The 144,179-nt window shown below is 40.6% G+C and overlaps 1 protein-coding gene across 2 annotated transcripts; it reads right to left on the minus strand.

Moving 5' to 3' along the window:
- Positions 1-845: 845 nt before the first annotated feature.
- EGLN1 (egl-9 family hypoxia inducible factor 1) lies at positions 846-64,059 on the minus strand. 2 transcript variants are annotated; one of them, NM_001206046.2, is given in 5 exon segments: positions 846-3,395; positions 4,411-4,478; positions 7,044-7,180; positions 13,092-13,211; positions 62,787-63,785. In NM_001206046.2, coding segments are annotated over 5 exon segments (1,263 nt in total). In that variant the 5' UTR covers positions 63,660-63,785; the 3' UTR covers positions 846-3,330.
- Positions 64,060-144,179: the final 80,120 nt, after the last annotated feature.

The raw sequence follows: 144,179 nt of genomic DNA on the forward strand, positions 1-144,179 counted from the left end.
TTCAGTGGTTGCATCAGAACTAAACAGATCTGTCAATCCTGTCTGTGCTCTTTTTGCCACAACACCAAAAATAATCAGTTTTCATCCCTAACTCACACTGGCCCTCCCCTTTAATCCATTCAGCTATATTTTAGTAGAATTTTACAAATGCCCTAAGGGAAAGTCGCTCAGTTGTGTCTGACTCTTTGTGACCCCATGGACTTCTTCAGGCCAGAATACTGGAGTGGGGTTCCTTTCCCTTCTCCAGTGGATCTTCTCGACCCAGGAATCGAACCAGGGTCTCTTGCACTGCAGGCGGATTCTTTACCAACTGAGCTATTGAGGGAAGCCCTAAGATAGGTTGAAACATAACAAAAACACCACACCAAAAAATATTTTAAATAAGAGGTAAATGAATATGTATATTGACCTCATGTTGTAAACAGCTCTTTAGTTCATGACCACACCGATTATACTTTTCTGCATATATACACACAGGATACCTGTGACAGTTAAGAGATAAACCTCATGGCCCTTTGTTTCTGCAGCAGAGGAGCAACACAGATTGGCTCAATAGTGTATTAGAGTCATTAAAAAAAAATCCTATCAAAAGGGCAAGAACCTAAATGTTGAGAATACAAACACAGAGCTCATGGATCCCATGGACAGTCCAGCTACTCCCAGGATTGCTGAACTTGTCACACTCCATGTTTGCTGTTCTCTTTCCCTTGTTATCATTTATAAAAAGTAGTACCAAATGCTCTGGGCTAAGCCAGAGATGAGTGAGAGAAAAACACAGTATCTGATGGAGGAGCCCATTAAGAAAGTCAGTAGTATATGATAAAGAATCAAAAAACAACAAGAGACAGGTGGAAATAAGCATAATTTTTTTCAAGAACATTTATACATCTGTTTAATTAGATTAGCTTTACAAGCATTTTGAGAGCTTTTTCATAATGAAACACTGCTTTTCAAATTACATGACTTTATAGTCTATCTGTATGTAAATCCTGAAATTCTTTGCCTGCTGTTGATAAAGGTCTGTGTTTTACAGCTGGTTAATATGTTGAATAAAAACAGTATTAGAAGCTTTATCTTTTACCAGGATTAAACACATATAGGCCACAAATAGTTTTAAATTTTGTTTTATATAGAGTCCTGCTTGGTGACAAGTTAACAGTCCCACTAACATGAAAAGAACAGATTTTAAATGGATATTAAAAGAAATGGCTATCCTGATTTCTCCATCCTTTCACAACAATCTCCAAGAAATTATAAACTTTTCCAGAAACAAACAAAAAAAACCCACAACAAAATTTAAAACCTGTCAGGCAAGCACAACCCACAGACAGTAGAATCGGACACTTTGCACAACTGCAGAAATACATATCTGAATGACACAGGGGCTCCCAGATTAAAAGGCTGTTATTGTACACCTTGACAAACAAACCTCCCACCAACATCACATAATTTCTACTCAACCTAAAAATAATAGCGGTTTTGAGCTGTGGCCTAAGGCAGTGCACCGCACTGCAGACCAGGCTGGGGCGGGAGGGGAGAGCGGGGGCAGAGGCACTTACTGTTGAGATGCTGCATTGTACTAATGTTATCCGGGACTAGGAAGGAAGTAGAACAAAACTGCAGTGGGTGAGGAAAACCAGCAATCACTACAATTGTCTCCTGCAAGCTCTCCGAAGTGAGATCACAGTACTGAATATTTAATCCCACCCTAAATCCATGCTGCCAGTTCACTAAACAACTTTTTTTCATGTTTTACATGAACAGTAGCAATCTTTTAATAAAAATTACTGAGCTTTCCATAGAAAAGGTCTCTAACTGAATACAAACTATACAGATGCTAAAACTGTCATAGGTTGAAATATACAGAAATATTTCTGTACACTCACATTATTTTGGCAAAGAAGATCAAGGACAGAGATAGAAAACTGAAGTGGGCCAGGTCTTACACCCATAATTCATGCAAAATACAGATACCACCTTTTGGGCTTTGCTAAACAGCCTAGGAAACTCAAGTCTAAGACATCCATCCTAACTGAGGTGTTACGTAACTCAAGTCTGGGAGGACTTACGTGATTTTGTAGGATTCCCTCTTTTTTCTGAAAAATAAAAAAGAAGACTCATAGAAGTTATCTGGTTTTTTGCTTCGTGCTTTGATTTTTAAGCCGAACATCCATCTTTCAGTACTGACGGAGAGCACCGCCTCTAGGGAGTGCACCAGCAGTGGCCTGAGGAGTCACTGATGTTAAGTCTGTAACAACACCATTCGGTCTGGAGGCACAGTCTCCCCCTGACGCTACCCAACAGGAATGAGGTTCTGATCTGCTGGCCAGATGGGCACAGAAGTAGGAAGAAAACAGCAAAACTCAAAAGTACAATCAACCTGACGGGAAGCACAAGGAAAAGTCTAGGAAAGGGGACAGTACGTTCTACATCTATAGGCTGTACCTGAAAGCAGAAGAAAGCCCTTTATCTTGGGAACTTGATGCTGAGGAGAACCTCAAGTTCATTTAGTGCCAGTCACTGTAGTTTTTTGTGTTTTTTTTTTTTTTTTTTTAATGTAACTTAAAAGATAAAACCTTTTTACTGTGTATTTTTCTTATAAAACATGAACTAAAAGTTACTGGTAGTAAATGGTAAAGTAAACAGTGACGGTTTTACTGTTATGTTTCACTATTAACAATGTCAGAAAAACAGCAGCAGCAGTCTTTTAGGAGTTCAAATTAGTGTAAGGATTACAAAACAATCTGATTTTTCAGTTGGTGATTAAAGTGCTCCTTTTCTTATTTTAAGTAAAAACAAAATTAATCATTAGTCACTGGCAACAATCATTATAAGAGGCTTTTCAGGGCAAAATTTAATAGTACGAAGAGGTTTACAAAAATAGATTGATGCTATTTTGGGAAATAATACTGTAATTTTTTCTCAATTCAGTTTTGATAAATTGTACCTGATTATACAAAAATTATTTCAAATTCAAACTTGACTATATAAAAAAAGGGAGAGATGAAATGAACTCAGCTAGATGACAGATCTGGTAAAATATAAGAATGAAAAAAATTCTACCTAGGGCACTTATTTCATGTCCAGATGTAAACACCACTTTCAGTTGGTAACTCATATTCCTCCCATCACAGGTCTGGAGTCAATCATGCAGTACAAAGCCACACAGTCAAAATCTTTGTTTTGATGCAACACAAAAAAGTCGTTTCTGTTTCCTTAAACTGCCAACTGGTTGTCTATTTTTCTTTATCCCATTTATTTGTATTCACAAGTTAACAAAGAGCGTCAATAATTATTGTAGGTGAAGTGGGGTATTGCTGATGAAAGGCTCTATAAGACGTCTTTACTGATCGAATCAGAAGGTTTATTGAGTTCAACCCTCACACCTTTTTCACCTGCAAAGTAAAAAAAAAAAAAATTCATTCATTCATTAAGTACCAGAGAGCTTCTGTTCCTGCATCCCACTGAGCTCCTAACAGTGTGCACAGCATTTCAACTTGCAAACACACATCATTTGAGAGTCATCACACCCAGATTCCCAAAAGTTACCCTCAGGGTTGATTACGGTAAATGCAGGGACTCTGGACTAGTAAACCTTCAATGGGAAAAACCACTTTCTACACAGGGATAATGATTTTTGTCTTTTTTTTTTGAAAAACAAACTGAATTGCTATAAAATATTAATAGCAGTGTGTTCAGCCTCACTGAAAGCACACTACTAGGCTTCTGTCACAACAGTGACTTTGAAAATAAACAGAAACTCGTGAATATTCAATTTTTATAGTTTTATAGAAGGCTGATGTGGGATTATCCATGGCTGGTGACAGTACAGGTAGTCAAATCAGTAATGTGAACTGGAGCAGATTTGTGAGATACAAAGTGGGGTTAAAGAAGAGACAGGTCGGCAGTCCATCTGCTGGAAACCTCAGGCCCAAGTGCTCCAGGAGGGCATCCACAAGCGGGGGTGACTAGACGCCACTTGCAGATTGGACTCCGCATGCCTGTCAGATCCACTGACTACAGCATCTCAATTCATCTCCTTTGCGTTAATTTTCTTCATATCCACATTTAACGTGGGAGTTCTGGATTATTCTCCAGAGCATATACATCTAAAGAGGAAAGGATATTACCTTTCTTCCATGGGGAGAATGAGATGAAGACAGCCTATGACTGAGAAGGATAATCACAGAAAACTCAGTTTGCTCAAACCATTTCCCCAGATTGCTCTGTTTCAAACTTGCCTCACCTTTGGGCAATTTTGATGGTTAAAGGTGACTTAAGAGCAGCCTTCTTCTAAATAGAGGAATTAAGAATCTGACAAAAACAAAGAGCAAGGCTTCTGGCTCGTGGACAGCACCGCTTGGCTGCGGAGTCTCTTCCTTCTAGGGTACCCAGGCCCCAAATGTTTACCTGTTAGATATTTTACTTTAGCTCGCGCTCTCTCATCTGCATCAAAATACCAAACAGTTATTGCGTACCTAAAAGAAAATTTAGAACAGGGTAAGAATGAGCACACTGGGAGGAAAAAAGGGAATGCTCTTGCAAAGATCTAGTAAAACTCATCATGGCAAAACAACACCTAACTTGGAGTGAATGACATCAGGTGATACGTGGGCACAGTATCACTTGGATAACCCACTTATCCAAGAACCCCAACGGTCAAGAGCATAACACAGAGGCAGGACTAGCTCAAATTAACACTGCAGAGTTTGTGACTTTTTATGGTTTTCTTAGTACCTACATAACCGGTTTATTATCTGTTTTGCAAGCCTATAGCAGATTAGAAACAGACACCAAGAAGGAAAGAGTGGCTGTCAGAGAAAAAGCATGTTATCAATAGCGTTCCAGAAGAAAAGAACAGAAACAGGAGGACACCAGAGCAGAGGCCTGCAGAGCAGGGGAGAGTGGGCACTCTCAGCAACATCAGAGGATGTCACTACACTCGTAACAACAAAGAGTCATGACAGGCGTTTATAATTTTACAACCTGGAGTCATCAAGAAAGTTCGATCATGCGAAGAATTTTTTAGGATTTTAATCAAAACAATTGTACTATGTCTTGTTTCATTTTTCTGAAAATTTCAATCATTTGGAACATCTCATTTGACAAATGAATGAAGACTCTCGTTTAATAAAGACCACAAAGCGCTTAGTTACACTTTTTGGTACTAAAAATGCAGAAAATCTGCAAACACCACAGGGAGTGAAAGCATGTTGGAAAGGATCAGCTCCTTAGAAGAATGCAGCAATCAGTAAAGTGTCCTGCAGATTCTGGCCTGTATTCACTGGGAAAAAACAATACTGATCAAATGAACCAGCAAACTGTCTGCAGTCAAGAGTCAAAGGCAGAGCAGAGGCAGAGCCTGGGAGGCTGGAAAGGGACAGAGCCGAGGTCAAGCTCGGCTCCAGAGATCCAGCCCCTATCCTATCACACAGGTGGCCATGGCAATGGGGAAGGTACACAAATATTTTCCTCTGTCTTTTGCACCCGCCCCAAACTCTTAGTTCCTCAGTAACCAGAGTTCAGCTATCTGCATCAGGTCCCTGCACTGTCCAAGGCCTTCCCAGAAGACAGCTGTAAACCACCACACATCACTGTTTCTCCTGCCTCATCCCCTATCTCTTTAGATTCCTCCTCCACATATCTGCCTCTGCTCTGACTCCACAGCCTCGCCCTTTCCTCCCAGCCTTGCCAATACTGTCTACTCCTTGCTTCTCCTCACTCCAGGCCCAGCAGCTACACTAGACCAATCGATTCCAATGTAAGACCACTTTTTCCTCCTCCAAACTCCTGGAGCGACCCATAATTGCATGGCATCTATTCATTACCTAAAATGTTCACTCTATCTCCACTGAGAAAGGATACACCACATCACATTCAAGACTCAATACAAAGGAAGATCAATGAAGCAGTTTCAAGTTCAGAAATGATTTTTAAGAAGCAGTTGGGGCTGAGATGGGCACTGGGGTGATGGAAGGAGAGACAGGATCCAGGACAGAGTCTGCGATGTGATGGGATCCCCGGGTTCCACCCAAGAGCTCCTACGGCCTCAAGTCACACCACTCAGCCCGCTACTCACTAAGATGCATAAGGGCTGAGGCAACACGGCTCAGAAAGAAGGAAGGAGGGACAGGTGACAAAACCTTCACCGTCTGAACCTCATGAAATAATACAACATCACTGTCAAGAGGCAGCTCTTCCTGTGTTTCTAAGGGATCTCACCAGATCTAAGCCACTGTGTGCCAGTAATTCACTATAATGTCCCAAATCCCTTCTATAATGAAAAACAGGTATTGAAAAAGTACAGCTTTTTTTTTTTAAACAAATATATATTTTGCTAACAATGTAACATCTTCCATTTTAATAGTCTACATATTTTAATTAGGTCATGGTAAATGGTAAAAAAAAACTTTAAGAATACAGTAAAAAATTGGTTTAGAAAATGAAACCTTGTAGAAAGAGTATAAAGCAGAAAATGCAAAAAACAGTATAAGCCTAAAAGATGCTGTATATTAAAGCAGAAGGGTAATTTTTTTTAACACACCTTTTCTCTACTTCTCTTTGCTGTATTCTTTTTTCTCTACACTTCCACTCTCTGATTATGTATTTTTCTACCCTGTATCATTTTTCCATACCATCCCTCTGCCCCCCACTTCTGCTGGACCCCCTTTAACAAAGCTGCCCTTTCTCTTCTCTGCCTAGTCCTTATTCCCCACGTGAATACTCTCACCAGGTCTGAGAATGGATACTAGTTAAGAGATGCACAAACCAAGGAGACAGGCCTGGGAAGACAAGAACCCTGAGCCTCCCCGTCTCACCCTAGACAAGGAGGGGCTGCACAGAGACTCAAAGACATTTGGGACTAACTGTGAACACCCTTATAAAATCATTCAGATTAAAACAGTCATGACTGAAGCCTTATGATAAAGGTAACTGAAGGACAGGAAGATATTCATTAGAAAACGTTCACGTTTATGCTATTGAGCCCCTCCTATCTTACTATGCTCTTTACCAATTTTTTTTTTCCTTTAAAGGAATACTACCTTGTAGCATATGCTGGTTGTACTTCATGAGGGTTGCGACGGTCAGACCAGAAAAACAGCAGTCTATCAAATTTGGGTTCAATGTCAGCAAACTGGGCTTTGCCTTCTGGAAAAATTCGAAGTATACCTCCACTTACCTAGGAAAGGAGCCAAATATGTAAATATGAGCAACCAAGAATGCAACAAAATTAAATTTAGGGGGAAAAGACCACTTCAGTAAATCGAGTCTTAACTGTTCACATAACATCTCAATTAATAATGTCTGGAATTGAGATTTCAAGTACATGCAGAGATACAAGGAAAAATTCATTCCTTGTTTTAGGGAATTTTGTAAATATTTGATGAAACAGATGAATATTCTCTGAACTCAAAAGTCTTAAAGTGACACTTGAAAGTCTGAAAAACTAGTAAGCATTCCTTATTTATGTATGGTGATGACTTGCTTTACCTACTCTTTTTTCAAATCATTCTGAAGAAAATTACTACAAATGATTGTGTCAAAGAAATAGTTCACCATATTTTAAAAGTTCAACAGATAATATTAATAGAGCAGTCTTATTTAAGGAACTCAATCTATCAGGAGAAAGTGTCATTTATCATCAGCACTGGGCCTATATAATTGAACTCGTCCACAGAGGGCCACTACCATTTACCCCAGTAGGTATCTGTCTCTACGGGAGACCAGAGGGACTCCCCATGCATTCTGATACCGACTCTTCCAGGATCTGTTGCTGGCCCTTGCTGCAGTTCAGTTCAGTCGCTCAGTTGTGTCCGACTCTTTGCGACCCCATGAATCGCAGCACGCCAGGCCTCCCTGTCCATCACCAACTCCCAGAGTTCACCCAAACCCACGTCCATCGAGTCGGTGATGCCATCCAGCCATCTCATCCTCTGCCGTCCCCTTCTCCTCCTGCCCCCAATCCCTCCCAGCATCAGGGTCTTTTCCAATAGTTAACTCTTCACATGAGGTGGCCAAAGTACTGGAGTTTCAGCTTCAGCATCAGTCCTTTCAATGAACACCCAGGACTGATCTCCTTTAGGATGGACTGGTTGGATCTCCTTGCAGTCCAAGGGACTCTCAAGAGTCTTCTCCAACACCAGAGTTCAAAAGCATCAGTTCTTCGGTGCTCAGCTTTCTTCACAGTCCAACTTTCACATCCATACATGACCACTGGAAAAACCACAGCCTTGACTATATGGACCTTTGTTGGCAAAGTAATGTCTCTGCTTTTGAATATGCTATCTAGGTTGGTCATAACTTTCCTTCCAAAGAGTAAGTGTCTTTTAATTTCATGGCTGCAATCATCATCTGCAGTGATTTTGGAGCCCCCCAAAATAAAGTCTGACACTCTTTCCACTGTTTCCCCATCTATTTCCCAAGTAGGGAACAATTCAGACAGATGTCATTGTGGTGATTATAATCTTGGCAGGACTTAAGCAAGGTAACCCCCACCCAACTGAGTAACTCTTTACTCTTGAAAAACTAAACTCCTAACAAGCAGACTCCTGAATTGAACGGAATGTTGATACTTGATCAAGACACTGTGGAGGCTGAGCCTATTCCTCAGTTCCACAACAGTCAGAGAAGCTGTTCACCAGGCTCATAGTCAAGTGAGTTAGATTCAAGCTACTTGGTGCCCTTGCCCGCCTTCTGCAGGTTCAAGCATTGCCCTGAGAGGCTCCCAGGGCACTTGTGAACATCTAAAGGGGGTCTAGACTGTGACAGACAGCGTACCTTCTTTTCTCTTCCTGCTTCTCTCTGTCCTTCCCCTGGAGTCAATGGGAATAGAGATAGGTTTTAAAGCTTCCTATCTTCCTCTGCAAGGAGATCCAACCAGTCCATTTTGAAGGAGATCAGCCCTGGGGTTTCTTTGGAAGGAATGATGCTAAAGCTGAAACTCCAGTACTCTGGCCACCTCATGTGAAGAGTTGACTCACTGGAAAAGACTCTGATGCTGGGAGGGATTGAGGGCAGGAGGAGAAGGGGATGACAGAGGATGAGATGGATGGCATCACTGACTCGATGGACGTGAGTCTGAGTGAACTCTGGGCGTTGGTGATGGACAGGGAGGCCTGGTGTGCTGCGATTCATGGGGTCGCAAAGAGTCAGACACGACTGAGCGACTGAACTGATTTTCCTCTGGGAAGCGTTCCCTGACTCCCGCATCAGGTAGCCTTGCCATGTGTTCCCACAGCAATCTGTCCCGCACTTGGTATAACCAACTGTAATCACCAGTCCATCTGGTCTGCACCCTCCACTGGAGCCCAGCTCTGTGAGGGAGAGCTCCATTTCTGCTCGGTTTCCAGTGCCCACAGCACCCTCTGGTACAGTGTACTTATTCAGAGCAAAATCTTGCAAGGAAAGTTTTCAGTTTTACATATAAAAGCACTGAAGACTTTTCTCTGCTTATGTACTAATTTAAAAATTATATACTGATGACCTTAGATAGGTCATATAAAGGATCAGCCTAGAAAGAACCTAGACTCTAACAAAATGTGGAAGAGTTGATCAAACATATTTCTAATTTTCTAGAGATTTACAAAATGTGAAAAAAAAATGTTAAGTTTTAACTAAATTTACACCAGTTGTTTTGTATGTTGAGCTCAAGGTGAATTAACAATTTCTTGATTTCAAACTTTGAAAGTTTTAACAAAAAAACCTCAAAATATACTAGCAATAAAACTTACCTCCATTTTGAACTTAGAGTATAGGACAGAGGAAATTCTTTCTTTTCAAAAAACAACAATATTTTTTATTTTTAACTGCTTGTCACACTTCTATAATATTCTTGCATTTGTTACTTGCTCTTTAAAAAAAAAAATTCATTCGTTTTATCTTTGGCTGTGCTGGGTCTTGGCTGCTGTGCACAGGCTTCCTCCAGCTGTGGAGAGTGAGGGCCACTCCCTAGTTATGGAGCGTGGGCTTCTCATTACAGTGGCTTCTCTTGCAGAGTACAGGTTCTAGGGCGCATGAGCACAGTAGCTGTGGCTCCCCAGCTCCAGGGGACAGGCTCAGGAGTTGCACGGGCTTAGGTGCTCCACGGCACGTGAGACCTTCCTAGACCAGGGATTGAACCTGTGTCTCCTGCATTGGCAGGCGGATTTGTTACCGCTGAGCCCCCAGGAAAGCCTTGTTACTTGTTCTTTATTTATTCATTTTATCGAGGTATAGTTGATTGACAATATTGTAATAGTTTCAGAGGTACAGCAAAGTGACTTGGTTACACATATATATGTATTTTCCTATACTCTTTCCTGAAAATTCTTTTCCACTATAGTTTATTATAAGATATTGGATACAGCTTCCTCTACTAAAAGTAAATCCTTGTTTATCTTATATATGGTAGTGTATACCTCTTAATCTCATCCTCCCAATTTATCCCTCCCCACCTTCCCCTTTGTTAACCACAAGTTTGTTTTCTAAGTCTGAATCTATTTCTAAATATTTTGTAAATAAGTTCATTTGTAGTATTTTTAGATTGTACACATAAATCATACATAATAATATTTGTCATTCTCTTCTGACTTACTCTGCTTAGCATGATAATCTCTAGGACCATCCGTGTTGCTGCAGATGGCAGTTTCATTCTCATGGCTGAATAGCGTTCCCTTGTAAGGACTTCTCTGCCCATTATCTGCTGGTAGATGCTCAGGCTGCTTCCATGTCCCGGCTACTGCAAACAGTGTTGCTAGGAACACTGGGGGTGCATGTATCTTTTTGAATTAGAGTTTTCATCTTTTTTGGATATATGTCCAGCAGTGGGATTGCAGGATCATATGGTAACTCTTCTAGTTTTTAAAGGATCCTCCATATTGTTTTCCAGAGTGGCTCCACCAATTTACATTCCCACCAACAGTGTAGGAGCGTTCCCTTTTCTCCACACCCTCTCCAGCATTTATTATTTGTAGACTTTTTGATGATGGCCATTCTGACCATTTTGTGAGGTGTTACCTCATTGTACTTCTGATTTGCATTTCTCTAATAACTAGTAATGTTGAGCATTTTTTCACTTGTCTATTGGCCATATGAATGTCTTCTTTGGAGAAATGCCTATTTAGGTTTTCTGCCATTTTCTGACTGGGTTTTTGTTGTCATTATCGAATTGTATGAACTGTTTGTGTATCTGGAAATTAAGCCTTTGTCAGTCACACTGTTTGCAAATATTTTCTCCCAGTCCATAGGTTGTATTTTTGTTTTAAGTTTGACTAAGTCGTATTTATTTTTGCTTTTGTTTCTATTGCCTTGGGAGACTGACCTAAGAAAACACTGGTACAATTTATGTCAGAGAATATACTGCCTATGTTCTCTAAGTTTTATGGTGTCATGTTTTATATTTAAGTCTTTAAGCCATTTTGAGTTTATTTTTGTGTATGGTGTGAAGGAGTGTTCTATTATGTGTGTGTGTGTGTGTGTGTGTGTGTGTGTGTATAAAATATAGCAACTTCACTGATTTACATGCATCTGTCCAGCTTTCTTAACACCATCTGCTGAAGAGACTGTTTTTTTCTCCATTGCAAATTCTTGCCTCCTTTGTCAAAGATTAATTGACTGTAGACGTGTGGATTTATTTCTGAGCTCTCTATTCTATTCCATGGATCCACATGTCTGTGTCTGTGCTAATACCATGCTGCTTTGACTACTATAGATTTACAGCACTGCCTGAAGTCTGGAAGGGCTGTGCCTCCAACTTTGTTCTATTTCCTCAAGATTGCTTTGGCAATTCTATATAAATTTTAGGATTACGTGTTCTAGTTCTGTGAAAAATGTCATGGGTAATCTGATAGGGATTGCATTAAATCTGTAGATTGCTTTAGGTAGTATGGCCATTTTAACTATATTAATTCTTCCAATCCAAGAGCATGGGATATCTTCCCTTTTCTTTGCATCATCACTGATTTCCTTAATCAGAGTTTTATAAGCCTTAGCATATAGATTAGGTATATTTCTAGATACATATTTTCTGATGTGATCTTAAACAGGATTTTTTCTACCTTCTCTTTTCACTGTTGGCATAAAGAAATGCAACAGACTTCTATATATCAATCTTATACCCTGCCACCTTATTGAATTCATTTATTAGTTCTAATAGTTTTTGTATGGAGTCTTTAAGGTTTTCTACAAGAGTATCAAGGACAGAGGATATTCTTTAAATCAGTATGGTACAGAAAGATTACTGGATCACTAAGTTTTAGGATATGCTTTTAGAACAGGACTATGTTTTTGGACATTTAGGACCTGGTGATTTTCATTTATGCATATGTATGTGTGGCGAAGGAAGGTGTTTTAAAGGTTATTTGATTTTTAAAAATTACCATGGCTACACAAGTGTGTTCACTCTGTGAAAATCCACTGGGCTATATATTATGTTCACTTTTCTATTTTGCTTCAATATATGTAAATAAAAAAGATTTTAGAGAAATCAACCAAAATTAGTTTATACAATCTCCAATGCAATCATACATGACACATTTCTGAAGTTTAAATCTTTTAAACTTAAGTGAAACTAAGGCTGATATTCAGGGAATATATTTTTGAAACAACAGAGATTAGGTGTATTGTACATTCTGACTGTACCATAGAATCTGTCAGTATTGATAAACTTCATAATCAGAGAAAGAAGTCCTGTCTCCAACAGTCTAACAACTCAATGCCAAACAACATCTCTGCAACAATGCAAAAAATAAAATGTAGGCGTTAAATAGCAAATAATTCTTAATAATCATTTATACATAATCTCCCTCAAAAGTCGTAATAGAGCAAAAAATTCTCATAAGTGTTTTGGGTATTATTTTAACAAAAGATACTTCTGTAAAAGTTAAATTTTGGATGAATGCTTCAATATCCAAAATAAGGGAATCTACTTTTTGAGCTATATTAGTATCTGTTTCATTTTAATAAAGATCCACCCCTAATACCTTACAGTAAAGCATATCTAAGGAGAAATGTTTAACTGTTCCACATTTTAAAGTCAGTCTCACCTATGAGGAGTATTTGTGAGAAAAGAACACCTGTAAGATAAAAAATAAATGCTCAATTAGGTGGCATACCTTGGCATCCCAGTCTTTATTAAGATAATATATACATGTCACACATCTTCCATCTCCATTTGGATTATCGACATGACGTACGTAACCTGTTCCATTGCCAGGGTAACAAGCAACCATGGCCTGTAACAATAATAATAATAATAATAATAATAATAAATTTAATAGTCCAACTATGAGTAAAAAGGGAAAACAGCTTATAACAAAGATCTCTGATTTTTGGCTATTCTGACTTACATTTAAATTCTTTCTCTAGTAAAAAATCATGTTTGTAGATAAGAAGAAGTAAAGACCTTCTACATTTATGTGTATAAAAAGCACAGGGTAGGCTGGTGAACAATGCAAGGTCTGGAGAACTGTCTCACAGTGATGGGAAGAGCTGACATGGAAGGATCAGAGAGACTGCAGAAAGGCCTCTCTTTTGTGACCTTTATTCATGCTGATAATCAAGATCAAGTGGGCTTTGTCCTGCTCCATGGAAGATGGCCATTCTCCCTGAGCTCACCACAGAACATCTATGTTACCATTTGACAGTCACAAACCACCTCCAACACTGTCTCTGAGTGGAACCAATTTGGAAAGACACAATTTAGAAGATCAATGCTGAACATTAACTCATTTAATATTAATGAGACTAAATGACAAATTAGCATGTAACACGCCCCTCTGTTAAGGAAACTGAGGCCCAGGACGGTTAATGTTCTTAATGACACATGACAGGAGATCAAGTATGAATGTGGGCAATCTGGCTTCAGAACCCAAGTTACTGACACTACACTATGTTATTCATGTAACACACCGCTATACTCGTGTGTGTTGGGGGTCAGGGGGTGGAGAGTGAAAAAAGAAGACTGCTAGCTGGCTATTGCAGTTTGTTTCCAGGAGAAAAACAAAAACCAGGTTGACTAAGGTGGCAAGGTAGGATGTATTGTGAAGGCAGAAAACCAACAGGGTTTGCTCATGGACTGGAAGTGGAGAAAAAGGAGAGTGAAGGATGATTCTGCTGTTTCCAGCCTATGTAACTGAATGAATGGAGTATTTACTAAAAACAAAAAAAAAAACCCAGAAATACTAGGTGAAAGAGTTAACACCATGCACAGGGTGCAAGAGGAGCTTCCCAGCAGGGGTCCTGATAAGCCAGATATTCCAGAGTAGAACAAAACTGAAGACACTATGATTATGCTTCAGAATGAGAAGTTTGTGTTAGGCTCTTCTACATTGTTCTCCTTTAGGGTTCTATGGCGGTACCTAGGGGTGACTGATAGGCAGTCCAGAAAAATGTTGTTCAGTCGCTAAGTCATGTCCGACTCTTTGCAACCCCAGAGACCCATAAAATGACAAGAGACCAAACAAACAGGTCTTGCCCCAACCCTCAACTGGGATACCATTTATCTGGTTCCACTGAATTCCAAGCGAGACTTTTTGGAAAAAATAAAAGATGTAATAAAAGTTTTAAACAACTGTATTAACTAAATTTTATAATCCTGAAGTAGCTCAGTTACCTCCACCTAAATGTATTATCTGAGGGGCCATTATCACCGGAGCCTTGTCTGCTGTTCCCTAGAGCCCTTTAGCTCTGCTCTGGTGACAGGGACACCACGGAGTGAAGAGAAAGGAAGGCAGGGGAAGGGAGTCAGTGCTACACAGGGCCTGCCTGTTTGCTGACTCAACCTGTCTATAGCAGCCATAGCAAAGGCAGCAGGACATTATTACAGCTGTAAAAAGGATAAGATGAGAAACCCCACAACCCAGCAAACTAGAAGGCCTACTGATAATCAGAGCTAAATGCAGGTGGCTGTAAAACGAGTAATGTATAAAAGAGAAAGAAGCAAGAGGGTCCTACTCCCAGAAGACAGACAAGCCCTTCTGTGCCTACAACTAGAGACTCTAAGAGGAGAAGGGAAAACCAAGCACAGCCAGAAAAAGCAGATCACCTTGGAAAACCTGAAACCTGAAGGAGTCAAACTCCTAGAGCTTCTGGGGAAAGATAAATACTGCAGGAAACATGCAAAGATTTGGGAGGGTAATGAATTCACTCAAATATCCGCATGGCCTAAACACGACACAATGAAACGCACTGAGCAATTCACGCATGTCCTGAAACTCCTCCCCACTTGGAGTCTAAAAAACATAAAAAGACATTTCTATAAAATCTCATGAAATCTAGAAGCTGTTATGTTTAAAATAAGTATTCACATTTAAAGAAATGTGAATTTAAACAAAGTTATCCTTAGCTACAATTTGGACTATCAAAATTTTAAGTTTCTTAAATGTTACACAGTGCTTATAGGTTTTATATAACATTTATGCTTTATGTCTTAATTGATAATTTTGTTTTCTAGGTATATTATATATATATATATATTTGTGTAAAAAAGACTATTGCTATTCTTGATTTTTTTTAATATACAGGTTCTTGTTCACAATACTTTTAATAAATTCATCTTCTCTTAATCTCTTGGTAAAACAATAACAACTCATTCCACACCTGGTTTTACCTGCTTGAGACCATTATTAGTCTAGAAGTCATTAGCAGTATTAAAAAGTATTATGAAATACCTACAAAATCCCACTACAAAAAGGGTCAGTATGGTATGTCTGAAAGGGCTTAGCTGGAAAGAAAGAAAACACCAGGCACTTGCAAATCAACTGATAAACTGAATAGTACAGATAAGAAACAGAAAAGGAATTCGGAACAAAGGAATTATTCATGTGGGATAAAATAAAAGGACAAGGCTCTGAGCTACACATGACCTTGGCTCACCTTTAAAGGACAGGTGTGATTTGGAAAGGTAAAGGGATAAAAAAACCAACAGTACGGGCATGGCAAACACAGGAAACAGCTGAGTGACAGCAAGGTCGTTTATAATGGTCTGCTTTGTCACTTAATAACTAATTAAGCAGGTAAAGTTAATTTGGCACAAATAAGATGAAATCTTGAAAATTCAGCAGAGGAAGAGCAACAGCGAGCCACTGTGGTCCTTGTGCAGGGATGGCTACAATGAAAGCTTTGAAGAAGGCAGATTCCTTATTCTAGGATTTATATGAAAGATTATGTAAGTAAGATAAAGGACATTGCTATGATCTGAATGTTTCCATCCCTGCATAGATTCATAGGCTGAAACTCTGAAGCCCCGAATATTTAAGAGGTGGAACCTTTGAGAGCCACTGAGGTCACAAGCAGGGAGCCCTCATGAATGGATAAGTGCTCTTACAAAAGGGCTCTGAGAGTAACCCTGACCCTTCCTCCTTGCGAGGACACAGCCAGAAGTGGCTATGAACCAGGAAAGGGGCTTCACCAGACAGTGGCGAGCATGGTCACCTTGATCTTGAGCCTGCCAGCCTCTAGAACTGTAAGCAATACATTTCCGTGTTTATAAGCTACTCAGTCTGTGTTATTTTGCTATAGCAGCCCAAATGGATTAAGACATACCTATACCTATAAAGACAGCAGAAAATTCAGCAGAGGAAGAAGGCATACCTATAAAGGATAAAATTGTTTCAAGAGATTTACACTGTATATAGTGGTCCTAAGGATAAGGAAAGTCACTGAAGTCTATCAAGTAAAACAACTATCTCTAGAGATCTGAGGAGGACTGGAGTGCTACTCCCTGGGTATTCTTCTATCCTTTCTGAGGAGTAGCAGACATGACCTCACACTCCCATGAGGGCTAGGCTGGAAGACAGTGGAAAAGACTCGACATTGCCTGAAAAAGAAACAATGCAATTGCCTGCTCTACCATTCTGAGGCACATTCCTAATCTGACATGTCTTTGAGACACCAATTTTAAACATTTCAGTTTCTCGTTGGGAAAAACCTATTTAAACATAAGCAAAACAATTAAATGCTATTTTTTTCCCTTTTTGACATGAAAATATACATGATTGAAGATGTTCTTAGGATAAGAAAAACCATAAATTTGTTTTTTACTCTTAAGAATAAAAGGAAGGAAGAGGTTTGTGGTACCTCTCTGGAATCTGAAGACATTTATTTCTGGCATTGGAAGGCTTGTATTCAATATGAAGTTGAACCAGGAAACTCACTTTTTTTCCTTCTTGAACTGAATTATTTTAAAACACTGATTCAAAGCTAAGAAAAGTAAAATTTTATGGCTAACAAAGTATTATTTTTTACCTGGAATGTGGGGAAAAGCTTTACTATTTGAAAATTTATTCTATTAAAATATACTGTCCCAGGTCTACAGCCCTCTGCCCTTTGCAGACACAGACAGTTAACGTTTAGTAAGCACTCACCATAAGCCAGGCAAGGATCATCCCGTTCACTCCTCACAACAAACTTATGAGGTAGGTCCAATTAATCTCTTCATTTTGGAGATTAGAAAACATAGCTATAATGAGAATGAAAACCTTGCCAAACGTCACAGAGATGCTGAGGAGTCTGGAGGAGAAAACCGCCTGCTTTACGTCCTCCTCAGTTCCTGCTTCCAGAAAGGCTGTGTTCAGTCCGAGTGAAGAGTTCAGGTGAACCAGGAGCCGGCTCCTGAGGGACTCCCCACTGGCCACAACAACAGACGGACACATACACATGCACGCACACACGCGTGCATGCACGAGGTTCAGTTGTCCCACGCGCTTTGGGAGGTCTCCTCCAACTCTGCATTACTGCTCTGAAGTCTCTTCCTCCTCCATTCCCACAGCACAGGTACCCACCACGAGCACTATCATTCGGGTTTACGCAACTCTAGCTCAAATATGGGGGGACACATATCATTGCAAGAACTAGACTAAAAACGAGTTGGTATCTACTATAATCTTATTCCTTAAACTGCAGATTTCAATTATACTTGTTTAGGTAATCTTATTTCCTAAAAGATATAACTAAAAACTTTGTAAAATTATGAATTTTGTTCACTGTATTAATTAGCCTGTTAAACAGAGGTGATAAGGAAGGACAATCCATAGGCATTTAAAAATTTAAATCTCTTGACTTATTTGCTAAACTTTAATGTTATAAATAACATACAGTGTTAGTTGCTCAGTTGTGTCCAACTCTTTACAACTCTATGGATTGTAGCTGGCCAGGCTCCTCTATCCATGGAATTTTCCAGGGAAGAATACTGCAGTGGGTTGCCATTTCCTTCTCCAGGGGATGCTCCCCACCCAGGGATTGAACCTAGGTCTCCTGCATTGCAGGCAGATTCTCAAATTCTTTACCATCTGAGCTGGTGGGAAATCCCAATTTATGAGATTTTTCATATTTTTACTTGCTGTTTCATTCTTTTGTCAACTGCTTACTCACATCCTTTATTCACTTTCCTAATGGGTTATTCATCACTTCTCTCTTGATCTTTGAGAGATCTTTAAGTATAAATCTTCTATCATATGATAAAACGACAATTTCAACATTTTTATATTCCTATAGAATATTTAATACGAGCTAGTTATAATTTGTATACAAAGGCCGAGTATAATCATATTAATTATAAATTAAAGTTTTAAAAAGTCCAAGAGACTCCTCTGACCATACTCATCGGAATGAAATGCAGGGGGAAAAGGAAAGATAATATAATAGTATTGCTACAAATTACTCCTTAAATAGCCCAAGAATGATAGGCTGTTTAATTCAATACCAGACACACTATTTTCCTTCTTGGGCCCTAATTCTAGCCTGAGAGAAAACAACTCCAATATACATTTAAAAATCAACTTACTTAAGAGCAATGTTTCAACAGGTAGTGTATTCATCTTTAATGAGGCCTTACTGCACTCTTCCCTTTTAGCAAGGAATTGATAAAATTCTACTTTACATGTCAGGAACTGGTCTGTGGAGCAGTTTATATTTGGGCTGCCTGGCTCTGCTGTCAGAGGAGACCTGTGATTTGTTAGCCTCGGCTGCAAGCTCACCAGCTCTGCACAGCCCTTCCTCAGGTCCCCAGGCCAGGCTTTGCAGTTATGCCATTCACCCACAGCACCTGAGGAGGAGGACCGAGCAACCTCTCCCCACAAGGAGGCAGGGGTCCAGGCAGGCCTCAGCTTGATCTCCAGGAGAGACACTATTGCATTCCAGCCCCGGCAGGAAGGCGCTCTGCTAAGACACGGTCTCTGACAGCTGTGGCAAACTTGTTTTATTAATAAAATAATTCTCCGGCAAGCTTGCAATTTAGCATTCAAACAAAGAAAACAAACAAAACCCCCAGCTGCTGAACATTACCAACAATAATTTCAGCACCTCTTAAGGCCCACAGAACAGGCAGTGCACTAAGCCTGGGGATACAGAGATGAAAAGTTCAACACCTGCTTCCTGAAATTCCAGAGTCTGGAAGAGAGGTGTGATTTAAACTATGTAAGTTATTTCAGCATAGAGAGTGTTGATTTGCTTTGATGGAATGGAGGACTTGAATTAGAGGGTCCTATTATTCATCCTGGATCATTAGTGAACATCTGCAAAACCACTCCAGGACAGAGTTACTGATTAATGATGAAAGCTTCTAATCAAAAACCTCAGGTAAACCCTCGATCCTTATCTCTTTTCAAATCGACAGATGTTGGTAATTAGCATAACAGGTATTAGAAATGATGACAGTATAGAAGAGCGGTGAATAAGCTATGTGGTTTGGTTAGATACCACACAGGGACCACTGCTCTTACATGAGTACATGCATAGGAGTCTAATGAACCCAGGAGCCTATTCTCTTTGGGATGGTTCCCTAGGGCTTAAGATTCCTACAGGTTCTGTGATAAGTCCCCTACAAGGGAATTTTGTTGTCTGATCCTACCTATGTTAAAATGAATACTAAAACCAGATTAGCACTTCTGCCTAGAATAAACCTTTCCTAAGCTTTCTAAAATGGAGAGTCTCTAAGACTACTTTTGTGGGTGTAGCAGAGCTCTGAGTTTTGTTTTCATAGTAACATGCCATCTAGAAGCTGTTTAGCAGGACTAGGTCAACACTGCTCATTTATCTGAAGCTGCAAACTTGAGCATTATCTCTCAAAGAGAAGCTAATACCTAAACTGAACTGGCTCAGGTAGGTCGTAACAGGGAGACAGTCACGCAAAGGCATCCAGGACAGTGTAATAAACAAAGCAGGGTCTTACACAAGGTACCCAGACAGCAAGGATGATTAATGCTTTAATGGGAATGGGGCATCAGAAAACATTTTATAGGGAAAGTGACAAATGAGCATAATTTTGAAGGATAGTAATAGAACTTTTCCAGAGTAGAGGGAGTTTTCAAGTAAAGGAAACAGTATTTTCAAAAACCATGAACAAATATGGCACCCTGAGAGGACCACCACCAGGTAAGTACCATTGGAAGATGAAGTCCCCACCAGGGCTGTGGGAGACAGGGAAGGACAGCTGGGCAGGGGCCAGCAGAAAGGCTCTCGCCAGATGTTCAGTTTTTTTTTTACAAGTCAGTGAAGCCAAATGAATCACCTGGTCTTCTTCTTAAACTATGATTCCAAACGCCATACTTGAAATCCTGATTTAGTAAGTATGGGATGAGGCCTGCGATCTCAGAATTTTAAACAAGCACTCCATAGGATTCTGATTAACAAAGGCCCAAATTTCCACTCAATCCTAAAGGAAATCAACCCTGCATATTCATTGGAAGGACTGGTGCTGAATGAAGCTCCAATACTTTGGATACCTGACGCAAAGAAATGACTCATTGGAAAAGATCCTGATGCTGGGAAAGATGGAGGGCAAAGAGGAGAAGGGGGTGAGAGAGAACGAGATGGATGGCATCACCAACTCAATGGACATGAGTCTGAGCAAACTCAGGGAGATCGTGAAGAACAGGGAAGCCTGGTGTGCTGCAGTCCATGGGGCCACCTAGAGTTGGACATGACTGAGTGACTGAACAACAGTAACAAATTTCAAATAACAGTAGCAAAAAAATATTTCAACTCTCCAAACATCACTTAGGCTACTCATAGGGGATGGAGTGGATGACCTGGAATTAGAGATTACTGACACATAGACAAGAGATGCTAGCCCGGATGAGGGGCACAGGACTGAAGCACAAGGGAATTAAGGCAAAATGAAGACTGTGAAACAGTCAGGACTTGGTGCAGTGACAGAGAAGGAAGAGTGCATTAAAAAACAACAACCTCAAAAATATCCACTATTTGTTCATTCATTCAACAAATCTTTTCTGAGCATTTCTGAGCATATGTCAGGTACTGTTCTAGATCTTAGGGATACAATAATGAAGAGAGAAAAAAGTGACTGCTTTCAGGGAACATATTCTGGTAGGAGGAGAGAGGACAAACAAAAAAATTAAGTTAACACAGAGCATAATAAATAGTATGTGAGAAGATCAGTATTTTGAAAACACAAGGCAGGAATGGGGAATACAACGCTGGGGTGTTAATGGGGTGGGTCCAGCAGACCCATCTGAGCAGACCTGAAGGAGATGAGGAGTGAATGTTCCAGGTGGTGGGCCTGGCCTGTGTGAGGAAAAGGAGGGTCAGTGTGCCTGGAGATGAGAGAGCAAAGCCATGGACAGTGCAAGATGAGGTCAGAGAGGGGAAGAGCTGGGGCTTTAGACACCACTGAAAGGACTAAGAGAGAGGTCACTGGAGGGCTTTGAGCAGTCTGGCTGCCATGTGGAGAGTGGCTGGAAAACTACTACCCACTGCCCGGTTTTGTAAGTCAAGTTTCACTGGAACACTCGTTTGTTTATGTATTATTATCTATGGCTGTTTTCAGGCAATAAAAGAATTAAGTAGCTGTGATAGAGGGTATGGTCCACAAAGCCTCAAATTTTTTACCACCTGGCCTTTCGCAGAAGTCTGCAACCCCTGATGTGGAAAACAGACCAAGGCTGGCACAAGTGGAAGGCAGAAGATGAATGAGAAAGCTTTCCCCGCAATAAATCAGATGAAGTATGCTGACTGCTTGGATCACAGTCTTAAGAAGTGACTGGATCCTCAACCTGTTCTGAAGGAATCATAAGCAGGATTCCCACAAGGACTGGTACAGAGTAAGAGAGAGAGTATGACTCTAAGGTTTTTGGCTTGAGAAGCTGAAAAACTGAAATTACCTTAAATGGACAAAGACAACAGGTGGCACAGCCTCAGTGCAGGGGCCTTGTGAGGAGTCCAGTTTTGAACATGTTGAGACTTAAAGAGTTCACTTGCTCGGAGGCAGGAAGACAGTCTGTGAAGAATGTATAGTCCAGTGGAACAGAAAAGGAAAACTCACCATTTCAATCAACCAACCATTAGGGGAAGCTGGGATCGGGGAAAGCTTCTTGATAAATGGGTCTTGAAAGAAGAATATAAATTGACCAGGCAGAGAGGAGAGTGAGACTATTCCAGGAAAAGAAGTCACAAACAAAGACGAGGAAGAGCACGGTGAATGTGCTCAGGTGTGCGCTTTGTATAAACTGCGACTGGGGGGAGGGGGGCCCAAAGTGTGAGCAAGGGGTGTGACAGACAGGGCTGGACACATCCGAAGTTGCTTCCTAGAAGGTCAGCATTCTTTAAATTAACTCGGTTTTATCTCATGGGTAATGGAGCCACCGAGGAGTTTTGAGTGACGAAGTGACACGATCAGCTCAGCAGGTTCTCATTCACTTGAGTAGGTGACAGAGTAGCACCAAAGTACAACTGCAACATAATGAGTCTGCTTCTCTTACCAGAGTTGGTACACAGCTAGCCATTTCCTCTTTGTGTTACTCGATAAAGGAGAAAAAACAGTTTAAAAAAATTTTTTTAATTACAAATCCTGTAGTTTTGTTTTTTTTAAGTACAGTTAATTACCATGTTGTACCAATCTCTGCTGTATAGCAAAGTGACTCAGTTATATACATACATACATTCTTTTTTCATATTCTTTTTCATTATGGTTTATCAAAATGTTTGGTTTTAATTTTCTTGATGTAGAATCAATGCAACAGTAACAACAAAAATCTGATTTTTTAAAGAAAATTTCCAAAATGAATGAGCTCAAATGCAGTACTTAAATGTTTAAACTTAGCCTGAGCCTTAATGCTTAGAGAGATATTTAGTAGTCACTAAATGCTTTATTCATTTTAAAACTTAACAGAGTCAGCATTCTGTTCATAAGAACATGTAACGCATGGTTATAAAAATATATAACTCAAGACTTAAGAGATCAATAACTCTAATAACGAGCTGATTTTTTCAATAACAGCGCAACTCTCTTTGTAGGCAGACAATCAAGCACTTCTGAAAAGCGTTTGTGGTGTGACTGACAGAGACTCAGGCTGCAGGCTTTGTGAGAGGACAAGTGTTCCCGGGAGAGAACACCCGTCTACAGGACATCTCATGTCAGTCCTGCCACGGCTCCGTGAGTCAGGCAGTGACTATCCACATTTTACAAGGAAATCTATCTGGGCCTTGTTTTAAGTTCTGCCTCTCCAAACCACTGCCCAAGAGTGTAACCAGTGTAAGAGCCAGATCTGGTCTTAGAAAATAATAATGGCCCAATTCAAATAATCTTAGTCTCTATTCTACTTTCATCACCTTGAATGAGTTATGTTCTTTACTGTTCTTCGCTCATTCTAAAGATAGCTGCTTAATTGTTTATGAACTACCGTATCCAGACACCATTATAATACTTATTTTCTGGATTTTCCCAATCAGATTCTGGATTCCTACAGGGTATGAATCAGGCTTTATTAATCTGTGCCAAAGACAAGTGCTCAACTACCTGTTGAATAAATTAGTTAATGACTAAGGGGGTGGTGGGATTAATGTAAATAACTTATATTTAAAATAGAAGTTGAGTTTTACCATCTATGCTAAAGGTTGACAGAAATATTGTTAGGTTATAAGAAATAAATTTGAAGTTCAATAGCTTTCCACTTGCAAGGGATGACAAAAATTACATACACACACACACACTCTTCTGTATTTGATATGATGTCGAGACGTGAGCTATACAAACCTAAGAGACTGCTTCTCCCCCATCTCTAGATGTGAGATAAAATCCCACATCTAAGTCTCCGTCTGCCTGGAAGGAGATTCTGTTATGTCTCAGCCTCTAGTTAATCTATATTTTTATCAATGATTTTTTTGGGGGGGAGTGGTGTAAACATCACATTATTTTTTGGCCGCACCACACAGCAAGCAGGATCTTAGTTCCCTGATCAAGGATTGAACTTGTACCCCCTGCAGTGGAAATCCAACTTCTTAACCAATGGACCATGAGGGAAGTCCTAGACATTATATATTTCAAAAGGCTTTGCAGAGGATAGTACTGCAATAATACAAACTTTTCTTCTCCCACACATGTAACATGTAAAACCAAACGACAGTGACCAAAATTACCTAATATTATTTAAAATGAACAGCAGAAGCATGAGAATATGATTCTCAAATGTTACTTCCCATTTCTCTACAATCCTTCCTTAAACTTAACTTCACTTACATTTATTTCTACTCAAATATAGCTGCTCAGCAACTTGATCACAAATTTTTATCATTACCAATGATCTTGAATCACAAAAACAGAAGAATCTATCCATATAACTTCTGACTAGGAAAAATTTAGATAAATATATGTAACAGGAAAACCACCACCATTTACTGAGGTATCACCACCTGATGGTCACTGTGCCAAGAACTTTATACTCACTCTTTCATTTAATTCTAGTAACTGCCGGAAGGCAGAGTAAAACTATAAAATGGGGATAAGACAATTTCCAGAAGATAGCTTTAAAAAAAAAAAAACCTCCCCAAATCCAGGAGTTTAGGTTGACCATAAACTTAAACCAGTTACTACGTTGCTAAAAAGCCACTACAACAGTAAGCAACATTAAATGGTTCCTAGATTCTGTACTACTCAGGCCATATCTAAGCAGTATAATGGATCTACTGTATCCATTTCTGGGGATACATTAGAGGAAGACTACTGACAAGCTGCAGTATTATCAAGGGAAAAAAAAGGCGGAAATGCTAAGGGCAACGTCTAGCAGATGGGAGAAGTGAGGAGGTTTAGCGTGGAGAAGACATATCCCCAGTGGACTGTAATCTCCACATCAGATAAAACAGCACTGCATCGTACATAGAGCTTTCCAGTTTGCAACATGGCTCTTTACCATCCCAAAAGGCCACACAAAATAAAGGAACGACACAGAAACTGCCTGCACTCAAATCCCAACTCTACAGGCTCAGTCACTGGAAAGTTAACCAAACCTTTGTGTGCCTGATTTCTCTTGTCTGTACAGTAAAAATAACAACAGTACACCTGACTTACATGGCAAATCAGCTAGGACACAAAAATTACTTAAACACTGCCTGGGAAACACAAAGCGTCAACAGTGCTGGCTAAGACCAACAGCTGCAGGGCGCAGGAGAAGCCCCACACCTTCAGAGCCGCTGCCTCACTGGAGAACTCAGAATTATCCCTCTCACAGGATGTGAGCCAAGCAAGACAACAGATGAAAGAGTTCTGTAAATCTTAATCCCTTTCTACCTCCATCATAATCTCTACAATGGCCTCCTATATACCAGGCACCATGCTAAGTATAATCTTTAGTAGCTCATTTAATCCTTACAACTACTTACCTGAGGACGCAGAACTAAGCGGGCAGCTAGATTGTGGACCCAGATTTGCTGGGCTCCATATTCCCTCATTTATGCATCTTGGCAGCTAGCAACATTCCTAATAAAAATGCCTCATAGGTATAAAATAATCCAGGCAAGAATACTGCAGTGGGTTGCCATTTCCTTCTCCAGGATATCTTCCCAACCCAGGGAATGAACCCAGGTCTCCCGCATTGCAGGCAGACGCTTTACCATTTGAGCCACCAGGGAAGTTGTATAAGATAATCAGTGTTTCTTTAATCAAATAAACACCAGGTACAACTATTCTGAGCAAAGTGTGGAGCAGCAGAGATGGGAAAGCCCCATCCCCGCCACACCTCCCACTTAGCTGTGGGGCTCATGGACCACATCACCGTGCCGGGGTTCTCAGTCTCCGGAACTAGGAATCTGGACTGCCATAACCTTCCAATCTAGTTTGAAGACTGTGTGTTCCATCTGGCACTACTTCTGATACAGCAGAGACTTAAAATAAATAAACTCCAGAATTTAAAAATGAAGAGTCCGTAAAGATCCGGCCCAAATTCTTCAGTTAGATTCATCTAACTAGAGAGCCAAAGGATAAAATCTGGGTCTCCCAATTTCCAATCCTACATTGCATCTCTTATAAAGACATACAGCAAACATTTTAAATAGATGGGATTAAAAGAAATATAACTGGCATAACAAAGTATGGAACAATGGATGCCAAAATTAAACAGTACTTGATAACTTTTATTACTCTAAAAATGCAAACCTTGTTAGTACAGAACACTCATTGCTTAAAATACACAGCTCACACAAGGACACCTTAGGATACTGTCTCAGTTTTGTGAATACCCAATTGTAATAAAAAACAGGGTGACCTCAAATAAATTACTTTGATAACAAAAGCCCTGGAGAAGCACTATTAGTTTTATTTTGCTTTGGTTTTCTGAAAAGTATTTATAGAAATACTTGATAAGATGCTGAAACTACTGTTAGAAAGGTTTATCCAAGATTAACAGAAAAAGTTTCATTATCTCTAGAGATACACTAAAATGCAACAATTCAACTAGAATTTTACATAGTCAAGAATGGTATAAAAAGTCTTAAAAAAAAGAAAGTGTTCTGGGGCTGATTGTAAAAAGCCACGTGTGAGATTAAAATAGAAAGCACAGAGAATCCCGCAGCAGCCCAGTGGCTAGGGCTCTGTTCTTTCACTGCCAAGCAGCCTGGTTCAGTCCCTGGTTGGGGAACAAAGATTCCACAAGCCATGCAGCACAGCCAAAATAAACACACACACACACACACACACACACACACACACACATCACACCACAAAAACATTTTTAAAAATAAGAATTTAATTTTTTAAAAAACAAGCAAGCCCCACTATAACATTTAAGGTAAATGTTAAGTCACATTAACAAATGTTTATTAAGCATGTTATTAATGTATAGAATGGGGTAACCTAGGTCTTCACTATACTCTAAACTGCTGTAATGGAGAAGGCAATGGCACCCCACTCCAGTACTCTTGCCTGGAAAATCCCATGGACGGAGGACCCTAGTGGGCTGCAGTCCATAGGGTCACTAAGAGTCAGACACGACTGAGCAACTTCACTTTCACTTTTCACTTTCTTGCATTGGAGAAGGAAATGGCAACCCACTCCAGTGTTCTTGCCTGGAGAATCCCAGGGAGGGCGGAGCCCTGTGGGCTGCCGTCTATGGGGTTGTACAGAGTCGGACACGACTGAAGCGACTTAGCAGCAGCAGCAAACTGCTGTAATTCCCCAACGATAGTAGACAAAATGTAAAAAATACAATGAAAAATAAAACACAAATAAAATATTATGGTAGTATAGAGGAGATAAAAAACTTATACTATAATGACTAAGTATATTAAGATTGCAGCTGGCCAACCTGTATTCAAGTTTCAGCTCCACTACTTAGGAGCTACATGTGGAGACACCAACAGTGTAACTGTCCCTCAATATCAATGGTGATTTGTTTCTCGGATACAAAAATCATGGATGCTCAAGCCCGTTATATAAAATGGCAGAGTATCTACAAATAATCTATACATCCTCCATACATTTAATATCATCTCTAGATTACTTGTTTCCCTGGTGGCTCAGACGGTAAAGCATCTGCCTAAAATGCAAGAGACCGGGGTTTGATCCCTGGGCTGGGAAGATCCCCTGGAGAAGGAAATGGCAACCCACTCCAGAACTCTTGCCTGGAAAATCCCATGAACGGAGGAGCCTGGTAGTCCATGGGGTTGCAAAGAGTTGGACATGACTGAGTGACTTCACTCACTCACTAGGTTACTTATACTGTTTAATACAATGTAAACGCTATGTAAACATGGCTGACTCTTGAACAGAGATTAGGGGTACCAACCCTTCACACAGCCAAACACCAAGTATAACTTACAGTCAGCACTCCATATCCGAGGTTTCACATCCACAGATTCAACCAACTACTGACAATATGGTGGTGGTGGCGGCAGTTTAGCCTTTCAGTCGTGTCTGACTCTTTGCAACTCCATGGACTGTAGCCCGCCAGCTCCTCTGCGCATGGGATCTTCCAGCCAACAATACTGCAGTGGGTTGCCATTTCCTTCTCCAGGGGATCTTCCCAACCCAGGGACTGAACTCGCCTCTTCTGCCTGGCAGGTGGATTCTTTACCACTAGGCCACCTGAGAAGCCCGCCAATGGTACACTATTGCAATACTTATTAATGACAAAAAGGGCACTGAAGTGGACCTGTGTTGTGTAAACCTTTGTTGTTTGATGGTCAACTCTAAGTAAGCAGCACTGCAGCAAATTTGGGTTTTGCTTTTGGAACTTTCTGGATTTTTCTCCCAATATTTTTGATCCACAGTTGGTTGAATCCATGTATGGGGAACTTGCAGATAAGGAGGGGTGTCTGTATATAATCTCAAAAGGCTACTGTGTGAATTAAAAAGAAAATGTATATACAGATAAGCCTAAAGCAGAAGTAGAGACAGATGTAGAGAACAAACATATGAACACCAACGGGGGAAAGGGAGGGAGAGATAAACTGGGAAAATGGGACTGACACATAAAACAGATGGCTAGTAAGAGCCTACTGTACAGCCCAGAGTGAAAAAAAGTACAATCTGTTTGTATGACATATATTAAGTTAACCTTAAAATGCATTCCAGAGGGAACAAGATGGCGGCCGGCGGCGGTGGACGTGGAGCACATCTCTCTCCACAGATACATCAGGAATACACCTTCAGACACGGAAGTGCATTCAGAACACCAGCGGAGAGCAGACAGGAGTACCTGACCAGCGGAAAGAATGTGTAGGATCATGCAAAACTCGGTAGGAGGAAGGAACTAGGGAGAAAAACAGGAGTGTTTGTAGGACAGGACCTGCCCTTGGCGGGTGGCGGAACTGAAGCAGGGGTCCAATCCCCACATCAGGGCAATTGTCTGAGTCAGAGGAGAAACATTCAAGGCTGAGACTGAAACAGCTGATCTGTGGCAGCCTTAATAGAATGAGAATCAGACAGTCCTTGCTGCAGCCATACATACCCCGGACAGGATGCAGGTCCTCTATAAGGAGCAGCAGCTGGGAGCTGAAGTTTGGGGATTGTGGAGCAATCCCAGGGCGAGGGCTGCTACTGACTTCGGAGAGACGGATCAAGGGGATGTCAGGGAGGAGACTGTGGTGGGAAATACCTGTGGAAGAAAGCCGGGCAGCCATGGGGGCAAGGCGATACTGCTGAGTCACACATAGAGGGTGGAGCCATCACCATAGCCTCTCTCCCCACACGCCAACATTGGCAGGGGAACAATAGAGAGGCTGGCCCCATCAAACATCTGATGGCACTGAACTACAGAGCAGGACCACACCCAGAGTGCCCCTTTAAGTGCCTGATGCGCCGATAGGCAGAGTAGGACCTCAGTCAGGGGGGCCCCTCTATGTGCCTGACGCACCGAACAACAGAGAAGGACCCCAGGCAAGGGAGCCCTCTAAGTACCTGAACAGGCAGAGCTACGGAGAAAGACTGGCCAAAGAGGCCTTGTGATGGCCAGCTACAAGAGGCTTGAAAAGACTCTGATAGGGTCATAACTGCGGTGGAGGCAGTCCGTGTCCCTGCACACTTGGTGCCACCAAGTTGCCCGCAAGCCAAGCAGCTGTGCCACCTTCATGCTCAACTCTAACTGGGGTAGAGCTGCCACAGGCAGAAAAAGACTTGCAGTCTATGCATACAGTGTCGCTTTGGTCATGCCCACCTCTTTGTGACCCTGTAGACTGTGGCCTGCCAGGCCTCTCTGTCAGGGAGGGGGGTTCTCCAGGCAAGGATATTGGAGTGTATGGGCCAATACTGGTTGCCATACCCTTCTAGAGCACTGTATTTCCTCCTGCCCTAGCTGCCAACTCCCCTGAATGTCTGATGGTGCCAGAACCCCTGCAACCCAAGCAGCTGCACCATCTCCACACCTGGCCCCCACAGGGGCAAACCTGAGTCCTCCAGGGCAGCCTCAGAAGCAAACCCCAGTGGACAACCCACATGCAGAGGTGGAAATAAAACCACAATTGAAACCCAGGGGCAGTGTGGCTAAGGAAGAAGACCCAAAACCTTCCCGCCAGCTGCACAAGCTGCAGATTAAATCCACACAATCAACTAGGCAGATAAAAGGCCACTGAGAGCTTCCAGAAAAGAAACTGCACTAGCTCTGATAGCTGCAGACACTGGAGGCAAGAACACACAGAAGTAGGACCAGACTAGAATCTGAGCTGCCCCCACAGCAGGTCCAGAGACTAGCACAGTGCTGGAGAGCATCCTAGGGAGGTGAGGTGGACTGTGACTCCCAGCGAGGGGAAGGGACTCTGACAGCAGTGACTCAAGAAAAACATTTACTATTCTTATGTTTTGACTTGTTCTGTAGATTCTTTTGGATTTTTTTCCCCACCTCTGTTGTAGTCGTCAATTTTATTGGCACTATGAAATCTAATTAAGCTTTTGAGCTTTTTTTCTTTTTCCCCTCAGTCACATTTTTTATTGTTGTTATAAACCTCTGCCTCTACGTTTGGCTTTTGCAGTTCTGTGGAGTTTTCCTTTTTCCTCTTTTTTAATTGCTTAAATCTATTATTATTTTTCTATATCTATTCCTTTGTTTGTTTTTCCTCTTCTTTTCCCCTTGCAGTTAATCTTCAGTGTATATAATCTTCTTTATCTACCCCTATTTAACTCTACATATGTATTCTTTCTTTCCTTTCCTCTCAATATATTTGTTAGTTTAGTTTTCACTGCTTTATTCCCCAATTGGCACTTTGCTTTAGTTTTGTTTTCCAGTTTGTGCTTTTATTAGTTTTGTTCTGGTAGATGTCATTTTTGGCTTCCTCTGTTCGCTGGGTCAATCTATTGTACTTTATTTTTGTTCGACTGTTTTAATTTTGCATATGGGTGTATATGTATATGTGTATATTCAGTCACAGTTTTTATTGTTGTTATAAACCTCTGCCTCTACGTTGGGCTTTTGCAATTCTGTGGAGTTTTCCTTTTTTTTCCCCTTTTTTCTTTCTTCTTCCATTTTTTTCCTTTCTCTTTTTTATAATTTTAAGTTTTAATTTTTTAAACCTATTATATTTTTTCTAAATTTATTCCTTTGTTTGCCTTTCTTACTGTCCTTTTCTCCTGGCAGTTAATCTTTAATGTATATAAATCTTCATTTACCTCTATTTAACTTTGCATATCTTTCCTTTCTTTCTTTCCTTTCCTCTCAATATATTTGTTAGTTTTGTTTTCATTGCTTTATTCCCCACTTAGCACCTTGCTTTAGTTTTGTTTTCCAGTTTGTGCTTTAGTTTTGTTCGTAACTGATAAATATAATTTTTGATTTCTTTTGTTCACTGGGTCAATCTACTGTACTTCATTTTTGCTGGACTGTTTTCACTTTGATCAAAACAGTGTATATGTAAAAGGGTGTATATGTATATGTGTATATTTGATTGTTTAAATTATTATTTGCCTGATTTTAAGTGCCTTTTCTCGTTTTTGGATATTTGTTTTAATCTCACTAAATGCCATAACAAACCACTTGTGGAATCTTTGTTCCTGACCAGAGATCAAGCCATGAGTCTTTGTAGTGGGATTATTGACTCCAGACCCTAGACTACTAGAGAACGAACCCTAGTGCTATTGCTAAGTCACTTGAGTTGTGTCCGACTCTGTGCGACCCCATAGATGGCAGCCCACCAGGCTCCCCCGTCCCTGGGATTCTCCAGGCAAGAACACTGGAGTGGGTTGCCATTTCCTTCTCCAATGCATGAAAGTGAAAAGTGAAAGGGAAGTCGCTCAGTCGTGTCCAACCCTTAGCGACCCCATGGACTGCAGCCTACCAGGCTCCTCCATCCATGGGATTTTCCAGGCAAGAGTACTGGAGTGGGGTAGAGAACTAACCCTAGGGAGTATCAAATAGTGAGAACTTACACAAAGGAAACCACCTGAATACAAGACTCGGCATCACCCAACCTCCAGATGTGCTGGACGCCTCATCTAAACAACAAACAAAACAAAAATACAAACCCAGTCATCAGCAGACAGGATTACCACCTCACTCAGCCTTGCCCATCAGAGGAAAAACAAATCTCACCCTGCACAAAGCTTACACAAACCACTGGATCAATCTTTGGAGGGCAGAAACCAAAAGGAAGAAAGAATTCAACTCTGAAGCCTAGGAAAAGGACACCTCAGACACAGTAAGTTAAAAATAATGAAAAGGCAGAGAAATACTACACAAATGAAGGAACAAACTAGAAACACAGAAGTCCAAATAAATGAAGAGGCAACAGACAAACTACCTGAAAAAGAATTCAGAATAATAATAGTAAAGATGATCAAAAACCTTGAAAACAAAATGAAGAAAATGCAAGAATCAATTAACAAAGACCTAGAAGAATTAAAGAATAAACATAGACACAAACAACACAATTACTGAAATTAAAAATACTCTCAGTTCAGTTCAGTCACTCAGTCATGTCTGACTCTTTGCGATCCCATGAATCGCAGCACACCAGGCCTCCCTGTCCATCACCATCTCCCGGAGTTCACTCAAAATCATGTCCATTGAGTCAGTGATGCCATCCTGCCATCTCATACTCTGTCGTCCCCTTCTCCTCCTGCCCCCAATCCCTCCCAGCATCAGAGTCTTTTCCAATGAGTCAACTCTTCACATGAGGTGGCCACAGTACTGGAATTTCAGCTTTAGCATCATTCCTTCCAAAGAAATCCCAGGGCTGATCTCCTTCAGAATGGACTGGTTGGATCTCCTTGCTGTCCAAGGGACTCTCAAGAGTCTTCTCCAACACCACAGTTCAAAAGCATCAATTCTTCAGTGCTCAGCATTCTTCACAGTCCAATTCTCACATCCATACATGACCACAGGAAAAACCATAGCCTTGACTAGATGAACCTTTGTTGGCAAAGTAATGTCTCTGCTTTTGAATATGCTATCTAGGTTGGTCATAACTTTCTTTCCAAGGAGTAAGCGTTTTTTAATTTCATGGCTGCAGTCACCATCTGCAGTGATTTTGGAGCCCCCAAAAATAAAGTCTGACACTGTTTCCACTGTTTCCCCATCTATTTCCCATGAAGTGATGGAACTGGATGCCATGATATTCGTTTTCTGAATGTTGAGCTTTAAGCCAAATTTTTCACTCTCCTCTTTCACTTTCATCAAGAGGCTTTTGAGTTCCTCTTCACTTTCTGCCATAAGGGTGGTGTCATCTGCATATCTGAGGTTACTGAGATTTCTTCCGCAATCTTGATTTCAGCTTGTGTTTCTTCCAGCCCAGCGTTTTTCATGATGTTCTCTGCATATAAGTTAAATAAGCAGGGTGACAATATACAGCCTTGACATACTCCTTTTCCTATCTGGAACCAGTCTGTTGTTCCATGTCCAGTTCTAACTGTTGCTTCCTGACCTGCATACAGATTTCTCAAGAGGCAGGTCAGGTGGTCTGGTATTCCCATCTCTTTCAGAATTTTCCACAGTTTATTGTGATCCACACAGTCAAAGGCTTTGGCATAGTCAATAAAGCAGAAATAGATGTTTTTCTGGAACTCTCTTGCTTTTTCCATGATCCAGCAGATGTTGGCAATTTGATCTCTGGTTCCTCTGCCTTTCCTAAAACCAGCTTGAACATCAGGAAGTTCACGGTTCGTGTAATGCTGAAGCCTGGCTTGGAGAATTTTGAGCATTACTTTAGAAGGAATCAATAGCAGAATATCTGAAGCAGAAGAACAAATCAGTGAGCTGAAAGATAAAATGGTGGAAATAACTTCTGAAGAGCAGAATGAAGTAAAAAGAATGAAAAGAACTGAGGACAGTCTCAGAGACCTCTGGGACAATATCAAACACACCAACATTCGAATCATGGGGTCCCAGAAGAAGAGGAGAAAAAGAAATGGTATGAGAAAATTTTTGAAGAGATTACAGTTGAAAATGTCCCCAGCATGGAAAAGGAAATAGTCAATCAAGTCCAAGAGGCACAAACAGTCCCATACAGGATAAACCCAAGGAGAAACATGCCAAGACACATACTAATCAAACTAACAAAGACAAAACACAAAGAAAGAATATTAAAAGCAGCAAGGGAGAAGCAACAAGTAACATACAAGGGAAACCCCATACGTTTAACAACTGATCTTTCAGAAGAAGCTATGCAGGCCAATAGGGTATGGCTGGATATATTTAAAGTACTTAAAGGGAAAAATCTACAACCAAGATTACTGTACCTGGCAAGGATCTCATTCAAAATTGATAGAGAAATAAAAAGCTTTTCAAACAAGCAAACGTTAAGAGAATTCAGTACCACCAAACCAGCTTTACAACAAATGTTAAAGGGACTTATACAGTCAAGAAATACAAAAGAAGAAAAAAGATCTACAAAATCAACCCCAAACAATTAAGAAAATGGCAATAGGAACATATATATCAATAATTACCTTATATGTAAATAGATGAAACGCTCCAATCAAAAGACACAGACTGGCTGAATGGATACAAACAAGACCCATATATATGCTGTCTATAAGAAACCCACTTCAAACCTAAAAACACACATAGACTGAAAGTGAGAGGATGGAAAAATATATTCTATGCAAATGGGAAGTAAAAGAAAGCTGGAGAAGCAATCCTCATATCAGACAAAATAGACCTTAAAATAAAGAAGATTACAAGAGATGAGAAAGGACACCAAGTAACGGTCAAGGGATAAATCCAAGAGGAAGACATAACAATTGTAAATATCTATGCACCCCACATAGAAGCACCTCAATACGTAAGAGAAACACTAACAGACATAAAAGGAGAAATTGACAGTAACACAATAATAGTAGGAGACTTCAACACCCCACTCACACCAAAGGACAGATCATCAAAACTGAAAATTAATAAGGAAACACAAGTCTTAAATGATACATTAGATGAAAAGGATCTCATTGATATCTTCAGGACATTCCATCCAAATGCAGAAGAATACACCTCCTTCTCAAGTGCACATGGAACATTCTCCAGGATAGACCACATCTTGGGTCACAAATCAAGCCGCAGTAAATTTAATAAAACTGAAATCATATCAAGCGTCCTCTCTGACCACAACACCATGAGACTAGATATCAATTACAAGAAAAAAACCTGTAAGACACACAAACACATGGAGATTAAACATGACGTTTCTAAATAACCAAGAGGTTACTGAAGAAATCAAAAGGGAAATAAAAAAATCTCTAGAAACCAATGACAATGAAAGCACAACTCAAAACCGCTGGGACGCAGCAAAAGCAGTTCTAAGAGGGAAGTTTATAGCAATACAATCCTCCCTCAAGAAACAAGAAAAACATAAAATAGACAACCTAAGTTTACACCTAAAACAACTGGAAAAAGAACCCAAAAAAACCAAAATTAGTAGAAGGAAAGAAATCATAAAGATCCAAGCAGAAATAAATGAAAAAGAAATGAAAGAAACAATAGTAAAGATTAATAAAACTAAAAGCTGGTTCTTTGAGAAGATATACAAAATTGACAAACCTTTATCCAGACTCATCAAGAAAAAGAGAAGAATCAAATCAACAAAATTAGAAATGAAAAAGGAGAGGTTACAATGGACAATGTAGAAATACAAAGTATTGTAAAAAACTATTATGAACAACTATATGGCAATAAAATGGATAACCTGGAAGAAATGGATAGATTCTTAGAAAGTTCAATCTTCCAAGACTGAACCAGGAAGAAATAGAAATTATGAACAACCCCATTACAAGCACTGAAATTGAAGCTGTGATCAAAAGTCTCCCAAAAAACAAAAGCCCAGCGGCAGATGGCTTCACAGGAGAATTCTATCGAACACAGAAGAGCTAATGCCTATCCTTCTGAAACTTTCAAAAAATTGCAGAGGAAGGAACACTTCCAAACTCATTCTACGAGGCCACCATCACCCTGACAGCAAAACCAGACAATGACAACATAAAAAAAGAAAACTGCAGGCCAATATCACGGATGAGCATAGATGGAAAAATCCTCAACAAAATGTTAGCACACAGAATTCAGCAACACATCAAAAAGCTCGTACACCACGATCAAGTTGGGTTTACTCCAGGGATGCAAGGATTCTTCAGTATACACAAATCAATCAATGTGATACACCATATTAACAAACTGAAAGATAAAAGCCACATGATCATCTCAATATATGCAGAAAAAGCCTTGACAAAATTCAGCACCTATTTATGATTAAAACTCTTCAAAAAATGGGCATAGAAGGAACCTACCTCAACATAGTACTGGCCATATACGACAAGCCTGCAGCAAACATTATTCTCAATGGTGAAAAACAACGTATTACCGCTAAGATCAGGAACAAGACAAGGGTGTTCACTTCCACCACTGTTATTCAACATCGTTCTAGAAATCCTAGCTACAGCAATCAGAAAAGGAAAAGAAATAAAAGGAATCCAGATCAGAAAAGAAGCTCTCACTCCTTGCAGATGACATGATTCTGTACATAGAAAGCCCTAAAGATAGTGTCAGAAATTACTAGCGCTAATCAGTGAATTTAGCAAAGTTGCAGGATACAAAATCAATACACAGAAATCAGTTGCATTTGTATATGCTAACAATGAAAAATCAGAAAAAGAAATTAAGGAATCAATCCCATTCACCATTGCAGAAATACACTGACCTAAGGAGACAAATGAACTGTACACAGAAAATTGTAAGACACTGATGAAAGAAATCAAAGGCAACATAAACAGATGGAGAGATATTCCATGTTCCTGGGTAGGAAGAATGAATATTGTGAAAATGACTACACTACCAAATGCAATCTACAGATTCTATGTGATCCCTATCAAATTACCAATGGCATTTTTCACAGAACTAGAACAAAAAATCTCACAATTCATGTGGAAACACAAAAGACCCCGAATAGCCAAAGCAGTCTTGAGAAAGAAAAATGGAGCTGGAGGAATCAACCTTCCTGAATTCAGATTTTACTACAAAGCTACAGCCATCAAGACAGTATGGTAGTGACACAAGAACAGAAATACAGGCCAATGGAACGAGATAAAAAGCCCAGAAATAAACCCATGCACCTGTGGGTATTTTTGAGAAAAGAGGCAAGAATATACAATGGGGTAAAGACAGCCTCTTCAATAAATGGGGCTGGGAAAACTGACAGCTACATGTAAAAGAATGAAATTACAACACTTCTTAACACCATACACAAAGATAAACTCAACATGGATTAAAGACAAGACCAGAAACTATACAACTGTTAGAGAAAAACACAGGCAGAACACTTGATAACATAAAGCAAGATCCTCTATGACTCACCTCCTAGAGTAACGGAAATAAAAACAAACAAGTGGGACCTGATTAAACTTAAAAGCTTTTGAACAGCAAAGGAAACTACAAGCAAGGTGAAAAAAGAAGCCTCAGAATGGGAGAAAATAGTAGCAAATGAAACAACTGACAAAGAATTAATTTCCAAAATATACAAGAAGCTCATACAATTCAATACCAACCCAATCAAAAAGTGGGAAAAAGACCTAAACAGACATTTCTCCAAATAAGACATACAGATGGCTAACAAACACATGAAAAGAAGCTTAACATGGCTCATTATTAGAGAAATGCAAATCAAAACCACAAAGAGGTGTCACCTCACACTGGTGAGAATGGCCCTCATCAGAAAGTCTACAAACAATAAATGCCGGAGAGGGTGTGGAGAAATGGGAACACTCTTGCACTGCTGGTGGGAATATAAAGTGATACAGCCACTATGGAAGACAGTACAGAGACTCCTTAAAAAACTAAGAGTAAAACCAACCTATGACCCAGCAATCCTACTCCTAGGCATAGACCCTGAGGAAACCAAAACTGAAAAAGACACATGTATCCCACTGTTCATCACAGCACTATTATAGCCAGAACACGGAAGCAACCTGGATGTCCATGAACAGATGAATGGATAAAGAAGTTGTGGTACATATACACAATGGAATATTACTCAGCCATAAAAAGAACGCATTTGAGTCAGTTCTGATGACATGGATGAACCTAAAATCTATTATACAGAGTGAAGGGAGTCAGAAAGAGAAAGATAAATATCATATTCTAACACATATATATGGAATCTAGAAAAATGGTTCTGAATAATTTATTTACAGGGCAGCAATGGAGAAACAGAGAGAGAATAAACTTGTGGACATGGGGACAGGAGAGGAGAGGGTGAGATTATATGGAAAGAGTAACATGGAAACTTGCATTACCATATGTAAAATAACATAGCCAATGGCAATTTGCTATATGGCCCAGGAAACTCAAACAGGGGCTCTGTATCAATCTAGAGGGGTGGGACGGGGCAGGAAATGGGATGGAGGTTCAAAAGGGAGGGGATATATGTATACCTATGGCTGATTCACGTTGAGGTTTGAGAGAAAACAACAAAATTATGTAAAGCAATTATCCTTCAATAAAAAAAAATTAATTAAAAAGAAAAATGCATTCCCATCTACATGAAGTGCAAATACTGTATGATGATTCCACTTACATGAGATACCTAGAAGAGTCAAATTCATATAGAGTCAGAAAGTACACGGGTAGACTCCACACTTCCCCATCCAAAAAAAAACCTGCTTCACTGCAGAGCAATGTCACTGGAGAGCAATTCCTCATTAATAAAAGTGTACTGTAAAGCAGTCTCTAAAACCAGAACTCTAGGAGTCATTCTAGTCATTCTTCCCTGTTAGCCAATCACTCACCAAGTCCTGATCAATCTCTACAGCCTGACAAAAAAGAATTTACCTCTTCCTGGTAGACAGGAATAGGGCCAAACTCCTCCAAACCCAGGATGTGTGACCTTTTCATTGGCTTTCGAGACCTCCAATCCTTCTACCCACCTTCTCATATTTCTCCTTGTGATTTCTTTCTTTTTTATCCAGGATAGAGTTTTGGTTAGCCCTTTTATTTTTCCCTTAACCTCACCCTGCAAACGAACAAATTTATACCCCAAGCTATTCAGCACCACTGGAAAAGGTTATAACCATGCAGACAAACACCTGAACAACTAAAAGTAGTCTCTGACCTCAGCCAGACCTTCAGAATTGCTTGCCAATTTCTACATTCCTAGTCAATTTGTTTGCACTCCTCAAAATGGTTATTCTGTAACTCACCTCTTCCAGCCATTATTTCAGCTCTAACTTTTCAATTCCATAGATGCAGAGATGTTTCCTACTTACCGGAGGTAATTAAGGCAATCAGGTAGAAGCTTCAGCTTCTTAGTCTCAGGCTTCTTAGAAAGTATGTAAATCTATAGGCCTCACTAACTCACTTTCCTCAGTCAGAATGGCTGGTGTGTACAAGACACACATGTGCTGATGGAATTTTAAAAAGGGTCGTTCTTTCTCCTATGGAGGGATAATCCTGCCTATATAGTGCTTCTGAAATTTTAACATGCATTTCCTCACCTAGGAATCTTACTGAAAATTCACATTCTGATTTAGGAGGTCTGGAGTGGGATGTGAGACTCTGCACTTCTTCGAGCAAACCAACGCTGCACGTCTGGAGCAAGGTTTGGGAAAGTGGAAGTGAAGTCACTGTTGTGTCTGACTCTGCGACCCCATGGATTTAAAAAGCCTGCCACACTCCTCTGTCCATGGGACTTCCCAGGCAAGAATACTGGAGTAGGTTGCCATTCCTTCTCCAAGGTTTGGGAAAGCAGGGTCCAGATTCCATCCTGTCTCATCTCTTCAGAGACTTTCACTCCAAGTTAACACCTTTCTTTATTTGCCGTATCTTCAGATCTGTTTCTCTCTCAGCTGCTCCCTCCCCCAGCAGGTAACATACCTGTCTTTTCTATCAATACTTTAAAATAAAGCCCTTTCTCAGCTACCATCCAATCTCCAGTTGCTCTGCTCCACAGTAAGTTTCTATGAAGAACAGTTACACCAACAGTTTCCAAATTTTTTTTGTTCAAGAGTAATTAGTGTCACAGTAATTTTTTCATGGCACTCATAGGCCAAAAGAAATATCTGATGGTTCACTTTATTAAAGAATACGGGCCAAACTACTTAGCAAGTACTTAAATCCTAATAATTTAGCATCTGTCGGGCACTACATAATTTTTCAAACTGTGGAATCAGCCTCATTTCCTGTTTCACACTGATTTTTAGGCAGTACTTACTTTTCCTTTTTTTTTAAAATAAGAGTAAACACTGAAAACCCAGCTTCACAAAGGTATGACAGCACCAAAAGGAATACAGTGTGGTGTCCAAGAGATACTACTGTACTTTCCTTGAAATTTAAAAATAGTCATGCACCCCTGTGAGTTAGCTATAGTGCCCTGGGATGCCTTCAATGTACAATCTGTTAACTTTAAGTCTGTGTAGTTTTCAGAATGGCAGCATTTCCACTGCTTGGGAAGTTCTTGGAAATGCAGAATCTTGGGATTCACCCAGACTCACTGATTTCAGAATTTCTACTTTAACAAAATATTCAAATGACTCACTGATTCAAGTTCAAGAAGACTGGTCCTTGCCTACATCTTCTCACTTACCATTCAACTCACTGAAATCACCACAAGTGAAGTCCCAAACTATGCCCCCCAACCTTTTTAATAAAAGCATTGCATGCCATCAGTTCTAATCCTAATTAACCCTCTTTGCAGTACTTGATACTATCAATTTTCTATTCTTCCTTGGTTTCTAAAACACCATTGTCTTCTGGTTTCCTTCCTTTTCTTTCAATACACTTTCCTCTCATGCCCTTTCTCCACCAATGAAGAGTTTTGTTTCCCACAAGGCTTCTGTAATTAGCACTACCATTGCTGTAAAAAATGCTTTCTCCAGGGGACTGCATTCAATCAATCCTGTGGCTTCGGCTAAGGTCTATATGCTAACCATCCTAGTCTAGATGGCTCTCTGCAGTCTTAGACCTATAAAACAATTTCCACTTGTATCTACACAGGCTTATTAAACTCAACAATTCCAAAACAACTTACCTGGCTGTCTTCCCTGGCCTTCAAGTTGCTGTTCTTCATATATCCTTCCTTTACCAAGTGGCGTCCTCGGTCAACCAATTTCCCTAGAGAAGCTCAGAAATCATTTTTTACTTCTTCTCCTCCACTGCCCTTGCTTATATCATCAATCAGATCAAACATCTTTTGCTATGTATGTATGAATATCTCTACCTCTATTAATTCTATTTTAAAAGAGGTCCTTAATCTTTTCCTTGGATTCCTATTAACAGCCTCTTGACTCCTCTCCTTGCCTCCAGGACTGCCGTGACCTGCTCTGTATCATTCTCCATATTCCATCCAAGTTAACTTTCTAAAATCAAAATCTAATGTCATTGCCTGCCTCTAACCCTTGCATGGCTCCAAATGCCTAGCAGTGCTTGTCAAAGTTTTCCAGCAAACAGCAGAAGGGTTTGCTGATATAGATCTTAGAAGCTCACTATAAACAAGACATTTCTTGCAAGGCTCCATTTTATCTTAAATAGTCATTTTCATTTTGCAACCTATTCCATGGTTAGCCACTTGTGTTACGACAGATTCGAGTAGTTGCAACAGAGACCACATAGCCCACAAAGCCTAAAATAATTACTATCTGGCCCTTTGGGAAAAAAAAATCTGCTGACTCCTGCATTACACCATGAGTACAGTTAAGACGAGGATTGTGTTTTACTTGTCTTTATGCCCCCAGCACACGTCTAGAGAAAGTACTAAAAAATATTAACTGAAGGAATTAGAATGTTGCTAGGAAGAGCTCCAAGGGCTCATAAGGGATGTGTTCACCAAGTTGATATGGAATGCCCTCAAGCCCTAAAGAAGATACACAAGATCAAACAGAGATGTTCTTCAGTAAAGGCACAAATCCGTATCACTTGCCTCCTGGTAAGAGGCACTGAGAAGAACACAGCAACACCTGAGTAATATTCCTGACAAAGACAAATAACTCTAATCTAATGGTTAGACAATGTCAGAGAAACCCAAACTCAAGGACATTCTACAAAATAACAGGCCTGTACACTTCAAAAATGTTAGTCATAAAACAGGAGAACTGAGGGACTAGTTCAGATCAATGGAGACTTAAAAGACATGATAACTGAATGCAATGCATGATCTAAGATTTTCATTTGTTACAACAGACAATACTGGAATAAGCTACCATATCAGAATAAGATCTGTATATTAAATAATAGAATTATATCAGTGTTAGTTTCCTAATTTTGATTATAGTTGTGTGCTTATATAAAAGAATGTACTAAGGGAACATGTATCATGCCTGCAATTTATTTCCAAATATTTCAGAATATACTGGTATATTTTGAGAGAAAAAAATGAAGATCTCAAAGGCTGAGGTAGGCACAATAGAATACTATTATACAGAGGTCAAAACAGGTTCTGAAGAAACTGACACTAAGTCCTTCACTATGTGTGAAAGTCGCTCAGTCGTGTCCAACTCTCTGCAACCCCATGGACTATATACAGTCCATGAGATTCTCCAGGCCAGAATACTGGAGTGGGCAGCTGTTCCTGTCTCCAGGAGATCTTCCCAACCCAGGGACTGAACCCAGGTCTCCTGCACTGCAGGCAGATTCTTTACCAGCTGAGCCACCAAGGAAGCCCAAGAATACTGGAGTGGGTAGCCTATCCCTTCTCCAGCCGATCTTCCCGACCCAGGGATCGAACTGGGGTCTCCTGCATTGCAGGTGGATTCTTTACCAGATGAGCTACCAGATGAGCTACCAGGGGAGCTCTAAGCCCATCAGATCTAAAGCTATTTTCCTAAAGAACTTCCATGTACCACTGTATCCCTTACACACACATTAGAATGACTAAGAAAGTGTTAGGAACTACCATTCAGAGCAATTGGTATGAGAATTAATATTTCTGAAACCTTGCATCATATTTTTCTTCTCCAAACAATGAGATGTAAAACACTTAAAACCAAAATACTTTAGATAAGACTAGGAAAGTAGGTCGCTAGGAAGACTGTTCTACCTGGCAGTATTTTTTTAAAGGAAATTATTTCAAGAAAGAAAGGTAGGGAGGGAGAAAAATTTAAAAGAACACACAGAGTGCTTACTCTAAGACCTTAACCAACAAAAGAACCATGAGATGCCCTAATTAAGCATAGCATGTCCAAAGAACAGGTCGTTCCATTTGCTAAAATAAACAATGTACAAGGAGTAAAGGGAAATAAAGCTAACTTGAGGCGGCGGATCTCAAGCACTAAGCTAAGGAATTCAGTTTTATTTTTCAAGCTACAGGATGCCTGAAGTCATATAAGCAAGCACTGACAATAATCTGAGTTGTCATTTAGGATAGCAATCAGCAAACTCTGACCTAAGGGCCAAAGCTAGCCCACCTCCTATTTTTGTAAATAAAGTTTTACTGGAACACAGCCATGCTCATTCATTTACACATTGACTATGGCTGCTTTCCTGTTAAACAGTAGAGTTCAGTAGCTGCAACAAAGAATGTTTGACCCACAAAGCCTAAAACACATAACCCTTTTGGAAAAACTTGCTGACCCCCACTTTAGGAGGATGAATGTAAAGATAAAATAAAGGATAGATTAGGGAGAACATGGAATACTGGAAACAGGGAGATGACATATATGGCTATTAGGAAAAAGAACACACAAAAAGACAGTGTGAACTGAAAGCCAAAGATGGGTGTTTGAGCTCAGTGTTGGTGAGAATGGAACCCCAACTGGAAGAGGAAGCAGATACAGAATGAAACGAAGTATGATTCAATCCAGTGCTAAGGTACCATGACTGGGAGGATGGCCGAAAAATGGAACACACAATAAAGAGCAAGTTTCCCAGGGAAGATGACAGAGGAGTAATTTGATATCAGATAGGAAAACTCTAAAATACCAGTAAGACATACAGAAAGTACACAGTGGGAGAAGAATATCTAACTTGGGAAACAGAATTAAGAATCAAAAGTTCAGCAAGCTAGAAATGACAGCAGAAGCAGCAGATCCATCAGCTCAGCCCTATACTGAACATTCTGTTACCTTTAATCTTCCCAATAATCCTGAAAAAAGGAATTGCCCTTAATTTACAGAACAAAAACATGAGCTCAGAAAGGATTCAGGTTAAAATTGGAGGTCATACAGCTAATAAGCAGCAGGGGTAGAACTGAAACCCAGGTCTACTTGATCGCAAACCCAGTGCCCAATCTCCATACTACGTGTAAAGAGAAGAATGCTGATGCCAAAGAGAGGGAAGTACCTGCACTTAGAAGGAAGCCAGCAGAGAAGGAATAGTTTGAGAATTACAGAAAGCCAGGGCAGTGCAGTATCAAGTCAGCCAAGGAAGGAGAAAGAAAAAGGGATGGGTGGATAACAACAGGTGAGAATTCTGATAGCTTACCACATGCCAGCTACAACACTTTTCATGCTCATTTCAGTTCAGTCGCTCAGTCGTGTCCAACTCTTTGCGACCCCATGAATCGCAGCACACCAGGCCTCCCTGTCCATCACCAACTCCCAGAGTTCACCCAGACTCACGTCCATTGAGTCAGTGATGCCATCCAGCCATCTCATCCTCTGTCGTCCCCTTCTCCTCCTGCCCCCAATCCCTCCCAGCATCAGAGTCTTTTCCAAAGAGTCAACTCTTTGCATGAGGTGGCCAAAGTACTGGAGTTTGAGCTTTAGCATCATTCCTTCCAAAGAAATCCCAGGGCTGATCTCCTTCAGAATGGACTGGTTGCATCTCCTTGCAGTCCAAGGGACTCTCAGGAGTCTTCTCCAACACCACAGTTTTTGGTCATAACTTTCTTTCCAAGGAGTAAGTGTCTTTTAATTTCATGGCTGCAGTCACCATCTGCAGTGATTTTGGAGCCCCCCAAAATAAAGTCTGACACTGTTTCCCCATCTATTTCCCATGAAGTGATGGGACCGGATGCCATGATCTTCGTTTTCTGAATGTTGAGCTTTAAGCCAACTTTTTCACTTTCCATTTTCACTTTCATCAAGAGGCTTTTTAGTTCCTCTTCACTTTCTGCCATAAGGGTGGTGTCATCTGCATATCTGAGGTTATTGCTATTACTCCTGGCAATCTTGAGTCCAGCTTGTGCTTCTTCCAGTCCAGCGTTTCTCATGATGTACTCTGCATATAAGTTAAATAAACAGGGTGACAATATACAGCCTTGACATACTCCTTTTCCTATTTGGAACCAGTCTGTTGTTCCATGTCCAGTTCTAACTGTTGCTTCCTGACCTGCATACAGATTTCTCAAGAGGCAAGTCAGGTGGTCTGGTATTCCCATCTCTTTCAGAATTTTCCACAGTTTATTGTGATCCACACGGTCAAAGGCTTTGGCATAGTCAATAAAGCAGAAATAGATGTTTTTCTGGAACTCTTGCTTTTTCCATGATCCAGCAGATGTTGGCAATTTGATGTCTGGTTCCTCTGCCTTTTCTAAAACCAGCTTGAACATCAGGAAGTTCATGGTTCACGTATTGCTGAAGCCTGGCTTGGAGAATTTTGAGCATTACTTTACTAGCATGTGAGATGAGTGCAATTGTGCGGTAGTTTGAGCATTCTTTGGCATTGCCTTTCTTTGGGACTGGAATGAAAACTGACCTCTTCCAGTCCTGTGGCCACTGCTGAGTTTTCCAAATTTGCTGGCATATTGAGTGCAGCACTTTCATAGCATCATCTTTCAGGATTTGAATAGCTCAACTGGAATTCCATCACCTCCACTAGCTTTGTTCGTAGTGATGCTTTCTAAGGCCCACTTGACTTCACGTTCCAGGATGTCTGGCTCTAGGTCAGTGATCACACCATTGTGATTACCTGGGTTATGAAGATCTTTTTTGTACAGTTCTTCTGTGTATTCTTGCCACCTCTTCTGAATATCTTCTGCTTCTGTTAGGTCCATACCATTTCTGTCCTTTATTGAGCCCATCTTTGCATGAAATGTTCCCTTGGTATCTCTAATTTTCTTGAGATACTCTTGCTTTCATGCTTTCATGCTCATTTAGTCCTCGCCAAAATCACGACATGAGTACTACTGTTATCCCACGAAACAAATGTGAAAACAAGGTGGGTAACTTGGTAGCATCACACAACTAACCAATGGCAGAGGAGGGCTTAGGATCCAGGCATTCTGACTGAACCCTTCATTCTTCACCAGTTATATCACACGCCCTCCAGTCAAGTACTACAGAGTAACAAAGGAGAATAAAGGCAGGAGAGAGCAAAGGACAGGTCCTCATATAATAGAGGAGTAATAACTTAAAAACATTCCTTCCTTTTAGAACATCACTTGAAAGCACATGTCATGTTACAAGTAGGTTAAGGAATAAATAAGTGATGACCAAGTGAAGGCAGATACCATCACCTACTTGTAAAAGCCCTGGGAGAAAAAAGATGAGAACATTAATTTATGGGATTAATATAATCAAGGAAATGTAAACCAGCTGCTTTCATCAACAAAAGACTTCTTTTCTTTGCTAACATATTGGTTGTTAAGAGATATTTAGAATAGTTAATAAATGTCCCTTGGGTATCTGAGATATGACATGTCACATTTTTTTTAATCTCTCTTACTGATCAAGAATATACCTTATATAAGTTTTCTCGGACCCAAAAATGAATTAGAAACTCTATTCAGTTTTAAGAAGTTGTCTGGCCTTCACCTAGGATTCAAAATTTCTGATTCAGAAGATTTATAGTGGGTTGCTGACATTAACACGATTCCAATGCAAAGCTTACACACTTAAAGGAACTACATCTTCTGCATATATGGCCTATTTGAAAATGGAGCACGCCAGGCCTCCCCATGGCGAGATACAGGGAGGCCCGGTGTGCTACCATCCAGCACGACTCTTTTCACTTTCATGCATTGGAGAAGGCAATGGCAACCCACCCCAGTGTTCTTGCCTGGAGAACCCTGGGGGAGCCTGGTGGGCTGCCGTCTATGGGGTCGCACAGAGTCGGACATGACTGAAGCGACTTAGCAGCAGCAGCAGCAGCAGCATGACTGAACAAAAATCTAAGTAAAGGTTAATTTTACTACTTGACCAATATCTTTTATGATCTACATGAAAAAACTAACCTGCCCAAAGAATTGTACGTTATGTTTGTACACTATAAAAACAGTGTTCCTTGAAGTGAACAATTGGTATTTTTTGTGAATATGATTTTGTCTATCTTAAACAACATTCCAATAGTGCATTTCTGAAATTATTTCAGTAAGGAAAAAGAAAGGCTTGCCTTATCCCCAGTGTTTTAAAATTAAGAAATTTCTGTAATGCATAGTGCAAGTTCAAGCAGGAAACCTAAAAGTAAATACAACTCCCCTAAAACATGCATAAATAGAAAACTACTTCACATGTCGTATGTAGGAGGTCAAGCTCTGGAGTCAGACCATCCCACTTTGTGCCCTGGCTCTGTAAGTCCCTAGCTGTGTGACTTGGAACTTTTTTTTTTTTTAATCTGTGCCTCAGTTTCCTCAACTGTAATATAAGGAAATAATAGTACCTATACTTCATACAGTTATTGTAAAAATTAAACAAGAAAATCTGGGTAGAAGGAGTATTATGTACCATGCACTTATAATAGTGTGTGGTACATAATGAACATTAAGTAAATGTTGGCAATGTAAGTAAATAAAAATCTTCAACTCAGCAATTCTATTATTACTTCTAGAAATTTTTCTTATAAAAACATTACTAAAATGCACAAGGTTCCCCTTAAGAATATCTGATGCAGAATTGTCATAGCAAAAAATTAGAAATAACCCAAACTTTGATCACAAGGAGCTAAATAATTTATGGTACAATCTTTCACTGAGCACAATGCTACTGAGATTCATCCATGTTGTTGCATAAAAGAGTAGTTCACTTTATGGCTGAAGAGTATCCCAATGTATGATGTACCACATTTTATTTATCCAGTCACCAGATAATGGACATTTTGGGTTGTTTCCTATTTTTGATGATAATGAATAACACTCATATCTTTGGATATATTTTTATTTCTCTTAGGAGATACTTACAAGTGAAATCCTTAGATACTTAGTTAAGGTCATATGATGAGTCTATATGTATTTAACTTTTGGGGCAGTGGCTGACCTGTTGCCCAAAGTGGTCATACCACTCTGTATCCCTACAAGTGATGAATGAATGATCAGTGTATAAGGATTCCAGCTGTTTCATATCCTTGCCAAAAGGTGGTATCGTCAGTATTTTAAATTTTAGCCATTTTATAGTGTATGTACAGTGCTTTTTCACTGTGCCTTAATTTTCATTTCCCTAATAACCAATGATGTTGAGAATCTTTTCAAGTACTAGGTCATTCCCATATTTTCTTTTGTGGATTATCTCTTCAAATCTTTTGCCTATTTTTCTGTTGGGCTGTTTCCCTCCTTGTTATTGAGTTTAATGAAAGTTTCCTTTATTACAGATAAAAGTTTTTGTCAGATATGTTTTATAAATATAAAACATATTATTATTTTATGTCAGATATGTTCTATATATATAAAACATATTATATAAAACCCTTTTCTCCTAAAAGGGCTTGTCTTTTTTTTTTAATGGTGTTTTTCAATAAGCAAACTGCTTTAATGTTTTAAGTTCAATTTGTCAGTTTTTTTCTTTTATGGTTCATCTATTTTTTTGCCTTAAGAAATTTGCCTATCTCAAGGTCATAAAGATTTTCTCTTATCTTCTTTTAAAAATATCTGTCTTACATTAAGGTCAGTGATTCACTCTGACTTAACTCTTTGTGCATGAAGTGACGTAAAGGTCATGTTCACTTTTTCCATATAGATATCCACCTATTCCAAAACCATTCATTTAAAAAAAATACTATCCTGCTTAGTGTTTTTGTAAACAACAACAAAAAACCAACTGATATTTTTCAATGTGAGTCTATTTCTAGATTCTTATTCCTGCCCATTGACCTCTATGTCTACATCTATTACTTCTTTGACTTATAGACTTTTTAGGAATATGTTTTTCAATTTCCACATATATGAGATTTGCAATCTCACTTCTACCTTAATTCTTCTGTGGTCTAAGAATAGCCTCTAAATGACTTCAATCCTTTCAGGTCCACTGAGACCTGTTTTATGGCTCAGCACAGGGCCTATCGGAGAAGGCAATGGCACCCCACTCCAGTACTCTTGCCTGGAAAATCCCAGGGACAGAGGAGCCTGGTAGGCTGCAGTCCATGGAGTCGCTAGGAGTCAGACATGACTGAGCGACTTCCCTTTCACTTTTCACTTTCATGCATTGGAGAAGGAAATGGCACCACCCCAGTGTTCTTGCCTGGAGAATCCCAGGGACGGGGGAGCCTGGTGGGCTGCCGTCTGCGGGGTCGCACAAAGTCGGACACAACTGAGGCGACTTAGCAGCAGCAGCACAGGGCCTATTCCCCATGTGTGCTTACAAAGCAAGTATTTTATTCTGTAATTTTGAGGGGTGTTCAATAGTTGTCAATTAGGTCAAGGTGACTGACAGTATTCAAATATTTTATACATGCTTGCTGATAATCTATTTGCTTGGTTCTAACAATTACTAGAACGAAGTATTGAAATCTCTACCTATAATTTTTATCTACTGTCCCTTTCTATTCTATTAGTTTTGCCTTCATGTATTTTGAAGCAATTCATTATTTTTATTATCAGACAACATATAAAGTGCCAAAGCAGCAATCTTTCTTTCATATGTAAGATCTTTACAGTTAAGATATACAGCAATTTCTAAACTGAAAGATAGCAAGCACGGAATTATGAAGTATTTAATCTAAATATATTAAATTATAAAAAGTACTGTAAAATTCAAAGAAATCACTCTTCTATATCTAGATAGCATATGTTTCTTTAAAAAAGAAGTACAGCTATGGACATATGCAATTTAACTTCACTCTCCTCTCAATTCTCTATTCCAAATAAGCTTTATTTTATTTGTAAACAAATAATTTTGTCTAGTGTCAACATAAAAAAGTTATTTCCTATAATATGTAAGTAGAATAGTTCATATCTTACTGGTTTCATGTTCCAACTGTTAAAAATGATCAATTTTAGGAAAAAATATGAAAAATATAAGCAATTTTTTAAATCGAGGATAACATGAGCTTCTTAAAATGCATTTTTCACTAGAAGCACAATTATTATGAGTTAAATTCAACAGTGCAGACACCAAAGTAATTCTACAAAATGATAATAGCCAAAAAATAATATTACTAAACGTAAAAAAGACATAAAGCATGACTGAAAAATAGCTTACTCCAAAAACCCCCCTCATTATTTTAGAGAAGGAAGAATTACCTTCTTAGACTGTTTTAAAAGCCCCATAGCCTATATGGCAAATAAGATAAATACTGTCAACAAATTACAAAATGATCTAACCTATGTTTATATCAATAATAACTATAAAATAAGTATAAATTTATTTGTGTGAGACATGATCCAATCACTTTATAGGCACTTGCTCATTTGTATGCATGACTACCTCTAAAATTAACATCTAAAGGTTTCAATTTTTTAAATGCACCTTAAATGACTCAGTTAATGATTATAAATAAAATATCCATTGCCATTTGACTTCATTCTGCTAAAGGGGAGAACATGGAGAGAAAGAGCCTTTGATACAGGTGTCTTCAGACTGAGTTATTTCATTACCCATGACATAACACAACTTCTGAACTGAACTTCCTTCAGTTCAAGGTGCCCTTATCAACTGACCAGTCTGTTTCCACAATGCCAAGGCTATGAGCCAACTGCCTAAGTAACAAGAGATTTCTTTTAATTAAAAATATGGTTCTGGTATCCCATTAAAAGGGCTTCCCAGGTGGCTCAGTGGTAAAGAACTCACCAGCCAATGAAGAAGACATAGGAGACATGAGACTCGGGTTCACTCCCTGGGTCAGGAAGATCCCCTGGAGGAGGGCATGGCAACCCACTCCAGTATTCTTGCCTGGAGAATCCCAGTGACAGAAGAGCCTGGCAGGCTAGAGACCATGGAGTCCCACAGAGTCGGACACGACTGGAGAGACTTAGCAGGCACGTATGAATCTCATTAAAAGCAAGTTAAGAATTGTTAATCTAAAACTGAATTTGAATATGTGATGTTAAGATGATGCTAAGTCCCTTGGACAGCAAAGAGATCAAACCAGTCAATCCTAAAGGAAATCAACCCTGAAAATTCACTGGAAGGACTGATGCTGAAACTGAAGCTCCAATACTTTGGCCATCTGATTTGAAGAGCTGACCCATTAGAAAAGACCCTGACGCTGGGAAAGATTGAAGGCAGGAGAAGGGGAAAACAGAAGATGAGATGGTTGGATGGCATCACCAACTCAATGGAAATGAGTCTAAGCAAGCTCGGGGAGATGGTGAAGGACAGAGAAGCCTGGTGTGCTGTAGTCCATGGGGTCGCAAAGAATCAGACACGACTAAGCAAATGAACAAGAAAGGTTTACCAACACAATGAATGCGGGCAAAGGTGTAGAGTTGAGGAGAGCCAAGACCAAGGCTTAGTGATCAAAAAGGCACTGCAGAGAGCGAAATAGTCACCTTTTAAAAAAGCTTCTTACAATCACCAATGATTCAACATTTCTCCTGTTAATCAGGTCAGCATTATTCCCATTTCAGAGACAAAGAGGCTGGGAGGGGTGCTGAGTGACTTGCTCAGGGCTCAGAGAGCCCAATGACAAGCACTGCTTTGCGAGCAGGTCCGAATCCCACTCCTGGCTTCTATCAGCAGTCACCCCTGTCCCCAGACACTTCTAAGACAAAGAAACACCTGAGAGAATCTTTATATATCAGAGACCAAGTTCACAGTTATTATGCAACACCAAAGCACAGTTCCTCAAAACAAGATGGACAAATTATTCTCACACATCTTTAAAATATTTTCTACCAAAACTATCAAGAGATCCTTCAAATCTAACAGTTATAGGATCTATTTTTAATAAAAACAAAACCAACCAATATGAGTCCTAGTTTCACTTTTGTTATGAGGGTACTGCTCCCCACTCCCAGCCCTAGTGCTCTATTACTACCACAGTTTCTATTTTTTAAAAAATTCAGATTTAATCTTACTGACATGCCAGTTACAAGTTAAAAAAGAAAAAGTGAAATATACATGAACGTATTCAGTGGGAGTAGGAAACAAGACAGTGTAAAGTGTAAAGGGAAAGAAGAAGAGAAAGAATCCTAATCCAGTATTATTTGTTGGTAATAACCGCAGTCTTTTATGCCGAAACTGCACGTCCAAAATTCTAAAGCAAGGATAACCTAGCAGACGTGCTTGTGGAGGTGTGTCCTCTGCGAAGGCATTCTTGCTGAGGTCATGGTTTCCATCCTGGTACACACCAGTTAATTCTGTTCTGTTTTACAGCCAGACAGTACAAGGCAAACATCTTTCAGAAGTCTGTACATATACACCAATACTGCTGCTAAGTCGCTTCAGTCATGTCCGGAATGCACCACTAGGTTTAAGTTATAATACAGATCCTTTATCTGGGTCTCCATAACTTAAATTGACTATTATCATGGGATAGGGGAGGGGATTCAAAGCATAATTCTGTGGACATGGAGCAACAACAGCAACCGAATAAACCATAACCAGACATGAAATGCTTAAAAATGTTTTGTTTTGTTCTTTAGAACTCGTCTTAAAACAGAGATTCTTACTATAGATCTATGGATAGGCTTTAGTATAAGCAAAAGAGGCATGTATGTTCATTTTTAGAGTAAGAAGGTGCATGGCTACCATTAGATACCTAAAGGGGTCCAGATACAAAACAAAGCTACAAACAAGTGTATATAATCATCTTGGGGGGAAAAAAAACCCTGTAAACTATTATAGAGGGTGCTATTTTATTACTGTACATGATTTTTAGCTGAAATTTTTTTTTAGAGATTTGATTCCAAATACTCTGGATGTAATCATCCACAACTATGCCCATTCTTTGCACACGTATTATCTGTGGTGAAATAGTACATCATCTGGCTTCTTTCTTCCACCTAAAAAATTGTTCTCAGAGAATGAAAATACATTTTAAATACCACAGTTAAGCAAAATTGGAAAGTGAAATTCTTTTTAAGCATAAAATGTATGAATGCACTTCAAGACCAAACTCAAATGACCTTTATACCGCACAGTCTCTATCATGTGCACCGCCCCCTTTAACACAAGCAAATCAACCGTCTCCCCGAAGCTGACTAAACACACGAACGTGGCTAAACCCACAGATTTTCTGATCATAAAGAAATATTTCTCATCTTGTTTAACTCACTCATGCCTTCTCTTGTTAAAAAAAAAAACTCTTAAACCTCCTTTAATGTGATCCGAAATTCTGAATAAATTACCAAATACTAAAACCAAATCAAAACTATGATAATTTTGCTCTTGAAAAACTTATTTTGCACATCAATCCCATGGTATAAACATGATGAGCTCTGTGTCAGCTTGCTAGGCACAAGCTTCAAGAGGAGCGTGTGACAGGTTACTTTCAATGTCACGTCTACTATGTAGCTTTGTTCTAAAGTGACACATGTTCCCTGGGGATTCTCACTGGGGGTTGAAGGAGGAGAGATGTACATGCCTTTCCCCATGAGATTCATGGATGTGTAGGGTTCTACCACAGTGGCTATAACTTCATTTCACTTTCAGAACTTTCTCCCAGTACTTGCAGTTAAAAATAGTTCAGGCCATGTTGGCCTGGGTTATTTTTATCTGGAAAATAGGGACTAGAAATAGCATAGTAAGCATAGAAAGGAGAGTTGACCACAATAGGCTGAAAATGCTCATAGACTTTCAAAAAGTCTGACTGTAGTCAGATGACATGGAAAGAGGGGCAGCAGAGGAGAGAGGTACAGGTTGAGGGCAATTCACTGAATGTTAACATGTGAGTAATAAATAACAAGAACAATGAAAGGTTTTCTGTCTTGTGTAAGACAGAAGAGTATAAAACAGTACCTTGTCCTTAGAACTTTCTGAAGAAGATACTTCAGGAATAAAAGATATATAAAGTTTTTGAGAAAAGCAAGATCAATGGAGGTTCAGAGTTGAGGGAGACAACCGGGATGGGGAACGGGACTTAAGCTAGATGCAAAGGAATGTGGAAGATCTGAATTGTGGGAGCATAAAGCAGTCAAAGAACTCACAAATGTACTGAGAGGAGAGAGAAGGGAAGCAAAAAGGCAGAAAATAGTTGTTTGCACCAATATATCAGGAATTACTTTTGATATTTTATGGTCATTCTCCCTCAATTTTCTACAGTGACTTTACTTCCAAGAGCAGGCTTAAATGAAGATGTTCTGTTCCTAATTTTATTCTGAAGTTTAATCTAAATCTATGCTTGTCTCTCCGGAGAAGGCAATGGCACCCCACTCCAGTACTCTTGCCTGGAAAATCCCATGGATGGAGGAGCCTGGTAGGCTGCAGTCCATGGGGTCGCTAAGAGTCAGACACGACTGAGCGACTTCACTTTCACTTTTCACTTTCACGCACTGGAGGAGGAAATGGCAACCCACTCCAGTGTTCTTGCCTGGAGAATCCCAGGGACAGGGGAGCCTGGTGGGCTTCCGTCTATGGGGTCGCACAGAGTCGGACACGACTGAAGCGACTTAGCAGCAGCAGCAGCATGCTTGTCTCTCACGTTGAACCATCCAATTTTCTACAATTTTCCCTAAATTTCAGAATCTATACAATTCTTTTTATGTGGATCTGTATCTACAAGCCATCTTGAGTGAGCACAACCCTACTTGTGGACAGCACCAGAAGCACCTCAAGACGTCCTGCAAGGATCCCACAGCAGCCCCAGGGCGGGCACGTGGAGCACAGGGTGAAGATGCCAGAAAGCCTCTGGAAAGGGGAGGATGGCGCTGGGAGGTCAGCAGCGGTAGCAGTGAGCACAGCCAGCTTAAAGGAATGTGGAGTAGAGCATGGAACTTTTTTCTTCTGGCTTTGGCTGCGAAATAAGTGTCAACAATTTCTGCTATAAATGGAAGGTTAAAAAGTGGGGCAAGAGGAGAAATGCAGGAGAGTCAGAGCAAGATAAAACAGTAATTATTTCCTTCCAATTGCTCAAGCCAAAACCTGGAGACGTCCTCAACTCCTTCCTTTCTCTCCTTCCTCCATCTAATCCATAAACAAATCTCACTGACTCTACTTTCAAAATATACCCAGAATTCAACTAATTCTTCGCAGATCTGCAGCTACTAACGAAAGCCACCACCTCCTAGAGCCAAGGCTACTGCAAGAATTTCCTTCCTGGTTCTGTGTGTACTCTCACACAGCAGCCACCAAGATCTTCCAGAACAAACTCTCCAGTGGCCTTCCACAGCACCCAGGATAGAACCCAGGGCTCTCGCCATGGCTTAGAGTCGAAATATTCCATAAATGACCCTGTTTCCCAGCCCCCTCTTCACTGACCACGTCTATCATGCCCCCTCCCCCTCTCCCTCCACTGTGACTGCAGTGACTTTCTCCTCACTGTTTTCTGAACACACCAAGCACGTTTCACGTCAGGGTCACTGTTCTGGCTATTTAATACTTTTACTTGGAATGTTCTTCTCCCATGTTTCCCTAGAACCCAGCCCCCCTTCACCTCATTCAAGTCTTTTATAAATATATCATTTAACCAATCCTACGTAAAAAAATACCCGCCTTGATCATCACTCAGTCCTTACCCGGTTCAATTTCTTGTCTTAATGTTTACCATCTAACATATCATGTACTTACTTACACATCTCTTTATTAACTCCCTCTCCCCACCCCACACCTCAAGGGGAATTTACGCTCCATGAGAATGGGGGCATTTTTGTTCCCGTTGTTCAGGTACTCCTAGCCCTGAGGATAGCACCTGTGCATAGAAAGTACTTACTTCATATTATCTGGTGAATCAACAAACAAATGAAAAGATTATCAAGACGGGACTCAGAGAATATGACAAGGAGGAGCCAAGAGTACATGTATTTTGCTTTGGAAAAGAAACTGGACTGGGGACACTAAATAAAGAAAATGAAAAATCCAAACCTAAGAAAATTTTATAGTGATTTCTATGACCAAACAGACAAAGGGTACAGATACTATCCAAGCTCTTCAGAAATAAAACTGTGGGGCTTCCCTAGGAGTCTAGTGGTTAAGAATCGACCTGCCAATGCAGGGGACATGGATTTAATCCCTGATCTGGGAAGATCCCACATGCTGCGGACCAAAGAAGCTTTGCACCGCAACTGCTGAGCACTCTCTCTAGAGCTGTGCTCCCCAGCAAGAGAAACTCCCACAGTGAGAAGCCCACGCACCGCAGCTACAACAAGCCCCTGCTCATCACAACTGGAGAAGGCCCGGGTGCAAGAACCAAGACCCAGCACAGCCAAAAAGAAATAAGCACGCTTTTAAAAAAGAAATAAAAACTGTGACTTGGTTCTGAAAATAAAGAGTCTGGATTAAGAAATACGGTATGAAACAAACCAAAGTAAGGGAAGACTTTGGTTAATCATTTGTCAGTTTTTTTTTTAACTGTTTCTTAGAATGGAAAGTTTTTAGCTGGAACAGAAAGAGTCAAAGACAAGCTATGAATATGGTTCAATATGATCTGAAGGCCATCCTGTAGTCACAAACAATGTTTCAAGTGCAGACACAGGGCAAAGTGGAAAGGGAGGTAGAATACAAATGCAGCATTAAAATGCATCTAAGAAACGCTGTCCAGGAATGTGTGCAAATGAAAGGCAGACTGAAACAGTGGGTGCTGCTTTAAAAGCCTAAAGAGAAAAATTAAATAAAAACAACTAAGCTGATAACATCAATCCAAAGGCATACTGGGAAGGCTCAGGCTTCAGAAAACGTGCTAGAAGATGAACAAAGACAGATTTCATGCCTGATAGGGGAAAAGGGGGAAAGGAAAGCAGAGAATGAACACATAAATCAGAAACACAGAGCAGGAAGACAGTTCCAACTAAGGAAGTGAGAGACAGTAGGCCTGCTTCAGGGAAAACGGCTTTAACAGCAGAGCAAAAAAAAAGAGGTGGATAAAGAACACCTAGGGCGGTCAGGGAGGAGTTAGAGAGAGGAGGAAAGTTTAACTAGACTATAAGATAAGCCAAACAAACCGTAGAGTGATGGGAATAAAAGGGAGAAGGAAGTCATAAATGTTCAAGCATAGCCTCAAAAATGGCACAAAACACGCCAAAATTAGTTAAGTGGGAATAGTTAACTTTTATAGGAGATGCGGCATCAAGTTGCAGATACAAGAATGAAGTAAGTCAAAAAGTCAGTCAGTTTTGTCACTCACCAGCCCTCTGACCTTGAACAAGTCACTTAACCTCTCCGGGACTTATTTCCTCTCTTTAAAAAAGAGTGTGTGTGTGTATGTGTGTGTGTGTGTGTGTGTGTAGGGGGAAGTCAAAAATGGGTGATCATTCTAAGTCTTTTTTTCCTCCAGCTTATTAAAGAGGGAAAGACAAGAAAAGCACAGAACTCTTTTAAAGAAAGAAATCAGAAAAGGAGAAATTTTTTTTAATAAGAAAAGTTAAAGAGTTTTGCATAGTGCTTTACAATTTAAAAAGTGCTTTTACAGGCTTGATTATACACACTCCTCACAGGAAGCCTGAGAGACAGAAAAGGCAGGCATCATTTAACACTATTTTCCAAATGGAGTAACTGAGGCTCAGAAAGCTTAAGCAACTGGCTCAAGGACACAGAAACACTGGCAGATCCAGGATCCAACCCAGGTGTCATCGCAGCACAAAGTCCACTATCCTTCTGAGTTCAGATGGCCTCCTCCTGGGTGACTAAGGTGTTTCAGGACGTTTCTGAGGCTTATTAGATAGTAGATAAGGGAAGAGTTATACACATTTAAACAACAATCTGTTAATTTAAAATGAAACTCCTTTAGAATTAAAGAAACTCTTGAGAGTCCCTTGGACTGCAAGAAGATCCAACCAGTCCATTCTGAAGGAGATCAGCCCCGGGATTTCTTTGGAAGGAATGATGTTAAAGCTGAAACTCCAGTACTTTGGCCACGTCAATCGAAGAGTTGACTCACTGGAAAAGACTCTGATGCTGGGAGGAATTGGGGGCAGGAGGAGAAGGGGATGACAGAGGGTGAGATGGCTGGATGGCATCACTGACTCGATGGACGTGAGTCTGAGTGAACTCCGGGAGTTGGTAATGGACAGGGAGGCCTGGCGTGCTGAGATTCATGGGGTCGCGAAGAGTCAGACACGACTCAGCGACTGAACTGAACTGAACCCTATATGTAAACTACTTCACCATACAAAACTATTTCCTACAAAGTTGAACTTGTTTGTCATAACCTATTAAGACTATTCTTTCAGGGGCTTCCCTGGTGGCTCAGTGGTAAAGACTCTGCCTGCTAATGCAGGAGACACTGATCCCTGATCCAGGAGGAAGCCACATTCCCCACAGCAACTGAGCCCATGCACCACAGCTACTAAGTCTACGCTCTAGAGCCAGGGAACCCCAACTACTGAGCCCATACACTGCAGTTTTGTTTGGTTTTCTTTGTAGTATCTAAAAGGACTGACACCACATCTCTGTGGTAGTGATGATAAAGGATCAGGTCGGTCCTTTGCTCTAAAAGCCATCATCAGCTGCTGCTGCTAAGTCGTTTCAGTCGTGTCCAACTCTGTGTGACCCCATAGACGGCAGCCCACCAGGCTCCCCCGTCCCTCGGATTCTCCAGGCAAGAACACTGGAGTGGGTTGCCATTTCCTTCTCCAATGCATGAAAGTGAAAAGTGAAAGTGAAGTCACTCAGTCTGTCCGACCCTCAACAACCCCATGGACTGCAGCCTATCAGGCTCCTCTGTCCATGGGATTTTCCAGGCAGGAGTACTGGAGTGGGGTGCCATCATCAGCTAGAGCTGCCCAATTAATTGTGGGACTGGTGGAAAATCTCAGGAATACAATCTGCTGGTTAATGGTCTTGTTTTATCATTCCTTAGAGTAAGCTTTAGACAAAATTAGAAAAATACGTATACGATCCTGGCAGTTTTATTTTAACAGGCAAATGGTTTCCTTCAGAGTGGTTAAGAAGCTCCTACTGAACAGTTCCTCGTTTCCCCAGGACTTGCATTCCTCTGAATTATTCTTCCTCTACCCCACAAGTTAAAGGAACCTATGATTTCTTGTAGCCCACACAACATTACCCTTCACAATCAGCTGGCCATGATTCCCTCCTCTTGGACACCACAGCAAGTCGTCTTGACGAAAGAAAGGGTATGAAAAAGCATTAAAATCCATTAATTAAAGGATTAAAGGGCAGTTTAAGGGCAGAAAGGAGGAAAATCCCAAGAAAGGACCAGAGAAAATGGAAACTGGAACTCAGTGACTACAATCATGTTCCTTTTTTTCTCCTTCATGTTCCTGTACTTTTTTCATCCTTCCCTTCCAGTTCCTCTTTTAAAGTAGCTGGACAAACAGTGGCCAGATAAGCATACCGGAAGCAGAAACTTGGGAGACATTGAAAAAAATACCCAAAGAGCCACAGCCAATTATAAGTTATACATCATCTCATCAGCACGCCCTGACATATACAAAGACCATACAGAACAGATAATGTAAATGAAGAATATAAAATCTTGGTCAGAAAACCTGAATTTAAGTCCTGGTATGCTTCAGGATTAGAAGGAAATGGCAACCCACTCCAGTACTCTTGCCTGGAGAATCCCACGGACAGAGGAGCCTGGCAGGCTACAGTCCAAGGCATCATAAAGGGTCGGACACAACTGAGAGACTCACTCACACACACACACGCTGCAGGATTTCCAACAAATGACCTAACTTTTCTGAGGCTCACTTTTCTAATCTATAAACAGGTATAATACACCAACAACCTAAATATTTTACAGAGCTGCTGTGAAAATCTGAGAAAAATACCACATATTCGAGGCAAGTACCTTTCAGAGTCACCATAATGTTGTAAAGGATAATAAAATACTTAACTGAAGACCCTCTCTTGCAATCAAATTGTTGTTGTTATTCGTTCTGAATATCCAGCACCCATATATATTATGCCTCTCTTAAGAGTTACACCGAACAGACTTCCCTGGTGTCCAGTGGTTAAAAAATCTGCCTGCCAATGCAGGGGATGCAGGTTTGATCCCTGCTCTAGAAAGATTCCACATGCCATGGGTCAACTAAGCCCACGCACCCCAGAGGCCATACTCTGCAACAAGCGAATTCACAGCAATGAATACTAGAGTAGCCCCGACTCAACCAGAGAAAGCCCGCAGAGCAATGAAGACTCAGCACAGCCAAAACTAATTTTTTTTTTAAAGAGAGAGAGAGATACTGAAATAAACATGATGAGGCAGATAAATTTAACTGGCTTTTCAGTCACTACCTGAAACAAATACTGTATAGTCACCTATTAAAACTGTTTATATAGTGCTAATATAAACTACAATTATTCACATACAAGGCTAATGCTCTCACAAAATATGTACACCAAATTTTAGTTCCAATAGTGTGCTAAGCAATCTGTATCTTCTCATTTAATATCCTCCCCATATCCAGTATGATAGAAAAAGCACCAGGCTTGATGTCTGAATGACCTAAGTTTGAATCCCAGCTAGGTTATTTTAAGTGGTAGGTCTTCACCAGCTAGAAGCTAAAACATCCTCAAACATAAAGTAAGAATAATACTACCTACTTCATAGGATTAAAATTACTGCGACCATGTCTGTATTGAGCCTAATCTGGTAACAGAACACTAAGTGCTAATTATATGGTGGCTGGTACTTTGACTACCTTCCCATTCCTGAAAGTAAGCATCTTCAATTTCTTTTAGGAATGCTTAAAATCACACACCAACAAGATTACCAAAACCTCTCTCATCCAAGAAGTACAATGAAAGGGAGTCCCTGAGACTATTGACAGATCCTGAAACTGTGTCTCTAAAATTAAGGTAAGCAAGCCTAAGATCAAATCTCAAGAGTTTAAAATCCATCCTTCCTTCACATGATCTGTGTAGTCAGGTGATTTAAAACCTCAATGGCCCTTCAGCCACAAGCACTCCCAGGAAGGGGGTAGCTCTTTTCTAACAGCCTCCCATTAGGAGACACTTTTGTAACAGCTGGGCTGACTGCTATTCCTTCCCTGAGAAGGACAGTTAAAAACAGGAAGATCGGAGAGAAGAGGATTTAGCTTAATTTGGAAAGCTAAATTAACTAAGGAAAGCAGCTCAAGGAAGATTTAGGACACTATCTTTTTCATGACTTCACATTAAGCTTGTGCCCCAACCACATACATACTTGGGTCAGTTTTGCACTGTTACATTAATACACCTTCAAGCTGCTCCTGCTCTAGAGTTCATGACTATATTCACATTTGGTCCATAATAAAGTTGAAAAATATACATGCATATAAATGAAAATTTCATTAAAGACCAAAGTTGAGGTTTAATCAGGCCCTTTTTTCCTTCCAGCTTAAAGTTTAGTAAGTGTTCAACTTTTTTCTTTGAGACTGTATGATATTAAGACGTGTGCCTTCATCCAACAGCGAAGCAGCAGTTCACAAATTCGACTTTATATTGTATTTTCTCACCGAATTTTCATGTTTAGAACTTTCCTTATTGCCTATGCTCAGCCTTGAATCACACATAATGACTGCCAAAACAGATGATGCGACACACACAAAAGAACTACTGGGAAGATTCAGTGTCTGTGTATAAACACCCACGTGTGATGACCTCTTTAAACAATCTCCTCAAACTCACAATATCGGACAGAGATGGATGGTGGAAGAAGGTGGAGTAGAGTGGCCTGGAGTGGAACTGGATACAAAGAAAAGACTAAGACCTGGGGAGTCAAACGGAGAGTATAAAGAAGGAAAGAGTTTATCATTTACTGCACTGAGGAGGGAAGAGGGATTAGACCAGGTAGGAATGAAAGAATCTGTTAGGGAAAAATCTACAAGAGAAAACAAAGAGATTTCATCAAATTGAGACGTTAGAGTGAGCCCTCCCTCATGATCCAATTCCGTATTTTTTCCAGAAAGCTAAACAGTTCTTTTTCAACAGAAGGGATTATACTAACAAAAGCAAATAAAGGAAACCCATGCTAAAAATGTAACCTACCTACACAGAGAGGTCTGAAAACGGAAATACTTCTTCTCCTGTTAAGTAATGGGTTTCAAAAGAGTAGGGACAGGGAGATGGATGCGAGCTCTAAGAGGGGGAGGGGAGAAGCCAAGCTCTTCCTGAATGCAAGGAGTCTTTGGCCTACATGCTTATTTTAAATGTACCTTTTTGTGGTCAGCTGGCAGATTCTTAACTAAACACACAACCTTGGACTGTGTAAGCCAGAGTCTGATGAGTGGTTCAAAGCGCATGGGGACTTGAAGAGCCGATGCAAACATCAGCCGGAGGTAGAACCCAGCACTTGCTCTGGGTTGCACTCCGATAATCCCCATCGCGCGGCTACAACTCCTGCGACGTTTGAAGCGACTAAAACAGTGTAATGGAGGAGACAAAACAGCAGCGTTCAAGGGGAGCCTAAATTTAGACAGAAGACCAGACAATTAGACCAAGTGCGTGAACCGGTAGTAGGTGGATGATATCCGTTTTCTCCACGGGTTGCTGCACAAGAAGGAAATCCCTTTTACACACACAAACTGCGTTCCTCGCCCCGCGCCCACCCCTAGCACACACTTACTTTCGTCCGGCCATTGATTTTGTAGTTGCCCAGCTTCCCGTTACAGTGACGGATCAGGTCGTCCATGTTGTTCATGAGCAGCCCGATGGTTTCGCAGCCGGGCTCCTTGCCCTCGATCCAGGTGATCTTATCGCCTCGGATGTCCTTGGACGAGTCGCTCTTCTGGCTGACCAGCTGCCCGTCCGTGAACTTGCCGGTGTCGTGCAGGGCGCGCACCTCGTCGCCGATCTGCTGCCCGGTCTCCTTGCCGAGGAAGTCGTCCACCACGCAGATGCCGTGCTTGTTCATGCAGGGCACGATGTACTCCAGCGCCAGCTTCAGTGCCGGCAGCGGCTTCGTCTGCCCGTTGGGCCGCAGGCCACCGCCGTGGCTCAGCCCGTCGCCCGGCGTGTTAAGCAACGAGCGGGACAGCAGGTCCTCCTTCGCGGGCTCCGCCTCGGCAGCCGCCGCTACCCGACCCTGACCACCCGGGGCCGCGCGGGGCGGGGACGCGGCCGCCGCGGGGTCGGCCGTGGGCTTGGCCTTCGCCTTTGCCTTGGCCGCGTCTCCGGGGGCCCGCGGGCCCGCGGTCTCGACGGCTCGATCCCGGCGCGGCGCCGCCTTCCTGGCCTCCCTGGCTCCGGTGGCCCTGGGCAGCGGCGCGGGGCCCGGCTGCTGCTGTTCGCCCGTTCCGGGGGCAGGAACGTTCTCGCCGACCTGGCACACGAGCTTGTGCTTCTTCCAGTCCTGGCGCTGGTGCTCCTTGCTGCAGTAGAAGGAGCTGCGGCAGCGGCTACAGCGCAGCAGGTTCTCCATCTTCCCGCACAGCTCGCAGTACTGCCGGTCTCGCTCGCTCGGGCTCGGCCCGCCGGGCCCGCCGCTGTCATTGGCCATGGCGGCGACTGCGGCGGCAGTGGAGGCGGCGGCCGAGCAGGAGGGGTGGCGGCCGGACGGCCTACCCTGGGGCCGGGGAGCGGGCGGAGCAGCAGGGGCCGTCACTGCGCCATGCGCCCGCCGCCCCTCGCCTCAGGAGACCGGCGCCCGCGCCCTCGGCCCGGCCGCTTCCTCGTCCTTTGGTCGCGCCGCGCAGCGCCGGCCGCCGCCTCAGCGCCTCATCACTGCCGCGGGCTGAGGGAGCGCGGCCTGCGCGGCGGACGGCGACCTCCGCTCGGGCACGCGGGCCCGGCGCGCGAGACCCGCCACCTTGGCCGCCGCCGCCTCAGCGTTCCGGGCGGCCGGGCCCGGCCGGCGGAGCAGCGCAGGGCGTGCGGGCGCCACTCGCTCGGCGCGCTCTGCACGTACACCACGGCCCCGCGACGACCCGGGCGGGCGGGGGGCGGGGCAGGGCGAGGGGAGGGCCGAAGGAGCAGCCGCCGCGCGTTCGCGCCTGGGCCCGGGCGGCGCCGGGGCCGCCTCCGCGCTCCCGCACTCGGCCAGCCGGGCCTCAGAGCCGGCTCCGGCCCCCCTCCCGCCCCCGCTGACCCCGCCCCGAGCGAGCCTGGGACGCTGAGGGGCAGGCCTGCGAGCGGCGGAAGGGTGGGGGCCGCGCCGCCGCAGCAGGGCCCGCGCCCCGCACGGTGCCTACACCTGCTGGGCAGAGCGCGGCCGCGGAATCGCCGCGGAGCTGGGCGGCCTTAATATGGCTGCTGTTTGTGTGGGACCAACTGGGTGTGTTCCAGGCGCGCTCCAGACTAGGTTGCAAGGTGGCTGTTGCCATCGTCGAGTCGCGTCGGAGGAAACGGAAATTCAGAGAAGTAAAGAAACTTGCCCAAGGTCACGCAGAACTGAAACTGAATCCAGGAATCAGATTCTGCAAGATTCCAAGGCTCCTTTTCCTTGGTGTATGGTAAACAAGATGTAAAACAAGGTGTATTGTATTTCAAGAAGGCCTGGAATGGTTAAAAGCAAAAATGTATGGTGTCAACCTGTGTGGTGTCAACCCAAGCCCCTGCGCCCATTTTGAGCCAAATTTAAAGGTACTGAAGTGTGATTTTTTTTTTAAATCATTTTTAAGCCCTGTGAAATCTTGCCGAGTTTAAAACCTCGTGAAAAAAATGTTTGGCTACCTGGTTAATTAAGGTAATCAATGTTCACTTCAGTGTCCACATTCAGGCACTGAAGCTCAGACTGCTGCAACGACTCCTGAAAAGTGGATGGGGGCGGCGGGCGTTACTACATTTACGACTTCTTAAACAAAAATATGTTACTAAAATATTTGCTATGCTGATGAATACAATTCTTTCTTTTATAGAACATAAAAACCTTACCAGAAATAAGCCAAGGGTGTTTCTTTCTGCCTGCCATTTATTTTTAGAATAAAAAGGGCTGTGATTTAGATTTTTACAGTCTTTTGAGCACATGCTAATGTGGGAAGTGCTGTGTTAGACTTGTGTATCATTTGAATAGACTGCAGGTAACTCCAGCAGTCCTTGAGATGAACAACACAAGAGCTGAAATGTGTGAGGTTAAAAGCAGAAGACCATAAGGAATTATAATTCACTTTATAGAATATTTTTAGAAAAACTGGTCTGAATCCAAAAACTCTTGATCAACTACACAGAACTTAAAACTGTCATTAAATTCTGCTGTATAAGTAAACAGTATATTGGGGATCCAATCTGGTGAAAGTAATTGCAATTAGCTTGACCTTTGGAATACTCAAGTAAGTATTTTGTCCACAGCTTCAAATTCCAAACCAAACTAAAAATCCAACTCTGTAAAAAATAAATACTTGGATCTATCTCAGATGTATATCCAATTTTTCTCAGAGCTTTATTAAATAAAGTGTCATTGTTTCATATATTACTGATTCGACTGTTTAACAGTGTATTGGGCTTCCCTTGCGGCTCAGGTGGTAATCTGCATGTAATGCAGGAGACCCAGGTTCCATCCCTGGGTCAGGAAGAGCCCCTGGAGAAGGGAATGGCTACCCACTTTGTGTTCTTGCCTGGAGAATTCCAGGTACAGAGAAACCTGGCAGTGTACTAGGAGAATGCTGCCTGCCAGAGAGTCCAGTGTCACACCAGTGAAATAGCTACTCTACATACACTCAGGAGGTATATAGTTCAATGCAGGAGGCAGAAATGTAAACAAATAATGACAACCTGGAGTTCAGAGTAAATGCCTTAAGAGAGAGATCCGGGTAGGGTGGGATGGGAAAGAAGAAAAAGGAATTGCTCAGATGGTAAAGAATCTGCCTGCAACATGGGATTCCTGGGTTGGATCCCTAGGTGGGAAAGATCCCCTGGAGAAGAGCATGTTAACCCACCCAGTATTCTTGCCTGGAGAATCCCATGGACAGAGAAGCCTGGTGGGCTACAGTCCATGGGGTCACAAAGAGTCAGAGATGACTGAGCGACTAAGCAGAGCCCTGGCCATTGCACTAATCAAGATTTCAAATAGATTAATTTAGAAAGTCTTAAAAATGACTTTTAAAAGTTAGCTTTTAAAACATTTTGATGTATGTGAATTATAAAAATAAAATAATTTCAATACAAGTGAAATCTAAAACTTCTTTGACTTCCTTTTGCATAATAATGATAACTGATTCTTAACAATTCTCACATTTACTAATATAATTATTCTACAAAGACTTTGATTCTTCTAAATTTAATTTTTTGTAGATATTAAAAAGTAGTCCAGCTGTATCTTTGAAACTTCCTATTAGGTCTATGGCATTCAAAGAAGCATTCAATATGCCAGCAAATTTGGAAAACTCAGCAGTGGCCACAGGACTGGAAGAGGTCAGTTTTCATTCCAATCCCAAAGAAAGGCAATGCCAAAGAATGCTCAAACTACCGCACAATTGCACTCATCTCACATGCTAGTAAAGTAATGCTCAAATTCTCCAAGCCAGGCTTCAGCAATACGTGAACTGTGAACTTCCTGATGTTCAAGCTGGTTTTAGAAAAGGCAGAGAAACCAGAGATCAAATTGCCAACATCTGCTGGATCACGGAAAAAGCAAGAGAGTTCCAGAAAAACATCTATTTCTGCTTTATAGACTATGCCAGAGCCTTTGACAGTGTGGATCACAATAAACTGTGGAAAATTCTGAAAGAGATGGAAATACCAGACCACCTGACCTGCCTCTTGAGAAATCTGTATGCAGGTCAGGAAGCAACAGTTAGAACTGGACATTGAACAACAGACTGGTTCCAAATAGGAAAAGGAGTACGTCAAGGCTGTATATTGTCACCCTACTTATTTAACTTATATGCAAAGTACATCATGAGGAACGCTGGGGTGGAAGAAGCACAAGCTGGAATCAAGATTGCCGGGAGAAATATCAATAACCTCAGACATGCAGATGACACATACACTTATGGGAGAAAGTGAAGAGGAACTAAAAAGCCTCTTGATGAAAGTGAAAGAGGACAGTGAAAAAGTGGCTTAAAGCTCAACATTCAGAAAACGAAGATCATGGCATCTGGTCCTATCACTTCATGGGAAATAGATGGGGAAACAGTGGAAACAGTGTCAGACTTTATTTTTGGGGGCTTCAAAATCACTACAGATGGTGACTGCAGCCATGAAATTAAAAGACTCTTACTCCTTGAAAGGAAAGTTATGACCAACCTAGACAGCATATTCAAAAGCAGAGATATTACTTTGCCAACAAATGTTCGTCTAGTCAAGGCTATGGTTTTTCCTGTGGTCATATATGGATGTGAAAGTTGGACTATGAAGAAGGCTGAGCACCGAAGAATTGATGCTTTTGAACTGTGGTGTTGGAGAAGACTCTTGAGAGTCCCTTGGACTGCAAGGAGATCCAACCAGTCCATTCTGAAGATCAGCCCTGGGATTTCTTTGGAAGGAATGATGCTAAAGCTGAAACTCCAGTACTTTGGCCACCTCAATTGAAGAGTTGACTCATTGGAAAAGACTCTGATGCTGGGAGGGAGGGATTGGGGGCAGGAGGAGAAGGGGACGACAGAGGATGAGATGGCTGGATGGCATCACTGACTTGATGGACGCTGAGTTTGAGTTAACTCCGGGAGTTGGTGATGGGCAGGGAGGCCTGGCGTGCTGCGATTCATGGGGTCGCAAAGAGTCGGACACGACTGAGCAACTGAACTGAACTGATGTGTTCTTTTTCCATATATTTCACTGATATCTACTTAATAGCTGTCCATATCAAAACCTTTATTAGCTTTCATTTTGTTCCAATTAAGTATACAAAATCACAAACTAAACATGTATGTTTAGTATGTATGTATGTTGATAAACATGTATGTATGTTGAAGATACTTAGTCAAATGTGACACTTTGAACATTTCCATGAGTAGAACGAATATAAAATGTTTCAAATATTTGCAAAGATCAGTGATTTCAGAGTTTTCACTTATTCGGGTTTAATAATCTGTGAACTCATTCCAAATTAGTGAAGTTTCACCAAACTATCTGCTGACCATGCAATAGCCAGTGAATGACCTGTTCACCAAGGAGATCCTAGAACTCCTAACAATGTAGCTGTTGTCATTTATTCAAATATTACAGAGAAGATCTACACTGCCATGCAGGAATTTATGTTATAAACCCTGTAGAGGGTACTTTGTGCCAAAATCTCTGTTCTAAACATTTTACAAGTATTAACTCATTTAATCTTTATAATGACCATGAGATGAGGACTATTCTTATGTCCATTTATAGAAAATGAAACGAGTAAGGCAATGAGGTGAGTAGCACTAGAAGTGTTACCTAATGCTTCGGGGAGAACAAGAGCTTGTGTCTTCCCCAAGCCAGGAATTAGTACAACTCATTCCCTTCCCCCAACCTAATCAAAATCAACTGTTCTAAAAATTGAAGGAAGAATTAAAAAAGTAGAACTGCTGTCATCACCATATCAGACCAACTTGGACCAACACCTCTTTGGTTTTCCTGTGTTCTTCTGGCAATGTTTACTGAAACTATAAAGCAGTAACCTCTATGAACTGACAAGAGTCTTCCAAAAACAAAAAAAAGAGGCAGAGCTGAGGTTAAATGCAAAGGACAGAGTTAAATGAGGAAATGAATTTAGAGCGACTATGTTGACTCTTGAGGAAAACCCAGTGAACAGGCTTTGTCGTCAAGGGACTAGTCCTATTTCTCCTTTAAAAATGTTTAAAATGCACAACAGAGTGTCTTTTCTGCTCGGGAAATCAAACATCTGATTATTAACTAATGACCTCTTGTTTTCCCATCTGTGACAATCTTGTTTTAATAGGTTACAGAGAGCAGAAAAATCACAAGTATAATATAGGCATCCCACCAAGATAAACAGGAAAGCGATCTTTGAGTTCTGGGAAAAGCAACTAAAAATTCGAGCCATTTTCTAACTATAGTATCGGGACACACACAAGGAGGTGTTGTTGGAAAACAGCACCTGCTCTTCCCTGTACTGGGGGTTCTGCCAGTGGCACACATGAGCTATGAGTTTTTCCACGTAGTTGAACCAGCTTTACTGCTCACCGGGCTTGTTTCCTTATGAAATAAAATACTTAGATAGACTTTCTGTATACGCAGGAAAATTTATCTATCACCCACCTTATCAGCTAATGATTTAAAACTTACCCACTAATCCAGTTAATAATCAATCATCTCATCTCAGGAAATATAACGTGAAACTTTACAACCATTGCTCATTATAATGATTTATAATTCTGCAATGCGGGAGACCTGGGTTCAATCCCTGGGTTGGGAAGATCTCCGGGAGAAGGGAAAGACTACCCACTCCAGTATTCTGGCCTGGAGAATTCCAAAGGGGGTCACAAAGAGTTCGACACAACTGAGTGATTTTCACTTTCATTCACTTATTTATTTATAAAATATGAGTAAATATAATCAGTTGATGTAATTACACTGTGAGTTGTGTTTTTGCTGTTAACAAACATTACCTTAATGTTGAACCACCTTTTAATGTAGTCCCAATCAGTAACTTACACCATCCCAGGTTAAAAACAGCTCCATTTTTTCTGTAACTTTTTTGTAGAAAAACATAAACATACACCAAAATAGAGATAATAGTATAATCAACCTCAGTCCTAATTAGGTCAATAATTATCAGCTTCAACAATTATCAACATTTTTATACTCTCGTGGCCTCCCTACCTTGCCTTTTATTTTGGGGAGAGGGCTGCACTGTGTGGCTTGGGAGATCTTGTTTCCCTGACCAGGGATTGAACTCAGGCCCATGGCAGTGAAAGTGTGGAGTCCTAACCACTGGACTGCCAGGGAATTCCCTCCATTTCATCTTTTTATTTAAATTTATTTTTTTGGGTTATAATTGATATATGACAATTGTATTCATTTTAGATGTACAATATAATGACTTAATATGTGTACATTTTGTGAAACAATTACCACAGTAAGTGTAGCTAACAGTCATCATCCCACACAATTACAATTTTTTGTGTGTGGTGAGAACTTTTAAGATCTACTCTCTTCAGTTCAATTCAGTTCAGTCGCTCAGTCGTGTCCGACTCTTTGCGACCCCATGAATCGCAGCACGCCAGGCCTCCCTGCCCATCACCAACTCCCGGAGTTCACTCAAACTCAACGTCCATCGAGTCAGTGATGCCATCCAGCCATCTCATCCTCTGTCGTCCCCTTCTCCTCCTGCCCCCAATCCCTCCCTCCCAGCATCAGAGTCTTTTCCAATGAGTCATCTCTTCAATTGAGGTGGCCAAAGTACTGGAGTTTCAGCTTTAGCATCATTCCTTCCAAAGAAATCCCAGGGCTGATCTCCTTCACAATGGACTGGTTGGATCTCCTTGCAGTCCAAGGGACTCTCAAGAGTCTTCTCCAACACCACAGTACAAAAGCATCAATTCTTTGGCACTCAGCTTTCTTCACAGTCCAACTCTCACATCCATACATGACCACTGGAAAAACCATAGCGTTGACTAGATAGACCTTTGTTGGCTAATGTCTCTGCTTTTGAATATGCTGTCTAGGTTGGTCATAACTTTCCTTTCAAGGAGTAAGCGTCTTTTAATTTCATGGCTGCAATCACCATCTGCAGTGATTTTGGATCTCAAAAAAATAAAGTCTGACACTGTTTCCAATGTTTCCCCATCTATTTGCCATGAAGTGATGGGACCAGATACCATGGTCTTAGTTTTCTGAATGTTAAGTTTTAAGCCAACTTTTTCTCTCTCCTTTTTCACTTTCATCAAGAGGCTCTTCCATTCCACACTTTCTAGCATAAGGGTGGTGTCATCTGCATGTCTGAGGTTATTGATATTTCTCCCGGCAATCTTGATTCCAGCTTGTGTTTCTTCCAGTCCAGCGTTTCTCATGCTCTCTTACCAACTTTTAAACCTGCAATACAGTGTTGTTAGCTATAGACACTATTCTGTACATTAGAGCTCCAAGACTTACTTATGTGTAACTGAAAGTTTACAGGTTTGGACCATTTCACCTACCCTCTACCTACCACTTCTGGCAACCATTAATCTTTTCTTGGTATCTGTGAGTCAGTTTTTTATTTTAGTTTTTTAGAAATCACATGCAAATGGAATCACACAGTATTTGTCCTTCTCTGACATTTCACTCAGGATAATGCCCTTGCAGTCCACCAGTGTTATTGTAAAAGGCAAAATATACTTTATTTTTATGGATGAATAATATTCACATATATATATTTATAGTTATACATCACATTTTATTTGTCATTCATCTATCAATGGTCATCTAGGTTGCATCTTTATCTTGGTAATTTTATGTAATGTTGCTATGAACACGAAGGTGCAGATATCTTTTCCAGGTAGTGTTTTCCTTTTCTTCAGATAAATACCCAGAAGTGTAATTGCTAGATCATTTGTAAATTCTACTTTTATTTTTCTGGGGAACCGCCATACAGTTTTTCACAGTGGCTGCACCAATTTACATCCCCATGAAAAGTGCACAAAAGGTTCTCTTTTTATCATATCCTCGCCAACACGCATTTCTTGTCTCTGATAACAGCTGTTCTAACAGATGTGAGATGATATTTCATGGTGCTTTTGACTTATGTTTCCCTGATGATCAGTGACGTTGGGCACCTTTTCATATACCTGTGACCAACTGTACGTCTTCTTTGGGAAAATGGCTATTCAGACCGTCTGCCCACTTTTTAGTTGAATTGTTTATTCTTTTTCTGTAATATATATAGCATATCAGATACATGATTTGCAAATATTTTCTCCCATTCTGTAAAGGCTTTTTTATTTTGTCGATGGTTTCTTTTGCTGTACAGATCTTTTTAGTAAGCATGCAGTCCCATGTGTTACTTTATTCCGTTGCCTTGTTTTTGGTGTTAAATCCAAAAAAATCACTGCCGAGACAAATGTCAGAGAACGCCCCCCTGCCGTATTTTCTTCCGAGAGTTTTATGGCTTCAGGTATTACATTCAAGTTTTTAATCCATTTTGAGCTAATTTTGCGTGTGGTGTAAGATAGGAGTCCTGTTGCATTCTTTTGTATGTGGCTGTTTAATTTTCCCAACACAACTTATTAAAGAGACTATCTTCTCCCCATTATATATTCTTGATTCCTTTGTCATAAATTAATTGACCATATATGTGGGTTTCTTTCTAGGCTTTCTGTTCTATTTCTTTGACCTATGTGTCTGTTTTTATGCTAATACTATATGTTTGTGTGTATTTTTCATCTTTTATATACATTTTCCCTGATCCCATCTCTTTGTCAGGAGACATTCTTATTTAAATATGCTTGACAGTCCTACCCACATCAAATGGAAGGTCCAGTTCCCTCCCTAGGGGTCTGCAAATCTCTGAGCAGGAGCAAAAAGATGGGGGAAGTTGGGCAGGGGGAGCACAGTTTTCATTCTTACAACCATCCTTGACTCTGAATTTCTGCTCTCATAAATCTAAAGTTCTCACTCTTTTCCTTGTTCTCTTTCTTCTGCTCTGAAAAGACCCTCGATTACTTTTGGACTCTGTGGGAGAGGGCGAGGGTGGGATGATTTGGAAGAATGGCATTGAAACATGTATAATATCATATAAGAAACAAATCGCCAGTCCAGGTTCGATGCAGGATACAGGATGCTTGGGGCTGGTGCACTGGGATGACCCAGAGGGATGATACGGGGAGGGAGGTGGGTGGGGGGTTCAGGATGGGGAACACGTGTACACCTGTGGCGGATTCATGTTGATGTATGGCAACACCAATACAATATTGTAAAGTAATTAGCCTCCAATTAAAATAAATACATTTATATTTAAAAAATAATAATAAAATAATTTTTTTTAAAACTCAACTCTTTTTAAAGGTCTTTTTCTTCTGTTCCTCCTTGGGAGTCTTTTCACATTGTTTTGGCTACTCCATTTTAGGGTACCCTTCACACTAAACTCTGCAGGAAACGGAACTTTCTTGTTATATAGCTTAATCCCTGGGCTCTGGGTTGGCCTTCAGATATCAGGCTGCTCACTAACATTATCTCTAAGGCAGTATACTCAGGGACTTCTCTTGAGTAGCCCAGAACTGGATGAATTTGAAATTTCACCCTTTCATATGGAAGAAAATGATATGCGATTTATATTCCTACTCATATGGTATTTATACACTCTTCCTCCACCTTCAGGAGGCAAAAGTAGTCATAGTTTAAAATAAGATTTTTCCTCCATTACATTCCTTCTTATTAATATTTAGTCATTATTTTATTTTATTAAAATATTTTCTCAGCTCATTCTTTTTTTTAAATTACTCATTATTATATCATACCATTTCCCCACAGCTGACTGATCTCTTTTCTGCAAATCTAACTCCTACTCACTCAACAAAGATCATCTGAAATCCCGTTTCTCTCACAAAATGTGTGAATACAAAAGCTTGTGTAAATAAACACCCCACTAATCTTAATGTAGTTTTTTACACTTCACAAAGGACTTGCACATACAAATTCTCATTTGATGCTCTCGATGTTGTTAGGACTTTCATTTTACATAAGAGAAAATTCAATCTTTGTGCAACTGAACAACTAACCCAAGGATATACAGTTAAATTGACTGGAGCTGCTGCTGCTAAGTCACTTCAGTCGTGTCCAACTCTGTGTGACCCCATAGACAGCAACACACCAGGCTCCCCCGTCCCTGGGATTCTCCAGGCAAGAACACTGGACTGGGTTGCCACTTCCTTCTCTACAGTTTCGCATTTCAGGGAAAGATCTGTTTTCCTTTTACCTTTTGACCCCTTCACTCAAGGCCTGTTTGTTTTTTAGTTGTTGGCATTTACTATAGCTTTGCAATATAGTTTGAAATCAGAAACTGTGACATCTCCAACTTTGTTCTTCTTTCGCAGGATTACTTTGGTTATTCAGGGTCTTTTGTGGTTCCACACAAATTTTAGATTTGTTTTTTTCTGTTTCTATGGAAGTCTCCTGTGGGGTCACTGCTCCTGTCTCTTGGGTCCTGGTGCACACTGGGTTTTGTTTGTGCCCTCTAAGAGTCTCTGTTTCCCCAGTCCTGTGGAAGTTCTGTAGTCAAATCCCACTGACCTTCAAAGTCAGATTCCCAGGGGCTTCCCAGTCCCTTTGTCAGATATCCAGGATGGGAAGCCTAGAACTTTCACAACAGTGTGAGAACTGCTTTGGTGTAATGGTGCTGCAGTTGGTATATCCCCCACCTGGTGGCTCAATAGTGGGCCTAATGGCAGCCTCCTGCACAGTGACTTATAACTTCTCTGCAGAGTGCATCATGTGAAATGCCAGACTGGATGAAGCTCAGGCTGAAATCAAAATTGCCAGGAAACATATCAGTAACCTCAGATATGCAGATGACACCACCTTTATGGCAGAAAGTGAAGAAGAACTAAAGAGCCTCTTGATGAAAGTGAAAGAGGAGACGGAAAAGTTGGCTTAAAACTCTACATTCAAAAAACTAAGATCATGGCATCTGGTCCCATCACTTCATGGCAAATAGATTGGGGGAAAAATGGAACAGTAACAGACTTTATTTTCTTGGGCTCACTGTGGATGGTGACTGCAGCCATGAAATGAAAAGACGCTTGCTCCTTGGTAGAAAAGCTATGATAAACTTAGACAGCATATTAAAAAACAGAGACATCACTTTGCCAGCAAAGGTCCAGTCAAAGCTATGATTTTTCCAGTAGTCATGCATAGATGTGAGAGTTGGACCATAAAGAAGGCTGAGTGCTGAAGAATTGATGCTTTGCAATTGTGGTTCTGGAGAAGACTCTTGAAAGTCCCTTGGACTGCAAGGAGATCAAAACAATCAATTCTAAAGGAAATCAATCCTGAATATTCATTGGAAGGACTGATGCTGAAGCTGAAACTCCAATACTTCAGCCACCTGATGGAAAGAACTGACTCACTGCAAAAGACCCTGATGCTGGGAAAGATTGAAGGCAGGAAAAGAAGTGGATGATTGGATGGCATCACCGATTCCACGGACATGAGTTTGAGCAAACTCTGGGAGATAGTGAAGGACAAGGAAGCCTGGCGTGCTGCAGTCCATGGGGACACAAAGTGACACAAGTGAGTGACTGAGGAGCATTTCTGTGGGAAAATGCCATGGGAATTTTCATAGAGATCACATTGAAACTGTAGAATGTTTTGGGTTGTATGGACATTTTGAAAATACTAATTCTTCCAATTTATGAGCGTGGAACATGTTTCCACTTATTTGTATCTTCTTCAGTCTCTTTCATCAATATCTTACAGTTTTCAGTGTATAAGTCTTTCACCTCCTGGTTAAATTTATTCCTAAGCATTTTATTCTTTTTGATGCAATTTTAAATGGCATTGTTTTCTTAACTTCTCCTTCTGATAGTTTGTTATTGGTGTATAGAAACAAACTGATGTATATGTATATAGATCTTGTATCCTGAAACTTCACTGAATTGGTTTCTTTGTTCTAATAGTTATTTGGTGGAGTCTTCAGAGTTTTCTATATACATAATATCATGGCATCTGCAAATAGAGAACTCTCTGTGATTTGGATTCCTTTTCTTTTTCTTGCCCAGTTACTGTGGCTAGGACTTCCAATGCTCTGCTGAATGAAAGTGATGAGAGTGAGCATTCCTTTTTTGTTTCCGATCTTAGAAGAAAAGCTTTCTACTTTTCACCATTGAATATGATGTTATCTGTTACTCTTGTTGTTGTTCAGTTGCTAAGTCATGTCCGACTCTTTGTGACCCCATGGACTCCAGCATGCCAGGCTTCCTTGTCCTTCACTATCTCCCAGGATTTGCTCAAACTCATGTTCATTGAGTCAGTGATACCATCCAACCATCTCATCCTCTGTTTCCCTCTTCTCCTCCTGCCCTCAATCTTTCCCAGAATTGGGGTCTTTTCCAGTGAGTCAACTCTTCACATCAGGTGGCCAAAGTACTGGAGCTTCAGCTTCAGCAACAGTCCTTCCAATTCAGGGTTGATTTCCTTTAGGATTGACTGGTTAGCTGTGGGCTTCTCATGTAAGGCTTTATTATGTTGATGTAGATGGCTGGATGGCATCTACAATGGACATGAGCTTGAGTGAACTCCGGGAGTTGGTGATGGACAGGGAGGCCTGGTGTGCTGCGATTCATGGGGTCGCAAAGAGTCAGACACAACTGAGCAACTGAACTGAACTGAACTGATGTTTCCCTTGCTACCCAGTTTGAGAGTTTTTATCATGAATGGATGTTGAATTTTGTCAAAAGCTTTTTCTGCATCTACCGATATGATTTTATGGTTTTTATCCTTCATTTTGTTAACATAATGTATCACATTGATTCATTTGTGGACAATGAACCATCCTTGCATCCCTGGAATAAATCTCACTTGATCATGATGTATACTTTTAATGTATTGCTGAGTTTGGTTTCCTAATATTTTGTTGAGGATTTTGCATCTATGTTCATCAGGGATATTGGTCTTGAATTTTCTTTTTTGTGTGATATCCTTGTCTGGTTTTTGTTTGGCTTCATAAAAGGAGTTTGAAAGTGTTCCTTCCTCTTCATTTTTTTTAAAGAGTTTGAGAAGGATGGGTAATAAGTCTTATTTAAGTGCTTGTTAGAATACACCAGGGAGATGTCATCCTAGACTTCTGTTTGTTGGGAGGTTTTTGATTACTGTTTCAGTCTCCTTACAAATAATCAGTCTGTTCAAATATTCTATTTCTCCATGATTTAGTCTTGGTAGGTTGTCAGTTTCTAGGAATTTGTCCATTTTTTCTAGTTGTGCAATTTGTTGGCATTTAATTCATAGTATTTTCCAATTTTATCCTTTTTTTTCTGGCTAAGGTATTATAAAGCATACTCAATTTCAGTATGCATGTCCAATAAGGACTTAAATAAAATCATATCCCCATATCATTATCAGACGCACCAAAATTAAGAAAATCTCCTCATACGACCCATCATCCAGCAAATATTAGAATTCATATGATTGTCTCACAGATTCTCTCTACTGTTGCTTTATCTTATTTAAGAGCTAAGCAGAGTTTACACCTTGCACTTGACTGTCATGTCTTAAGTTCCTTTTACTCAATTTAACTACTACCCTGCCATTTTTTCCCATACCATTAATTTACTGGAGAAATAATATCACTTGCACTGTAGAATATTCCCTGAATTTACAGCTGATTGTTTCCTTATGATATTCCTCTTATTTTTTTAGATAGTTAGATCTGGAATGTTTATTAAATTTAGGCTCTATATTTTATGTAAGAATACGTCATAGTGCTTGGTATGTATTTCCTATTTTATCACCTGTTGGAAACATAATGTCTAATAGTTTCATGTTTCATGATGAAATATGGCTCCTGGATTTAAATGATACCAGCTTCATTCCTATTTAGAATATTTTTCATCAACTTTTCACCTGTTTTAGCAATTGATAATTGTGAATAGATCCAGCATTTCTTTCAGTTCAGTTCAGTTCAGTCACTCAGTTGAGTCCAACTCTTTGCGACCCCATGGACTGTAGCTAGCCAAGCTTCTTTGTCTGTCACCAACTCCTAGAGCCTGCTCAAACTGATGTCCATCAAGTCAATGATGCCATCCAACCACTCATCCCCTATCATCCGCTTCTCCTGCCTTCACTCTTTCCCAGCATCAGGGTCTTTTCCAATGAGTCAGTTCTCTGCATCAGAGGCCCAAGTATTGGAATTTCAGCTTCAGCATCAGTCCTTCCTATGAATATTCAGGATTGATTTCCTTTAGGATTGACTGGTTCAATCTTCTCGCAGTTCAAGGGACTCTCAAGAGTCTTCTCCAATACCACAGTTCAAAAGCATCAATCCTTCAGCGCTCAGCTTTCTTTATAGTCCAATTCTCACATCCATACATGACTACTGGAAAAACTATAGCTTTGACTAGACAAACCTTTGTCAGCAAAGGTTATGTCTCTGCTTTTTAATATGCTGTCTAAGTTGGTCATAGCTTTTCTTCCAAGGAGCAAGCGTCTTTTAATTTCATGTCTTCAGTCACCATCTGCAGTGATTTTGGAGCCCAAGAAAATAGTCTCTCACTGTTTCTCCTTTTTACCCATCTGCCATGAAGTGATGGGACCAGATGCCATGATCTTAGTTTTTTGAATGTTGAATTTTAAGTCAACTTTTCACTCTCCTCTTTCACTTTCATCAAGATGCTCTTTAGTTCTTCTTAATTTTCTGCCATAATGGTGGTGTCATCTGAGTATCTGAGGTTACTGATATTTCTCCCGGAAATCTTGATTCCAGCTGGTGCTTCATCCAGCCCAGCGTTTCGCCTGATGTACTCTGCATATAAGTTAAATAAGTAGGGTGACAATATATAGCCTTGATGTACTCCTTTCCCAATTTGGAACCAGTCCATTTTTCCACGTACATTTCTAACTATTTCTTCTTAACATGCATACAGATTTCTCAGGAGGCAGGTCTGGTGGTCTGGTATTCTCATCTGTCAAAGAATTTTCCAGTTTTTTGTGATTCACAGTCAAAGGCTTTGGTGTAATCAATAAAGCAGAAGTAGATGTTTTTCTGGAACTCTTTCGCTTTTTTCTATTATCCAATGGATATTGGCAATTTGATCTCAGGTTTCTATGCCTTTTCTAAATCCAGCTTGAACATCTGGAAGTTCACAGATCACCTACTGTTGAAGCCTGGCTTGGAGAATTTTGAGCATTACTTTGCTAGCGCATGGGTTGAGTGAAATTCTGTGATAGTTTGAACATTCTTTGGCAGTGCCTTTCTTTGGGATTGGAATGAATATTGACCTTTCCAGTCCTGTGGCTACTGCTGAGTTTTCCAAATTTGCTGGCATATTGAGTGCAGCACTTTCACAGCATCATCTTCAGGATTTGAAATAGCTCAACTGGAATTCTATCACCTCCACTAGCTTTGTTCGTAGTGATGCTTCCTAAGGCCCATTTGACTTCACATTCCAGGATGTCTGGCTCTAGATGAGTGATCACACCATCATGGTTATCTGGGTCATGAAGATCTTTCTTGTGTAGTTCTTCTGTGTATTCTTGCCACCTCTTCTTAATATCTCCTGCTTCTGTTAGATCCATACCATTTCAATCCTTTATTGTGCCCATCTTTGCATGAAATGTTCCCTTGGTATCTCTAATTTTCTTGAAGAGATCTCTAGTCTTTCCCATTCTATTGTTTTCCTCTATTTCTTTGCATTGCTCACTGAGGAAGGCTTTCTTATCTCTCCTTGCTATTCTTTGAAACTCTGCATTCAGATGGGTATATCTCCTTTTCTCCTTTCACTTTTGCTTCTCGTCTTTTCACAGCTATTTGTAAGGCATCCTCAGACAACCATTTTGCCTTTTTGCATTTCTTTTTCTTGGGGATGGTCTTGATCCCTGTCTCCTGTCCAATGTCACGAACCTCATTCCATAGTTCTTCAGGCACTCTGTCTATCAGATCTAATCCCTTGAATCTATTTGTCATTTCCACTGTATAATGGAAAAGGATTTGATTTAGGTCATACCTGAATGGTCTAGTGGTTTTCCCTACTTTCTTCAATTTAAGTCTGAATTTGGCAATAAGGAGTTCATGACCTGGGCCACAGTCAGCTCCTGGTCTTGTTTTTGCTGACTGTATAGAGCTTCTTCATCTTTGGCTGCAAAGAATATAATCAATCTGATTTTGGTATTGACCATGTAGTGATGGTCATGTGTAGAGTTGTCTCTTGGGTTGTTGGAAGAGGCTGTTTGCTATGACCAGTGCATTCTCTTGGCAAAACTCTGTTAGCCTTTGACCTGCTTCCTTCTGTACTCCAAGGCCAAACTTGCCTGTTACTCCATGTATCTCTTAACTTCCTACTGTTTCATTCCAGTCCCCTGTAATGAAAAGGAAATCTGTTTTGGTGTTAGAAGGTCCTGTAGGACTTCATAGAACTGTTCAACTTCAGCTTCTTTGGCATTATTAGTTGGGGCAGAGACTTGGATGCCGTGATATTGAATGGTTTGCCTTGGAAATGAACAGAGATCATTCTGCTGTTTTTGAGATTGCATCCAAGTACTGCATTTTGGAGTCTTTTGTTGACTATGAGGGCTACTCCATTTCTTCTAAGGGATTTCTGCCCACAGTAGTAGATATAATGATCATCTGAGTTAAATTCACCTACTCCAGTCCATTTTAGTTCACTGATTCCTAAAATATGGATGTTAACTCTTGCCATCTCCTGTTTGACCACTTCCAATTCATCTTGTTTCATTGACATAACATTCCAGATTCCCACGCAATATTGTTCCTTACAACATCGGACTTTACTTCCATCACCAGTCACATCCACAGCTGGCTGTTGTTTTCACTTTGGCTCTGTCTCTTCATTCTTTTTGCAGCTGTTTCTCCACTCTTCTGCAATAGCATATTGGGCACCTACTGACGTGGGGGAGTTCATCTTTCAGTGTCATATCTTTTTGCCTTTTCATACTATTCATGAGATTCTCAGGCAAAAATAGTGAAGTGGTTTGCCATTCAGTGGCAATCCAGTGGACCACATTTTGTCAACATTTCTTTAGAAGTTAAAAAAAAAAGAGTTTCTAAATCTATCATTCCTTCTGAATTTGCTAACTAAAATCCTACCGTATAGAACTTTTTCATCATTTTTTTTGGTTGCCCTGAAAACAATTTGTAGATGGAAAATAGAATCAATGATTATTTTTTATTTATCAATTTTCAGAATAATGAACTGGTGTTCTAGCAACTTCCAGTTGTGACAAATGAGGGCTTTTAAATATTATTGTGAATGCACTGATTTTCATATATTTGAATTGCTTTAATTATTATTTTTGATGATTAAATTTTCCCATTTTGGTCAATGAAAAATTATTAAGTTGGTTCCCTATGTATTTTAGATTTGTTCACCTTAATTTTTGATAACTTTCTTGCTTTCCGGCACAAGATGGCCCGACTTATCTTGTGCATTTACTGTCCCTGACCTGGAATCAGTCATTTTTTCAGAGTCCTGACTCTACTTAGTAGGAAATGGTGGCAAGAGTGGGCATTTTTGTCTTGTTCCAGATTTTAGATGAAAAGCTTGCAGTTTTTACTGTTCAGTATGATATTAGCTGTGGGTTGTCATAGGTGGCCTTTATTATGTTGAGATATGTTCTCTCTATACCAAATTTGTTGAAAGTTTTTTTTTTTTTTTTATCATGAATGAATATTGATTTTTCCAAGTGCTTTTTCTGTGTCTATTGAGATAAACTGAAAAAGGTCAGTTTCCATTCCAATCCCAAAGAAAGGCAATGCCAAAGAATGCTCAAACTACCACACAGTTGTACTCATCTCACATGCTAGTAAAGTAATGCTCCAAATTCTCCAAGCCAGGCTTCAGCAATATGTGAACTGTGAACTACCAGATGTTCAAGCTGGTTTTAGAAAAGGCAGAGGAACCAGAGATCAAATTGCCAACATCCGCTGGATCATGCAAAAAGCAAGAGAGTTCCAGAAAAACATCTATTTCTGCTTTATTGACTATGCCAAAGCCTTTGACTGTGTGGATCACAATAAACTGTGGGAAATTCTGAAAGAGATGGGAACACCAGACCACCTGATCTGCCTCTTGAGAAATCTGTATGCAGGTCAGGAAGCAACAGTTAGAACTGGACATGGAACAACAGACTGATTGCAAATAGGAAAAGGAGTACGTCAAGCCTGTATATTGTCACCCTGCTTATTTAACTTATATGCAGTGTACATCATGAGAAACACTGGACTGGATGAAGCACAAGTTGGAAAAAAATTGCCAGGAGAAATGTCAATAACCTCAGATACGGCAGATGATACCACCCTTATGGCAGAAAGTGAAGAACTAAAGAGCGTCTTGATGAAAGTGAAAGAGGAGAGTGAAAAAGCTGGCTTAAAGCTCAACATTCAGACAACTAAGATCATGGCATCTGGTCCCGTCACTTCATGGCAAATAGATGGGGAAAGAGTGGCAGACTTTATTTTGGGGCTCCAAAATCACTGCAGATGATGACTGCAGCCATGAAATTAAAAGACGCTTACTCCTTGGAAGGAAAGTTATGACCAACCTAGACAGCATGTTAAAAAGCAGGGACATTACTTTGCCAACAAAGGTCCGTCTAGTCAAAGCTATGGTTTTCCAGTAGTCATGTATGTATGTGAGAGTTGGACTATAAAGAAAGCTGAGAACTGAAGAATTGATGTTTTTGAACTGAGGTGTTGGAGAAAACTCTTGAGAGTCCCTTGGACTGCAAGGAGATCCAACCAGTCCATCCTAAAGGAAATCAGTCTTGAATATTCACTGGAAGGACTGATGCTGAAGCTGAAACACCAATATTTTGGCCACCTGATGGGAAGAGCTGACTCATTTGAAAAGCCCCTGATGCTGGGAAAGATTGAAGGCAGGAGGAGAAGGGGACGACAGAGGATGAGATGGTTGGATGGCATCACTGACTCAGTGGACAGGAGTTTGAGTGAACTCTGGGAGTTGGTGATGGACAGGGAGGCCTGGTGTGCTGCAGTCCATGGGGTTGCAAAGAGTTGGACATGACTGAGCGACTGAACTGAACTCAACTGATTGAGATAATCACGTGATTTTGTTGTTGTTCTTCTTCTTCATTTTGTTAATGCATTGTATTTAATTGATTGATTTGCAGATATTGAACCATGCCTGCATCCCTGGAATAAATCCCACTTGATCAAGGTATTTGAAAGTTTTGCTGCACTCAATATGCCAGCAAAATTGGAAAACTCAGCAGTGGCCACAGGAATGGAAAAGGTCAGTTTTCATTCCAATCCCAAAGAAAGGCAATGCCAAAGATTGCTCAAACTACTGCGCAATCGCACTCATCTCACACGCTAGTAAAGTAATGCTCAAAATTCTCCAAGCCAGGCTTCAGCAATATGTGAACCATGAGCTTCCTGATGTTCAAGCTGGTTTTAGAAAAGGCAGAGGAACCAGACATCAAATTGCCAACATCCACTGGATCATGGAAAAAGCAAGAGAGTTCCAGAAAAACATCTATTTCTGCTTTAGTGACTATGCCAAAGCCTTTGACTGTGTGGATCACAATAAACTGTGGAAAATTCTGAAAGAGATGGGAATACCAGACCACCTGACCTGCCTCTTGAGAAATCTGTATGCAGGTCAGGAAGCAATAGTTAGAACTGGACATGGAACAATAGACTGGTTCCAAATAGAAAAAGGAGTTCGTTAAGGCTGTATATTGTCACCCTGCTTATTTAACTTATATGCAGAGTACATCATGAGAAACGCTGGATTGGAAGAAGCACAAGCTGGAATCAAGATTGCTGGGAGAAATCTCAATAACCTCAGATATGCAGATGACACCACCCTTATGGCAGAAAGTGAAGAGCAACTCAAAAGCCTCTTGATGAAAGTGAAAGCGAAGAGTGAAAAAGTTGGCTTAAAGCTCAACATTCAGAAAACGAAGATCATGGCATCCGGTCCCACCACTTCATGGGAAATAGGAGAAACAGTGGAAATAATGTCAGACTTTATTTTTCTGGGCTCCAAAATCACTACATATGGTGACTGCAGCCATGAAATTAAAAGACACTTACTCCTTGGAAGGAAAGTTATGACCAACCTAGATAGCATATTCAAAAGCAGAGATGTTACTTTGCCAACAAAGGTTCATCTAGTCAAGGCTATGGTTTTTCCTGTGGTCATTTATGGATGTGAGAGTTGGACTGTGAAGAGGGCTGAGCACCGAAGAATTGATGCTTTTGAACTGTGGTGTTGGAGAAGACTCTTGAGAGTCCCTTGGACTGCAAGGAGATCCAACCAGTCCATCCTGAAGGAGATCAGCCCTGGGATTTCTTTGGAAGGAATGATACTAAAGCTGAAACTCCAGTACTTTGGCCACCTCATGTGAAGAGTTGACTGAATTGGAAAAGACTCTGATGGTGGGAGGGATTGGGGGCAGGAGGAGAAGGGGACGACAGAGGATGAGATGGCTGGATGGCATCACTGACTCGATGGACGTGAGTCTGGGTGAACTCTGGGAGTTGGTGATGGACAGGGAGGCCTGGTGTGCTGGGATTCATGGGGTTGCAAAGTGTCGGACACGACTGAGCGACTTATCTGATCTGATCTATATATTATTGAATTCTATCTGCTTATACTTTGTTAAAAATTTTTGCATCTATGGTCATCATGGATACTGGACTTTAATTTTTTTTTTTTTGGTAGAGTCTTTGTCTGGGTTTGGTATCAGAGTAATGCTGACTCTGTAGAATCAATGTGGGAGTATTCCCTCTATATTTTTTTAAAACAATTTGAGAAGGATAGCTTTTTAACTCATCTTCTTCTGTTTGGTAGAATTCCCCTGTGAATCTGTTTGGTCCTGGACTTTTGTTTCTTGGGAGTTTTTTGATTACTGATTCAATTTTAATGCTAGTAATTTGTTTAGATTATTTATTTCTTCCTCATTCAGTCTTGGAAGATTTATGTTCCAGGGAATTTATCCATTTCTTCTAAATTGTCCAGCTTGTTCACATACAACTCTTTATAGTATTCTCTTATGATTGTTTGTGTTTCTGTGATATATTGCTTAGTATTTCTCCACTTTCATTTCTTATTTTATTTATTTAGGTCCTCTTTTTCTTAATCAGTTCAAGTCATTTCAGTCTCCCAGTCATGTCTGACTCCTTGTGACCCCATGGACTGCAGCATGCCAAGCTTCCCTCTCCATAACCAACTCCCAGAGCTTGCTCAAACACTCATGTCCATTGAGTCAGTGATGCCATCCAACCACCTCATCTTCTGTCATCCTCTTCTCCTCCCGCCTTCAATCTTTCCCAGCATCAGGGTCTTTTCCAATGAAACAGTTCTTTGCACCAGGTAACCAAAGTATTGGAGTTTCAGCTTCAGCATCAGTCCTTCCAATGAATATTCAGGGTTGATTTCCTTTAAGATGGACTGATTTGATCTCCTTGCAGTCCAAGGGACTCTCAAGAGTCTTCTCCAACACCACAGTTCAGTAGCATCAATTCTTCAGCACTCAGCTTTTATAGTCCAACTCTCATATCCATACATGACTACTGGAAAAACCACAGCTTTGACTAGATGGACCTTTGTTGACAAAGTAATGTCTCTGCTTTTTAATATGCTGTCTAGGTTGGTCACAGATTTTCTTCCAAGGAGCAACCATCTTTTAACTTCATGGCTGTAGTCACCATCTGCAGTGATTTTGGAGCCCAATAAAATAAAGTCTGTCAGTGTTTCCCTTGTTTCCCCATCTATTTGCCATGAAGTGATGGGACTAGATGCCACGATATTAGTTCTTTGAATGTTGAGTTTTAAGCCAACATTTTCACTCTCCTCTTTCACTTTCATCAAGACACTCTTTAGTTCTTCTTCACTTTCTGCCACAACAGTGGTGTCATTTGAGTATCTGAGGTTACTGATATTTCTCCCGGCAATCTTGATTCCTGCTGGTGCTTCATCCAACCCGACATTTTGCCTGATGTACTCTGCGTATAAGTTAAATATGCAGGGTGAAAATATACATCCTTGACTGCTTCCCAATTTGGAACCAGTCTATTGTTCCAAGTCCAGTTTTAACTGTTGCTTCTTGACCTGCATACAGATTTCTCAGGAGGCAGGTAAGGTGGTCTGTTATTCCTATCTCTTTTAGAATTTTCCAGTTTGTTGTGATCTACACAGTCAAAGGCTTTAGTGTAATCAGTAAAGCAGATGTTTTTCTGGAACTCTCGTGCTTTTCCAATGATCCAATGGATATTGGCAATTTGATCTCTGGTTCCTCTGATTCCTTTTTCTTAATAAACATGACTGAATCAATTTTATCTTTTTTTTTTTTTTTTAAAAAGGTCTTATTTTCATTGGTCTTTTTTTTTATTTTTGATCTCTATTTTATTTCCTATCTGATCTTATATCCTTCCTTCTGCTGACTTTGTTTGTTATTTTTTCCTAATTCCCTTAGATGGTAGATTCAGTTCAGTTCAGTTCAGTCACTCAGTCGTGTCCAACTCTTTGCGACCCCACGAATCGCAGCATGCCAGGCCTCCCTGTCCCTCACCAACTCCCAGAGTTCACTCAGACTCACGTCCATCGAGTCAGTGATGCCATCCAGCCATCTCATCCTCTGTCATCCCCTTCTCCTCCTGCCCCCAATCCCTCCCAGCATCAAGGTCTTTTCCAATGAGTCAACTCTTGGCATGAGGTGGCCAAAGTATTGGAGTTTCAGCTCTAGCAGCAGTCCTTCCAATGAACACCCAGGACTGATCTCGATTAGGATGGACTGGTTGGACCTCCTTGCAGTCCAAGGGACTCTCAGTAGTCTTCTCCAATACCACAGTTCAAAAGCATCAATTCGAGGGGGGAGGAGCCAAGATGGTGGAGGAGTAGGACGGGGAGAACACTTTCTCCCCCATAAAATCATCAAAAGAGCATTTAAACGTCGAGTAAATTCCACAAAACAACTTCTGAATGCCAGCAGAGGACATCAGGCACCCAGAAAAGCAATCCAACTCTTCGAAAGGAGGTAGGAAAAAATATAAAAGACAAAAAAAGAGACAAAAGAGGGAGGGACGGAGTTCCGTCCCGGGAAGGGAGTCTTAAAAAGAGAGAAGTTTCCAAACACCAGGAAACCTTCTCACTGCCTAATCTGTGCCGAGCTTTGGAAGCACAGAGGGCAACGTAACGGGGAGAAAAAATAAATAAACAATTAAAACTCGAAGATTTCGTGTCCTACGGTAACTCCCCCAGCGGAGAAGCAGTGCAGACGCCTGCACGCGCCATTAGCAAGCGGGGGCTGGGCAGGGAGCCGCAGCGCGGGCTGCATCGCTTAGAGTAAGAATCTGGCCTGAATACCCTGAGCACTATCTGAGCGAAATAATTTGGGCTAGCAAACCAGACTGTGGGATATCTACCACGCGAAAAGCCAGCCCTAACCTAAGACCGCCAGGCCCGCGCACGGAACAAAGAACTGAACAGAGATAGCTGGCTGCAGACCTTCTCCCTCCGGTGACAGGCAGCCAGAGCCGGAAGGGGGCAATCGCAGCCCCAGAGAGACATTATCTATAAAACTGTAAGCAGGCTTCTTTGCTAACTAAAACTTCTTGGGGGTCTGGACGGTTAACATCTGCCTGAGAAGGTGCGCCGGTTTTACACCCAGACAACCGAGTGGCGGGGAGGCGATAAGTCGCAGCATTGGCGCTCGCCAAACACCTCATCACTTGAGCTGCTCGGACCTGGGAAGAGCACAAAACTCAGGCCCAACTGAGTCTGCGCCTCTGAGGACTGCCCGAGTGCCTGAACCTGAGCGGCTTGGACCTGGGAGGTACATGCAGCCCAGGGCCAGCCTCGGATTGTTCCCGGCGGAACAACCTAGAGCCCGAGCAGTGTGGGCAGGGAGGCTACACGCGCCGTGAGCGGGGGCAGACCCAGTGTGGCTGAGGCACTGTGAGCGCACGCCAGTGTTATTTGTTTGCAGCATCCCTCCCTCCCTCCCCACAGCGCGACTGAACAAAGAGAAGAAATACAGCTCCACCCATCAGAACACCGACACAAGCTTCCCTAACCAGGAAACTTTGACAAGCCACCTGTACAAACCCACACACAGCGAGGAAAAGCCACAATAAAGAGAACTCCACAAACTGCCAGAATACAGAAAGGACACCCCAAACTCAGCAATTTAAACAAGATTAAGAGACAGAGGAATAGCCAGCAGATAAAGGAACAGGATAAATGCCTACCAAACCAAACAAAAGAGGAAGAGATAGGGAATCTACCTGATAAAGAATTCCGAATAATGATAGTGAAATTGATCCAAAATCTTGAAATTAAAATGGAATCACAGATAAATAGCATGGAGACAAGGATTGAGAAGATGCAAGAAAGGTTTAACAAGGACCTAGAAGAAATAAAAAAGAGTCAATATATAATGAATAATGCAATAAATGAAATTAAAAACACTCTGGAGGCAACAAATAGTAGAATAACAGAGGCAGAAGATAGGATTAGTGAATTAGAAGATAGAATGGTAGAAATAAATGAATCAGAGAGAATAAAAGAAAAATGAATTAAAAGAAATGAGGACAATCTCAGAGACCTCCAGGACAATATTAAACGCTACAACATTCGAATCATAGGGGTTCCAGAAGAAGAAGACAAAAAGAAAGACCATGAGAAAATACTTGAGGAGATAACAGTTGAAAACTTCCCTAAACTGGGGAAGGAAATAATCACCCAAGTCCAAGAAACCCGGAGAATCCCAAACAGGATAAACCCAAGGCGAAACACCCCAAGACACATATTAATCAAATTAACAAAGATCAAACACAAAGAACAAATATTAAAAGCAGCAAGGGAAAAACAACAAATAACACACAAGGGAATTCCCATAAGGATAACAGCTGATCTTTCAATAGAAACTCTTCAAGCCAGGAGGGAATGGCAAGACATACTTAAAATGATGAAAGAAAATAACCTACAGCCCAGATTATTGTACCCAGCAAGGATCTCATTCAAGTATGAAGGAGAAATCAAAAGCTTCTCAAACAAGCAAAAGCTGAGAGAATTCTGCACCACCAAACCAGCTCTCCAACAAATACTAAAGGATATTCTCTAGACAGGAAACACAAAAATGGTGTATAAATTCAAACCCAAAACAATAAAGTAAATGGCAATGGGATCATACTTATCAGTAATTACCTTAAACATAAATGGGTTGAATGCCCCAACCAAAAGACAAAGACTGGCTGAATGGATACAAAAACAAGACCCCTACATATGTTGTCTACAGGAGACCCACCTCAAAACAGGGGACACATACAGACTGAAAGTGAAGGGCTGGAAAAAGATTTTCCATGCAAATAGGGACCAAAAGAAAGCAGGAGTAGCAATACTCATATCAGATAAAATAGACTTTAAAACAAAGGCTGTGAAAAGAGACAAAGAAGGTCACTACATAATGATCAAAGGATCAATCCAAGAAGAAGATATAACAATTATAAATATACATGCACCTAACACAGGAGCACCACAGTATGTAAGACAAATGCTAACAAGTATGAAAGGAGAAATTAACAATAACACAATAATAGTGGGAGACTTTAATACCCCACTCACACCTATGGATAGATCAACTAAACAGAAAATTAACAAGGAAACACAAACTTTAAACGATACAATAGACCAGTTAGACCTAATTGATATCTATAGGACATTTCATCCCAAAACAATGAATTTCACCTTTTTCTCAAGTGCACATGGAACCTTCTCCAGGATAGATCACATCCTGGGCCATAAAGCTAGCCTTGGTAAATTCAAAAAAATAGAAATCATTCCAAGCATCTTTTCTGACCATAATGCAGTAAGATTAGATCTCAATTACAGAGAAAAACTATTAAAAATTCCAACATATGGAGGCTGAACAACACTCTGCTGAATAACCAACAAATCACAGAAGAAATCAAAAAAGAAATCAAAATTTGCATAGAAACGAATGAAAATGAAAACACAACAACCCAAAACCTGTGGGACACAGTAAAAGCAGTCCTAAGGGGAAAGTTCATAGCAATACAGGCACACCTCAAGAAACAAGAAAAAAGTCAAATAAATAACCTAACTCTACACCTAAAGCAACTAGAAAAGGAAGAAATGAAGAACCCCAGGGTTAGTAGAAGGAAAGAAATCTTAAAAATTAGAGCAGAAATAAATGCAAAAGAGACAAAAGAGACCATAGCAAAAATCAACAAAGCCAAAAGCTGGTTCTTTGAAAGGATAAATAAAATTGACAAACCATTAGCCAGACTCATCAAGAAACAAAGGGAGAAAAATCAAATCAATAAAATTAGAAACGAAAATGGAGAGATCACAACAGACAACACAGAAATACAAAGGATCATAAGAGACTATTATCAACAATTATATGCCAATAAAATGGACAACGAGGAAGAAATGGACAAATTCTTAGAAAAGTACAACTTTCCAAAACTCGACCAGGAAGAAATAGAAAACCTTAACAGACCCATCACAAGCACAGAAATTGAAACTGTAATCAAAAGTCTTCCAGCAACAAAAGCCCAGGTCCAGACGGCTTCACAGCTGAATTCCACCAAAAATTTAGAGAAGAGCTAACACCTATCCTGCTCAAACTCTTCCAGAAAATTGCAGAGGAAGGTAAACTTCCAAACTCATTCTATGAGGCCACCATCACCCTAATACCAAAACCTGACACAGATCCCACAAAAAAAGAAAAGTACAGGCCAATATCACTGATGAACATAGATGCAAAAATCCTAAACAAAATTCTAGCAATCAGAATCCAACAACACATTAAAAAGATCATACACCATGACCAAGTGGGCTTTATCCCAGGGATGCAAGGATTCTTCAATATCCGCAAATCAATCAATGTAATACACCACATTAACAAATTGAAAAATAAAAACCATATGATTATCTCAATAGATGCAGAGAAAGCCTTTGACAAAATTCAACACCCATTTATGATAAAAACTCTCCAGAAAGCAGGAATAGAAGGAACATACCTCAACATAATAAAAGCTATATATGACAAACCCACAGCAAACATTATCCTCAATGGTGAAAAATTGAAAGCATTTCCTCTAAAGTCAGGAACAAGACAAGGGTGCCCACTTTCACCATTACTATTCAACATAGTTTTGGAAGTTTTGGCCACAGCAATCAGAGCAGAAAAAGAAATAAAAGGAATCCAAATTGGAAAAGAAGAAGTAAAACTCTCACTATTTGCAGATGACATGATCCTCTACATAGAAAACCCTAAAGACTCCACCAGAAAATTACTAGAACTAATCAATGATTATAGTAAAGTTGCAGGATATAAAATCAACACACAGAAATCCCTTGCATTCCTATACACTAATAATGAGAAAACAGAAAGAGAAATTAAGGAAACAATTCCATTCACCGTTGCAATGAAAAGAATAAAATACTTAGGAATATATCTACCTAAAGAAACTAAAGACCTATATATAGAAAACTATAAAACACTGGTGAAAGAAATCAAAGAGGACACTAATAGATGGAGAAATATACCATGTTCATGGATTGGAAGAATCAATATAGTGAAAATGAGTATACTACCCAAAGCAATTTATAGATTCAATGCAATCCCTATCAAGCTACCAACGGTATTCTTCATAGAGCTAGAACAAATAATTTCACAATTTGTATGGAAATACAAAAAACCTCGAATAGCCAAAGCGATCTTGAGAAAGAAAAATGGAACTGGAGGAATCAACCTACCTGACTTCAGGCTCTACTACAAAGCCACAGTTATCAAGACAGTATGGTACTGGCACAAAGACAGAAATATAGATCAATGGAACAAAATAGAAAGCCCAGAGATAAATCCACGCACATATGGACACCTTATCTTTGACAAAGGAGGCAAGAATATACAATGGATTAAAGACAATCTCTTTAACAAGTGGTGCTGGGAAATCTGGTCAACCACTTGTAAAAGAATGAAACTAGAACACTTTCTAACACCATATACAAAAATAAACTCAAAATGGATTAAAGATCTCAGCGTAAGACCAGAAACTATAAAACTCCTAGAGGAGAACATAGGCAAAACACTCTCTGACATACATCACAGCAGGATCCTCTATGACCCACCTCCCAGAATATTGGAAATAAAAGCAAAAATAAACAAATGGGACCTAATTAAACTTAAAAGCTTCTGCACATCAAAGGAAACTATTAGCAAGGTGAAAAGACAGCCTTCAGAATGGGAGAAAATAATAGCAAATGAAGCAACCGACAAACAACTAATCTCAAAAATATACAAGCAACTCCTACAGCTCAACTCCAGAAAAATAAATGACCCAATCAAAAAATGGGCCAAAGATCTAAATAGACATTTCTCCAAAGAAGACATACAGATGGCTAACAAACACATGAAAAGATGCTCAACATCACTCATTATCAGAGAAATGCAAATCAAAACCACTATGAGGTACCATTTCACACCAGTCAGAATGGCTGCGATCCAAAAGTCTACAAATAATAAATGCTGGAGAGGGTGTGGAGAAAAGGGAACCCTCTTACACTGTTGGTGGGAATGCAAACTAGTACAGCCACTATGGAGAACAGTGTGGAGATTCCTTAAAAAACTGGAAATAGAACTGCCTTATGATCCAGCAACCCCACTGCTGGGCATACACACTGAGGAAACCAGAAGGGAAAGAGACACGTGTACCCCAATGTTCATCGCAGCACTGTTTATAATAACCAGGACATGGAAGCAACCTAGATGTCCATCAGCAGATGAATGGATAAGAAAGCTGTGGTACATATACACAATGGAGTATTACTCAGCCATTAAAAAGAATACATTTGAATCAGTTCTAATGAGGTGGATGAAACTGGAGCCTATTATACAGAGTGAAGTAAGCCAGAAGGAAAAACATAAATACAGTATTCTAACGCATATATATGGAATTTAGAAAGATGGTAACAATAACCCTGTGTACGAGACAGCAAAAGAGACACTGATGTATAGAACAGTCTTATGGACTCTGTGGGAGAGGGAGAGGGTGGGAAGATTTGGGAGAATGACATTGTAACATGTAAAATATCATGTAAGAAACGAGTTGCCAGTCCAGGTTCGATGCACGATACTGGATGCTTGGGGCTAGTGCACTGGGACGACCCAGAGGGATGGTATGGGGAGGGAGGAGGGAGGAGGGTTCAGGATGGGGAACACATGTATACCTGTGGTGGATTCGTTTTGATGTTTGGCAGAACTGATACGATTATGTGGAGTTTAAAAATAAAATAAAATTTAAAAAAAAAAAAAAAAAATGGGCCAAAGATCTAAATAGACATTTCTCCAAAGAAGACATACAGATGGCTAACAAACACATGAAAAGATGCTCAACATCACTCATTATCAGAGAAATGCAAATCAAAACCACTATGAGGTACCATTTCACACCAGTCAGAATGGCTGCGATCCAAAAGTCTACAAATAATAAATGCTGGAGAGGGTGTGGAGAAAAGGGAACCCTCTTACACTGTTGGTGGGAATGCAAACTAGTACAGCCACTATGGAGAACAGTGTGGAGATTCCTTAAAAAACTGAAAATAGAACTGCCTTATGACCCAGCAATCCCACTGCTGGGCATACACACTGAGGAAACCAGAAGGGAAAGAGACACGTGTACCCCAATGTTCATCACAGCACTATTTATAATAGCCAGGACATGGAAGCAACCTAGATGTCCATCAGCAGATGAATGGATAAGAAAGCTGTGGTACATATACACAATGGAGTATTACTCAGCCATTAAAAAGAATACATTTGAATCAGTTCTAATGAGGTGGATGAAACTGGAGCCTATTATACAGAGTGAAGTAAGCCAGAAGGAAAAACACCAATACAGTATACTAATGCATATATATGGAATTTAGAAAGATGGTAACGATAACCCTGTATACGAGACAGCAAAAGAGACACTGACGTATAGAACAGTCTTATGGACTCTGTGGGAGAGGGAGAGGGTGGGAAGATTTGGGAGAATGGCATTGAAACATGTAAAATATCATGTATGAAACGAGAAAAAAAAAAACAAAAAACAAAAGCATCAATTCTTCGGCGCTCAGCCTTCTTCACAGTCCAACTCTCACATCCATACATGACCACTAGAAAAACCATAGCCTTGACTAGATGGACCTTTGTTGGCAAGGTAATATATCTGCTTTTTAATATGCTATCTAGGTTGGTCATAAGATGGTAGATTAGGTTGCTTATTTGAGATTTTTCTTTCTTCTTGAAGTATGCTTCTGTTACTATAAACTTCCCTCTTAGAACTGCTTTTGCTGGATCCCATGGATTTTGGAGAAATCTCAATAATGTCAGATACACAGATAATACCACCCTTATGTTAGAAAATGAAGAGGAACTAAAGAGTCTCTTGATGAAAGTGAAAGAGGAGAGTGAAAATGTTGGCTTGAAATTCAGCATTCAAAAAACTAAGTCATGGGATCCTGTCCCATCACTTCATGGCATATAGATGGGGAAACAATGGAAACAGTGACAGACTTTATTTTCTTGGGCTCCAAAATCACTGCAGATGGTGACTACAGCTATGAAATTAGAAGATACTTGCTCCTTGGCAGAAAAGCAATGACCAACCTAGACACCATACCAAAACGCAGAGACATTACTTTGCCAACAAAGTTCCATCTACTTTTTCCATTAGTCATGTATGGATGTGAGAGTTGGACTACAAAGAAAGCTGAGCACCTAAGAATTGATGCTTTTGAATTGTGATGTTGGAGAAGACTCTTGAGAGTTGCTGGACTACAAGGATATCAAACCAGTCCATCCTAAAGGGAATCAGTCCTGAATATTCATTGGAAGGACTGATGCTGAAGCTGAAACTCCAATATTTTGACCACCTGGTGTGAAGAACTGATTCATTGGAAAAGACCCTGATGCTGGGAAAGATGGAAGGTGGGAGGAGAAGCGGACGACAAAGGATGAGATGATTGGATGGCATCACTAACTCAATGGACCTGAGTTTGAGCAAGCTCTGGGAGTTGGTGATGGACAGGGAAGCCTGGCATGCTGCAGTCCAGGGGGTTACAAAAGAGTTGGACACAACTGAGCGACTGAACTGAACTGATTGATAGATTTTGGAAAGTTGTGCTTTTATTTGCATTGATCTCAAGGGTATTTTCTGATTTCTTCTTTGATTTCTTTATTTCTGATTTCCTTTGATTTCTTCATTAGTTTAGTAGCATATTGTTTAGTGTCCACATGTTTTTGGTTTCCCATTTTTCTTACATAACTGATTTTTAGTTTTATATCATTATGGAAGGAAAAGATTCTTGATATAATTTCTATTGTCTTTAATTTTTTAGCTTAGTTTTGTGGCCTATTTGTGATCTATCTTGGACAACATTATATGTGTACTTGACAAGAATGTGTATCCTGCTGGTTTTGGACGGAATGTCTTACAGATATCTGTTAAGTCAAGCTGGTCTAATGTGTCATTTAAGACAACCACTATTTCCTTATTGATTTTCTCTCTGGAAGATCTGTTTATTAATGAATTGGGGTATTAAACTTCTCTGCTATGATTGTATTATTGTTAATTTCTTTATGTCTGTTAATATTTGCTTTACATATTTAGATGCTCCTATACTAGGTTCCTAAATGTTTATAAATGTTTTACACTCTTCTTGTGTTGATTCTTTTATCTTTATATAATGTCTTTCTTTTCTTTTCTTGTAGACTTGTTTTAAAGTCTACTTTGTCTGTTATGAGTATTGCAACCCAAGATTTCTTTTTATTTCCACTTGCATGCATCATCTTTTTCTATCCTCTCACTTTCAGTCTGTGTGACTTTAGCTCTGAAGAGAGTCTCTTGTAGGTAGCATATAAATGAGTTTTGTTTTTTAATCAGTCACCCTAAGTCTTTTGGTTGGAGCATTTAGTCCATTGACATTTAAAGCCATCATTGATAGGTGTATATTTATTGACATTTTGTTATCTGTTTTCTGGTTGTTTTTGTAGTTCTCTGTTCTTGTTTTAGTCTCTTCCATGGTGGTTTTCTAATGTTTTGTGTTATGTTTTTGTTCCTTTCTCTCTAGATTTTGTATATTTGTTATAGGTTTTTGACTTGTGGTTACTATGTAGTTCATATGTATTGACCTATATCTACTTTTTAAATTCATTATCATTTAAGTTCAACATTCTAAAAGCTCCACATTTGTTACCTCCCACCCCTACGTTTTGTGTTTTTTTTAATGTCATATTTTACATCTTCATGTCTATCCCTTAGCTATTTATTATAGTTTTAGATGGTTTTATAACTTTTCCTTTTAACTTTTGTATAAGCTATATAAATAGTTGTTCCATAGCCTTTATTATATATTTTTCTTTACTAGTGGGATTTAAACCTTCCAATGACTTCTTCTTTCTTACAGTAGTCTTTTGTTTTTCACTTAAATATGACCCTTTAGCACATCTGGTCGGAGAAGGCAACAGCATCCCACTCTAGTACTCTTGCCTGGAAAATCCCACAGATGGAGGAGCCTGGTAGGCTGTAATCTGTGGGGTCACTAAGAGTCGGACACGACTGAGCGACTTCCCTTTCACTTTTCACTTTCATGCATTGGAGAAGGAAATGGCAACCCACTCCAGTGTTGTTGCCTGGAGAATCCCAGGGACAGGGGAGCCTGGTGGGCTGCCGTCTGTGGGGTCGCACAGAGTCGGACACGACTGAAGTGACTTAGCAGCAGCAGCAGCACATCCGGTAAGGTTGGTTAGGTATTGATGAACTCCTTTAGTTATCTTTTTGGTATTTATTATCTGACTGTGTTGGGTCCTAGCTGCGGCATGCCTGGTCTTTGCTGTGCCATGTGGGATCTTTTGTCGTGGTGCACAGCCTCTCTGGTTGTGGCTTACAGACTCAGTAGTTGTGGCGCCTGGGCTTACTTGCCCTGTGGCATGTGGGAACTCAGTTCCCCAACCAGGGATTGAACTCATATTCCCTGCATTGCAAGGCAAATTCTAAACCACTGGGCCACCAGGGAAGTCTCAAACTCCTTTAGTTTTTGGTTGTTTGGGTGGTTATTTAACACTCCTTCAATTCTGAATGACAGTGTTAGGTGGAATGTCCCAGGTTGCAGGTTTTTTCTTTTCAGTACTTTAAATATATCACGCCACTCCCGCTGGCCCACAGAATTTCTGCTGAAAAATCATCTGATACTTTATGAGGATCCCCTTGTATATAAATGTTTTTCTCTTCTTGCCTTTATAATTCTCTCTTTATCCCTTTAACTTTGCCTTTTTAATTATCATGTCTCTTGGTATGGTTCTGAGTTCATCTTGTTTGGGATTCCCTGTACTTCCTGTACCTGGATATCAGTTTCCTTTTTCAGGTTTGGGACTTTTTCTGTCATCATTTCATTTTCTATCTCCTTTTTCTCTCTCCTCCTTCTCAGACCCTAACAATGAAATGTTAGTAAGCTGGTGTTATTTCAGATGGCCCTTAAACTGTTCTTGTTTTTCAAATTTGTTTTTCCTTTTGTTATTCTGATTGGATCATTTTCATTATTTGATTTTCAGATCAGCATGTTCTTCTGTATCTCCTAACTTGTTATTAGTTTCCTCTAGTGTATTTTTTCATTTCAGTTGTTGTATTCCTCAGCCTGACCAATGCTGTTTTAAAAAAAATAAATTTATTTATTTATATATTGCTGCACTGTGTCTTCATCGCCACACACAGTCTTTTTAGTTGTGGCAAGCAGGGGCTGCTCTCTAGTTGTCGTGTGCAGGCTTCTCATCGTGGTGGCCTCTCTTGTTGCAGAGCACAGGCTGTAGCGCGCAGGCTCCATAGTGGTGACACATGGGCTTAGTTGCCCTGTGGCATGTGGGATCTCCTTGGACCAGGCATTGAACCGGTGTCTCCTGCTTTGGCAGGCTGATTCTCAATCACTGGACCACCAGGGCAGTCCTGACTGATTCTCTTATGTTTTCCAGTCCTTTGTCAACATTCTCACTATATTCATCTGTTCTTTTCCTCAGTTCAATAGCATTCTTAATTACTTTTACTTTGAACTCTTCATCAGATAAATTATTTATCTCTGCTTCATTAGGGTCTTTTCAGGGTTTTTTCTTTATGCTTTTCTTTGAAACATATTTCTGTCTTCTCATTCTGTTTAACTTTCTCTGTCTTTATGAAAATAGTTGAAACAGTCACCTTTCTGGTCTTGAAGGTGTATCCTTGCATGTGAGTGGCCCTATGCAGTCTGCATGTATGTAGAAATTTTGGTGAAAGAGCTGGATTTGAAGTGAGCAGGGATGCATATTTCTGTGTGGTGTACTGGCAGCCTTTGTCATGTGGGAAGTAGGGCTGGGGTCAGAGGGGCTAGCCAGAGCTTCTGATGTGCTCAGTGGTCAATCCAGTCCTATCAGATGTGAGGTCAGGAACCCTGAGGGAATTAGGTTTTTCCTGGATGTGATGGTAGTCTCCACCTTGATCTGTGATGCACTGAGGCTTAAGGGCTTAGGGCTGAACTGTGCTGGTTTCACGTTTTCCCTAGTGTGCAAGCCTTGGCTAAAGGTTAGTGGGCAGCAATGCCAGAGCAAGGGGGGCTGAGCAGGAGCCTGGTGTGAGCTGTGCAGTGTGCACTGGAGTGGTCCTGGCAGGCCAGCCAGAGCCCCAGGCAGTGTTCAGTCTGTTGCCTCCTTGCTGTGTGTGCCCAGGAGGCTCAGGTTTCTCTGGTGAGCCCCACTGGCTTTCAAACCAGCTAAGGGTACTTGTCTTCCTCGGGTCAGGCCTCAGGTCTGGTGCGAAAGTTGTTCAGTTGTGTCCGACTCTTTGTGACTATACAGTCCATGGAATTCTCCAGGCCAGAATACTGGAGTGGGTAGCCCTTCCCTTCTCCAGGGGATCTTCCCAACCCAGGGATTGAACCTAGGGCTCCTGCATTGCAGGCAGATTCTTTACCAGATGAGCCATCAGGGAAGATGCAGATGCCTGGGAAGATGCCTCAAACCCTTTGCTCCCCAGGAAGGATCCCTGAGCTTGCAACATCCTCCTCTTCTGTGTTTCCTACTAGGGATGTGAATCCCAATCAGGTCACTTTTCCTCCATTCCTACCAGACTCTGTGTGGCTCTTTATTTATAGACTTGATCGTACAGGAGCTGTTCTGCTAGTCCTCAGATCAATTTCAGTGAGGATCACTCTATATGTAATGTAGTTTTGATGTTTTCATGAGGGGAGGTGAGGTCAATGGCCTTTTACTTTGCAGGACTGGATCTCCGCATTTTACTATTTCTTTCTTTTCAATATTTTCAATTTTTTTTCAAAGTTTCTCTTTTTATTTAAAAAATGACATAGATTTTATTCTATAATGTATTTTTAAGAAACCATTTTATTGATGTATTATTAATCCATAAAAAGCTGTATATGTTTCATATATACAAAAGGTGAGCTTGAATATAAGTATACATCCATGAAAACATCACCACAGATTATGCTGTAAAAAAAATCCATCTCCAAAAATCTCCTCCTTCCCTAATTATTTATTACTTTTATATTTTATGATGGAATACTTAAGATCTACCCTCTTGGCAAATGTTTAAATACACGATACAGTATTGTTAACTACAGTCACTATGCTGTATGGTAGATCTCTAGGTCTTACTCATTTTGTGTAACTGAAACTTTGTATCCTTTGACTAATACCTCCTTGTTTCCTCCTCCCCTTAATCTCTGGCAACCACCATTCTCCCCTCTACTGTTGTGAGTTTAACTATTTTAAACACTTCATATAAGGGATATCATGTAAGATTTGTCCTTCTGTGTCTAACTTATTTCAGTTGGCATCATGTCCTCCAGGTTCATCCATATTGTTGCAAAAGGCTTGATTTACTTCTTTCCTTAAGACTGAATAATATTCTGCTGTATGCTTTTATCACATTTTCTTTAACCATTCACTCATCCACGGTTATTTAGATTGTTTTCCTATCTTGGCTATCATGGTTAAAACTGCAGTGAACATGGGAGTCTAGATATCTCTTCAAGATCATGATTCAATTTTTTGGATATATACCAGAAGTGGGATTGCTGGATCTATTTTAATTTTTTGGAAGACCCTCTCTAATGTTTTCCATACTGATATCACCATTTTTCATTCTCCTCAGTGGTGTACAAGGATTATAATTTCTCCACATCCTTGACAACACTTATTATTTTTTGTTTTGTTTTTGATAATAGCCATCCTAACAGGTTTGATTTGATATCTCATTGTGGGTTTGATTTAAATTTACCTGATGGTTAGTGATATTGAGCACTTTTTCATGTACGTATTGGTCATTTATATATCTTCATTGGAGAAATGAAGTTCATTGTCCATTTTTCAATTGGGTTATTTGGGCTTTTTTTGTTATTGAGTTGTAGTTGCAGGAGTTCCTTGTGTGAGGATATTAGCACCTTAGATATATAGCCAGCAAATATTTCTTTCATTCCACAGGCTACTTTTTCACTATTTTATGTTTCCTTTGCTGTGCAGAAGCTTTTTAGTGAGATATAGAGCCATCTGTCTATTTTTGCTTTTGGTGCTTAGCCTTTGTGTGTAATAGATAAGAAATCATTTCCTAGCTAACATTCCCTAAAAAAGGGAACTAAATGGGAACTAAAAATGCAGCATTCAGGTAACTCCTATGAGCAAAGGACTCAAAGGATCCATCTAATTTTATTCTTTTGAATGTAAGTATATAGTTTTTCAACACCATTTGCACCTGAAATTTCTCATATTTGACTGTTTGTGATCCATAAAGAAAGCATGTTCATGTCATTCAACCTAATATGTCCCCCTAATAGGTCCCCCATAAAAGTGTATTATTAACCATTTATATAAACCCTTGGTGTACCTTGTTAACCCTGTTTCCTTTGCTCATAGGAGTTATCTGAATGCTATGTTTTTAGTTCACATTTAATTCCCTTTTTGAGCCCACTTGGATCTCGTTTCTAACTCCTTTGCTACTAAAGCTGTCAGTGATTTTCCAGTTGTTAGATTTAAAAGGCATTTTTATTTTGTTCTCAGTTTTTAACTTTCTTTTATGACATGGATTGTTTCAAAGAATATATGTCCGTTATTTTATAGAATGTCCTTCAGTTTGGATTTGTCTTCCTCATGACTCGATCTAGATTCAGATTTTGTTCCAAATGACTCTCTGGTCAAAATACTAAAGAAGTAATGTCATGTCCTTCTCTGTGTATCGTATTTGGAGATCCATGGTGTCATTCTATTGTTAACTTATAATACTAATTTTCATCATCTGGTCAAGATATCTCCACTATTGTCTCCACTATTGTGTCTCCACTACTACAGTTACTACTTTTCTCTGTGGAACTAATAAGTAATTTGTGAGGAGACACTTTTTAAGACCTCATCAAACTACACAGAACATTCCTTAGTAATTCTTGCCTGAACCAAATAGTATTTATCCAACACCACCACTCCCTCCTCACTAATTAGTGAGCATTTTACTTTAAGGAGAAGCCTTCCTTTCTTTATTTGATCATCAATATAGATTCATGGATCTTATTTAATTCAGTAATTTATAATACATTGAATCTTTATTCAATATCACAGTAATCCAAGTCTATGCCCCAACCAGTAACGCTGAAGAAGCTGAAGTTGAACGGTTCTATGAAGACCTACAAGACCTTTTAGAACTAACACCCAAAAAAGATGTCCTTTTCATTATGGCGGACTGGAGTGCAAAAGTAGGAAGTCAAGAAACTGGAGTAACAGGCAAATTTGGCCTTGGAATACAGAATGAAGCAGGGCAAAGACTAACGGAGTTTTGCCAAGAAAATGCACTGGTCATAGCAAACACCCTCTTCCAACAACACAAGAGAAGACTCTACACATGGACATCACCAGATGGTCAACACCAAAATCAGATTGATTATATTCTTTGCAGCCAAAGATGGAGAAGCTCTATACAGTCAACAAAAACAAGACCAGGATCTGACTGTGGCTCAGATCATGAACTCCTTATTGCCAAATTCAGACTTAAATTGAAGAAAGTAGGGAAAACCACTGGACCATTCAGGTATGACCTAAATCAAATCCCTTATGATTATACAGGGGAAGTGAGAAATAGATTTAAGGGCCGAGATCTGATAGATAGAGTGCCTGATGAACTGAGGTTCATGACATTGTACAGGAGACAGGGATCAAGACCATCCCCACGGAAAAGAAATGCAAAAAAGCAAAATGGCTGTCTAGGGTGGCCTTACAAATAGCTGTGAAAAGAAGAGAAGTGAAAGGCAAAGGAGAAAAGGAAAGATATAAACATCTGAATGCAGAGTTCCAAAGAATAGCAAGAAGAGATAAGAAAGCCTTCCTCAGTGATCAATGCAAAGAAATAGAGGAAAACAACACAATGGGAAAGACTAGAGATCTCTTCAAGAAAATCAGAGATACCAAGGAACATTTCATGCAAAGATAGGCTCAATAAAGGACAGAAATGGTATGGACCTAACAGAAGCAGAAGATATTAAGAAGAGGTGGCAAGAATACACAGAATTGTACAAAAAAGAACTTCACCACCCAGATAATCACGATGGTGTGATCACTGACCTAGAGCCAGACATCCTGGAATGTGAAGTCAAGTGGGCCTTAGAAAGCATCACTACGAACAAAGGTAGTGGAGGTGATGGAATTCCAGTTGAGCTATTCCAAATCCTGGAAGATGATACTGTGAAAGTGCTGCACTCAATATGCCAGCAAATTTGGAAAACTCAGCAGTGGCCACAGGACCGGAAAAGGTCAGTTTTTATTCCAATCCCAAAGAAAGGCAATGCCAAAGAATGCTCAAACTACCACACAATTGCACTTATCTCACATGCTAGTAAAGTAATGCTCAAAATTCTTGAAGCCAGGCTTCAGCAATACGTGAACTGTGAACTTCCAGTTGTTCAAGCTGGTTTTAGAAAAGGCAGAGGAACCAGACATCAAATTGCCAATATCTGCTGGATCATGGAAAAAGCAAGAGAGTTCCAGAAAAACATCTATTTCTGCTTTATTGACTATGCCAAAGCCTTTGACTGTGTGGATCACAACAAACTGGAAAATTCTGAAAGAGATGGAAATACCAGACACCTGACCTGCCTCTTGAGAAATCTGTATGCAGGTCAGGAAGCAACAGTTAGAACTGGACATGGAACAACAGACTGGTTCCAAATAGGAAAAGGAGTACGTCAAGGCTGTATATTGTCACCCTGCTTATTTAACTTATATGCAGAGTACATCATGAGAAATGCTGGACTGGAAGAAACACAAGCTGGAATCAAGATTGCCGGGAGAAATATCAATAACCTCAAATATGCAGATGACACCACCCTTATGGCAGAAAGTGAAGAGGAAGTAAAAAGCCTCTTAGTGAAAGTGAAAGAGGAGAGTGAAAAAGTTGGCTTAAAGCTCAACATTTAGAAAACGAAGATCATGGCATCCGGTCGCATCACTTCATGGGAAATAGATGGGGAAACAGTGGAAACAGTGTCAGACTTTATTTTCTTGGGCTCCAAAATCACTGCAGATGGTGACTGCAGCCATGGAATTAAAAGACGCTTACTCCTTGGAAGGAAAGTTATGACCAACCTAGATAGCATATTCAAAAGCAGAGACATTACTTTGCCAACAAAGGTCCATCTAGTCAAGGCTATGGACTTTTCCTGCAGTCATGTGTGGATGTGAGAGTTTGACTGTGAAGAAAGCTGAGTGCCGAAGAATTGATGCTTTTGAACTGTGGTGTTGGAGAAGACTCTTGAGAGTCCCTTGGACTGCAAGGAGATCCAACCAGTCCATTCTGAAGGAGATCAGCCCTGGGATTTCTTTGGAAGGAATGATGCTAAAGCTGAAACTCCAGTACTTTGGCCACTCTTGTGAAGAGTTGACTCATTGGAAAAGACTCTGATGCTGGGAGGGATTGAGGGCAGGAGAAGGGGACAACAGAGGATGAGATGGCTGGATGGCATCACTGACTCGATGGACATGAGTCTGAGTGAACTTCGGGATTTGGTGATGGACAGGGAGGCCTGGCGTGCTGCGATTCAAGGGATCACAAAGAGTCGGACACGACTGAGAGCCTGAACTGAACTGAACTGAATCCTTATTTATTTTGTGCTCAAAGTATCCCAGATGTTTTGTTTTGTGCCCGAAATATCCCAGCAGTCCCTTCAAGCTGACTTCTGTGTCTTTTTCCATGCTGCATGGGTTTTTTTTTTTTTTTTTTTGGTTTGAGCATGTTATTACCCTCTGGTTCAACAAGATGTTCCAGGCCCAACTTGCACGTTCCCTGCCTCAACCCTGGTACCAGTCATTTCATCAGTAAGCCCTGCATCGTTTTAGTGAGTAATGGTATCTGGAAAACAAGATCCAGATGCTAAATGTGCTTATTGCAACCTGGGAATCATTGCTTCTAGACCATTTCAGCCCACAGATCTAGGTAATCATGAGTTCGTTACTGATACCTCCAGTTCTCATGTAATACCACAAGGTCCTTCCTTTCCTTCCCCTGTACTTTATTTGTATATTCTTTCTTCTGTAGAGTGAACTGTGGCTACTGATGTTAACACAATTTGCTACAAGTTAAATAGTTTCGTAATTACCACACATCTACTACTACTACTACAAATAAAAGCAAATATTGAGTTCAAGATTTGTTTGAAGTTCTTTTTTCCCTCCTAGATTGAAAATGGTCAAAGTACTATTTTCAAAAGTTATTGATTTAGTTTTCATTTTTATTCCCTTCAGTGCAGTTGTGTTATGAATTTGCAATTCAGCTAGGGTTGTTTGGTTGTGTTTGCACTCATTGCTATTTGCATACATTTCCTTGTTGATTTAATTTTTTAGATATGTAAAATGTTAACATGGTGTTAAAAGGGAAACTATAAGAAAAGTTACATTCAGATAAGTGTCTATCCCTCCCTATTCCTTCCATCTATCTACTTCACCTCCCTGCCTCTGTGAGTAAACAGTCTTATTATTTTCTGCTTTATCCATCCTAGATATATATTTAAATTTATTTATTTTTTATTGAAGGGTAATGGCTTTATAGAATTTTGCTGTTTTCTGTCAAATCTCAACATGAATGTATAAAATAGATAGCCAATGGGAATTTGCTATATGGTTCAGGAAACTCAAACAGGGGCTCTGTATCCATCGTATATTTTTGTACTGAATTATAGTTGACATATAACATCATGTAGGTTTGAGGCCCACAGTGTGTTAATTTGATACATTTATATATCACAGTGTGATTAGTGCTCCTGACACCTTTACCACGTGGCAGAACTTTCTTTTTCTGTGTTGAGGACAACTAACTCTGCAGTTTGTAGTACAGTATTGTGGATCATAAACACTCTGTTGTGCATTAGAGCTACAGAACTTAATTACTTGCTAGTTGCAAGTTTGTATCCATAAACATTTCTCCAATTTTCTCATCCCCAGCCCCTAGAAACCACCATACTATTCTCTGTTTTTATGAGTTCAGCTTTTTTAGATTCCACATATAAGTGATATCATACAATATTTGTCTTTCTCTGACTTACCTGATTTATTTCACTTAGCATAATGCCCTTAGGGTCCACCTACGTTCCTCCAAACGGCAGAATTTTTTCCTTTTTCATGGCTGAATTATACACACACATACACATTTATCCCACAACTTCTTTATCTATTCATTGGTGGACAAACAAGCTGTTTCCATATCTTGGCTATTGGAATAATGCTGCAGTGAACACGGGTATGCAGATGTCTTTGAGATACTGATTTCAATTCCGTCAAATGTGTGCTCCACAAGGGGGACTGTTGAATCATTATGTTAATTCAATTTAAAAATTTTTTGAGGAACTGCCATATAGTTTTCCATAACAGCAGTACCAATTTATGTTTCCACCAATAGTAAGGGTTTCCTTTTCTACACATTATGGCCAATGTTTGTTATCTCCTGTCCTGTTTGATAAAAGCATAACAAATGTAATGTAATAACTCATTGTAGTTTTGATTTGCATTTCCGTGATGATTAGTGGTGAAACACAGGTGTCCAGTTTCATTCTTTCGCCTGTCAATATTTCCCCCAACATCATGTATTTAATAGAGTACCCTTTTTTCATTGTGTGTTCTTGGCACCCTTCTCAAAAACTAGTTGACTAGGACCGTATGGTTTTGATTACTTTAGCTTTGTAATATAGAGCTGGAAATCCAGTACTGTGAGGGCTCCAGCATTGTTCATCTTTCTTTAGATTGCTTCAGCTATCTGGAGTCTTTTGTGGTTTCACAAAAATATTCAGTTCAGTTCAGTCGCTCAGTCGTGTCCGACTCTTTGTGACCCCATGAATCCCAGCATGCCAGGCCTCGCTGTCCATCATCAACACCCGGAGTTCACCCAGACTCATGTCCATTGAGTCAGTGATGCCATCCAGCCATCTCATCCTCTGTCGTCCCCTTCTCCTCCTGCCCCCAATCCCTCCCACCATCAGAGTCTTTTCCAATGAGTCAACTCTTCGCATGAGATGGCCAAAGTACTGGAGTTTCAGCTTTAGCATCATTCCTTCCAAAGAAATCCCAGGGCTGATCTCCTTCAGAATGGACTGGTTGGATCTCCTTGCAGTCCAAGGGACTCTCAAGAGTCTTCTCCAAAACCAGGGTTCAAAAGCATCAATTCTTCGGCACTCAGCTTTCTTCACAGTCCAACTCTCACATCCATACATGACCACAGGAAAAACCATAGCCTTGACTAGACAGACCTTTGTTGGCAAAGTAATGTCTCTGCTTTTGAATATGCTCTCTAGGTTGGTCATAACTTTCCTTCCAAGGCGTAAGTGTCTTTTAATTTCATGGCTGCAGTCACCATCGGCAGTGACTTTGGAGCCCAGAAAAATAGTCTGACACTGTTTCCACTGTTTCCCAATCTATTTCCCATGAAGTGATGGGACCAGATGCCATGATCTTCGTTTTCTAAATGTTGAGCTTTAAGCCAACTTTTTCACTCTCCTCTTTCACTTTCACCAAGAGGCTTTTTAGTTCCTCTTCACTTTCTGCCATAAGGGTGGTGTCATCTGCATGTCTGAGGTTATTGATATTTCTCCCGGCAATCTTGATTCCAGCTTGTGCTTCTTCCACCCCAGCGTTTCTCATGATGTACTCTGCATATAAGTTAAATAAGCAGGGTGACAATATACAACCTTGACGTATTCCTTTTCCTATTTGAAATCAGTCTGTTGTTCCATGTCCAGTTCTAACTGTTGCTTCCTGACCTGCATACAGATTTCTCAAGAGGCAGGTCAGGTGGTCTAGTATTTCCATCTCTTTCAGAATTTTCCACAGTTTATTGTGATCCACACAAAGGCTTTGGCATAGTCACTAAAGCAGAAATAGATGTTTTTCTGGAACTCTCTTGCTTTTTCCATGATCCAGCAGATATTGGCAATTTGATCTCTAGTTCCTCTGCCTTTTCTAAAACCAGCTTGAATATCAGGAAGTTCATGGTTCATGTATTGCTGAAGCCTGGCATGGAAAATTTAGAGCATTACTTTACTAGCGTGTGAGATGAGTGCAATTGTGTGCTAGTTTGAGCATTCTTTGGCATTGCCTTTCTATGGGATTGGAATAAAAACTGACCTTTTCCAGTCCTGTGGCCACTGCTGAGTTTTCCAAATTTGCTGGCATATTGAGTGCAGCACTTTCACAGCATCATCTTTCAGGATTTGGAATAGCTCCACTGGAATTCCATCACTTCCACTAGCTTTGTTCATAGTGATGCTTTCTAAAGCCCACTAAACTTCACATTCCAGGATGTCTGGCTCTAGGTCAGTGATCACACCATCGTTATTATCTAGGTCGTGAAGATCTTTTTTGTACAGTTCTTCTGTGTATTCTTGCCACCTGTTCTTGATATCTTCTGCTTGTTAGGTCCATACCATTTCTGTCCTTTATTGAGCCCATCTTTGCATGAAATGTTCCCTTGGTATCTCTAATTTTCTTGAAGAGATCTCTAGTCTTTCCCATTCTATTGTTTTTCTCTATTTCTTTGCATTAATCACTGAGGAAGGCTTTCTTGTCTCTTCTTGCTATTCTTTGGAACTCTGCATTCAGATGCTTATATCTTTCCTTTTCTGCTTTGCTTTTGGCTTCTCTTCTTTTCACAGCTATTTGTAAGGCTTCCCCAGACAGCCATTTTGCTTTTTTGCATTTCTTTTCCATGGGGATGGTCTTGATCCCTGTCTCCTGTACAATGTCACGAACCTCAGTCCATAGTTCATCAGGCACTCTATCAGATCTAGCCCCTTAAATCTATTTCTCACTTCCCCTGTATAATCATAAGGGATTTGATTTAGGTCATACCTGAATTGTCTAGTGGTTTTCCCTACATTCTTCAATTTAAGTCTGAATTTGGTAATAAGGAGTTCATGATTTGAGCCACAGTCAGCTCCCGGTCTTGTTTTTGTTGACTGTATAGAGCTTCTCCATCTTTGGCTGCAAAGAACATAATCAATCTGATTTTGGTGTTGACCATCTGGTGATGTCCATGTGTAGAGTCTTCTCTTGTGTTGTTGGAAGGGGGTGTTTGCTATGACCACTGCATTTTCTTGGCAAAACTCTATTAGTGTTTGCCCTGCTTCATTCCGTATTCCAAGGCCAAATTTGCCTGTTACTCCAGGTGTTTCTTGACTTCCTACTTTTGCATTCCAGTCCCCTATAATGGAAAGGACATCTTTTTTGGGTGTTAGTTCTAAAAGGTCTTGTAGGTCTTAATTGAACCATTCAACTCCAGCTTGTTCAGCATTATTGGTTGAGGTATAGACTTGGATTATTGTGATATTGAATGGTTTGCTTTGGAAATGAACAGAGATCATTCTGTCATTTTTGAGATTGCATCCAAGTACTGCATTTTGGACTCTTTTGTTGACCATGATGGCTACTCCATTTCTTTTGAGGGATTCCTGCCCTCAGTAGTAGATATAATGGTTATCTGAGTTAAATTCACCCATTCCAGTCCATTTGAGTTCGCTGATCCCTAGAATGTCAACATTCACTCTTGCCATCTCTTGTTTGACCACTTCCAATTTGCCTTGATTCATGGACCTGACATTCCAGGTTCCTACACAATATTGCTCTTTACAGCATCGGACCTTGCTTCTATCACTAGTCACATCCACAACTGGGTGTTGTTTTTGCTTTGGCTCCATCCCTTCATTCTTTCTGGAGTTATTTCTCCAGTGATCTCCAGTAGCATATTGGACACCTACTGACCTGAGGAGTTCCTCTTTCAGTATCCTATCATTTTGCTTTTTCATACTGTTCATGGGGTTCTCAAGGCAAGAATACTGAAGTGGTTTGCCATTCCCTTCTCCAGTGTTATTTTTTCTGTTTTAGTGAAAATATGCCATTGGCATTTTTATCAGGATGACACTGCATCTGTGGATTGTCTTTGGTAGTATGGACATATTCACAACATTAATTCTTTCAAGAACATGGAATATCTTTCTATTTATTTGTATCTTATTCAATCTCTTTCTTCAGTGTCTTCTAGTTTTCAATGTAAAGGTCTTTCAACTCCTTGGTTAAATTTCTTTCTATGTACTATCAGATGTTGAGAAAGGATTTTGAAATCTCCTGCTATACTTATGGGTTTTTCTTGTTCTCTCTGAGGTTTTGCCTTGTATATTTTAATGCTCTGTTAAATATGCAATTAACATTGTATGTCTTCTTACTGAATGGATCTTTTTATCATTAGGAAATGCCCCCTTTTATTCCTGCTAACTATACCTTTCCCAAAGCTTACTTTGGTATTAAAATAGCCACTTCAACTATCTTACAGTTAGTGTTTGTGTGGTGTATTCCTTCCAAGGTGGCGCTAGTGGTAAAGAACCCACCTGCCAGTACAGGAGGCATAAGAGATGTGAGTTCAGTCCCTGGGTCAGGAAGATCCCTTGGAAGAGGGCATGGCAACCCACTCCAGTATTCTTGCCTGGAGAATCCCATGGACAGAGTCGTCTGGTGGGCTACAGTCCACATGATCACAAAAAGCTGGACATGACTGAAGTGACTTAACACGCACACACATGTGGTATATTATTTTCGTCCTTTTCCTTATGTCTCTATATTTTAAGCATGTTTCTTGGAGATAGTGTACAACTGGATCTGCTCATAGAAAACTAACTCATGGTTACCAATGAGTAAGAGGAGAAGGGATTAGTTAGGAATTTGGGATTAACATATACACACTACTATGTATAAAAAAGATAATCAACAAGGACCTACTGTATAGCACAGGGAACTATACTCAGTATTTTGTAATAACCTATAAGAGAAAAGACTCTGAAAAAGAATATGCATATATATTCTGATGTACATCTGAAACTAACATAACATTGTAAATCAACTATACTTCAATAAAATAAGAAAGATTGTCTGTTCCACACTGTTTATGGGTATGTTGCAATTGGATTAGTTTTTCTTTGTTTATGGATTACATTTCCCTGCTTCTTTAGTAATTTATAATTTTCACTGAAGTATAGTTGATTTATAATATTGTGTTAGCTTCTAGTGTACAGTAATTTTTACTGCATTTTAAAATGCATTTTAAACCTTGGAGTATTTCATTGTTGATTTTTTCTAAGCTATATCTCAGAGTTCATCATAACAGGTCATTTTTCCCACATATGTTTTGAACCTTTTCAATGTTTATATTTAAGTGTTCTCACTTTTGCAAAGTTGTGTCTTTTTCATTTGAAACACTAGTGTTATTCTACTGTTTCATTTCTCTTCTTAGAGATTCCAGTTATGTATATGTTGATTTTGTGTGTGGCTGTTTTCCATTCCCATCATATTCTCTCTAATCCCTTTTAAAATATCTTGACCTCAGTTTCATTCTCTTGTTTCTTTATTGTTTTATTTTTTTAATTTTTACTGAAGTATAGTTGTTTTCTGGGGGCTTCCTTGGTGGCCCAGTGGCAAAGAATCTTCTTGACAATGAAGGAAACTCAGCAGACTCAAGTTCGATTCCTAACTGGGGAAGATTCCCTGGAGGAGGAAAGGGAAACCCACTCTGATGTTCTTGCCTGGAAAGTTCCATGGACAGAGGAGCCTGGCGGGGGGCAGTCCACGGGGTTGCAAAGAGTTGGACAAGATTGAGCACGCATATACACATGATAGTTGCTTTACAATGTTGTCTTAATCTCTACTGTACAGCAAAGTGAATCATATGTGTATATATATATATATATATATATATATATATATATACCTTCTTTTTGGATTTCCTTCCCATTGAGGTCACCACAGAGCCCTGAGTGGAGTTTCCTGTGTCATACATTACTTGTCTATTTTATACATGTTATCAATAGTATATATATATGTCAATCCCAATCTCCCAATTCATCCCATCCTCCCTTTTCCTCCTTGGTGTCCATAGATTTGTTCTCTATGTTTTGTTTCTTATCAGATCTTTATTTGAATTCCTTCTTCTGTGGCATTTTATAGTCTTTCATTTTTTAGATCTTATGCTTTTTTCTTCAATTACTTTGCTAAATTTGATCAATTCTTATTGCACTTCTTTTTTTTTTTGGTTTGGTTTGTTTATTTGTAAGGGATAAGGAGTCCATATTTCTTATTAGTGTTTGAATTATGATTCTAAGTTGTTTTTCTAAAATTATCTTTACAGGATTTTTTGAGAATATATAATTCATAGTTTTATGCCACAGCATACTACTTTCTGGTTGGTTTTGGGGAGTGAGTTTTCATCAACTAAAAGAGTGATTCTTGGTTTGCTTGTTTTGTTTTATGTCCTTACAGTTTCTTTGTATGGAGTTGGTTTAAGTTTTTGCTCTCACACGCTTGTAAAGTAATGCTCAAAATTCTCCAAGCCAAGCTTCAGCAATACGTGAACCGTGAACTTCCAGATGTTCAAGCTGGTTTTAGAAAAGGCAGAGGAACCAGAGATCAAATTGCCAATATCTGCTGGATCATCGAAAAAGCAAAACAATTCCAGAAAAACATCTATTTCTGCTTTATTGACTATGCCAAAGCCTTTGACTGGATCACAACAAACTGTGGAAAATTCTGAAAGAGATGGGAATACCAGACCACCTGACCTGCCTCTTGAGAAATCTGTATGCAGGTCAGGAAGCAACAGTTAGAACTGGACATGGAACAACAGACTGGCTCCAAATAGGAAAGGAAGTACGTCAAGGCTGTATATTGTCACCATGCTTATTTAACTTCTATGCAGAGTACATCATGAGAAACGCTGGGGTGGAAGAAGCACAAGCTGGAATCAAGATTCCCGGGAGAAATCTCAATAACCTCAGATATGCAGATGACACCACCCTTATGGCAGAAAGTGAGGAGGAACTAAAAAGCCTCTTGATCAAAGTGAAAGTGAAGAGTGAAAAAGTTGGCTTAAAGCTCAACATTCAGAAAACTAAGATCATGGCATCTGGTCCCATCACTTCATGGGAAATAGATGGGGAAACAGTGGAAACAGTGGCAGACTTTATTTTGGGGGGCTCCAAAATCACTGCAAATGGTGACTGCAGCCATGAAATTAAAAGACACTTACTCCTTGGAAGGAAAGTTATGACCAACCTAGATAGCATATTGAAAAGCAGAGACATTACTTTGCCAACAAAGGTCTGTCTAGTCAAGGCTATGGTTTTTCTAGTGGTCATGTATGGATGTGAAAGTTGGACTGTGAAGAAAGCTGAGCGCTGAAGAATTGATGCTTTTGAACTGCGGTGTTGGAGAAGACTCTTGAGAGTCCCTTGGACTGCAAGGAGATCCAACCAATCCATTGTGAAGGAGATCAGCCCTGGGATTTCTTTGGAAGGAATGATGCTAAAGCTGAAACTCCAGTACTTTGGCCACCTCATGGAAAGAGTTGACTCATTGGAAAAGACTCTGATGGTGGGAGGGATTGGGGGCAGGAGGAGAAGGGGACGACAGAGCATGAGATGGCTGGATGGCATCACCAACTTGATGGAGGTGAGTTTGAGTGAACTCTGGGATTTGGTGATGGACAGGGAGGCTTGGCGTGCTGCAATTCATGGGGTCACAAAGAGTTGGACACAACTGAGTGACTGAACTGAACTGAACTGAGGCATTTAACACGAGTGTCAATACCCAGTTCAGTCAGGATATGGACACACAGTTTCTTTTAAATAAATGAGTTTATGGTAGTGTAGGAGCATGGGAGTGTTGGTGTGCCTAATGTTTAAAATCCTGAGCTTTGTTTATTCCCCTCACTGTGGTGTCTCCAAAGTGCCCCACACCTTCTCTGTTCACAGACACTCTCACTGTTTGGAGGCAGCTGCTTTTAGCCCTGTCACCTTCAAACATCTTTCAAGTACCCACAACTGTCAACGATCACCTCCCAGACCTGAGTTCTGACACTCAGTGTAGAATGATTTCTCCCTGGGGTGACTTTGGTCAATGCTTTGTTTAAGTCCTTTTCTCCCCTCTTTTCTTTTGAATGGAGCTGTTTAAGCCACTGTCCCCTTACTCTTAGCCCCCAGAGGCTTGTAGAATCAGGAGTTCTATTGAAATAAGAGCCTCTTGATGAAGGTGAAAGAGGAGAGTGAAAAAGCTGGATTAAAACTCAAAATTCCAAAAACTAAGATCATGGCCTCTGGTTCCATCAGTTCATGGCAAATAGATGGGGAAACAATGGAAACAGTGACAGACTATTTTCTTGGGCTCCAAAATCACTGCAGATGGAGACTGTAGCCATGAAATTAAAAGATGCTTGCTCCTTGGAAGAAAAGCTATGACAAACCTAAAGAGTGTATTAGAAAGCAGAGACATTACTTTGACAACAAATGTCCATCTAGTCAAAGCTGTGGTTTTTCCAGTAGTCATGTATGGATGTGAGAGTTGGACCATAAAGAAGGCTGAGCACCAAAGAATTGATGCTTTTGAACTGTGGTATTGGAGAAGACTCTAGAGACTCTAGAGGGTGGACTGCAAGGAGATCAAACCAGTCAATCCTAAAGGAAATCAATTCTGAATATTCATTGGAAGGACTGATACTGAAGCTGAAGCTCCAGTACTTTGGCCACCTGATGCGAAGAGCTGACTCATTAGAAAAGACCTTGATGCTGGGAAAGATTGAAGGCAGAAGGAGAAGGGGACATGAGAGGATGCGATGGTTAGATGGCATCACTGACTCAATGGACATGAGTTTGAGCAAATTCAGGGAGATGTGAAGGGGAGGGAAGCCTGGTGTGTTGCAATCCATGGGGTTGCAAAGAGTCAGACACGACTGAGCTACCGAACAACAGTAACTTACAGTTAATTAGAAGTGTGAGTTGTTCTGTCTCCTACTAATTCTGAAGGCTGGTAATGTATGGTTTTATTTGCATTTTGTTGATTTTATGGTGGAAGTTGCATAGATTGATTCTGATCTGGGCATCTGACATTATGTTCTAGACCTGGATGCTCTATTTGGAATTGTGTCCTTAGTACCAACATATGGTGATTTGTGATCATATGGGCCAGAGAAGCTTTGAGCAGGAATCACCACTGAAGTATCAGTGGTGTAGATCACTGTAGATCAGCAAATCTTTTCTGTAAAGGCCCGGATATTAAATATATTTAATAATTAACTGTTGGCCAGCAACTAAAACAGCAAAAGACAAGCAACTAAATGAATGTGGCTGAGTTTCTATAACATTTATCACAAAAACAGATAGTAGGTCAGGTCTTACCCTCAGGCCATAGTTTGCCAACCACTGGTATATAGCAACCCATAGGAAATAGCTTCAAAGCAGAGAAATTACAAATGTTATGATGGATGGTTGTGTAGAAAACTCAGACTCTGTTGTTCAGTTCCTCAGTCGTGTCTGACTCTTTGTGACCCCATGGACTGCAGCATAAAGTAATAATTTAATTTCTCTGGAGTTTCTCATTAAATATAAAAATATTAGCTTGTATCCTCCAATAAATAAATTTATCTTAAAATTTTACAATGTAACAACTGTGACCATAGAAGATATTCAATAATGAGAAGATGTTTACAATATATTGTAATATAATCAGACATTTCAGCATTCAGTTAATGCTTATTGAATGAGTAATTCTTAAAACCTGACTACAAAACCATACTGCAACCTGATCTTCAAGAGACTGAAAAGATGTTTACAAAAATGTTAACAGTAAATAGTTTTAAATGGTATGACATGTACAGCTCTTTTCCTTCTTTAATCTTTTCTTATTCTGCAGTGATTCTATGATAAATGTGTAAAACATTTATTAAATACATTTGTTTTGATCTAAAAAAACAAAGCAATATTATAATCATTTGTTTGTAATAGAATAACAGTGTTCAAATAATGAAAGGATTAGAAGACTTAAAAACAAAAGATGTTTTAGTAGATGGTCACAGAAGAGAATTGACATGATTCAGTCAGTTCAGCTCAGTCACTCAGTCGTGTCTGACTCTTTTCGACCCCACGGACTGCAGCATGCCAAGCTTCCCTGTCCATCACCAAGTCCCGGGACTTACTCAAACTCATGTCCATCAAGTCAGTGATGCCATCCAGTAATCTCATCCTTTGTCATCCCCTTCTCCTCCTGCCTTCAATCTTTCCCAGCATCAGGGTCTTTTCAAATGAGTCAGCTCTTCCCATCAGGTGGCCAAAGTATTGGAGTTTCAGCTTCAGCATCAGTCCTTCCAATGAATATCAGGACTGATTTCCTTTAGGATGGACTGGTTGGATCTCCTTGCAGTCCAAGGGACTCTCAAGAGTCTTCTCCAACACCACAGTTCAAAAGCATCAATTCTTCAGTGCTCAGCTTTCTTTATAGTCCAACTCTCACATCCATTCATGACTGCTGGAAAAACATAGCCTTGACTAGATGGTCTACTGGGAGAAGAATGGATTTTGGAGAAAGAACTGAATTCAAATTCAAACTCCCTTAATATTTATGCAAAATTTGAAGATGAGACACCTTCCTGAGTCTCAGTTTGCCCATCTATAAAGAGGAAATAATATTACTGCCTCAATCTTGTGGTAAGAATTAAGAGGCAATTTACACAATTAATTCAGAGTGCTCTGTAGCACTCTCCAGTGGCTTTCCAAATCAATTCCTTAGTGAAAGAAAGTCAAAGTATTAGTCACTCAATCTTGTCCAACTCTTTGTGACCCCGTGGACTGTAGCCTGCCAGGCTCCCCTGCCCATAGAATTCTCCAGGCAAGAACACTGGAGTAGGTAGCCATTCCCTTCTCCAGAAGATCTTCTCGACCCAGGGATGGAATCCGGTCTCCTACATTGCAGGCAGATTCTTTACCATCAGAGTCACCAGGGAAGCCCCAATTCCTTAGAGCCACCTTCAAAAATTTGTTTTGATTTGGGTTTTGATCCATTTTGTCTTTTCTTCTATAATCATCTGAATGATTTATATATAATCTCTACATCTTTTAATGCTGTGAATGCTTATGTGTAATGTCCAACCCATACATCAAAAGAGTACCAAAAGAATTCCAGCGTGCTTCTGGAAACTGCTACCCACGTACTTGCTACAACCACCATTAGATGTAGGTGATAGAAGGATATAGTTTTGCATATCTGAATTTTTCACAGATATGATATTACATGCTTACATATCGATCTGCAGATTGCTTTTTCACTAGACCATTTCTTTTCTCTCTTGCCGTTAGAACTATTGGGACCTTGCAAAATGCCCATCACAATTTCTTCCCTGTTGATCAAATTTTGCTTCTGTATGTCAATTTCAAAAACTGTAAAAAGGCAATTTCAAAAACTTTTGCAAGCAGTGGCCTCCAAAAATATTTCTCAGTGCTTGACTCCCAATTAAGTCAATGTTATTATATAAAGGGAGTTTTTGTTAAAGTAATGCCAGTGTTAGAGTAAATATTACTAGTATTATATCCTAGGAGTCACTGGCAGGGATGTGGAAAGGATTAAGAAAATGATTAATAGCTTCGGATGCTCTCTGTATTCAGGTTTCCAACAAAGAGCCTTCCTTTGCAGTAGCTGGAGCTTTGGATCATTGCTTTGATATTTTTTGCAGATATCTGTAGTCTGAAAAGGTCTCAATGAAAATAAAATTATCTTCTGTACACAACGATTTCCACTCAGACTTTAAAATGAAGGTGCGAAAAGAAAGAAGGGGAAGATTAATGCCAATCACCTGAATATAATAAACAAGTGAAGATGATGAGAGATTCGTTGCTGCAGAGAAGTCCCTTTTTTTCTTTGGCTGCACTGGGTCTTCAGTGTGGTGTGCAGGCTGTTTGCTGTAGCTCGCGGGTGCTTCTCTCTGGTTGCAACTTGCTGACTTCTCTAGTTGAAGCCCACGGGCGTAGTTGTCCCACAGCATGTGGGATCGTAGTTCCCTGACCAGGGGTCAAACCTCCATCCTCTGAGTTGGAAGGTAAATTCTTAACCACTGGACCACCAGCGAAGTCCCAAGACTTACTTCTTGAACAAAGTGTTTAAAAAAAATTTTCCGATAGAATTTCCTGGACTTACCTGGTTGTCCAGTGGTCAAGACCCTGCGATTCCAATGTTGGGGACACAGGTTTGGTCCCTGGTATAGTGTGGCCAAAGCAAATAAATAAATAAAATGTATATTGAGAAACTTAAAAAAAAAAATTTCCTTTGCTACTTATGTTGCATGCACTTTATTAACTGGATTTTAAAATTATTTTCAAAATAATCAAAATACTTCAGAACCCTTCAGCAATGTTTATGTCATTGAGATATGTGTGACATTTCCCATGGTCTCTGATAAGTTTTATGAATGCTGTATTTCAGAGGGAAGTAGAAATAGAGACTTCCTCAAGTGGATCTCAAACAACCAAAGAATGCTCAAACTACCGCACAATTGCACTCATCTCACAGGCTAACAAAGCAATGCTCAAAATTCTCCAAGCCAGGCTTCAACAATACATGAACCGTGAACTTCCACATGTTCAAGCTGAATTTAGAAAAGCCAGAGGAACCAGAGATCAAATTGCCAACATCTGCTGGATCATGGAAAAAACAAGAGTTCCAGAAAAACATCTATTTCTGCTTTAGTGACTATGCCAAAGCCTTTGACTGTGTGGATCACAACAAACTGTGGAAAATTCTGAAAGAGATGGGAATACCAGACCACCTGACCTGCCTCTTGAGAAACCTGTATGCAGGTCAGGAAGCAACAGTTAGGACTGGACATGGAACAACAGACTGGTTCCAAATAGGAAAAGGAGTACATCAAGCCTGTATATTCTTACCCTGCTTATTTAACTTCTATGCAGAGTACATCATGAGAAACACTGGGCTGGATAAAGCACAAGCTGGAATTGAGATTGCCAAGAGAAATATCAGTAATCTCAGATAGGCAGATGACACCACTCTTATGGCAGAAAGTGAAGAAGAACTGAAGAGCGTCTTGATGAAAGTGAAAGAGGAGAGTGAAAAAGCTGGCTTAAAGCTCAACATTCAGAAAACTAAGATCATGGCATCTGGTCCCATCACTTCATGGGAAATAGATGGGGAAACAGTGGAAACAGTGTCAGACTTTATTTTTGGGGGCTCTGAAAGCACTGCAGATGGTGACTATAGCCATGAAATTAAAAGACGCTTGCTCCTTGGAAGGAAAGTTCTGACCAACCTAGACAGTGTATTAAAAAGCAGAGACATTACTTTGCCAACAAAGGTCTGTCTAGTCAAAGCTATGGTTTTTCCAGTAGTCACGTATGGATGTGAGAGTTGGACTATAAAGAAAGCTGAGCTCCGAAGAATTGATGCTTTTGAACTGTGGTTTTGGAGAAGACTCTTGAGAGTCCCTTGGACTGCAAGGAGATCCAACCAGTCCATCCTAAGGGAAATCAGTCCTGGAAGGACTGGTGTTGAAGCCAAAACTCGAGTACTTTGGCCACCTGATGGGAAGAGCTGACTCATTTGAAAAGACCCTGATGCTGGGAAAGATTGAAGGCGGGAGGAGAAGGGGACAACAGAGGATGAGATGGTTGGATGGCATCACCAACTCGATGGACATGAGTTTGAGTAAACTCTGGGAGTTGGTGATGGACAGGGAGGCCTGGTGTGCTAAAGTCTGTGGGGTCACAAAGAGTCAGGCACGACTGAGTGAGTGAACTAAACTGAACAAGTGGATCTTGACTAATCCATGAGTAATGGTGTAACGATGAAATGACTTTGTTTTAGAAATATCTTATAAAGGTAATCCATTTAAAATTTAAATGATCTATAAAGATAATGTCATTTTGTATTAAGTGAATCTGATACTAGAAGAGAAAAATCAGCTTCATCAAAATTGGCCTGCTAAACATTCTAACTGGGGCTTTCCCAATGGCTCAGTGGTAACGAATCTGCCTGCAAGGCAGGAGACACAGGAGAGTGGGGTTTGATCCCTGGGTCAGGAAGATCTCCTGGAGGAGGAAATGGCAACCTACTCCAGTATATTTCTCTGAAAAATCCCATGGACAGGGGAGCCTGGAAGGCTACAGTCCATGGGATTGCAAAGAGTGGGACACAACTGAGTGACTAAGCAGCATAGCAGCAAAGATTCTAATTATGTTTAACTTACATGAAGAAGCAACATCATTTTATTGGTTAGGAGGTAATATCAACATCCTAATGCTATACGTTTCAGAAGATCTGAAGCAGAACATAAAGCAATTACTTATAATTTAACTTTACTCCTTAAGTGTAATTAGATCTGGAATCAGTAGTGTGGGTAGTCATTGTTTTGATAAACATATTTACGAATATTTTACAATAATTTTTATAATCCCACTCATGTGGGTCTACTTGCTAATATAAGGTTCGAATGTATGTGAAATGTTTTTTAAATTTACTTTTTCTTTCATTTATTCAGTAAATATTTTTGTGTGTGCCTAGCATGTGCTGTTGTTCTAGTCACAAGGGATACAGTAGTGAATAAAACAGAAAAATGATCTTCACTTGTATGTGACTCATAGTGAGAAAGGCAATGAAAGAGATAAATATAATTATGGCATGTTACACTCTGATAATGCTAAACAAAAGTAAAACAAATATTCAGGAAGATTGAATTGTTGAATAGAATGGTCAGGGAAGTCATCGCTGTGAAGGTGACTTGTGAACAGAGGTGGAGAGGAGTGAGGAGTTCAGTTGAGTTCAATCGCTCAGTCGTGTCCGACTCTTTGTGACCCCATGAATCGCAGCACGCCAGGCCTCCCTGTCCATCACCAACTCCCAGAGTTCACTCAGACTCATGTCCATCGAGTCAGTGATGCCATCCATCTCATCCTCTGTCATCCCTTCTCCTCCTGCCCCCAATCCCTCCCACCATCAGAGTCTTTTCCAATGAGTCAACTCTTCGCATGAGGTGGCCAGAGTAGTGGAGTTTCAGCTTTAGCATCTTTCCTTCCAAAGAAATCCCAGGGCTGATCTCCTTCAGAATGGACTGGTTGGATCTCCTTGCAGCCCAAGGGACTCTCAAGAGTCTTCTCCAACACCACAGTTCAAAAGCACCAATTCTTCAGCGCTCAGCCTTCTTCACAGTCCAACTCTCACATCCATACCTGACCACAGGAAAAACCATAGCCTTGACTAGACGGACCTTTGTTGGCTAAGTAATGTCTCTGCTTTTCAATATGCTATCTAGGTTGGCCATAACTTTCCTTCCAAGGAGTAAGTGTCTTTTAATTTCATGGCTGAGTTACCATCTGCAGTGATTTTGGAACCCCCAAAAATAAAGTCTGCCACTGTTTCCACTGTTTCCCCATCTATTCCCATGAAGTGATGGGACCAGATGCCATGATCTTCGTTTTCTGAATGTTGAGCTTTAAGCCAACTTTTTCACTCTCCACTTTCATTTTGATCAAGAGGCTTTTTAGTTCCTCTTCACTGTCTGCCATAAGGGTGGTGTCATCTGCATATCTGAGGTTATTGAGATTTCTCCCGGCAATCTTGATTCCAGCTTGTGCTTCTTCCAGTCCAGCTTTTCTCATGATGTACTCTGCATATAAGTTAAATAAGCAGGGTGACAATATACAGCCTTGACGTACTCCTTTTCCTATTTGGAACCAGTCTGTTGTTCCATGTTCAGTTCTAACTGTTGCTTCCTGACCTGCATACAGATTTCTCAAGAGGCAGATCAGGTGGTCTGGTATTCCCATCTCTTTCAGTATTTTCCACAGTTTGTTGTGATCCACACAGTCAGAGGCTTTGGCATAGTCACTAAAGCAGAAATAGATGTTTTTCTGGAACTCTCTTGCTTTTTCCATGACCCAGTGGATGTTGGCAATTTGATCTCTGGTTCCTCTGCCTTTTCTAAAACCAGCTTGAACATCAGGATATTCACGGTTCACATACTGCTGAAGCCTGGCTTGGAGAATTTTGAGCATTACTTTACTAGCATGGGAGATGAGGGCAATTGTGCAGTAGTTTGAGCATTCTTTGGTATTGCCTTTCTTTGGGATTGGAATAAAAACTGACCTTTTCTAGGTCTGTGGCCACTGCTGCGTTTTCCAAATTTGCTGGCATATTGAGTGCAACACTTTCACGGCATCATCTTTCAGGATTTGGAATAGCTCCACTGGAATTCCATCACCTCCACTAGCTTTGTTCATAGTGATGCTTTCTAAAGCCCACTTGACCCCACATGCCAGGATGTCTGGCTCTAGGTCAGTGATCACACCATCATGATTATCTAGATCATGAAGATCTTTTTTGTACAGTTCTTCTGTGTATTGTTGCCACCTCTTCTTAATATCTTCTGCTTCTGTTAGGTCCATACCATTTCTGTCCTTTATCGAGCCCATCTTTGCGTGAAATGTTCCCTTGGTATCTCTAATTTTCTTGAAGAGATCTCTAGTCTTTCCCATTCTGTTGTTTTCCTCTATTTCTTTGCACTGATCGCTGGGAAAGGCTTTCTTATCTCTTCTTGCTATTCTTTGGAACTCTGCATTCAGATGTTTATATCTTTCCTTTGCTCCTTTGCTTTTTGCTTCTCTTCTTTTCACAGCTGTTTGTAAGGCCTCCCCAAACAGCCATTTTGGTTTTTTGCATTTCTTTTCTATGGGGATGGTCCTGATCCCTGTCTCCTGTACAATGTCACGAACCTCAGTCCATAGTTCATCAGGCACTCTATCTATCAGACCTAGGCCCTTAAATCTATTTCTCACTTCCACTGTATAATCATAAGGGATTTGATTTAGGTCATACTTGAGTGGTCTAGTGGTTTTCCCTCCTTTCTTCAATTTCAGTCTGAATTTGGTAATAAGGAGTTCATGATCTGAGCTACAGTCAGCTCCTGGTCTTGTTTTTGTTGACTGTATAGAGCTTCTCCATCTTTGGCTGCAAAGAACATAATCAATCTGATTTCGGTGTTGACCATCTGGTGATGTCCATGTGTAGAGTCTTCTCTTGTGTTGTTGGAAGGGGGTGTTTGCTATGACCAGTGCATTTTCTTGGCAAAACTCCGTTAGTCTTTGCCCTGCTTCATTCCGTATTCCAAGGCCAAATTTGCCTGTTACTCCAGGTGTTTCTTGACTTCCTACTATTGCATTCCATTCCCCGATAATGAAAAGGACATCTTTTTTGGGTGTTAGTTCTAAAAGGTCTTGTAGGTCTTCATAGAACCGTTCAACTTCAGCTTCATCAGCGTTACTGGTTGGGGCATAGACTTGGATTACTGTGATATTGAATGGTTTGCCTTGGATTCGAACAGAGATCATTCTGTCGTTTTTGAGATTGCATCCAAGCACTGCATTATGGACTCTTTTGTTGACCATGATGGCTACTCCATTTCTTCAGAGGGATTTATATTGACCATGATCCCTTCTTTGGAGGGATTTTGTTGACCATGATGGCTACTCCATTTCTTCGGAAGGATTTATGTATTTATGTATGTATGTATTTATGTATGTGAGGAGCCTACATACAGATATTTAATGAGGAGCACCCCAGAAAGAGGAAAGAGCAGGTAGAATTGTGCCTGGTGTTTCGAGGAGGCCAGTGTAGCTGGGTAGAGAAAATGGGATAAACTAATAGGAGATCAGCTCATAGATGTCAATGACAGGCAGCCGGATTGTGTATGGCTTGGTGGCTTGTTATAAGGAACTCTGGCTTTTATTCTGAATGCAATGAGAAATCATAGAGAGTTTACAACAGAGGAGTAATAAGGTCTGACTCACATTTTAGCAGGAAAAGACTGTAGGAGGCAAGGCAGACATGGGGAAAACACCTGGGAGGCTGTCGCAATCATCTGGGCTAGAGAGAGTGGTGGCCTGAGCCATGGTGGTGAATATGAGATTGTGAGAAGTGTCCCAGTTGTTTTCTAGGTGGAACTGACAGGATTTACTGACAGATCAGCCCTGAGATGAGAGAAAGAGAGTGAGTACACTGAGTTCACCTCAAATGACATCAACATTTTTTTTTTTTTTAACATGAGCAACTAGTAGAATGGAGTTGCCATGAGCTGAGGTAAGGAGGACTGTTGGAGATGCTGTTCCGGGGGGGCAGCTATCTAGAGATCTATTTTAGACTTGAAAGGTTTGATACATGTATTACTACTCTAAATGGTGATGTCAAGCAGACAGTTGGACATACGTGGCTGAAAATAGATAAATCAAAAACAATTTTTTTTTAAGGTGAAAAAAGAGAAGAGGATCAAGGACTGTGGTAGAACTGGGGGAGAGGTCCAGGCTGGAGATATAAATTAGGAATCCCCTGCATATAGATGGTATATAAAGACATGAGACTCAACAAAAACCACCAAGTGAGTGGGTATAAATAAGAAAGAGAAGAGGGGTTTCCCTGGTGGCTTAGTGGTAAAGAATTTGCCTGCTGGTACAGGAGACTTGGCTTCAATCCCTGATCTGGAAAGATCCCACAGGTCATGGAGCAACTAAGCCCGTGCACCACAACTATTAAGCCTATGCTCTAGAGCCTGGGAGCGGCATCTACTGAGCCCACATGCCACAGCAACTGAAGCCCACACGCCCTAGAGAAGCCCACACGCCTCTTGTGCCCCACAAGAGAAGCCACCATGCTGAGAAGCCCATGGACCATAACTAGAGAGCAAGCCCCACTACTGCAATGAGAGAAAAGCCCATGCAGCACAGCTGAAAATAAATAAAAATTATTTTTTTAAAAACAAGAAGACTAAGGACTGTGGTTAAGGGAACTCCTACATTTACAGGTTAGAGAGATGAGGAGGACTGAAAAAAAAAAAAAAAAGACTGAAGAAGATTGGGCAGGAGATTGCGGAAAGGACCAGGAGAAAGCAATGTCCTGCGAGCTGAGTAATTCAAGTGACTCAAGGAAGAGAAGGTGACCACCCATGACAAATGTAGCTGATAGGGGAGTAAGATAAAGACTGGAGGGTGTCCAGGGGCTTTGAAAAAGTGGCGATTATTCTGTGCCCCGAGGAGAGCAGTTTAGGACTGGGCACAATGCACACCTGATTGTCGTAGGTTCAAGAGAGAGTAGAAAGAGAGAACTGGAGAGAAGCAGCATAGAATTTTCACTCTGAAGTGAAAAGAAATAGGGCAGTAATAGAAGGGAGTGGTGGAAGCTGGCAAGGGATTTTCGGAAAGATGAGAGCAAAAACATGTTTGCCAATCAGAATGGTCTAGGGAATCTTCATAAAAAGAATGAGTAACAGTGACCTCAGAATGTTAGGGTGACAGTAGAGGCAGGGGAGGGAATTAAATTGCAAGTGATCTCTTGAGGGCAGCCACAATTTGTACTACAGAGCAGCTGTGGATGTGGTTGTTGTTGGTGATTAAGATTTTGTTCAGAATTAATCATGGTCCATTTGTTAAAGAGCCTTGGCATACTATGTAATGCTTATTTTCAGTTATTGCTTTTATCAGATCAGATCACATCAGATCAGTTGCTCAGTCATGTCCGACTCTTTGTGACCCCATGAATCACAGCACGCCAGGCCTCCCTGTCCATCACCAACTCCCGGAGTTCACTCAGACTCACGTCCATAGGGACAGTGATGCCATCCAGTCATCTCATCCTCTGTCATCCCCTTCTCCTCCTGCCCCCAATCCCTCCCAGCATCAGAGTCTTTTCCAATGAGTCAACTCTTTGCATGAGGTGGCCAGAGTAGTGGAGTTTCAGCTTTAGCATCTTTCCTTCCAAAGAAATCCCAGGGCTGATCTCCTTCAGAATGGACTGGTTGGATCTCCTTGCAGTCCAAGGGACTCTCAAGAGTCTTCTCCAACACCACAGTTCAAAAGCATCAATTCTTCAGCGCTCAGCCTTCTTCACAATCCAACTCTCACATCCATACCTGACCACAGGAAAAACCATAGCCTTGACTAGACGGACCTTTGTTGCCAAAGTAATGACTCTGCTTTTGAATATGCTGTCTAGGTTGGTCAGAACTTTTCTTCCAAGGAGTAAGCGTCTTTTAATTTCATGGCTGCAGTCACCATCTGCAGTGATTTTGGAGCCCAGAAAAATAAAGTCTGACACTGTTCCCACTGTTTCCCCATCTATTTCCCATGAAGTGATGGGACCAGATGCCATGATCTTTGTCTTCTGAATGTTGAGCTTTAAGCCAACTTTTTCACTCTCCACTTTCACTTTCAGCAAGAGGCTTTTTAGTTCCTCTTCACTTTCTGCCATAAGGGTGGTGTCATCTGCATATCTGAGGTTATTGAGATTTCTCCCGGCAATCTTGATTCCAGCTTGTGTTTCTTCCAGTCCAGCATTTCTCATGATGTACTCTGCATATAAGTTAAATAAACAGGGTGACAATATACAGCCTTGACGAACTCCTTTCCCTATTTGGAGCCAGTCTGTTGTTCCATGTCCAGTTCTAACTGTTCTTCCTGATCTGCATATAGGTTTCTCAAGAGGCAGGTCAGGTGTTCTGGTATTCCCATCTCTTTCAGAATTTTCTACAGTTTATTGTGATCCACACAGTCAAAGGCTTTGGCATAGTCACTAAAGCAGAAATAGATGTTTTTCTGGAACTCTCTTGCTTTTTCCATGATCCAGCGCATGTTGGCAATTTGATCTCTGGTTCCTCTGCCTTTTCTAAAACCAGCTTGAACACCAGGTAGTTCATGGTTCACATATTGCTGAAGCCTGGCTTGGAGAATTTTCAGCATTACTTAACTGCATGTAAGATGTTTACTTCCTTGGAGGTTCAGATGGTAAAGAATCTGCCTGCAATGCGGGAGACTGGGGTTTGATCCCTGGGTCAGGAAGATCCCCTGAAGAAGGGAATGGCAACCCACTCCAGTATTCTTGCCTGGAGAATTCCATGAACGCAGGAGCCTGGTTGGCTTTAGTCCATGGGGTCACACAGAGTGGGACACAACTGAATGACTAACACTTTCACATGCGATGTTTACACTTTGTCCCTGTTGGAGCTGACATGTGTTGCTGTAGTGCGTACTGTATGGATACAGATAGAGTGTGTGTGGGCTTCCCTGGCAGTTCAGCAGTTAAGACTCTCCCAGCAGTGTAGGAGACCAGAGTTCAGTCCCTCCATCAGCAAGATTCCCTTGAGGAGGGCATGGCAACCCACTCTCGTACTCTTGCCTAGAGAATCCCAAGGACAGAGGAGCCTGGTGGGCTGCAGTTCATAGGGTCACAAAGAGTCGGACACAACTGAAGAGACTAAGCAGCAGCAGCAGCATAATGTGTGTGTGTATACATCTGTAAGTATTGTATATATAGTCATGTACAACGCTATACAGCTACCTGTCTACACACACATTAGATGTACATATGTAATATATATATAATGGGATATATATGTGTATATCCTATTATAGGAGTGTATGATGGCTTCAATTACAGCATGTATATACGTAGTATGGGATTCCCATAGCCATTTCTGTGTACACACACAAACACAGACACACAATGTGTTTTTGTGTGTGCTACAGTGAGTGCTATATATTGTCCATTGCTATACGTATGATGTAAATCACCGAAAACAAACTACTGCGTATAAAATGGATACATTTTATATTATCCTTTGGATCCTACTGTATAGCACAGGAAAAATATATTCAATATCCTGTAATAAATCATAATGGAAAAGAATATGAAAAAGAATATATCTATATCTGTCTGAATCACTTTGCTGTATACCAGAAAGTAGCACAACAGTATAAATCAATTATATTTCAATTGAAAAGGACAACTCAAATAAAAAATGGGGACAAACTTTAACAGCCACATTTCCAAAGAAGATATACACAGTACATGAAAAGATAAATGTTCAACATCATTATACATTAGTGAAATGTAAAAAGACAAACAATTAAAAACTAGGCAAAAAATTTGAATGGTTAATTTCTCCAAAGAAGCTGTACACATGGTCAAAAAGCATGTGAACAGTTTCTCAAAATCCTTGGTGATTAAAGAAATGCAAACTGAAAAGCACCACTTCACACTCACTAGTATGTCTCTAGTAAAAAGAAAAAAGTAAACTATTGGTGAGGTTGTGGATAAATAAGAACCCTCATACATTGCTGATGGGAATACAATATGGCACAGCCACTGTGGAAAATAGATTGGAGGTTCCTCCAAAAAGTTAAACACATAATTACCACATGATTCAGCAGTACTACCTCTAGGTATATTTGCAAAGAATCAAAAAGGGCTATCTAATGAATTTGTATACCGAAATGTTCATAGTAACATCATTCAAAATAGCAAAACTGTGTCCAACAGATGAAAAAAGAAAATGTAATTTATACATATAGTGGAGAATTATATAGCCATAAAAGGCAATGAAATACTGGCACATGCTGTAACATAGATGAACCTTGAAAACATTATGCTAAGTGAAATAAGCCAGACACAAAAGGACAAATATTGTATGACTCCACTTATATTAAATATCTAGAATAGGCCACAGACAAGTAGATTAAATGTTCCCAGGCTCTCAGGTGAGGGGAAATAGACAGGATTTGTTTAATGGGTACAAAGTTTCTGTTTGCAGTGATGAAAAATTCTGTAAATTGTTGTGATGGTTGCACAATACTGTGAATGTAATTAATGCCACTGTATTGTATATTTCAGTTCAGTTCAGTCACTCAGTCGTGTCCGACTCTTTGCAATCCCATGGACTGCAGCACACCAGGCTTCTCTGTCCCTCACCAGCTCCTGAAGCTTGCTCAAACTCATGTCCATCAAGTTGGTGATGCCATCCAACCATCTCATCCTCTGTTGTCCCTTCTCTTCCTGCCTTAGATCTTTCCCAGCATCAGGGTCTTTTTCAGTGAGTCAGTTCTTCACATCAGGTAGCCAAAGTACTGGAGTTTCAGCTTCAGCATCAGTCCTTTCAATGAATATTCAGGACTGATTTCCTTTAGAATTGACTGTATATGTCTCCTTAGAGTCCAAGGGACTCTCAAGAGTCTTCTCCAACACCACAATTCCAAAGTATCAATTCTTCAGCACTCAGCTTTCTTTATAGTACAACTCTCACATCCATACATGACTACTGGAGAAACCACAGCTTTGACTAGATGGACCTATGTTGGCAAAGTAATGTCTCTGCTTTTTAATATGCTGTCTATGTTGGTCATAACTTTTCTTCCAAGGACCAATCATCTTTTACTTTCATGGCTGCAGTCACCATCTGCAGTGATTTTGGAGCCCAAGAAAATAAAGTCTGTCACTGTTTCCATTGTTTCCCCATCTATTTGCCATGAAGTGATAGGACCAGATAATCACACTGGTGTGATCACTGACCTACAGCCAGACATCCTGGAATGTGAAGTCAAGTGGGCATTAGGAAGCATCACTATGAACAAAGCTAGTGGAGGTGATGGAATTCCAGTTGAGCTATTTCAAATACTAAAAGATGATGCTATGAAAGTGCTGCACTCAGTATGCCAGCAAATTTGGAAAACTCAGCAGTGGCCATAGGACTGGAAAAGGTCAGTTTTCATTCCAATCTAAAGAAAGGCAATGCAAAAGAATGCTCACATTCACAATTGCACTCATCTCACACGCTAGTAAAGTAATGCTCAAAATTCTCCAAGCCAGGCTTCAGCAATATGTGAACCGTGAACTTCCTGTTGTTCAAGCTGGTTTTAGAAAAGGCAGAGGAACCAGAGATCAAATTGCCAACATGTGCTGGATCATGGGAAAAGCAAGAGAGTTCCAGAAAAACATCTATTTCTGCTTTATTGACTATGCCAAAGCCTTTGACTGTGTGGATCACAACAAACTGTGGAAAATTCTGAAAGAGATGGGAATACCAGACCATCTGACCTGCCTCTTGAGAAATCTGTATGCAGGTCAGGAAGCAACAGTTAGAACTGGACATGGAACAACAGACTGGTTCCAAATAGGAAAAGGAGTACATCAAGGCTGTATATTGTCACCTGTTTATTTAACTTATATGTAGAGTACATCATGAGAAACGCTGGACTGGAAGAAGCACAAGCTGGACTCAAGATTGCCAGGAGTAATAGCAATAACCTCAGATATGCAGATGACACCACCCTTATGGCAGAAAGTGAAGAGGAACTAAAAAGCCTCTTGATCAAAATGAAAGTGGAGAGTGAAAAAGTTGGCTTAAAGCTCAACATTCAGAAAACGAAGATCATGGCATCTGGTCCCATCACTTCATGGGAAATAGATGGGGAAACAGTGGAAACAGTGTCAGACTTTTTTTTGTTTGGGCTCCAAAATCACTACAGATGGTGACTGCAGCCATGAAATTAAAAGACGCTTACCCCTTGGAAGGAAAGTTCTGACCAACCTAGACAGCATATTCAAAAGCAGAGACATTGCTTTGCCAACAAGCGTCCATCTCATCAAGGCTATGGTTTTTCCTGTAGTCATGTATGGATGTGAGAGTTGGACTATAAAGAAAGCTGAGTGCCAAAGAATTGATGCTTTGGACTGTGGTGTTGGAGAAGACTCTTGAGAGTCCCTTGGACTGGCAAGGAGAACCAACCAGTCCATCCTACAGGAGATCAGTTCTGAGTGTTCATTAGGAGGACTGATGTTGAAGCTGAAAGTCCAGTAGTTTGGCCACCTGATGGGAAGAGCTGACTCATTTGAAAAGACCCTGATTCTGGGAAAGATTGAAGGCAGGAGGAGAAGGAGATGACAGAGGATGAGATGGTTGGATGGCATCATCGACTCAATGGAGATGTGTTTGAGTAAACTCTGGGAATTGGTGATGGACAGGGAGGCCTGGTGTGCTGTGGTCCATGGTGTTGCGAAGAGTCAGACAGCACCGAGAGACTGAACTGAACTGAATTGATGGGACCAGATGCCATGATCTTTATTTTCTGAATGTTGAGTTTTATGCTAACTTTTTCACTCTCCTCTTTCACTTTCATCAAGAGGCTGTTTAGTTCTTCGTTTTCTCCCCTAAGAGTGGTGTCGTCTGCATATCTGAAGTTATTGATATTTCTCCCATCAATCTTGATTCCAGCTTGTGCTTTATCCAGCCTGGCATTTCATATGATGTACCCTGCATATAAGTTAATAAAGCATGGTTACAATATATAGTCTTGACACTCCTTTTCCAATTTGGAACCAGTCTGTTGTTCCATTTCAAAATGGTTAAAATGGTAAATTTTATTATATATTTTTAACAGAATAAACAGAAGATATATAAACCTTATTCCATCTGCATATAATCATGCTGATTTCCCTTATTTTAATGAACATTATCTTATGAACACAGCATCAATCATAGTCAACAGTGAAAGACTGAAAAGTTTACCAGATCACGAATAAGACAGGAATGCCTATGTTTGCCACTTCTATTTATCATAGTTCTGAAAATCCTAGCCAAAGAAGTTAGGCAAGAAAAAGACATAAGAGGCATACAAATTGGAGAGGAAGAAGTGAAATTATCTTTGTTCACACACACACACAAACACACACACACACACACACAAAGTTGAAAATCCCCAAAGTCCCAATTCCAATAGTCTTTGTATTTGTCACACCACATACAACATGTCAGTTCCTTACTAAAGTGCCAAGTGTAAAATATACAATATATGGGGAGGAAATGGAAAATGGAATCAAAGAAGTAGGCAAGGGCTAGAGCTTGTATGGTGAGTGGTCACAGTACAGGTGAGTAGTGCTAAAATAAAATGAAATGTACATGCAGTGCCTGAAGCTCATAGAAAAGTCACACCCACCCACTTTGCAATGACCCGGAAAGGTTTTCTGGATGTGGTACTTCCACCCTCTCAGAGGACTGAGCATGCACACATCCTCTCAGAATGACCTTTCCTAAGTGAATTTCAATTCTATCTTTCCCATCAGAGCTGAGATGGGAAAGATCTCATGTTCTTTCTTGGCTTTCAGCATAAACTTTGAAGGATTCATGTTGGCTTTGGCCCCACAAATTTAATGCATTCACAGAGCCATATTTGAACTATTGAGGCAGGCTATAAATAAATACAAATAAAAGGTATAGTCATACCCTTTCATTTATATAGCATTGAACACAAACCAATAATTTAATATTATGCTGAAAGCAATATGACTTAAGATAAACTTCAAAAAGATTATCACCAGCCTATAGAAAAATATTCATAAAATTATTTATGTGTGTGAAACAAACAGTTAAGGCAATTTTCATCTTCTTAATTCTCACAACTTCCTGGAAGTGAGTGGAATAGGCATACTTTAATTATCACCAATTTTTAGGGATAGACGATGATAAATTTGACAAATAAGCAAGGTCTATAAATCAAGGAAGGAGGTAAGAGCTGGTATATAAATTAAGGGTTGAGGTGCTGGAAAGACCATAAAGAAAAACAGAGGGTGTCACATACCCTTTGTAAGGCTTTTAGACAGGAAGCCTCTGGCTAGGCTTTTACATACTGTCTGACATGACATGGGGGCATTTGGCTGCAGGTGAAGAGTCTCAAGTGGAGAATACACTATCAGTGCTTCCAGCTCTCTGCCAGAGAGCTACCTTAATGTCCTGCAGGCACTTCGAACTCCAGAAGTTTCAAACAGCTTTCAGCCCAGTCTACTCTTTATTTCAGATTTTTGCTAATCATGCTGTTGTCTGAGATGGACACATCAGAGCTGCCATTGGGTTATTTTCTTGTTGTTTATCTCTCCACATCTCTTTAGTTGTCAAGTAAGCCCTCCCAGTCACAGCTATGAAAGGGTCTTCAAGCCACCTCCTGAGTGTCCCCACCACCACTCGTACAGGGTCTCGTATGGGGTGTAATGTCAGGCTGCACAGGCAGAAACTGGGAAGAAACTGTTGTCAGCTCCAGAAATCCAGGGCTTCCCAGGTGGTGCTACTGGTAAAGAACCCTCCTGCCAATGCAAGAGGCCTGAGAGAAATGGATTCCATCCCTGGGTTGGGAAGATCCCTTGGAGGAGGCCATGGAAACCCACTCCAGTATTCTTGCCTGGAGAATCCCACGGACAGAGGAGCCTGGAGGGCTACAGTCCATAGGGTCGCACAGAGTGAGACATGATTGAAGTGACTTAGCATGCACATAGGCATGCATGAATGTAATGTTGATTTAAGAAATAGTGCAGGATAGTAAAGAAATCAATGAACTCTGGTTCAGGCAGGAAGGTCAGATAGATCAAGTTCAGTCAGGATAGTCTCTTGAAGAACAGGCAGACACTGGTCAGGCTACTGAGAGTTCCATCCACACCCAGTTCTTTCCCATGCCACCCTTCCTCCTCACTGGTATTGATGTGGGGACACTCCTGCGGGTCACTGGAGTTTTCCCTTCATTGTTTCAAGGATAGGGACCCCTCTGATGGCACAGAGGTAAGGAATCCACCTGCAGTGTAGGAGATGCAGGGAATAACGGTGTGATCCCTGGGCTGGAAGGTCCCCTGCAGGAAGACATAGCAACCCATTCCAGTATTCTTGTCTGGAAAATCCCATGAACAGAGGAGCCTGGTAGGCTACAGTCCATGGGGTGGTAGAGAGTCAGATGTGACTGAGCACACATGCACGATTTCCAGGATGCTGTGAGCTGAGACACAGCTGACTTTCCCCTGTGTTACTGTAATCATCTCCTGACTTGTGCCCCTGCTTCTAGTACCTATCTCTCACTATCAATCCACCTTCCAAAACCAGTAGTACAGGATTATCTTTCTCAACGTGGAAACCACACACTGCTCCCGGGTTAAACAAATAAACAAACTTAGGTGGTTCCTCACTCAGCATGACAAGTCAGATTCCTTGGGTGTTATATTGGACCCGCCACAAACTGGCTCTACTTTGCTTTTCCAGCCCCAGTTCCCACCACGTCTTCCATTGTACCCATAGGAGTTCCACAAATAAGTGCACTTCCCTCACGCTATAGTGTGCACACTCAGTTGTGTCTGACTCATCGCAACCCCATGGACTGTAGCCCACCAGGCTCCTCTGTCCATGGGATTTCCCAGGCAAGAGTACTGGAGTGGGTTCCCATTTCCTACTCCAGGGGATCTTTCCACCCCAGGAATCAAACCTGAGTGTTTTGTGTTTCCTGCATTGGCAGGTGGATCCTTTACCACTGTGCCACCTGGGAAACCCTCATGCCTGTGTCTTTGGTTAATTCTTTCTTCTACCTAGGATTCCCTTCACTTTTTTTGCCTGAAAGAGGAAAACAGAGACAAAGAGATGTCTATTACTTAAATAAGAGTTTCATTACAGTTCAATACAAAAAAATGAGGACCCCATGGAAAACAGAAATCTTCAGCCTTACTGAGAAGCCTAACATAGAATTCTATTATGTATGTCATGGTATGGACCTAACAGAAGCAGAAGATATTAAGAAGAGGTGGCAAGAATACACAGAAGAACTATACAAAAAAGCTCTTCACAACCCAGATAATCACGATGGTGTAATCACTGACCTAGAGTCAGACATCCTGGAATGTGAAGTCAAGTGGGCCTTAGAAAGCATCACTACGAACAAAGCTAGTGGAGGTGATGGAATTCCAGTTGAGCTATTTCAAATCCTGAAAGATGATGCTGTGAAAGTGCTGCACTCAATATGCCAGCAAATTTGGAAAACTCAGCAATGGCCACAGGACTGAAAACATCAGTTTTCATTCCAATCCCAAAGAAAGTCAATGCCAAAGAATGCTCAAACTATCGCACAATTGCACTCATCAGAAGGAAATGGCAACTCACTCCATTGTTCTTGCCTGGAGAATTCCAGGGACGGGGGAGCCTGGTGGGCTGCCGTCTATGGGGTCACACAGAATCAGACACGACTGAATGACTTAGCAGCAGCAACAGCAGCACACGCTAGTAAAGTAATGCTCAAAATTCTCCAAGCCAGGCTTCAACAATATGTGAACCGTGAACTTCCACGTGTTCAAGCTGGATTTACAAAAGGCAGAGGAACCAGAAATCAAATTGCCAACATCTGATGGATCATCGAAAAAGCAAGAGAGTTCCAGAAAAACATCTGCTGCTGCTGCTGCTGCTGCTAAGTCGCTTCAGTCGTGTCTGACTCTGTGTGACCCCATAGAAGGCAGCCCACCAGGCTCCCCCATCCCTGGAATTCTCCAGGCAAAAACACTGGAATGGGTTGCCATTTCCTTCTCCAATGCATAAAAGTGAAAAGTGAAAGTGAAGTCACTCAGTCGTGCCCGACTCTTAGCGACCCCATGGACTGCAGCCTACCGGGCTCCTCCATCCATAGGATGTTCCAGGCAAGAGTACTGGAGTGGGCAACAGTCCATGGGGTCACAAAGAGTAGGACACGACTGAGTGACTTCTTCAACTACTCCAAGAAAAACATCTATTTTTGCTTTATTGACTACGCCAATGCCTCTGACTGTGTGGATCACAATAAACTGTGGAAAATTCTGAAAGAGATGGGAATACCAGACCACTTGACCTTCCTCCTGAGAAATCTGAATGCAGGTCAGGAAGCAACAGTTAGAACTGGACATGGAACAACTTGTTCCAAATAGGAAAAGGAGTATGTCAAGGCTGTATATTGTTACCCTGCTTATTTAACTTATATGTGGAGTACATCATGAGAAATGCTGGGCTGGGTAAAACACAAGCTGGAATCAAGATTGCCGGGAGAAATATGAATAACTTCAAATATGCAGAGGACACCACCCTTACGGCAGAAAGTGAAGAAGAACTAAAAAGCCTCTTTATGAAAGTGAAAGTGGAGAGTGAAAAAGTTGGCTTAAAGCTCAACATTCAGAAAACGAAGATCATGGCATCTGGTCCCATCACTTCATGGCAAATAGATGGGGAAACAGTGGAAACAGTAGCAGAGTTTTTTTGGGGGGGCTCCAAAATCACTGCAGATGGTGACTGCAGCCTTGAAATTAGAAGATGCTTACCCCTTGGAAGGAAGGTTCTGACCAACCTAGACAGCATATTAAAAAGCAGAGACATTTACTTTGTCAACAAAGGTTATGGTTTTTCCTGTAGTCATGTATGGATGTGAGAGTTGGACTATAAAGAAAGCTGAGTGCTGAAAAATTGATGCTTTGAACTGTGGTGTTGGAGAAGACTCTTGAGAGTCCCTTGGACTGCAAGGAGATCCAACCAGCCCATCTTAAAGGAAATCAGTCCTGAATACTCATTGGAAGGACTGATGTTGAAGCTGAAACTCCAATACTTAGGCCACCTGATGGGAAGAGCTGACTAATTTGAAAAGACCCTGATGCTGGGAAAGATTGAAGGTGGGAGGAGAAGGGGACGACAGAGGATGAGATGGTTGGATGGCATCACTGACTCAATGAAGATGAGTTTGAATAAACTCTGGGTGTTGGTGATGGATAGGTTGGCCTGGTGTGCTGCAGTCCATGGGGTCGCAAAGAGTTAGACAGGATTGAGCGACTGAACTGAATGTGTATCATGAGGACTTGAAGAAATTCATAGATAGAGAAAATCAATCAGCTCAAAGAAACTTAAATATAACCTGATTATTCTGCCTCAAAAGGGGTAAGTGAAAGTTGCTCAGTCGTGTCTTGACTCTTTGCGACCCCATGGAGTAGACAGTCCATGGAATTCTCCAGGCCAGAATACTGGAGTGGGTAGCCTTTCCCTTCTCCAGGGGATCTTCCAAACTCAGGATGGAACCCAGGTCTCCCACATTGCAGGCAGATTCTTTACCAGTTGAGCCACAAATAAAAAGTAATTCCATGAAACCACTGCTTAAAATAAAGACATCTCATGTTGACAAGTTGACTGTAAGACAGGCCATGAATACACTGATCTTCAACCTACCTTCTGATTAAAGTCATGCTATACACCATATGGGTTTCCCAGGTGGCTCAATGGTAAAAAAAAATCTGGCTGCCAATGCAGGAGACACAGGAGATGCAGTTTTTTGGTCCTTGGGTCAGGAAGATCTCCTGGAGGAAGAAATTGCCAACCATTCCAGCACTCTTGCCTGGGAAATCCCCTGGACAAAGAAGCCTGTCAGGCTAGAGTCTAGAGGGTCACAGAGAGTCAGACACAACTGAGTGACTGGGCACACATAAGCACACCATATGCCAAAGTCAAATTTCGTCCAGAGAGAAACTGTAGCTAACTATGTGGGAAATAATCTGGACAAGAACTTCAGTTCTTTAAAGACGAATGTACCGGATGAGAAAAAAAAGTTGAAACTCCAGGATATTTGAAAGTCAAGATCAGTGGGTTTGATTAAAATTCTGGAGAACAAACAATTTTTTTAAAAGATGGAATGCTAACAGTAAATAAATATTTGAAGAAACCAATAAACAAAAATACAAGTATCTTTAATGAAGGGATTGAGATTAAAGATATAATCTTTGGGTTTGAAGAAGACAGAGAAAACATGTTGAAGTATCTACCTACCATATCAAAATGAAGAAAGAATACTATGTAAAGAAATGGGATAAAATATTGAAGACAGAAATTTATACAGGTATTATAAGTATTTAAATGGAAATCTGAAATTTTTTCAAAAACATAAAAATATCCCTCATGAAGTAGAGGCAACAAAGAGAAGATAAAGTTTAAAGTCCTGCTTCTAACTGAAGTAGAAATACAAGCCTGGAGAGGAGTTTGGAGGATTAAGCAGCAGCCTGGAGTTCAGAAGACAAACTCAAGACATTCAGAAGTCTTAGACATAGAAGGGCTCTTGTTTACAAGGCGAATGACATTAAATATTTTAATCATTGCATCATGGAAGTGAAATAGCCACATCATTCTGAATCAGGTGGCAAATACAGCAGAACAAGAGAGAAAATGAGAGGTGTAATTCAGTGAATGGGCATCAGGCATATCTTTGGAACGAGGGCTAAGAGATCAGGAAAGAGACGATTTACGTCCTGTGTGCAGAAGCTGTTATCGAATGCAATTTCATGTATGCAGCATACAGTGAGGCCAAGTAATACCAATTCATCAGAGTTTGGAACAGAGAAAGGTTTATTGCAGGACCATGGAAGGACATGGGTGGCTTATGTCCTCAAAACCCTGAACTCCTCAGAGGGTTTCAGCAAAGCACTTTTAAAGGCAAGCTAAGAAAGGGCCGTGATTAGTTGCTGTAAAATTCTTGGGGTCTGAATCCTTTGTTCTTACAACTGTCCGTGTAGGTCAGGTCACAATGTTCCTGTGAACCTCCAATAAGACAAATGTTACTCTGTCCTGCAACTTTCCATCTCTATATGAGTGGACTCTTAAAGGTTGCAGCCCTGAGAATAAGATATCCTGGATATTTTAGGCTATAGGCAACACTGTTTTACAAAAAATGCAGAGCCAGCAACAGACCAGCAAAGGTTAAAGTAAAAAATCTAATATGCAGCCAATTCTCTCCTTTTCTTTCATACTCCTCAATCTTGAGTAGGACAGGTGTTGGACAAGAAGGGGAATAATGTTTTGAATAGACAAATTAATCATAAACTTGACAGAGGAATTCAGTTTTAGGGGAATTTGGTTTCAACCTTCAATCCTGTCTCATCATTCACCAAATATTTCAGGGAACGGGACAAAAACTATTCTGGCTACTTCCTGCTGAAATGGAGCATAGCCCTAGTTTGATTTGGGGAATGGACACTGAACTGGAAATATTACCAAGTTCTAAGTCCTGGAGTCAATTCTTGTATGATTAAGACCTCATTCCCTGAGATATTCAGGAGAATAAAACTGAAAGCCAGTCAGGACCTGGCACTTTGGGGAGACTTGTCACCAGGAAGCCAGTTGTCTACAAAAATAGGTTTTAAATTCTGATATGGTATTAACATTTACATAACAGGAGCTGTTGGCCACTACATGTCTCCTTTTATTTTTCTGCTAACATCTGATCTAAGGTAATTTTATTGTCTAAAAATTTAATAATTACAAAAGGAGACCTTGAGGTCAAAGGTTGTAGCTACCAGCTGCCAGCAGATACTGCTTTGAGAAAGGCTGGTGGAACCCTGAGTATGATACAGCTCAGAAAACTCAAGTTCTCAGCAATACAGGAACTTGTCTGAAATCACAACCACAATGGCCACCCAGTTTTCCCTTGGATGTCTGAACCACAGCTACTCCATTTTGACTTTCAAATGTATTCCCTTCCTCAATGGCCAAAGCAGATGTACATGTGCTTTGAGCAACACTCTTACAGCAAATGGTGTTATACCTCACGAGTAGCTATGCTCTTCGACAAACACATAAGAGAATTTTCTTCCTATCCTGAACATTTGGGGCAACAGTGTAGTCAGAAGTAAAACAACTTTCAATAATGATAGGGAGAGAAACATTTGGTAAACAGCTCAGTTAAAAAACATAGATTAAAAGCCAATAATATTTCAAATAAAGCAAAAAATTATAACCATACTTATCAGTTTACTCAATCCTATGTAATTAACCTAGGTTTTGCTAGACTTTTTAAACATCTTACCCAGTTTAGCATTATGATTTAAAAGAAAAACAGTCTTTTTCATGAATCTTCTTGAAGCAATTTTGCAAAGCATCAGTCTATAAAAGACTTAAAAAGGCACAGTTAAAGATCTGATTACAATGTTTTGACAAAGAAGCTTAATCAATTTGCTCTGATGTAAATTATTTTAAGATAACAGCTAAAATTATGACATTATAGTAGGACATATCTAAATTTTGGAAACTTTCTAGACTGTCTATATTAATAACATTTATCCATATCATATATTCTGAGGAGGCTTATCACTCATTTGATAATGCTTCCCATGTAATTCAATATACCAAACAATTCTAGTTTAACACTTCTCTGAGATGCCTCAGGGGCCCTCTGAAACAACCCAAAGTTAGCTGAAGTCAAAAGAACTTTAATTAGAATTTGATAGAAAGCTTGTCAAAAATACAAAAAGTTTTCAAAAACGTTTGGTTAGATATGATCACGGAGAAGGCGATGGCACCCTACTCCAGTACTCTTGCCTGGAAAATCCCATGGATGGAGGAGCCTGGTAGGCGGCAGTCTATGGGGTCGCGAAGAGTTGGAGACGACTGAGCGACTTCACTTTCACTTTTCACTTTCATGCATTGGAGAAGGAAATGGCAACCCACTCCAGTGTTCTTGCCTGGAGAATCCCAGGGACGGGGGAGCCTGGTGGGCTGCCATCTATGGGGTCGCACAGAGTCGGACATGACTGAAGCGACTTAGCAGCAGCAGTTAGCAGGTAGAATCATAGGTCACTGTGGATATTTAAAAACAAATACAGATCACTTAACGGTAAGAAGGTTCACACAATCTGTTATCACAAGTGGCATTCTAAGTATACCTGTTCTCTTAGCAGAAAAGAACCAAATCTAGCCCTGCACCAGTCTACTTTTAATAATAAAATCCATTTACCTAGTGAAGTTTAATCTAATCTCAGCCAAACCATGCTCAAAACACCTATTCTACTCTCCTGCTGTATACTGAAATGTCTCCTTTATTATTTTTAGTAGCTTTAATTACATGTTTAAATTAGAATCCTCCCCTCTCAAAAACCTTAATTTCAAGTGAAAACTAGGAGGGAAGCTGTTGTGAACTGTTTGTCATACCCGCATAGGCTGATTGGAAACTTACGCTTTGATTTTCTTCTCTTAACAAGGAAAAGGAAAGTAAACTTAGATCTGCCCAGTAGCTAATGTTCCAATATTTTATCCTATTTGAAATGACCCAGATAGTCAATGAAGTCCTACCACTCAACTTAGTTTAGTTTGAAGTTACCAAAATCTGGAGAGACTATTTTAGATAGATGTTTTCAAAACATAATTATTCCTATAGAGTTTACCTAAAAGCTCTTATCTCATTTGCATTTACTTAAAGTTTCATCATATTATTTTCCTTGCTTACAAATGTCTATGTTAATCAAACCAAAAGATGACTCAGTACTATTAATAAATATTTCTTAGATCATGTGAACCTGAAATCTGCTCTGTCCAACTTCCCCTATACCTAGAAGTAGAAGTCAATTCCCATGTAAAGACAGACAGAACCAGAGATCTGTTGGTTTTTCCACTTCAGATTTTAGAAAAACTTCCCCCCTTTTTTTTCCAGTTCACAAATATCCACTTCAGACTAAAGAAATAACAGCAACAGACAATTACATATTTATAGTTTGTTCACATTCACATGCCTCACTTTCAGCAAAACCAGGAAGAGAGAATAGGATTTGGACTCAGATACTGACACACACGTGTGTAAAAGCCTACTTTGCAAAACGTCCACGTTTAAAAAACTAAGTTTATTTGTTTTTGGCTGTGCTAGATCTCCGTTGCTGCCCAGTCTTTCCTCTCGCTGTGCCTCGTTGCAGAGTGGCAGTGATCCTCTGGCTGCAGTGTGCAGGCTTCTATTCCAAGTGGCTGCTCTTGTTGCAGATCACGTGCTCTATGGCACATGGGTTTCAGTGATTTCAGCACGTGGGTTCAGCAGTTGAAGCTCCTGGGCTTTGGAGCACAGACTCAATAGTTGTGGCGCATGGGCTTCATTGCTCTGTGGAATGTAGGATCTTCTCAGATCAAAGATCAAATCTGGATCTCCTACATTGGCAGGTGGATTATTTACCCCTGAGCCACCAGGGAAGCCCCAAAGGCACACTTTGATATCATATTTGAAATGGATAGCAGAGCCATTAGGGGCTATTGTTTTCCAGATCTCAGGGAATACTGAGATCATACAGTGTTACAATAAAAATATTATTTTCTTTCATTTATGGGAGCATAGCTGAAGATCTCCCAATTTTGCAAAACTCACCCTAGGGGGACTGTAATATGGAACAGAACTCTGATTATCCATACTTAATTATTCACGACCAGTGTTATCAATTATTAAGCACACAACTCACATTGGTCTTTTAGGGTCCGTAGCCCCAACAGGGAGATTCTCAACCAGTGCCCTGTCAGTCCAAAAGAGAAGAATCTTAACCAATGTCCTGTTAGAGATGAAACTGAATGAATGACTAAGGCTAGTCCAAAAGGGAAAATCCCAACCAACGCTCTGCCACAGGCAAAGCCCAACGCAACAGGGGAGGATACCCTGCTGTCGTGGCACATGAGCCCTGTTACCAAAGAAGTTTCAACTGGCCAATGCAAGTACTGACACACACATATGCACAAAAAACACAGGTACACACAGGAATCACAAACAAAAATTAAGCTATGGTTGCACAGATAGAAAATAAGAGGAGACATAGTCTAAAAATTTCACTTTCATTCCCAGATGGAGGCCTCCAAACAGAGTGGCCCAGCTCTCAAAGGAGAACAGGCTGAATGGCTCACTTCCCACAAGGGGATGAGCTGAAATGGGGTGAGAGAATTCTCAGCTTGCTCAAGCTGGAGGTCCTTACCCTAAAATGACTCTAAATATAGACCACAACTCAGTGTTTCGTGGCTCCAAACAGCCTCATGCCATGGAGCTTCTGGCTCCTCTCAGGGACAGTCCCTCTGAGATACCCAGAGTGAAACGAACTTTGGCAACTGCTGGGGGACTCAGAGAAGCAGCTACCTCAACAGATTGACCTGCCATGGGCACAGACTCCTAGACTGACTTTGCTAAAATTATTACCTAATGGAAGATTGTGAGACTGATGCATAGTGAGACCAAGCTGAAACGCTGGAGGAGACAAAGATTTACTGCAGGGTAAAGCAAGGAGGTGGGTGGCACATGCCCCCTCAAACTCCTTGAAGGATTTTGGCAAAGCACTTTCAGTGGCAAGGAGAGGGAGGGGGCAAGGAGAGTTGTTGCAAATTTTTTGGTGTCTGAATCCTTTGTTCTTGCAGCTGTCCATGTAGGTCAGGTCACCACGTTCCTGTAAACCTCCAACAAATGTTATTCTCTGTTCTTCACCTTTTATCTCTATGTGAATGGACTCTTCAAGGTCAGAGCCCCGAAAAAAGGCTCTCCTGTATATTTCAGGCTATAGGCAACATTCCTTTACAGAAGGTGCAGAGCCAGCGTGACTAAGCACAGGCAACACCAAAGGTTAAAGTAAAAAAGGAATGGATTGAATATGGAGGCAGATTTGCTCTTCCTTGTTACAAACCTACATCAACATTAGTTGAAGATGATAGAGACCATCTACAATAAAAAATAAGTGATGTGATGTGAGCTTGGCATGAACAAGGAGAACAACAAAAAATTATAGCAATTTTTGACCACTGCAGTTAACAAAAACACAACTAGAAATAAAAACAAAGCCCTAAAAATAGATGGTCTTAGAGAACTTCCCGAGTAGATGGACGTTCTTTACAAGAAACCGATTCAAAAAGAATATAAGGACTGAACAGAAACCGTCAGTGTAGAGGAAACATATTTACAGGCAGGGAATTCAAGACATTGGAGGATGCTTTCATAAAACAGTTTCCATGAAAAGCTATTTCCATGAACTTGCTATTATTAAGGGAGAGCCAATGACAAATGACTCCCTCTTTATGCTATTGAAAGAGACTTTACTGGAGATGAAAAAAAAAATCAGTGTAAGATAGAAAGAAAAGCCCAGAAATAGGTATGCTTAAAGCGCAGTGATCAGGAAGACCTGAGCATCCAATCCCTCTACAAAGAAGTCTTCTGAGGTGATTCTTTGATTTGTTCCTGTGTCGGCCTAACCCCAGACCCAATAAAAGCTGTTCTGTTGACTCTGTTGCCTACTCTCAGTAACTAGATGTGACAACAAGTGATCTGGAATCTGTGGATAGGACTCCACCTAGCCTGAGATCATCTTAAGAAATATCTGTATAGACCTCTACCTCTGTCCCATGGTCCGTTTAGCTTCGTCCGTATACTTGGTGGCCAAGATGTCCACCATTCCCTCACCCCTTAAAGGCAGAGCATCCTCCTAGTCCTTCCCCCAGTGCACCTTAGTCAAATAGATGAGACTGAAGGAGCCCGGGAAAATCTCCTTTTAGATCCGAGACAGGCAAGTGCATTGCCCTGTTCCTATGATGAGGTGTGTGCACTCTGTCTCAGGGGTCAGAAATCTTTTGCTGTAAAGGTCACATAGAAAATATCGTAGGCTTTGCCATACAGTCTCTATTGCAACCACTCAACTGTGCCATTGTAATGTGAAAACAGCCTTGGGTAGTATGTAAAAAAATAAGCATGGCTGTATTCCAGTAAATTTTTATTTACAAGACTTCCCTGGTGGTCCAGCAGTTAAGAATCCACCTGCCATTACAGGTGGATTGGGTTCGATCTGAGCAAACAGAGGACATGTGTTCAATCACTTGTCCAGGAAGATTCCCTGAAGCCAGCACTCTACAGCCTGTGCTCCACAAGAGAAGGACCACAGTGAGAAGCCGGTGCACTGCAGTTAGAGAGTAGCCCCCACTCTCCTCAACTAGAGAAAGCCCTTACCCTGCAACAAAGACGCAGAGCAGCCAAAATTGAACAAATAAATAAAATCATATGTATATATATATATATGCCTTATTTTGAAATTCTAATTTACAGAAGCATGTTTGTGGGCTGGATTTGGCCCTCAGGTGATAATTTGCCAAGCCCTGATCTCTTGGACAAAAACTGCTTCATATCTAGGCTTTGATGCTACTTCATTTAGAAAGAATGATCAAAACCTCCCCTTTAGCTCCCTATAAATGTTAGATGACCCTGTCCACACTGATCATGGAGATAACTGACCATCTTACCTACTATAGCTGAAGAGAGATGCCTAGTAATGGCTTGGAACCTGAAAACGGCCAAGTTGTTTCTTTATCAAATGGAGCCTGTGACAGATTCTTGTCTTTTCCAAAAATGACTGCAGCAGTATTTGTCAACAGTCTCACAAGCTCTTGCAGAAATCTTCCTCTCCCTCAAGTAAGAAGAGGAAGGCTGGGACTTCCCTGATGGTCCAGTAGCTAAGACACCACACTCCCTATGCAGGGGGCCTGGGTTCAATCCCTGGCCAGGGAGCTAGATCCTGCCTGCTGCAGCAAGATTGAAGATCCTGGGCACCTGGGTTCAATCCCTGGCCAGGGAGCTAGATCCCGCCTGCTGCAGCAAGATTGAAGATCCTGTGTGCTGCAACTAATAGCTGGCACAACCAAATAACTGAATTAATATATATTTTCTTAAAGAAAAGCAATGGAAGGCCTTTTGCCCTCGAATATGTGATTCTT

This window comes from Bos taurus, chromosome 28 (genome assembly GCF_002263795.3).
Source record: "Bos taurus isolate L1 Dominette 01449 registration number 42190680 breed Hereford chromosome 28, ARS-UCD2.0, whole genome shotgun sequence".
Lineage (NCBI taxonomy): Eukaryota > Metazoa > Chordata > Mammalia > Artiodactyla > Bovidae > Bos > Bos taurus.

Bases quoted from the DNA above. Each gene is read 5' to 3' on its own strand.
- EGLN1 (XM_024986696.2), bottom strand. From the start codon at position 63,659: ATGGCCAATGACAGCGGCGGGCCCGGCGGGCCGAGCCCGAGCGAGCGA. The intron at 13,212-62,786 runs GTAAGTGTGTGC...TTATTGTTACAG, and splicing joins AAATCAATGGCCGGACGAAA to GCCATGGTTGCTTGTTACCC. The intron at 7,181-13,091 runs GTATGCCACCTA...CTCCTTTCCTAG, and splicing joins ATAAAGACTGGGATGCCAAG to GTAAGTGGAGGTATACTTCG.